Source organism: Lutra lutra, chromosome 9 (genome assembly GCF_902655055.1).
Source record: "Lutra lutra chromosome 9, mLutLut1.2, whole genome shotgun sequence".
NCBI lineage: Eukaryota > Metazoa > Chordata > Mammalia > Carnivora > Mustelidae > Lutra > Lutra lutra.
This window is the reverse complement of record NC_062286.1, coordinates 96905745-97027640: the sequence shown is the minus strand read 5'-3', so window position 1 is coordinate 97027640 and position 121896 is coordinate 96905745. Positions and strand designations below refer to the sequence as shown.

General features: G+C 38.3%; 2 protein-coding genes across 5 annotated transcripts; one reads left to right on the top strand and one right to left on the bottom strand.

The window, feature by feature from the left end:
* The first annotated feature begins 13945 nt into the window (after positions 1–13945).
* On the top strand, positions 13946–107465 carry XRN2 (5'-3' exoribonuclease 2). Of its 2 annotated transcripts, XM_047744888.1 has the most exons (30): positions 13946–14130; positions 46360–46487; positions 46570–46681; positions 48612–48723; positions 50442–50500; positions 50577–50666; positions 51863–51935; positions 52077–52127; positions 52570–52727; positions 53735–53809; positions 53897–54030; positions 54130–54187; positions 54271–54378; positions 58492–58536; positions 59944–60075; positions 63828–63946; positions 66232–66367; positions 67652–67759; positions 67851–67940; positions 68604–68676; positions 74839–74922; positions 76480–76577; positions 77597–77676; positions 78876–78932; positions 87729–87797; positions 87892–88023; positions 89440–89567; positions 98641–98704; positions 104526–104664; positions 106921–107465. In XM_047744888.1, the coding sequence occupies exons 1-30, from the start codon at positions 14056–14058 to the stop codon at positions 106984–106986; spliced, it is 2853 nt and encodes a 950-aa protein (XP_047600844.1). In that variant the 5' UTR covers positions 13946–14055; the 3' UTR covers positions 106987–107465. The 2 variants fall into 2 exon arrangements, with proteins under 2 accessions (XP_047600844.1, XP_047600845.1); XM_047744889.1 differs by lacking the exon at positions 54271–54378.
* A 3025-nt stretch (positions 107466–110490) lies between these two features.
* On the bottom strand, positions 110491–115329 carry NKX2-4 (NK2 homeobox 4). 3 transcript variants are annotated; one of them, XM_047746784.1, is made up of 2 exons: positions 114743–115329; positions 110491–114358 (listed from the first exon to the last, which is right to left on the bottom strand). In XM_047746784.1, exons 1-2 carry the CDS (start codon positions 115191–115193, stop codon positions 113742–113744), a joined length of 1068 nt encoding a protein of 355 aa, XP_047602740.1. In that variant the 5' UTR covers positions 115194–115329; the 3' UTR covers positions 110491–113741. The 3 variants fall into 3 exon arrangements, with proteins under 3 accessions (XP_047602740.1, XP_047602739.1, XP_047602741.1); XM_047746783.1 differs by having other exon boundaries at positions 113727–114579; positions 114660–115329; XM_047746785.1 differs by having other exon boundaries at positions 113727–114358; positions 114778–115329.
* Between the last annotated feature and the right edge of the window lie 6567 nt (positions 115330–121896).

The window sequence follows — 121896 nt, the reverse complement described above, 5'->3', positions numbered from 1 at the left end:
CAAAATTGACCCCACACTCAGTTATGCAAAGTAACTATTTATTAACTCTGAGAGTTTCTGTGGGACAGGAATTTGGACAGGGCACATTAGGAGCAATGTATTCTGTTATGTCTGGGATCCCAGCTTGAGAACTTGAAGCCTGGGGGCTGGAATTATCCAAAGACTCATTTACTTTTTATTTGATGTTGATGTTGACCAGGACCTTAGCTGGGGCTGTTGGTCAGAACACCTACACTGGCCTCTCCATGTGGCTGTGTGGCTTCCTCACAGCATGGTGGATGGGTTCAGAGAGAAAGAGAGGGAGAGAGACTGTCAGGTGGAAGATGTTTTGTCTTGTCTAACCTAGCCTCAGAAGTCATACTGTGTCCTTTTTACCACATTCTATGCATTGGAATTAAGTCACAAAGGCCACAGAATTTTCAGACACATTTTAACGCAACCACGGGTCTGAACAATTGCCAAAACCCATTGACTGAACATTTAAGAATTGTTCATCTTATGGTATGTCAGTTATACCCCAATTTAAAAAATGGGGAAAAAACCTTCTTTGACCCTAGAATAGAAGCTCCACCCCATCATTACCACCCATCCCCCTTGCCCTGTTTTAAAGTAAAATAAAAGCACTTATCACAGTCCAACACAGTATTGCATGTTGTTTTTTCACTTATCTACTATCTCTCTCCCACCTCAAACAAGACTGCAAAGTTTAAGAAAGCAGGCATTTTGTGCCCAATACTCAGCACCTACAACAGAGTCCAGCATGCATCAGCTGCTCAGTCAAGATTTGTCAAATGTGACTGAGTATGTTGAATGGCTCCAGGAAAGGAAGACCATCAGCAGAAAACAAGTGGCAATAGGCCATATATATCAACATACTAAATGCAGATCACAACTGTCACAGCCATTCAGACAATGGAAGGAGCATCTAATTCTGAACAGTTAGAGCCAGAATGATCCTTAGAGGTGACTTGGTGTAGCTCCTCATTTTACAGGTGAGGAGGGTAGGATCCAAAGGAGGGGAAAGGCTTATTTAAGGTCACACAGCAGTAGGTTTAGGAGCCAGGTGGCATGACTTGGGTCACTAGGTAAAGTTAAAGCTCCAGATGTTTTATTCTTCTGGAAAAGGATAGCTGCTCCCTCTAGGGCAACACCTTTTCAGAAAGGATCATTCCTACCCTGACAATGCTGGCTGGACAAAAATGAATGAAATTTTAGAAATGGGACTATGAATTGGACAATAAAATTCACGCTCACATATTGGCAGAATTTCTGTTCATGACACAGAAGGGCAATGCATTCTTTTCGGAGTTTTTAGGTCATTTGATTTGCCTTGGGTAGTGGAATCAGCTGCATCCTGGTCTTTAGAGTCATAAAATCCTCTTTTTCCCCCACCATCAGCTAAAGAACTCTCTGTAAAAGCTCAAGATTTCTGAGCCAATTCTCAAGAAAGTGATTCCATGATAGAAACATAAAAACATGTTTATGGCTATTCACTCATGAAAAAGCTTTGGGATCCCTATCTTTGTTGCATTTCTGAGAGTGCTAATTAATTTAAGACATTCTCCTATTATGCTGTACTACATCTGGAGTATGAGCAGCACACATTGTGCAGCCTTAAGCCAAATAATGACTCATTTTTGCATAACACAAGAGTCCAGTTCAATGTTTTAGCTCTTATTCAAGGTTTTTGAATGATTCTATTTAAGTAACATCTGTTAGGACAAAGAAACACACTAATTCAGGTGGAAGATTCATTTCAGAAAAGAATATGAGGATCCACAGAACAGTGTGAACCAGGTTTAAAAAGAAGAGACAAGAAATGAGAAATGGTGCTTGCACACTTTATACACTAAATTACTAATGTATTTTCCACTTCAAATTGATATCATTGTGTCATAAGCAAAACCAGCCATTGGTGATTTTTAAAATACACAATTCTTCTCCTTTCTATCTTGGTCCCCATCTTCACGATTAGCATTACTTTGGAGAAACCAAAAGCTGAGCTCAGGAGACATTATGGGGCCAAATCTTGCCCATGATGACGTTTCTTTCTTTCTTCCTTCCTTTCTATTTTTTCTGGAAACCATCTGTGCTTTATTTTTTTTCTCTTTTTTCCTCTTTTCCCCCATTTTATTTCTTTTCAGTGTTCCAGAATTCATTGTTTATGCACCACACCCAGTGCTCCATGCTATACATGACCTCCATAATACCCACCACCAGGCTCACCGAACCTCCCACCCCTCCAAACCCTCAGTTTCTTTCTCAGAGTCCACAGTCTCTCATGGTTTGTCTCCCCCTCCAATATCCCTCAATGAAAATGTTTCTAACAGCAATAGACTTCATTCAAATTCAGCATCACCAAATGGATGATCTTAAGTTTATCTGCTTAAGCAATGAATGAATAATGAGGCAGGATGGGCTGCATTGCTCTCTTTTTTTTTTCTTCCTCTTTGTAATTGTCATGGACCATACATTCCAATTTTCCAGTTTGTGCTTCAGTTAAAATCACATCAGCCTACTTAGATACTTCAGGCTCTCTAAGAGCCATCTGCTATTTTCCCCCTTTCATACTGCTGCGGTGACTCCCACCCGTCCTGCAGAGACACTACAGATCTGTATCTCCCATAAAGCTTTGTACACTGTAGATGCCCAGTAAATGTTTGTCAACTGCATCTATGAAGACAGATTGGCCTTTGTACTCCCATCCTCTTCAAAAAAAAAGGATTTCTCAAATCCTAGATGCATGTTTGGCATGTTTAGAGACAAATATAATTTCAAAATTAATAATATTTGTGAAATCTGTCTGAGGAATGTACTGAGTCACACATGTAAGTTGGGGCTTAATCCTGACTCTGTCGAGCCCTAACCCTGGCCATGTGGCTCATAAGTATGAGACACTGATCACGTGGACAATGAGGCAAATAGAGGAGCTGAACTTGTATGTATCCATTTGCACTGCGACTTAAATATGGCTCACCTGTGAGTGAGCAAGTAGTTCAATGGGGCATGAGTGAGTGAAGTTAGCACATACCAGAGCAGTGGAAGACAAAATCCAAAAAATGAAACAAGAGGACACTGTAGAGGGCCAAGGATGCTAGCCTAAGGAGTGTGAAATCCATTCTACAGAAATCAGAGAGCCTTCCAAGTTTTTGAACAGTGACAACAATGCTCATGGAGGTCATTCCTATAATCATCAAGCATATATTTAAGTAAAATGGTACAACTACTTTGAAAACAGTTTGGTAGTTTCTTACAAAGTTAAACATATACCTACCATCCAATCATTATTTCTAGGTATTTGCTCTAAGGAAATAAAAATGTACTTCCTCAAAAAAAAAAACCTTGTACAGGAATATCCATTGGAATTTTATTCCACAAACTGGAAACAACCCAAATACCCATTAATTGATGAATGGGTAACCAAATTGTGGTACCTCCTCACAACGAGATACCACACAACAATAAAAACATGATGGAGTCATACAGCATGGATGAATTTCAAAAACATCATACTGAGTATAGAAATCCAGGCAAAAGACCATAAATGGTATGAGGTCATTTATAGGAAATTAGAAAAAAAAAACCTATTGTATGGGGACAAAAAGCAGATCAAAGGTTGCCTGAAGTCAGGGGTGAGGAGGGAGTTGCCACAGCATAAAACCACAGGAGGACTTGGGGGGGCAATGGAATTGTTCTATATCTTGGTTGTAGTGGTGGTTATCCAAGTGTATACGTTTGTCAAAACTCATTGAACTGTACATGTACATGTGAAATGGATGCATTTTAATTTATGTAAATTATACCCCAATAAAGGTGAGTGGTGAGGAAAAACTACATTTGGGTACAGCTCTACACAAGGCCAAGAGGAGACAGAAGAGACTTTCCTAAGGCATTTGTCATCTAGAATGAAGATGAGGTAAAGTCTCATAACACAGACCCTATACTGAAGAACAACGGATGTCAGGGTGGATAGGAAGAAGAAATAAAAGAGCAGAGTGTGTGTATATGCGTGTGTTGTGTGTGTGTGTGTGTGTGTGTGTGTGTCTGTATGAAGGGATCCCTATGGACCGGAATTAATTAATAACATGTCAGTTTTGCTGAAGATCTTGTTTATCTCGCTCTTCCCCCAAGACCTGCTTCCATTCCCACCTCCTCCATAAATACATGTTGGACTAGCTATCCACAGCAACCATTTCTTCTTTTCCTCCTCTGCAGTCTGCTAGTAAGTTCTGTGTATTTAATTTGTTTGGAGATAACCATGGTCTTCTTTTTCTTGAACTGCTATTCAAATTGCTTGTCACTACTTAATTTTAAATGTGGTCTTGCCTCATCTCATCATCTGTAACAAGCCCCTTAAGAGAGCACTGTATCCAGGATCTCTAACTGTTCCTTAACCATAGCAGATGGGCAGTTTTTGTAGGTGTTCTTGATTCATCAAGATTTTCAGTTCCTAAAACTGGACTGTGTTAACAACTGGGGGTAAGGAAGAGACAGCCATGCCTTATTATGCTTGTACTTTGGGACTGAGGAGGGAGATACCGGGGTTTGTAAACCCCTTGGTAATTCATCTCCACTCCTATTTCATGAACAGGCCGTAATTTCTATCACAACGTCAAGACCCTTTTCAGACAGTGTCTTCTCTGAATCAAACTGAAATTGAGTTGATATATTTACCCAATAATTTCATATCCCACTAATGTGTTTTTCAATCGAGAATTTCAGCCAGGGTAGTCACATTTGTATGCGAAGCCTGCCAACTGTGGCCAGAAACCGGGTCTCTGTTCAAGACACACCTTGACAAGTGGATTAGATGTTCTAGTGAAAGGCAGATAAATGTCACTCATGTCACTATAAATAAAAGTCTGGGCCTGCTTATCAGCTTGTTGGGTTGAGGTCTTACCTTCAACACTTCTGAGTGCTTTACACTTTATTATCCTTTAAACAAGGTCTTTTCCATCTGGCTTCCCCATTTATACCCCCAGAGGGAATTATTACCGTTCAACTCCTTGAAATATGTGCCTTCTGTCAACTCCCTGTCTTTTGCTTTAGGAGACAGTACAACCTGTGGCCTTAAACAGAAATCCCCCAGAATTTTCTCAGATGTCATCTTAGGAAATGAAATGTAGTAGGACCCTTTCATAGTGCTAGATCTAGGACATCTTTTATCGGCATTACAAGTGAATAATGTTCTAGCAGGCTTTGACTATTTGGGGTTACATTTTAGAGCATGGGATTTGTCATCTAAATCCATGTAATAACAGGCAAGGATTTAGACTCATGGTTTTGGTCAAACCCTGTTCTTGGCAACCTAAGTACATGCAGCCAAAGCTTGCTAAAACATCAGTAGCAGCCTGTACACACTTACACATTTGTAGCACCATTTCCCTGCATTTCTGAGGGATACAAAGCCTACAAGATGCCTTGCAAGATGGGGGGGAGGTTTCCATGGTTGGAGAAATTTAGAGGTGGGGCATACAAAAAGCCTCTAAAGGGGCCACAGAAATGTGGTCCCTTTAGCTCAATTTAACCCAATGCTCCCAAAGTTATTTGACCATGGATCCTCTTTCTCACACACTTCAGGGTGCACTACTCATTGTTATACCTCCTTAGTTAACTTAAGGTATGAGTATATAGTGAGAAGGTTTGCAGTTAAATAGTCTTTATGAGTAAATTTTGCAATGTGTACATATTCAGACCTTAAAAATACATCTTTTGATTATCTACATTCCTGTATTGCCTCTTTGTACCTTTATTTCTGAGCTAAATTCTGAAGTTCAATGAAGACAGGACTGCATATAAACAAACATGCTTGTGTGTTTGTTCACCAAGGTCATGTTCATTTGTAACTGTGAATTATACTTGGTGATGATGAGTGCAGAATGTTTTAGGTAGCAAGGAGCATTTGAGACAACATCTGAATATATAAAAATCTTAGAAATATGAAAAAAAAAGCTTTGCCTTGATCTAAGAGCACTAACATATAGACTCCATTTCCATTTTATATTATAAGACACAGATTCTCAAAGTGTTTGGTCTCAGGACTCCTTTATACTCTTAAAAATTATTGAGCACCCCAAGGAGCTTTTGTTTGTGTGCTTTGTATCTATCAATGTTTACCATGTTCCAAATTGACCTTGAGAAAATTCTAAAATGCTAATTTATCAGTTCACTTAAAAATAGCAAGAAACTTGTGCCTATTATGAAAATAACTCTATTTCCTCAGCAAAAGAAATTTAGTGAGAAGAATAGCATTATTTTACCTTTTTTGAAATCCTTCAACATCTGGCTTCAGAGAGGACAACTGGCTTGCCACCACATCTGCTCCTGATATTCAATCTATTAAGATATCACATCCCATTGCCTCTGAAAAATTCCACTCTACACTTGGAGAATGAGAGTGAAGAGGGAAAATCACATCTGAATATTATTATGAAAATAGTTTGGACCTCATGGCCCCTCCCCCAAAGGGTCTCTGGGACTCTAGGGATCTCTGGACCACATTTTGAGAACTATTGTTCTCAGAATTCAATTCAATAAACATATTTATTTTGAATCTACTGGATGCCCACCTCAAGGTAAATGGAAAGACACAAACTTGCCTCCAGGGAACTTAGAGTATCTCTTTCCACACCTCTTTATTTTCAATCAAATCTTACTGTTATTTCAAGACTCAGTGTGTTCCACTTCCTCCCTATCACCTGATGACCCCGTAAATAACTAGATCTCTGTCTTTTCTAAATGTCTGCAGCAATTGTTGTCTGTGCAGTTCATTTGGAATTTCAATCATACACTGTGGCATGAGACTTTGTTTTTGGTAAAACTGTGACTTATTATTTCATATTTTTAAAATATTTTACATATTTATTTGAAAAAGAGCATGAGTGGGGGTAGTAGCAGAGGGAGAGGGACAAGCAGACTCAACCCACGTGGGGCTCGATCCCATGACCCTGAAATCATGACCTGAGCCAAAAATCAAGAGTTGGATGCTTACTGGACTGAGCTACCCAGGTACCTCTTATTATTTCATATTTTGTGGCTGTATCTTGTCCTTGCTACTGATGGTAGGCTCTTTGAGAAATAATTTATTTTGCTTCTGGTGCCCAACATACATAGCAAAGACTGTGGACCCTAAATATCTATTTAACAATTTGATTTGCAACTTTATTAAGGATTGTGACAGAGCTAATGCTACGTTTTCACCAATCCTGTTTCCTTCTCTTATCCTCAGGCATTCAGGAAGACTATACTTCCTTATCTCCTCTGCAGCTGGGTTGGGACTAAATGACTGGGTTTTGATCCAAGGGACCAAAGTGGAAATAAAAAGTCACAACCAAGCCTGGCCTTTAAAAATACCCAAGATTGCCCTCCTGCTAGGTCTTTTCTTTGTAGCAACAGTGCTGGTCACGTGTTAAGCTGGCGGACTTACAGGAAGAAAGCAGCTGGAGCCTTGAGTCACCATACGGAGGACACCTCTGGGGTGCTGCCCAACCCCACATATGGTAAGCTAATGAGATTTCAGGTATTATTTATTACTGCAGCAGAGCCTAGCTTATCCTGATAGATCAAGGAGAATGTTCACTAATGAAATAGGAAAGATAAATAATGAAATAGAAGATGGAATACCATGTTGGAAGTCAGGGGAGTGCTACGGAAGATAAGAGTGGACAGGAACAAATTTGGGCTCACATTGTGGGAGATATTCATGCAGAAGAGGAAAGAGAATAAGTAGAATTTGAATTGGCAGAAAGGTGGTGGGAAGACTAGCAGCCTATACTCAATAAGGTGGGAATGAGTAGGAAATACAAGGGAGAGAGAATGAAGAAGGCCTTGACATTAGAAAGTTAACAGTAGATGGGGGATGGAAAAATGAAGCTCTACTAGATTATTAAATTGTCCAAAATCTTTTAGGTGGAACTCATGAATAAAATAGATAGGTTTCTTCAAAGCAAAAACCCAATGGATAACCATTCAATGACTAAGAGTTGCTGGGTGCTTAGCATGTTTGGGGCTGTGCTCTGAGTATTTTATCACTGAATCTTCACAGAAATCCTGTGAAGCATATAATCCTCATTTTACTGTTGGGAAAACAAAGGTGTAGAAAACAGGCCAATATATTAGTCATGGTACTCCAGAGAAAAAGAATCAACAGGGTGTGTGTGTGTGTGTGTGTGTGTGTGTGTGTGAGAGAGAGAGAGAGAGAGAGACAGAGAGACAGAGAGAGAGAGACAGAGACAGAGAAAGAGAAAGTGTCAGAGACACAGAGACACAGAGAGAGACAGAGGGAGAAACAGTGAGAGAAAGAGAGAGATAAGCTTTCATGAATTTTTTTCTGGCATTGGCTCACACAGTTGTGGAGCTTGGCAAGTCCAAAATCTAGTGGGGGAGGCTGGTAGACTGAAGACTCAGGAAAGAGCTGCAGTTCAAGTCCAAAGGCAGTCTGCCTGAAGAATTCTCTTACTCAAATTGAGTCTGTCTTTGTTCTCTTAAGACCTTAAACTGAAGAGATGAGGTCCAATCATTGTGGAGAGGAATCTGCTTTACTTGAAGTCTACCCCTTTAAATGTTAATCTTGTTTAAAAAAAAAATTCAACTCTTGCATTCCTTCAGGAGTAAACTGCTGGACAGTAGAGTATGTGTGTCTTCAACTTTAGTGGATCACATGAAATTCTTTTTCCAAGAGATTCTACCAATTTACATTTTTACTATACTTGGTATAGTCAGACTTTCTAATTTTTCTTTAAAGATTTCGTTTATTTATTTGAGAGAGAGAGAGAGAATGCAAGAGAGCATGAGATAGGAGAAGGTCAGAGGGAGAAGCAGACTCCCCGTGGAGCCAGGGCCCCGATGCAGGACTCGATCCTGGGACTCCAGGATCATGACCTGAGCTGAAGGCAGTTGCCCAACCAACTGAGCCACCCAGGCGCCCCATACTTTCTAATTTTTGTCAATTCTATTAGATGTATAATGATATCTCACGGGGTTTTAATTTGCAGTTCTCTGATTGAGACTGAGCACTTTTTCACGTATCTTGGCCATTTAGAGTTGCTCTTTGGGAAAGGCTGGTTCAAATCTTTATCTGATTTTTGTGTTGGATTTTATCATTACTGTTTTTCATATCTCACCACCCAGAACCTATTGGGGTGCCTGGGTGGGTCTGTGGGTTGGGTCTCTGCCTTCAGCTCAGGTCATGATCTCAAGGTCCTGGGATCGAGCCCCACATCGGGCTCTCTGCTCAGCAGGGAGCCTGCTTCCTCCTCTCTCTCTGCCTGCCTCTCTGCCTACTTGTGATCTCTGTCAAATAAATAAAATCTTTTTTTTAAAGGGTTTTCTAGTTTTTCCTTTCATATTTAGGATTATAATCCGACTAGAGTTTTGTTTTGTTTTAGTTTTGGGTAGATTATCCAATTTCATGTTTTCCATATAAAGAATTACTCTAACATCATTATTTTTAAAGATTTACTTATTTACTTTAGAGAGCAAGATGTGTGGGGGGAGGCGCAGAGGGAGAGAGAGAATCTCCACCAGACTTCCTGCTGAACACAAAGCCTGATGCAGGGCTCAGTCTCACAACCCTGAAATCATGACCTGAGCCAAAAATAAGAGTAGGAGGCTTAACTGACTGAGACACCCAGGTGCCCTTCTATCATCATTATTTTTAAAAGTATCCTTTCCCCACTTCTCTCCAATGCAAACTCCGTCATTTTTCAAGTGTTTATACATGTGCAGGTCCATGCATATGCATTTTCCAAAAAACACAATAATAAGTTCATACTTCTCCTAACATGACCCAACTATCAAATCTTACTAACCCTTTAAGCAGAAGGGGATGCAAATTCCTTGGATCACGTTTACTCTTCTAGATACTCCATAACTTAAATACTACTGTATAAAATTAACAATACTTAAATACCGTGTTATATAGTCAATGCGTACTATGTTACATAAAAAGGAGTGAGAATACAAAGATATTATACACACACAGAGACTCATAACAAAATGAGGAAATACAACAATTACAGTTCTCATTTCTGGGTAGTTGGTAGTCATAACTACCCTCTTCCACTACCTGCTCTGTATTTCCTTTGCCTTCGTCAAATACCTCAGTTGGTCTTGGTTCTTTACTTGGTGGAGTAACTAAAACCTTCCCTTCTGAAGGGTCTCAGCCTTTAGCAGTCCTGCCTGAATTGGGTTGTGGTTTTCCATTGACTTTAATTCATAAGGCATGGTGATACTAAAGAAATGCCCAAGAGGTCTCCTATATTCTGGGCACACTGTTTTTTACCTTCACCATGGAGTAGCAGCCCCATTTACCCTGGTAGTCATGGCCCATCACAGTAAGTCCCTTCTTTGCCTCAGTTTAAAATGACCTGGTAGCAGTCTTAACTTATGGTTGGTTCAATGGAATCATTACCGTGTATCCTGGTGGAAGCATTCCTTGCTTTGGAACTAAGACCTATAGGTCAGCAGGGTAAAAGGTCACAAAAACAGTAGGCAAAATTTTTGCTAGTGGGTCACTGTGGGTAATAGTGAGGATGCCACTCCTATTTCAACCCCTCCATTCCTGGACTACCAAGTCTTGGCTATGGGAGAACTAGCATCATATACTGAATGCTGTTTTAAGGTATATACAGGCTCCTGGAGAACCTTGTCTCAGTCTTGTAAGGTACTGATTGCCACCTGATACTCTAACAGAGTTTCAAAAAGTCATTCCACTGTTCTATCAAGCCAGCTGCCTCAGGATGGTAGAGAACACAGAAAGCCCAGTGAATTTCATGAGCATAGGCCACTGCTGCACTTCATTGATATGAAGTGAGCTTGCGTATGAGGCAGAACCATCTATGAACCAGGCCTTAGTTTTCTCTTCTTTTACATTACACCAAGGCAGGTCTAGCATTTCTAACTCTCTCACAGTGGGCCATCTTTTTATCCATGTTTTAGCCAACCAACCAAACTGTCAGAGTCCTTTTTAACCCCCCGAGCTGCAACATTCAATACGGAATCCCTGCTCAGTGTGCCCATCTCACTAAATGTGGCCTGACCCAACTTTCTTCTACCTTATTTCACACAGTTAATATCCATTCCCACACATACTCTCTGGATTTCTGTCTGGATAAATTGGAAAACTCAAGCAGTTCTTCTGGAAGGTAGTGTACTTCATGAGTCACACTTTGCACCTCACTTTTAGTGGCCTGCTGGGACTTGTGTTTAATTATTGGTTGCTATAGCTAGAATGAATGCTTGTGCTCCCCACAAATTCTATGTTGAAATCCTAACCCCTAAGATGATGGCATTAGGAGATGGGGCGTTTGGGAGGTAGCTACTCATGAATGGGATTAGTGCCCTTATAAAAGAGACCTTAAGGAGATCCCTTGCCTCTTCTTCTCTAACGTGACATTACAGTGAACAGAGGACTGTCCGTGAGGAAGCGGGTCCTCACCAGACACTTGACCCCGCTAGCTCCTTGATCTTGGACTTCCCAACTTCCAGAGCTGTGAGAAATCAATTTCTGGTGTTTATAAACCACCCAGTCTATGGCATTTTGTTATGGCGGCCCAAACAGACTAAGACATTGCCTAGAAGCAAAGAGGAGTGGTGAGAGTGGGTCCTGAAGAGAATCAGTATTGTCTTTCAGGGCATCTGCCTGAGGGAAGGCCATTACAGTTTCTGCAGGTAATGCAGAGTAAATCCTCTCAGGTGGGAAGAGAGAGGCTGTTTCTACAGGCAAAGACAAATCAGAGTTAACGGTCTTAAAGCTCCCAACTCCAGGACGCCTGGGTGGCTCTGTTGGTTAGGCTGCTGCTTTCAGCTCAGGTCATGATCCCAGAGTCCGGGGATCAAGTCTCACATCAGGCTCTTTCCTCACAGGGAGCCTGTTCTCTCTCTTCCTCTGCCTGCTTGTGCGTGCTCTCTCTCTCTCTCTCTCTCTGATAAATAAAGAAAATCTTAAAAAAAAAAAAAAAAAGCTCCCAACTCCATCAGTTTTCTCACATGTCCCCATTCCACTTTCCAGGATCTCATTCTTTCCCAGTCAGTGCCTTTACCTTAATAAGAGACACCCTGTAAGGCTGGGAATTCAATGTGTGTTGTAGATCAGTCACTCCCATAATGAGGTTCTGAGTTTGGCTCTCAGCAATTTCAGCCCTGCTGTAGGTGATAAAGGTCTCTTTCAGGGCATATATAGACACTATTAGGTCATTTATGTGATGCTTGAGTTGGGAAATTGAATCCCTGAGCTCGTCATCTTTTTCTTCCCCGACTTTGTTCAGTGATGTTAGGAGAAACCAACTTAAGCACACATTTCAGAACACAGCTCATATGCTCCTCCCACCTTTCAGGTTCCCTCTCCTCTCTACCTTTTACCCTCATCTTTTCTGCTGCAAATTTCAATTTTTGTGCCTCTTTCAGGCAAAGCAAATTTAGCACCCAGTGAATTAATTGTTTACTCCTCAAATGTTGTTACTGGTTGGTTTGTATTGTTTCCTTTGCAAGGGATAGGAACTTAGTCCAAACCAGCTTAGGGCAAAAGGAGAATTTATTGGTTCATGGAATTAAGGGACAGGTTTAGCAACCAAACTGCAGGAAGGGGAATTTAGCTGTACTCAAAAACCACTGGAACCAGGAACTAAAATCTGCTTCTCTCCTCGCAGATGGGCAACAAATCCCACTCTTATCTTTCAGCTTTCAACCATCTGGGAGGGATGCCTTTGCTTCTTTATGGTTCAAAACTCAAAAATGCTGGGCAAGGACTCTCACTGTTCTAACTTACCCAGCTGTCCTTCCCCCCATATGATGTGTATGTGTTCATATAAGAACACAGCACCTCCCAAGGAAACCAAATAGGTGAGGAGGAGCTGTTTCCAGGAGAAATGAGGGATTTCACCACAAATATTAATAATTTCAGCAATCCTTAAGTAAAATATTGGATAACATTTTCGCTAATTTCTGCAACACTTTAAGCAAAATGGCATCAGATCACAGAGGAGGGGGCAATAAATATTGCATGCCAGGTAGCAAGGAGAAATACTTTCAGAGAGGCCTCTTGAGGTGAGCCTTTAGGATTGAGTGTGATTTGTCAAGCCAGGAGGGGATTCCACGGAGAGAGAGAGTTCCGAGCTTGAACAAAGGGACATAAATACCTCCTCTTCCAGAACTCTCTTTTTATATTCTGGAAAAATGTATTTGAAGCCACCATAAAACAAAGAACAAAAGTATCCTTTCAGCGCAAAGTTAGAGGATTAAATGATCTTTAGTTGGACTGAAACACAAGCTGTGTGAATAAACAAGTGACTAAATCCCCCTACAACTTGACTTTCTCATCTCCTGCATAAAGATGGTAATGGTACCTTAAGGCTCAAGTAACGATTAAATGAGATAATCCCCCAGCCAATGCTTTCACACATCGTAAACGCCCAAAAAACCCGCTAGATATCAGCAGTTATACTCATAAATGTAGCTGGAAAAAAATGAATTAAATACTAAATCCCAGCTAGATACCATTTTTAAAGTATTCAGAGTGAACTCGTTATGCAAACCAAACATCGTGAGGTCAAAATATTTAAAATTACTCCTTTTAATAGTTCAGGTACGTACAGTGTTACAAAACCAGGAGAAACCAGGAAGCAGAGTTGACGAGTGGGTTTAGATGCTCTGATTTTGTCAACTGAGACAGGTGAGAAACAGGTGATCAAACCCAAAGAGCTCCCCGAGGACCTGCTGAACGCCCGGATTGCGCGACCCAGGGAAAGCTGCAGCGAAGGCACAGCCCGGGGGCCCACACAACTCAGACGCGCAGGAGCGCGGAATCTGCGGCTGGCCCCAGCTACAACGAGCAACCCAGGATAAAGATTCCCCCCAGCCCTCGCCACTCCGCCCGCAAAAGAACCCTGCTCCGCCCCGCGGCCGGTCGACGTCCCGGGCGGCGCGGTCGTGACGCCACTTCCTGTCGCCGGCGCGCACGTGGGAGGAAGTGCCGGTGCCCGCGGCCGCCGCTCCTGCTTGTCTCTCTGGTTACGTTTGTCCGCCGGCCGGGCCGCTTCCTCCAGCTGGGCAGCCGCAATGGGAGTCCCGGCTTTCTTTCGCTGGCTCAGCCGCAAGTACCCGTCCATCATTGTCAACTGCGTGGAAGAGAAGGTGAGGAGGCGCCTGACGGCCGCCAGGGGCTCAGGCACGTTTAGGCCGCGGCCCTCGGCGCCCGCCACCTGCCCCCGAGGCACGGTGCTGGGTCCCGCACCACCCTGTCGGCCTCGCGGACAGGGCGGCCCGACACGCTGTTGGGCGCCGGCACCCGGAATCGGGGCCGGGGAAAGCGGGCGGGGCGGGGCAAGAGCCGAAAGGGGTACGAGCTCGCTTGAGGGCTGTTCCTCCCTTGCCCGCTTTTTCCGGGACCGGGAGGCCCCGCCCACGGCTTTGTTTCTTCCCGGCCCCGTGCGTTTGGTTTTCCGAAGAGTCTTAGTCTATTGAGCCACTCCCGGCGGCTCCACAGAATTAGCTGGTTAGGGCTGCGCAGATGCTGATCCTGGCCTTTAACAACCTTGTAAAGTAATACCGGCGGCGAGCTTTTTTGTTGTTTACTGTCCGTGCCTGAAAGGCTTCGTAGTGCCAGAGGCCATTTGTTGCTAGATTTGTTAGATTCCACGGCGAAAGCAGCCATCCAGGAAATATAGGACAAGATAGAAGTCTGATAAGTGCCCCTTGTCTAGGTGCTCTACTGTCGGACAGCTTACTTGTTAAAATTTTCGGAATTCCTAGATGCACTCCACTTTTTGTTGTTAGTTTGTTAGTACATTGACTTTTGTCCATTCTTCAGTTTTGTAGTTATCGTTTCCGTGTTAGCAGTCCAAGTTCGATTTTATACTCTTAATTAGAATTTTTGGGTTGGGAAGGTTCAGGGGGTCACATCATGCCTTCCACCCTTTCGTTTTTGAAGGAAGTACCCAGCTGTCACTGTGAAAACTTACTTTTGTTTCCTCCTGGCACCGTGAGATCTTAATTTTTGCTTATTAGCTATCCAAAGGGGGGATCGAAAACCTTGTTTTGATGGTATTCCCAGTATTCTTTTTTTTTTTTCTGAAAGAGAAACTTAAACTTAATGCTTGTTTCCTTTGTTTTTTAAGACTTTTCTCAAACATAACGTACATCTCATTCCATTTTTACTTTCTAGTGATAACCAGTTCTAACTCTTTTGGTTCTGTTTCTGAGTATCATGCTTATGCCTGATTTACTGGTTTTGGATCTAGCTGTGGAATTGCAGCTATGATAGAAGACGGTTTAGTCGCTCTTGCAATCTCCTTCCCCCCTCCAAATAATAGTACATCACTATCTTCATTTCTTCTAACGGTAAGCTTGATAATTTTACTATGCCTTTTTAAAAATTGTATTTCCTATATAAAGTATCCCTTGACTTTTCACTGTCAAAGCTTAGCTATTAGCTTTTCTACTCTGGCTGCCCTTACTCTTCACCTCAGCGTGTCAGTTATACTTTTCCCTTGTTGGCATCCAAAATTAAATTGTCAGGGCGTTGGTAATACTGATTTATTTCAAAAGCTAAAAAAATTAGGGGTGCCTGGGTTGTTCAGTCAGTTAGATATCTGATTTCAGCTCAGGTCATGATCTTGCCGCTCAGCCTGGAGTCTGCTTGTCCCTCTGCCCCTCCTTCAGTATCTGTCATTCATTCATTCATAAATACATACATACATATTCATTCATACATACATACATACATACATACATACTTTGAAAAACAATAAAAGCTGAAAAAAATCAAACAGTATTGTCAGTTATTGTCACTGTGCCGACTCAGGTTATGTGCTACTTTTGTCTTTTCCTTGGTATTGCTTTTCTCTTTTCCTCTTTACATCATTCCCTATCCAATCTCCCTCTTGTCTCAGATATTCTATCAAGTCCTCTTTCTTCTTGGAGACTGCTTTTTGAGATTTTTTATTTCTATTGCTGTCACACTTGATTATTTAGGCTTTCTGGAAACCTGTTTCTTGAAATTTTTAACAATTCCTTTCTTCAAATTGGAGATACTGTTTTCTGATCATCTTTCATGGCTTAAATCCTTGGTTTTTATTTTCAGTCAAATTCTTAAAGAAGTGCTATGTGAGATGTTAGTTTTCTGAGTCCGTTGTATCCTTGTACATATGGATGGCCATTAGCTAAACGTAGTTTTAGCTTGAAAATAAGTTTCCCTCAAAAGTTTGAAAGTATTGTTCTTTTGACTTCTGTTATCCAGTGTTGTTGATGAGAATTGAACATTAATGTGATTTATTTATTTAATCAACACACTTATGTAGCGTTTAACATGTATCGAGTGTTCTAGGCACTTTACAGATTAATTTATTAAATCTTCATACTCATATGATTATTACTCATTATTATTACTATTACAGATGAGAAAACTAAAGGATGGAGTGGTTAAGTAATATACTTAAGGTCAGTCAGTTAATGTCAGAGCCAGTGTCAACCAGGAAGACCATGCTCTTAATTTATGTGTTCTGCTTTCACTCTTTTGTAATTGATTTATTTTTTTTTAATTTTTTATTTTTTCAGTGTAACAGTATTCATTATTTTTGCACCACACCCAGTGCTCCATGCAATCCGTGCCCTCTCCAATACCCACCACCTGGATCCCCCAACCTCCCACCCCCCGCCCCTTCAAAACCCTCAGATTGTTTTTCAGAGTCCATAGTCTCTCATGGTTCACCTCCCCTTCCAATTTCCCTCAACTCCCTTCTCCTCTCCATCTCCCCTTGTCCTCCATGCTATTTGTTATGCTCCACAAATAAGTGAAACCATATGATAATTGACTTTCTCTGCTTGAGTTATTTCACTCAGCATAATCTCTTCCAGTCCTGTCCATGTTGCTACAAAAGTTGGGTGTTCATCCTTTCTGATGGAGGCATAGTACTCCATAGTGTATATGGACCACATCTTCCTTGTCCATTCGTCCGTTGAAGGGCATCTTGGTTCTTTCCACAGTTTGGCGACCGTGGCCATTGCTGCTGTAAACATTGGGGTACAGATGGCCCTTCTTTTCACTACATCTGTATCTTTGGGGTAAATACCCAGTAGTACAATTGCAGGGTCATAGGGAAGCTCTATTTTTAAATTCTTGAGGAATCTCCACACTGTTTTCCAAAGTGGCTGTACCAACTTGCATCCCCACCAACAGTGGAAGAGGGTTCCCCTTTCTCCACATCCTCTCCAACACATGTTGTTTCCTGTCTTGCTAATTTTGGCCATTCTAAGTGGTGTAAAGTGGTATCTCTATGTGGTTTTAATTTGAATCTCCCTGATGGCTAATGATGATGAACATTTTTTCATGTGTCTGATAGCTATTTGTATGTCTTCATTGGAAAAGTGTCTGTTCATATCTTCTGCCCATTTTTTGATATGATTATCTGTTTTGTGTGTGTTGAGTTTGAGGAGTTCTTTATAGATCTTGGATATCAACCTTTTGTCTGTACTGTCATTTGCAAATATCTTCTCCCATTCCGTGGGTTGCCTCTTTGTTTTTTTGGCTGTTTCTTTTGCTGTGCAGAAGCTTTTGATTTTGATGAAGTCCCAAAAGTTCATCTTCACTTTTGTTTCCTTTGCCTTTGGAGACATATCTTGAAAGAAGTTGCTGTGGCTGATATCGAAGAGGTTACTGCCTATATTCTCCTCTAGGATTCTGATGGATTCCTCTCTCACGTTGAGGTCTTTTATCCATTTTGAGTTTATCTTTGTGTACGGTGTAAGAGAATGATCGAGTTATGGACCCTCAACTCTATGGTCAATTAATCTTCGACAACACAGGAAAAAATATACAATAGAAAAAAGACAGTCTCTTCAATAAATGGTGCTGGGAAAACTGGACAGCTATATGCAGAAGAATTGATTTATTTTTATTTCTGAATTTTTAAAAGATCTTTGTATCCTTGGTAGTATAAGCTTTCATGATTATGTACTTAGGTATAGGGTTTTTTAAAATTTAAATTCATTTGGATCAGTACTTGGCTGAGTCTCTGAGTCTGGAAACTTGTGTTCTCAGTTCTAGAGAATGTTCTTTGATTTATTTTTCCTGACTTTTTTCCTCTGCCCTGAATTCTGGATACTGGGTCTCTGATTTCCTTTTTTTTTTTTTTCTTAACCTATAATGTATTATTTGCTTCAGGGGTACAGGTCTGTGATTCATCAGTCTTATAAAATTCATAGCACTCACCATAGCACATACCCTCCCCACTGTCCATAATCCAGGGACCCCATCCCTCATACCTCCCTCCCCTCCAGCAACCCTCAGTTTGTTTCCTGAGATTAAGAGTCTCTTATGATTTGCCTCCTTCCCTGGTCCCATCTTGTTTCATTTTTTCCCTCGCTTCCCCCCATCACCCCCTGCCTTGCCTCTCAAGTTCCTCATATCAGAGAGATCATATGATAGTTTTATTTCTCTGGTTGACCTACTTTACTTAGCATAATACCCTCTAGTTCCATTCACATCATTACAAATGGCAAGATTATGTGGGATTTTTTGATGGTTGCATAGTATTCCACTCTGTGTGTGTGTGTGTGTGTGTGTGTGTGTGTGTGTGTGTATCTGTATATATATAAATAGATAAAGAAGATGTGGGGTGGGTGTGTGTGTGTGTATCTATAGATACACATCTTCTTTATCTATTCATCTGTTGATGCACATCTAGGCTCTTTCCATAGTTTGGCTATTGTGGACATTGCTGCTATAAACCTTGGGGTGCATGTGCCCCTTCGAATCACTACATTTGTATCTTTAGGGTAAACAACCTAGTAGTGTGATTGCTGCTTCATAGGGTAGCTCTATTTTTGACTTTTTGAGGAACCCCCATACTGTTTTCCAGAGTGGCTGCACCAGCTTGCATTCCCTCCAACAATGGAGGAGGGTTCCCCTTTCTCTGAATCCTTGCCAACACTTGTCATTTCCTGACTGGTTAATTTTTGCCATTCTGACTGAAGTGAGGTATCTCACTGTGGTTTTGATTTATATTTCCCTGACGCCGAGTGATGTGGAGCATTTTTTCATGTGTCTGTTGGCCATCTGGATGCCTTCTCTGCAGAAATGTCTGTTCATGTCTTTTGCCCATTTCTTGATTGGATTCTTTGTTCTTTGGGTGTTGAGTTTGATAAATTCTTTATAGATTTTGGATACTAGGTACTGGACCTCTGATTGATTTATTTTTCTTTCTTTCTGTTCTCCCCTTCCCCCCTCCTCTTTTGTAGGTTTATTGAGATATAATTGACGTACAGCAAACTGTACATATTTCATGTGTACAATTTAATAGATATTGACGTATGTGTGCATCCATGCAACCATCACCACAATCGAGATAATAAACATCACTATAAAATATTCCATCTGCCTCTTTATTATTTCTCCTTAAAGCCCCTCCCTGTTGACCATCTTTAATCAACCACTGGTGTATTTCTGAATCTGTAGATAAGTTTTCATTTTCTACAATTGAATATAAATGAAATTATATTGTAGGCACTCTTTTTTTTTTTTTTTGATGTGGCTCAGTTACTTTCATTCAGAATAATTATTTTGAAGTTCCTTCATGTTATGTGTGTCAGAAGTTCGTTTCTTTTTATTTTTGTATAGTATTCTATGTTGTGCATATATCACATTTTGTTCATTCATCTGATTGAGGAGCATTTGGATTGCTTTGGGCCATCATAAAAAAAAAACTATGAACAGCTATGAACAGTGGTGTCCAAACCTTTGTGTGACTGTATACTTTCATTTCTTTAGAGAAATTACCTAGGAGTGAAATGATTGAATTATATGGTAGATGTGTGATTATTTCAAAAGGAAAAATTGCCAGACTGTTTTCCCAAGTGATTGTACAATTTTGTATTGCCACTAGTAGTTTATGAGAGTTCTAGTTGTTCTTTTTCTTCACCAACACCTGGTATGGTTAGTTTGTTCAGTTTTAGTCCTTTTTTTTTTTTTTTTTTTTTTTAAGTCTTAGTCCTTCTTATGTAGTTTTATCTCTTGGTTTTAATTTACATTTCCCTAATGACAAATGATGTGGAGCATCTTTTTGGGTGCTTATTTGCCTTCCATGTACCTTCTTGAGTGAGATGTCTATTCAGATCTTTTGTTCCTCCCCCTTTTTTTAAGAGAGGGAGAAAGGAGGGCAGGGGCAGAAGGAGAGGGAGAGAAAGAATCCTAAGCAGGGGGGCGCCTGGGTGGCTCAGTGGGTTAAGCCTCTGTCTTCAGCTCGGGTCATGATCTTGGGGTCCTGGGATCGAGTCCCGCATCAGGCTCTCTGCTCACCAGGGAGCCTGCTCCCCCCCCCCCGCCCCTTTCCTCTCTGCCTACTTGTGATCTTTCTCAGTCAAGTGGATGAATAAAATCTTAAAAAAAAATAATAATAATTCTAAACAAGCTTCAGGCCCAATGCAGCTCGATCTCAGAACCCTGAGATATGAAACATGAACCAAAATCAAGAGTTAGCTGCTTAACTGATTGAGCCACTCAGGTGCCCCATGTTGATTTTTTTTTTAATTGTCAAACCCACTTTGCATTCCTTGGATAAATCCCACTTGATCATGGTGTATTATTTTTATGTATCATTAGATTCAGTTTACCAAAGTTTTCTTGAGAATTTTTACCTTTATGTTCAAAAAGAATATTTGTGTTCTGGTATTCTTAGGTTTTTGTCCATTTTTAGTATCAGAGTAATCTAGATGTCAGATTGAGTTGCAATGCATGCTCTCTTCAGTTTTCTGAGAAAAGTTTTTGCAGAGTTGATATTATTTCTTCCTTAACTATTTGATAGAATTCACCAGTGAAGCCATCTAAACCTGAAGTTTTGGGAAGGATTCTTTTAGCTACAAATACAGTTTGTTTAAGTGAACATAAAGCTGTTCAGATTATCTTTTTTTTTTTAATGAGTTTGTATGTTTCATCAATTCTGTCCATTTCATCTAGGTAGTCAAATTTGTTGACATAAAGTTGTTCATAGGATTCTTTATTATCCTTTTGTTCTCAGTGGAAAATGTAGTGATGTTATCTTTCTCATTCCTGATACTAATTTTTTTTTGTTTCATTATCAGTATTGCTAGCGTGATCTCAAAGAACTAGCTTTTGATTTCATTCATCTTTTTTCCCTGTTGTTTCTTCTGCTTTTTATTGAGTTTTATCCTTATTTTCATTATTTATTTCTTATGCTCACTTTGGGTTTAACTGCTTTGTTTGTCCTCATTTCTAAAGGTGGCTGCTGAGGTCATTGCTTTGATACATTGTTTCTTCTCATAGGTTTGGAGTGCCTGCTACTACTGTGTTAGTTACATCCCACAAATATTGACATGTTGTGTTTTCATTTTTATTCAGCAACAGATACTTTCTAATAGACTTTTTTACTTCTTTGGCCCATTGTTTATTTACAGCTGTTACTTAATTTTCAAATATTGGTGATTTTAGGCATTTTTTGGTTTTTGATTTCTAGTTTTGTTCACTGTCATTGAACATACTTTGCATTATTTGAATCTTTTTAAAGTTTACCTGATTTGTTTTATGGCCTAGAATATGGTGTTGGTAAATGTCATTTTGCCTTAAAAGAGATACAAGTTCTGCTCTTGGGTGGAGTGTTTTATAAATGTTATCATGCTGGTTTATAGGATATGGAAGACTTGAACAATACTTAGTGATTTTGTTTCTTCTATCAATTACTGATAGGGGTGTGGAAATCTGTTACATATAATTATTTGGATACATCTATTTCTTGTGCATAAATGCATAGGATTATTATGTCTTCTTGAAAAATATGCTCCTTTATTGTTACAAAATTAACTTTTTTGGCTCTCCTGGGTGACTCATCCGTGGAGTATGCTTGCTATTCCCTGCCTCTTCTTTTGTCCCTCCTCCACTCATGGTTTCTCTCAATTAAATAAATAAAATCTTTTAAGAAATTATCTTTTTTATCCCTGGCATCCCTGCCCCTTTGGTCTGAAATTTGTTTTGCTCAGTATTGAGATAGCCAGGTCTTCTGATAGGTCTATTTCTTTTTGTGTCTTTACAAAAAAAAGTGTTTGTTTTTTATAGACAACATACAGTTGGTTTTTTTCTTTTTTTTTCAAAGATTTTATTTATTTGACAGAGATCGCAAGTAGGCAGAGAGGCAGGCAGAGAGAGAGGAAGGGAAGCAGGCTCCCTGCTGAGCAGAGAGCAGCAACTGAGGGCTCAATCCCAGGACCCTGGGATCATGACCTGAGCCAAAGGCATAGGCTTTAACCCACTGAGCCACCCAGGTGTCCCTGGGTTTGTTTTTTTATGCTGTTAGATGATTTCTTCTCTTTTTTATTGTGGCAAATACACATAACATAAAATTTGCCATTTTAACCTTTTTTTAAGTGTAGAATGCAGTGGCATTAAGTACATCCACAATATTGTGAAACCATTACCATTATTTATTTTGTCATCATCCCAAACGAACTCTACCCATTAAACAGTAATTCTCTGTGCTTCCTCAGCCCCTACTTTCTGCCTTGTGAATGTGTCTGTTTTAGGTACCTAATGAAAGTAGAATCATATAATATTTGTCATTTTGAATCTGGATTATCACTTAGCATAATGTTTTCAAGACTTACTCATGTTTGAATGTACCAGAATTTCATTCCTTTTTAAGGCTAATAATATCCCATTATATGTATAGATCACATTTTGTTTGGACATTTGGGTTGTTTTTACCTTTTGACTACTGTGAATAATGGTGCTGTCAACATTGGTGTATAATTATCTGTATTCATGTCAATGCTTAGGGTATATAACTATGAGTGGAATTGCTGGATCTTGTGGTAATTCTGTTTACCTTTCTGAGGAACTGCCAAACTGTTTTCCTAGTCTCTGCATTGTAAGCAGGGTATTAAGGATTTTTACATTTCACATGAGTATTGGTATGGTTAGATTTAAATTTGTCAGCTGTTTTCTGTCATATCTATTTTTTGTTTTCATTTTCCAATTCTTTTGGATTGAGTATATTTTTTCATTTCATTTTATCTCTTCCTTTGGTTTAACTATTTATTCATTCAACCATCAGTTTTTCACTTTGTGTCCTTGGCTTATATAGGGCTCCATTAGCTCTACATTCTTAAGAAAAATGCCTTTGGGCACCTGGGTGGTTCAGTCAGTTAAGCATCTTTCTGCCTTTGACTCAGGTCATGATCCCAGGGTCCTGGGATTGAGCCCCATGTCTGGTTCTCTGTTCAATGGGGAGCCTGCTTCTCCCTTTCCTTCTGCCTGCAGCTCCGCCTGCTTGTCCTCTCTGTCACCCCCACCCCGGGTCAGTAAGTAAATAAAAATCTTTTTAAAAAAAAGAAAGAAAAATGCCTTAAACTCTCCTAAACTCTAAAGATCTAGTGATTCTGCATTATACTCCACTGCTCCCTCCGGTCTTTATTCTCTGGTTATTTCTGTGTGAGAGCTGAAACAAGGCAGTGTTGCCTTGTTTGACTTCAGCTGGGAGTGTGCATGTTGGTGAACTCTAATTTTTCACTGCTCTGCTCATGTTTATGAATGACTGAGAGTGCTGCAAATACTGATTTAGGGGTTACCAAAAGATTTTTAGTAAGTAGGTGAATTAGCAAATATGGAATTCATGAATAATGAAGATCAGTGGTCTATATGCCACACAGGGTAGTTGTGTGAATTAAATCAATTAATACAAGTTAAGTTGTTTCAGACATTGCTTTGTACAGACACTTGGTATTTCAGAATCTTACTGCTGAATTAAGTTTCAGGAGTTCGTATGTCCAAGTAAAATTGGGGATATATTTGTGTCTAACTTTTGGTAATATTGTGTAGTGTAAGATAGTACTCTACCCCCCCTTTTTTTTTTCTCCCTTCCATTTGATTGAGTACTTTTTTATGACTGGCACTAATTTAAGGTCAGGAGGGACAGTAATGAACAGGGTGGCTGTTGGACCCTGATTCTGCTTCAGTTTTGGTCAGTATAATACTTTTGTGGGAGATGGCTACTACATTTTTAGGTAGCTTAATTCACCCACTTAAAGTTTATAATTAAAGGGTTTCTTGTATATTCATGGATATGGGTAACCATCGCCACAGTCAGTTTCGGAACATTTTTATCACCTCAGAAAGAAACCTATACCCTGTGGCTCTCAACCCACTATCCCCTGCCCCTGCCACTCCTATCCATAGGCAACCACTAGTTTACTTTCTGTCTCTCTGTAGAGTCTCTATTGTGACTTCCATGTAAATGGAATCATGTAGTCTATGTTTTTTTCCTGGCTGGCTTCCTTCACTTAACATTATGTTTTTAAAGTACATCCATGTTATAGCATGTATCAATACTTCATTCTTTTTTATGGCTAAATAATGCTTCATTGTGTGGTGTGGATATACCATATTTTGTTTTTCTATTTGTGTGTTAATGGACTTTTGGGTTGTTTCCACCTTCTGACTGGTATGAGTAATGGTATTACATTCATATACAGGTTTCTGTGTGGACATGTTTTCATTTACTGGGTATATACCTAGAAGTGGAAACTCTGATACAGGGTAACTCTGTGTTTGATTATTTGAAGAACGGCCAGACTGTTTTCCAAAATGGCTGCAACATTTTAATTCCCACCAGCAGTGTTTCAGGGTTTTAATTTTCCCACATTTCACTAATACTTGTTATCTCACTTTATTTTTGCCATCCTAATGGGTATGAAGTTGATATCTCACTGTAGTTTTAATTTATATTTCCCTTAGGACTAAATTATACTGAGCATCTTTTTTCATGTGCTTATTGGCCCTTTGGATCTTTCTTGGAGAAATGTCTATTCATATTTTTTTGCCTGTTTTTCAAATTGTATTGTCCTTTGATTGAATTGGAAGAGTTTTTAAAATGTACATATTCTGGGGACGCCTGGGTGGCTCAGTTGGTTAAGCAGCTGCCTTCGGCTCAGGTCATGATCCCAGCGTCCTGGGATCGAGTCCCACATCGGGCTCCTTGCTTGGTGGGGAGCCTGCTTCTCCCTCTGCCTCTGCCTGCCATTCTGTCCGCCTGTGCTCGCTCTCTCTCCCTTTCTCTCTGACAAATAAATAAAATCTTTAAAAAAAAAATGTACATATTCTGAATACAAGCCCCTTAAAAGATATATGACTTGCAAGTTTTTTTTTCCTGTTTTGTGTTGTCTTTCCACTTTCTTGACAGTGTCCTTTGAAACATGAAGTTCTTACTTTTGATGATGAAATCTAACTTACTTTTTGTTTAGTTGCTTGGACTTTTGGTGTCACATCAAAGAATCCATTGCCAAATCCAAAGTCATGAAGATTTATGCCTGTATTTTTCCCTGAGAGCTTTATACTTCCAACTCTTAAATGTGCATGTATGATCCATTCTGAGTAAACTTTTGCATATGGTATGAGGTTAAGGTCCCAACTTCATTCTTTGGTGTGTGGCTATCCAGTTGTTACAACACCATTTGTTGAAAAGTGTTCTTTGCTAATTGAATGGTCTTGACACCTTGTTAAAAATCAGTTGACTTTATGGGACGCCTGGGTGGCTCAGTTGGTTAAGCAGCTGCCTTCGGCTCAGGTCATGATCCCAGCGTCCTGGGATCGAGTCCCACATCGGGCTCCTTGCTTGGCGGGGAGCCTGCTTCTCCCTCTGCCTCTGCCTGCCATTCTGTCCGCCTGTGCTCGCTCTCTCTCCCTCTCTCTCTGACAAATAAAAAAAAAATAAATAAATCTAAAAAAAAAAATTAAAAAAAATCAGTTGACTTTAGAGGTATGAGTTTATTTCTTGTGTTTCATTTCTGTTCTTTTGATTTATATGTTTATCCTTGTACCAGTACCATAGTGTCTTGATTACCATTGCTTTGTAGTGAATTTTGAAATCTGGAAGTATAAGTCCTTTAGTTTATTCTTTGAGGATTATTTTGTATATTCGGCTTCCTTGCAATTGCATATAAATTTTATAATCCACTTCATAGTATAGATTTTACATTTCTTTGATTAACTTTAGTTTTAGGATACTACTATGACGAATTGTTTTATTTTTCAATTGTTCATGGCAAATGTATAGAAATTAAATTTTTTTTATATTGATCTTGTATCCTGCAATCTTGCTGAGCTCATATATTCTAATAGTTTTTTAGTAGTTAATTTAGGATTTTCTATATACAGGATCACATCATGCAAAGTTCTACTTCCTCCTTTACAATATAGATGCTTTTTATTTCTTTTTCTTACTTAATTGCCCTGGGTAGAACCTCCATGACAATTCTAACCTTAAAGGGAAACCATCTACTTTGTCACCATTGAGTATGATGTTAACTATTTTTTTTTATAGATGCCCTTTATGTAAGGAACTTATCTTCCATTCCTAATTTATTGAGTGGTTGTTTGGTTTTTGTTTTTACCATGAAAGGATGTTGGATATCCTCAGATGCTTTTTCTACATCTATTGAGATGGTCATGTAATTCTTGTCTTTCATTCTATTCATGTGATATATTTTATTAATTGATTTTTTGATGTTAAGCAAGCTTTGCATTGCCAGGATAAATCCTACTTGGTAATGCTATATAATTCTTTTCATGTATTGTCAGATTCAGTTTGCTAGTATTTTGTTGAGGGCTTTTATATCCCTGTTCACTAGAGAGTCTGTAGTTTTGTTTTCCTGTGACATCTTTGTGTAGTTTTGGTTATCAGGATAATACTGGCCTTGTAAAATGTGTTGGAAAATGTTTCTTCCTTTTCTTGTTTTTGGAAGAATTTGTGAAGAATTGGTATTCTTCTTTTTTTTTTTTTTTAAGATTTTATTTATTTATTTGAGAGAGAGAGAACATGAGTGGAGAAAGGTCAGCGGGAGAAGCAGACTCCCTGTCGAGAGCCCAGAGCCCCGATGTGAGGATCCGGGGACTCCAGGATCGCAACCTGAGCTGAAGGCAGTTGCTTAACCAACTGAGCCACCCAGGAGCCCAAGAATTGTTATTCTTCTTTGAGTGTTTGGTAGAATTGAGTGGAGAAACCGTTTAGGCTCAGGCTTTACTTTTTTTTTTTTTTTTTTAAGATTTTATTTGTCAGAGTGAGCGAGTGGGTACACACAAGCAAGGGGAGTGGCAGGCAGAAGAAGCAGCAGACTCCCTGTTGAGCAGGGAGCCCAATGCCGGACTCGATCCCAGGACCCTGGGATCATGACCTGAGCTGAAGGTAGATGCTTAACTGACTGAATCACCCAGGCATCCCTAAGCTTGGGCTTTTCTTTGTGGGTAGTTTTGTTTTCTGATTTTTTTTTTTTAACTGGTTTTGCCTCATATAGGTTTATTCAGATTATTTCTTTTGTCATTTTTATAGTTTGTCTTTTTATTAATTGTATGCTTCATCTAAGTTATCTAATTTTTTCGTGTACTATTCATGACCTTTTTTGTTTGTTTCTATAAAGGTGGCAGTAACATCCTGTCTTCTCTTTTGTTACTGATTCTGATAATTTAAATCTTCTCTTTTTCTAGGTCAGACTGACTAAACATTTGTTGATCTTTTGAAGGAACAACTTCTGGTCTCAAAGGTTTTTTTTCTTTTAATCTTTTCATTTTCAGTTTTGTTACTTTTTCCTCTAATATCATTTCCTTTGTTGGCTTTGGGTTTAATTTGCTATCATTTTTCTAGTGTCTTAAGGTACACATATTTTCTAGTATTTCTTTTTAAAGATTTTATTTATTTATTTTATAGAGACAGAGAGGGAACACAAGCAGGGGGAGTGGGAAAGGGAGAGCAGGCTTCCTGCTGAGAAGAGCCTGCCTGGTGAGGGGCTTAATCCCAGAACCCTGGGATCATGACCTGAGCCAAAGGCAGATACTTAACAACTAAGCCACCCAGGTACCCCTATTTTGTAGTGTTTTAAGGTGCATAACCTATAAGGTTAGGTTGTGGATTTGAAGTCTTTCTTAATATAGACATTTATAGTTCGACTCTATAACATAAGTTTTGGTATGCTTTATCTTCATTTTCATCAATCTCAAAGTATTTTCTGATTTCTCTCTTGATTTTTTCATTTCATTGGTTATTTATTCATGAGTGTGTTCTTTAATTTCCACATATTTATGAATTTCCCAGATTTCCTCTTGTATTTCTAATTTCATTTCATTGTGGCTGGAGAACATATTTTAAATTATTTTTATGCTTCTAAATTTTTTGAGATTTGTTTTATGGCCCAGTGTTTGGTCCGCTGGAAAATGTTCCGTATGTAGTTGAGAATGTATGTTCTCTTGTTGGATGGAGTATTCTATAGAAGTCTGTCAGATCTGGTTTGTTAATAGTGTTGTTCATGAGAGGAGGAGTAAGATGGCAGAGGAATAGACCTAATATCATCGGGTCCCAGGACTTCAGCTAGATAGTTATGAAACCATTTTGAACACCTACAAACTCAACAGAAGATTGAAGAGAAGAAGAGCAGCGATTCTAGGAACAGAAAAGCTACCACTTTCTGGAAGGTAGGACAAGGGGAGAAGTGAATCCCAGGCAGTATATGGGAAGACACATTGCGGGGGGAGGGGTTGGCTTCCAGCAAGTGGTAAAGCAGCGGAGTACAAAATTGGAACTTTTAAAGAAGTCTGCTCCACTGAGAGACGTCACTCTAGAGGCTAAGTGGGGGACGGAGCCCTCGCTGAGACAGTGTGGTCTCAGGACCTGTGAGGTCACAAAAAGACCAGGGGTGCATGAGTGTGGTAAATCTCCCAGGTATCGGAGCGGGGAAGCTGGCTGCAGAGACAGAACCAAGGAGTGGGCTCTTAGCTCAGGATTACCTTAAATCATGACCCAAGGCACAGTCTGGCCATTGCTCTTTGAGCAAGGACCACACATGTGGTAGATTGGGGGAGACCTCCTCCTTCCTTCTCCGGGAGAAGTGGCACAGGAGTGCGCTGCAGGAATCTGCTGGATTTGGAGACTCTAAACAGGGCCATGTGCCAGAGATAAAAACAATAGGTCACAGGCTAGGTGAGCACGGAGTGTGGCTGGAGACTGGGGACATGGGAATGATTGACTGCTTTTCTCTGAGAATGCACTGAGGAGTGGGGCCTCGAGCTCTCAGCTCCCACAGGGCTGGAGATTGGGAGGCTGCCATCTTCATTCCCGTCCTCCAAAGCAGTATAGAAAGCATTCAGGGAATAAAAGCCACAGAGAACAAAACCGAGCAGATCACTTAGCCTGGCCCTTAACAAGGGTGGTGCAGTTCCTCCTCTGGTAAAGACATTTGAGAATCAATGCAGCAGGCCCCTCCACCAGAATGTCAACAAGAACATCCAGCCAAGACCAAGTTCACCGATCAGTGAGAACTGCAGAACTTCAGAGCTACAGGAATACAGCACATAGAATTCATGGCTTGTTCCCCATGATTCTTTAGTCTTTCAAAGTTAAATTTTTTTTAATTTTATTTTTTTCTTATTCTGTTTTTTAAAATTTTACCTCTTTTCTGTGTTAACATTTTTTAACTATTCTATATTATCAATACCTTTTTAAAAATCTTGTTAAATGTTCATTGTTATAGTTCTATTCTATCCCTTCATTGTATTTAGCCTTATTTTTTTGTATACATAGAGGTTTTTCTTTCTTTAAAATTTTGGAATACAGTTTGTTCTAACAGATCAAGATATACCCTAAATCTAGCACATGGCTTTGTTCTAGACTCCAGCCTGATCACATTCTTTCCTTTTTTCTACTTTTTTCAACTTTTTTTCTTCATACTATTTTCTTGTTTAGAATCTTTTTAAGTTTTCATCTTTACAATCATATTCCATCCCTTAATTGTGCTTACTCTTATTTTTGTGTATATGTAAGTTTTTCTTTAAAATTTTGGGAGCAATTTCTTCTAAGAGACCAAAACACACCCCAAAATTCTTCCCCCACTCCCTGGTTTCGGGTCTCTTCCAATTTGGTTAGTGTATATTTTTCTGGTGTCATTGCTACCCTTTTAGTATTTTGTTCTCTCAGCCATCTGTTCTTACCTGGATAAAATGACAAGGCAGAAAGATTCACCTCAAAAAAAAAAAAAAAAAAGAACAAGAGGCATTACCGACAGCTGGAAACCTAATCAATACAGACATTAGTAAGATGTCAGATCTAGGGTTCAGAATGATGATTATCAAGGTGCTAGCTGGGCTCAAAAAAAGCATAGAGGAGAATCCCTTTCTGGAGAAATAAAAGAACTGAAATCTAATCAAGATGAAATTTAAAAAGCTATTTATGAGGTGCAATCAAAATGGAGGCTTTTATTGCTAGGATAAATGTGGCAGAAGAGAGAATTAGTGATACAGATGACCAAGTGATGGAGAATACAGAAGCTGAGAAAGATAAACTACTGGACCACGAGGGGAGAATTCAAGAGATAAGTGATACCATAAGACAAACAATATTAGAATAATTGGGATCCCAGAAGAAGAAGAAAGAGAGGGGGCAGAAGGTATATTGGAGCAAATTAGAGCAGAGAATTTCCCTAGTTTGGCGAAGAGAGGGAGTTTCAAAATCCAGGAGGCACAGAGAACCCCCCCCAAAATCAATAAAAATAGGTCCACACCCCATCATCTGATAGTAAAACTTACAAGTCTCAGCAATAAAGAGAAAATCCTGAAAGCAGCTTGGGATAAGAAATTTGTAACATGCAATAGTAGAAATATTAGATTAGCGGCAGACCTGTCCAGAGAGACCTGGCAGGCCGGAGAGGACTAACGTGATATATTTAGAGCACTAAACGAGAAAAATATGTAGCCAAGAATACTATATCCAGCTAGGCTGTCATTGAAAATAGAAGGAGAGATTAAAAAAAAAAAAAAAACTTCCAGGACAAACAAAAATTAAAAGAATTTGCAAACACTGGACCAGCCCTACAGGAGATATTGAAAGGGGTCCTCTAAGCAAAGAGAGAGCCTAAAAGTAATAGACCAGAAAGGAACAGAGACAGTATACAGTAACAGTCACCTTACAGGCAATACAGTGGCACTAAATTCATATCTTTCAGTAGTTACCCTGAATGTAAATGGGCTAAATGCCCCAATCAAAAGACACAGGGTGTCAGAATGGATAAAAAAAAAACAAGACCCATTGATATGCTGTCTACAAGAAACTCATTTTAGACTCAAAGACACCTCCGGATTTAAGGCAAAGGGGTGGAAAACAATTTACCATGCTAATGGACATCAAAAGAAAGCTGGGGTGGCAATTCTTATATCAAATAAATTAGACTTTAAGCAAAAGACTATAATAAGAGATGAGGAAGGACACTATAGCATACTTAAAGGGTCTGTCCAACAAGAAGATCAAATAATTTTAAATATCTGTGCCCCTAGCATGGGATCACACAGTTATATAAAGCAATGAATAACAAACTCAAAGAAACACATTGACAGTAATACAATAATAGTAGGGGACCTTAACAACCTCCTCACTGAAATGGACAGATCATCCAATCAAAATATCAACAAGGAAATAAAGGCCTTAAATGACACACTGGACCAGATGGACATCAAGGACGTATTCAGAACATTCCATCCCAAAGCAAAAGAATACACATTCTTCTCTAGTGCACATGGAACATTTTCCAGAATAGATTACATCCTGGGTCACAAATCAGGTCTCAGCTGGTACCAAAAGATTGGGATCATTCCCTGCATATTTTCGGACCAAAGTGCTTTCAAACTAGAACTCAATCACGAGGAAAATTGGAAAGAACTCAAATACATGGAGGCTAAGGAGCATCCTACTAAAGAATGAATGGGTCAACCAGGAAATTAAAGAAGATTTTTAAAAATTCATGGAAACAAATGAAAATGAAAACACAGCTGTTCAAAATCTTTAGGACACCGCATAGGCAGTCCTGAGAGGAAAGTATATAGTGATACAACCCTTTCTCAAGAAACAAGTCTCAAGTACATAACCTAACCCTACACCTAAAGGAGCTGGAGAAAGAACAGCAAAGAAAGCCTAACCTCAGCTGGAGAAGAGAAATAATGAAGATCAGAGCAGAAATCAATGAAATAGAAACCAAACAAACAAACACTAGAACAAATTAATGAAACTAGGAGCTAGTTCTTTGAAAGAATTAATAAGATTGATAAAGCCCTGGCCAGACTTATCAAAAGGAAAAGAGAAAGGACCCAAGTGAATAAAATCATGAAGGAGGAGAGATCACCAAAGAAATACAAACAATGATAAGAACATATTATGTGCAACTATACACCAGCAGATTTGACAATCTGGAAGAAATAGATGCATTCCTAGAGACATATAAACTACCAAAACTGAACCAGGAAGAAATAGAAAACCTGAACAGACCCATAACCAGTAAGGAGACTGAGGCAGTCATCAGACATCTCCCAACAAACAAGAGCCCAGGACCAGACCTCTTCCCAAGGGAATTCTACCATACATTTAAAGAAGAATTAATACCTATTCTGAAACTGTTCCAAAAAACAGAAATGAAGGGAAAACTTCCAAATTCATTTTATGAGGCCAGCATTACCTTGATCCCCAAACCAGACAAAGACCCCCAAAAAGGAGAATTACAGACCAATAGCCTTGATGAACACAGTTTTTAAAATTCTCACCAAAATACTAGCCAGTATGGTCCAACAATACATTAAAAGGATGATTCACCATGACCAAGTGGGATTTGTTCTGGGCTGCAAGGTTGGTTCAATATCTGCAGATTAATCAGTGTGATACAATATATTAATAAAAGAAAGAACAAGAACCATATGATACTCAAAATATGCTGAAATAGCACTTGACAAGGTACAGCACCCTTTCTTGATCAAAACTCTTCACAGTGTAGGGTTAGAGGGTGCATACCTCAGTATCTTAGGAGCCATCTGTGAAAACCCACAGCAAATATCATTCTCAATGGGGAAGAACTGAGAGCTTTTCCCCTAAGGTCAGGAACATGGCAGGGATGTCCACTGTCACCACTACTATTCAACATAGTACTAGGAGTCCTAGTCTCAGTAGTCAGATAGCTAAAAGAAATAAAAGGCATCCGAATTGGCAAAGAAGAAGTCAAACACCCACTCTTTTAAGATGATATGATACTTTATGTGGAAAACCCAAAAGACTCCACTCCAAAACTGCTAGATCTCATACAGGAATTCAGAGAAGTGTCAGGATATAAAAATCAATGCACAGAAATCAGTTGCATTTCTATACACCAACAGCAAGACAGAAGAAAGAGAAATTAAAGAGTTGATCCCATTTATAATTGTACTCAAAACCATAAGATACCTAGGAATAAACCTACCTAACCAAAGAGGCAAAGAATCTGTACTCAGAAAACTATGAAGTACTCATGAAAGAAATTGAGGAAGACACAAAAAAATGGAGAAATGTTCCATGCTTATGGATTGGAAGACCAAATATTGTGAAATATTTGCAAAAATGTCTATGTTATCTAGAGCAATCTACACATTTAACGGAATCCCTATCAAAATACCATCAGTGTTTTCAAAGAAATGGAACAAATAATCCTAAAATTTATATGGAATCAGAAGAGACCCCGAATAGGCAGAGGAATGTTGGAAAAGAAAACCAAAGTTGGCAGCATCACAATTCCAGACTTCAAGCTGTCTTACAAAGCTGTCATCATCAAGACAGTATGGTACTAGCACAAAAACAGACACAGATCAATGGACAGAATAGAGAGCCCAGAAATGGACCCTCAACTCTACGGTCAACTAATTTTTGACAAAGCAGGAAAGAATGTCTAATGGAAAAAAAGACAATTCTCTTCAACAAATGGTGTTGGGAAAATTAGACAGCCAAGTGCAGAAGAATGAAATTGGACCATTTCCTTAGACCACACACAAAAATAGACTCAAAATGGATGAAGAACCTCAATGTGAGACAGGAATCCATCAAAATCCTTGAGGAGAACACAGGCAGCAACCTCTTTGACAGCCACAGCAACTTCTTCCTAGAAACCTCACCAAAGGCAATGGAAGCAAGGGCAAAAATGACCTGTTGGGACTTCATCAAGATAAAAAGCTTTTGCAAATTAAAGGAAACAGTCAACAAAACCAAAAGACAACGGAGAGAATGGGAGAAGATATTTACAAATGACATATCAGATAAAGCGCTAGTATCCAAAATCTGTAAAGAACTTACCAAGCTCAACACCCAAAGAACAAAGAATCTAAGAAATGGGCAGAAGATATGAACAGACATTTCTGCAAAGAAGACATCCAGATGGCCAACAGACACATGAAAAAGTGCTCCACGTCACTCGGCATCAGGGAAATACAAATCAAAATCACAGTGAGTTACAACCTCACGTCAGTTGGAATGGCAAAAATTAACCAGTCAGCAAATGACAGGTGTTGGCGAGGATTCAGAGAAAGGGGAACCCTCCTCCACTGTTGGTGGGAATGCAAGCTGGTGCAGCCACTCTGGAAAACAGTATGGGGGTTCCTCAAAAAGTCAAAGATAGAGCTATCCTATGACCCAGCAATCATACTACTAGCTATTTACCCTAAAGATACGTAGTGATTTGAAGGGGCATGTGCACCCCAATGTTTACAGGAGCAATGTCCACAATAGCCAAACTATGGAAAGAACCTAGATGTCCATCAACAGATGAATAGATAAAGAAGATGTGGGGTGTATGCATGTATGTATGTGTACACACACACACACAGGAATACTATGCAGTCATCAAAAAAACGTAATCTTGCCTTTTGCAACGACGTGGTTGGAACTAGAGGGTATTATGCTAAGTGAAATAAGTCAAAGACAATTATTATATGATCTCTCTGATACGAAGAATTTGAGAGGCAGGGCGGGGGTGTCATGGGTGGAAGGGAGGGAAAAAAATGAAAGAAGATGGGACCAGGGAGGGAGACAAACTGTAAGAGACTCTTAATCTCAGGAAACAAACTGAGGGTTGCTGGGGGGTGGGGAGGGAGAGATATGGTGATTGGATTATAGACACTGGGGAGAGTACGTTATGTAAGTAGAGTTGTGTAAGAATGATCATTTACAGACCTGTACCCTTGAAGCAAATAAAACATTCCGTTAGTTAAAGAAATGAAAAGGAATAGTGTTGTTCACGTCATCTGTTTCCTTATTTTTTTTTTTAAGATTTTAATTATTTATTTGACAGAGATCACAAGTAGGCAGAGGCAGGAGGGGCAGGGGAAGCAGGCTATTACTGTTGAATTGTCTGTTTTTTCACTTTTGTCATTTATTAAAAGAATTGTGTTTTAAAAAGTTTTTTATAATAGCTCTTGTTTAATTCAAGTGTAATTAGCACAGTGATATTAAGATGTATATGCATTGTTTTGCATGTACAGTATGATTCAAGAATTGTGTACATTACTCAGTGCTCATCAGGAAAAATGCATTATAAATCCCATTTATGTTTTACCCATCCCCTTACCACATCTCCCCTCCGGCCACCATGAGTTTGTTTTCTTATATGAGTCTGTTTCTTGATGGTCTTTTTGTCTTTGTTTTTTGTTTTGTTTCTAGTACTCCACGTACAAGTGAAATATGGTACTTGTCTTTCACTATTTAACTGATTTCACTTTGCATTATATCCTGCAGGTCTATCATGTTGCAAATGGCAAGATCTCATTTTTAATGGCTGAGTGATATCCCATTGTGTGTGTGTGTGTGTGTGTGTGTGTGTGTGTGTGTGTGTGTGTGTATCACAATTTCTTTATCCATTCATTTGTGGATGGACACTTGGGTCATTTCCATGTGTTAGCTGTGGTAAATAATGCAGTAAATATAGGGGTTCATGTGTCTTTTAAAATTAGCATTTCTGGGGCGCCTGGGTGGCTCAGTGGGTTAAGCCGCTGCCTTCGGCTCAGGTCATGATCTCAGGGTCCTGGGATCAGCAGGGAGCCTGCTTCCCTCTCTCTCTCTGCCTGCCTCTCTGTCTACCTATGATCTCTGTCAAAAAAAAAAAAAAATTTAGCATTTCTGTTTTCTTCTGGTAAATACCCAGTAGTGGAATTAACTGGATTATATGGTAATTCTGTTTGTAATTTTTCGAAGAACTTCCAGCTTGCTTTCCACAGTGGCTGCACCAATTTGCATTCTTACCAGCAGTACAGAAGAGTTTCTTTTATTCCACATCCTCGCCAGCACTTGTTATTTCTTGTGTTGATTTTAGCCATTCTGACAGATATGGAATATCTTGTGGTTTTGATTTGCATTTTTCTGATAATTAGTTGTGTTGAGCATCTTTTCCTGTGTTGGCCATTTGTATGTCTTCTTTGGAAAAATGTCTTTGCAGGGCCTTTGCCTATTTTTTTTTAAAGACTTTTATTTATTCATTTGACAGACATCACAAGTAGGCAGAGAGGCAGGCAGAGAAAGAGGGGGAAACAGACCCCCCGCTGAGCAGGGAGCCTGATGCGGGGCTTGATTCCCAGGACCCTGAGACCACGACCCGAGCCAAAGGCAGAGGCTCAACCCACTGAGCCACCCAGGCACCCCTGGCCTTTGCCTCTTTTAAAATTGGATTATTTGGGGGGGGGGGTTTGGTGGTGGTGTATAAGTTCTTTATATGTTTTGGATAATAACCCCTTATAGGACATCTCATTTGCAGATGTCTTCTGTTTTGCTAGGTTGTCTTTTTGTTTTCTTGATGGTTTCCTTCACTGTGCATTCATTTTTGTATAGTCCCAGCAATTTTGTTTTGTTTTTGTTTTCCTGGCCTGAGGGAACATATCTAGAAAACTATTTCTATGGCCAGTGTCAGAGAATTATTGGAAGTGTTTTCTCCTAGAAGTTCCATGGTTTCAGATCTCACATTTAGGTCATTTGTTAATCCATTTTGAGTTTATTTTTGTGCGTGGTGTACGAAAGTGGTCCAGTTGCATTTTTTGCTTGCAGGTGTCCAGTTTTCCCAGCACCATTTGTTGAAGAGACTGTCTTTTCCCCATTGTATATTCTTGCCTTCTTTGTCATAGATTAATTGACCATCTATGCATTGATTTATTTCAGGGCTCTCTATTCTGTTCCACTGATCTGTGCCTCTTTTTCTTTGTGCTAGTACCATAGTGTTTTGATTACTACAGCTTGGTGTAGTACATCTTGTAATCTGGGATCATGATACCTGAAGTTTTGTACCTTTATTTCAAAATTGCTTCGACTATTTGGGGTCTTTTGTGATCCCTTACATACTTTAGCATTATTTGTTCTAGTTCTGTGACCAGTGTTATTGGTATTTGGATAGGGATTGCATTAAATCTGTAGATTGCTTTGGATAGTGTGGACATTTTAACAGTATTGGTTTTCTCAGTCCCTGAGTATGGAATATCTGTCATTTTCAGTTTCTTTCATCAGTACTTTATAGTTTTTAGAGCACAGGCCTTAAACCTTCTTGGTTATGTTTATTCTTAGGGATTTTATTATTTTGGGTGCAACTATAAATGAGTTTTTAAATTTCTCTTTCTGCCACTTCATTATTCATGCATAAAATACAGTGGATTTTTGTATATTAATTTTGTGTCCCGTGACTTTACTGAATTTATTTATCAGTTCTAGTAGTTTTTTGGTGGAGACTTTAGGGTTTTCTGTGTATAATATATGATCTGCAAACAGTAATAGATTTACTTCTTCTTTACCAGTGTGGGTGCCTTTCATTTCTTTTTCTTGTGTGATTGTTATGGCTAGGACTTCCAGTATCATGTTGAATAAAAGTGGTGAGAGTAGACATCCTCCTCTTTCCTGATCTTAGAAGAAAAGCTTTCAGGTTTTCATCAATGAGTATGATGTTGACTGTGGGTTTTTCATATATGGTCTTTATTTTTTATTTATTTTTTAAATTTATTTATTTAAGCAGGGGAGGGCCAGTGCGGGGAGAGAGAGAATCCCAAGCAGGCTCCATACTGTGCATGGAGCCCAATGCAAGACTTGATCTCAAGACCCTGAGATGACCTGAACTGAAACCAAGAGTCAGATGCTCAACCCACTGAGTGACCCACGTACCCCCACATGGTCTTTATTACGTGGAGGTGTGCTCTAAATCTGCTTTATTGAGTGGTTTTGTTTTTTGTTTTTTGTTTTTTTTTTAAAGTCACCAGTAGATGTTATACTTTATCAAGTGCTTTTTCTGCATCTATTGAAATGATTGTATGGTTTATATCTTCTTTTTTCTTGTTAATGTGATGTAATCATATTGATTCATTTATGAATATTGAATCACATTTGAATCCTTGAATCTCTGGAATAAATCCCGTTTGATCATGGTGAATGATTTTTTTTTTTTAAAGATTTTATTTATTTATTTGACAGAGAGAGATCACAAGTAGATGGAGAGGCAGGCAGAGAGAGAGAGAGGGAAGCAGGATCTCCGCTGAGCAGAGAACCCGATGTGGGACTCGATCCCAGGACCCTGAGATCATGACTTGAGCCGAAGGCAGCGGCTTAACCCACTGAGCCACCCAGGCGCCCTGATTTTTTTTTTTTTTTTTTTTAATGTATTGTTCGTTTGGTGTGCTAATATTTTGTTGGGGGGTATTTGCTTCTATGTTCCCCAGAGATATTGGCCTATAGTTTTATTTTTTGGTAGAGTTTTTATTTGCTTTTGATATCAGGGTAATGCTGGCATCCTGGTATAAATTTGGGAGCTTTCCTTCCTCTTTTTTTTTGGAATAGTTTGAGAGGAATGGGTATTAACTCTTCTTTAAGTATGGGGATGGGAGGGGACTGCAGAGGGGGAGAGAGAGAATCTTAAGCAGACCCCAGACCCATCCTAGAGCCTCTCTGGCCTCAATCTCACAACCCTGAGATCATGACCTGAGCCAGCAAGTAGGGATCAGATACTAATCCTGCTGAGCCACTCAGGCATCCCTAGTGATACAGTTTCATTGCTAGTAACCAGTCTGTTCAGATTTTCTATTTCTTTCTGATTCAGCTTGGGTAGTTTATATGTTTCTAGGAATTTACCAATTTCTAGGCTCTGCAGTTTGTCAGGATATAATTTTTCACTATTCTCTTATAATCCTTTCTGTGATGTTGGTTATTTTTCTTTTTTCATTTCAGATTTTGAGTTCTCTCTTTTTTCTTGGTGAGTCTGGCTAACAGTTTATCTCTTTTGTTTATCTTTTCAAAGAACCAGCTCCTAGATTTATTGTTCTGTTCTGTTGTTTCCTTTCTTGCACTGGCTTTGGAAAGCTTCATGTATTTAGATGCTCTGTTACTCTGAGCATGTATGTTTTTAATTGTTATAATTATTGATGGATTGATCCTCTTATCATTATGAAATACCATTTCTGGTAACTTTTTTTTTTAAGTGTATTTTGTCTGATACTGCTATGACAATTCCAGCTTTCTTATGGTTGCTGTTGCATGGTGTTCCTATCCATTTACTTTCATTTTCTATCTGTGAGTCACAAGTGTGTCTCCTGTAAGCACTCGTACCTATAAATAACATATAATTGGATCTTTTTTTAAAATCTGGTCTGACAGTTTCTCACTTTTGATTGGATTCTTTAATCCATTTACATCTAATGTCACTGATGTAGTTGGATTTATATCTATTGTTTTACTTTCTGTTTTCCATATGTATTTTATAATGTAAAACTTAACTTTCATTACTGACCTTTTTTTCACTATATTTTTTTGAGTTTTTTTTAAGTGGTTGCTCTAGGGTTTGCCAAATACCATTAACTCTTGAGCAACATGAGGGTTAGGATTACTGGCCCCACATAGTTGAAAAATCTGCCTATAAACTTTTGAATCCCCAAAACTTAACTGCTAATAACCTACTCTTGACTGGAAGCTTTACTGATAACATAAATAGTCAATGAATGCATAGTTTGTGTCTGTATTATATACTGTATTCTTCCAGTAAAGTAAGCCAGAGGAAAGAAATGTTAAGAGAGGGATACTTGGGTGGCTCAGTGGGTTAAAGCCTCTGCCTTCAGCTCAGGTCATTATCCCAAGGTCCTGGGATTGAGCCCCATATAGGGCTCTCTGCTCAGCAGGGAGCCTGCTTGTGATCTCTTTCTCTCTCTGTCAAATAAATAAAATCTTTAAAAAAAAAAAGAAATGTTAATAGAAAAATCATAAGGAAGGAAAAAATACATTTATAGTAGCATACCTATATTTCCTGAAAAAAACCTGCATATAAGTGGGCCTGGCCCACAGAAGCTGATGTTCTGCAACCTGGTGGGCTAGGCTCAGGAGCAGCAACCACCAGGCAGGCCTACGAGCAGCAACAATGCTCTGGAAGCCCAGAAAAGCTGCCCCATCTGCTTGGAGGTGTACCACCAGCCTGTGGCCATCCATAGCTGTGGCCATATGCAAGTGTACTGACTTCTGGGAGGCCACAGGGGTGGGGCACAGCTGTGGGGAGGAGTTTATGCCTGATGCAAGCGGGGCCTGAGGTACAAGACTGCTGCCTGTGCAATATCGTGCCTGCCCTTTGAGTGGATTCCTCAGCTTGGGTCTGACCTCTTGCCTGCCAGCCCTGGGCACTCAGTCCAACCACCCCATCAACACATGTGGTGACCTGCAGCCCTACCTGGTCCTGGGGCTCTCTGAGGGCTACTGACAGGCTTAGCTGGCCTCTTCCGCTACTCAGAGGGCAGCAGGTCACCTTCAGTTTCGTCCCTTGAAGACTGGGGTGGGCATTTGTAAATAAATGTTTTACAGCTTTTGCTCTCCACTCTTAAAGGTCCTTGTATAAGTGGACCTGCGCAGTTCAAACCCATGTTGTTCAAGGGTCAGTTGTATATCTTATCACCTTTAGATTTATAGTAGTTTAATTCCAGTAATTTATAGCACCTTTACTGCTACATAGCTAGATTCCCACTTTCCCTTTTCTGTGGTATTACCGTTATACATATTGGACTTATTAATGCTACAAACCCAGCAGTGCATTATTATAATTATGACTATACTATTTACAGGAACTTTCTTAGCCCATGGCATCTTTGCTCCCACTCCATTTCCATTTGTGCTATTACTGGGAAATACATTGCACTTACATTACATTGTGTTAGAAGCCACAGCACATTATATAGTATCATTTAATCCAATTGCTTTTTAAATCAGTTAAGAAAGGATTAAAGATATGCGTATTTACCTTTATTGTGTTTACTTCAGCCTAAAGAACTTTCTTTAGTATTTTCTTAAGTTGGTTTTGCTATCAACAAATTCTCTCAATTTTTGTTTATCTGGCAGTCTTTTTTTCACCTTAGTTTTTGTTGTTGTTGTTTTGTTTTGTTTTAATTCTAAGTAGGCTCTGCACCCAGCATGGGGCTTGAACTCTTAACCTGAGATTGAGAGTCGAATGCTCTAAGGACTGAGCCAGCCAGCCCCTTCACTTTCATTTCTGAGCATAACTTTCCTTGGTTTAAGACTTTTGGCTAACAGGTTTTGCATTCTGCACTTTATGTTATCCCATTGCCCTCTCCTGATTCTGTTATTTCTGCTAGGAGCCAGCTGCTAATCTCAGTGCAGTTCCCTTGTAAGTGACTCATTCTGTGGATTCTTTTAAAGGTTTCTCATTATCTTTCATCTTCAGCATTTTTACTCTTATGTGTCCATCTGTGGTTCTCTTTATGTTTATCTTACGTGGAGCTCTTGGAGCTTCTTGCATGTTCAGGCTATTGTTTTTTAATACATTTGGGAAGTTTTTTGGTTATCATTTTCTTGAATATTTTTTCTGTTCCTCCTCTCTCCTAGTAGGTACTCCGTTTACATGTGTGTTCATGATTTCATTGTGTCCCATATTCCTCTCAGGTTTTCTTTCCTTTTTCTTTTTCTTTTTTTTCCTCTTCTGCTCTTTAGTTTGTGTAATGTCTATTTATCTATCTGAGTTTTCTAATTCTTTTGCTTGTTCAAATCTGTTGGGTGTCTCAGGTGAGTTTTTAAAGTTATTGTACTTTGCAACTCCAGAATTACAGTGTTTTTATTTTTAATTTATATTTTTGTTAACATTCTCTATTTGAAACAGATTGTAATCCTACCTTTTTTTCCTTAGGCATACTTTTATAATAACTACTTTAAAATCTTTTCTGTTCATTATGAAATCTGGATATACAGGTGGTTTTTGTTGCTTGTCTTTTTCTGGTCTGTGGTTTATTCTTTTCTGTTTTTCTGCATATCTAGTAGATTTTTGATGCAAACAGGACATTTTAGATAATATACTGTAGCACTTCTGGGTACTTGTGCCCCCTCCCTGCCCTATTCCAGGGCTTGTTATGTGTTCCTAGTTTACTTCCTGGTTAGATTGTTGTAGTGAACTACGTTTCTTTCTCACTGTGTTACATGGCTCTGAAAGATCAGATACCTCCACAGGGAGGTATAGTTTGGGGCCTGCCCATAGTCACCCTGGGATGACCTGTGTGGTACAGGTAGGGGGCTCTCTCCCACTTTCTCTGATCACACCCAGCCGTTCAACTCCACTAATTTTGGCCCTTTGCTCTGTTGTTTTCACTAGTGCCCTGGGGCATAAGTTCCTCTATAGACAATCCAGTCATACTGGTTCTTTCCAGGGATTACTTCCTGAGGTTAATATGGGGTATTTGTTCCAACCAAAGGAAGGTTCCTCCCAGCTGTTTTATTCCCTGGTTCTCTTCTCAAACTAGCTGGCTGGGGAAATCTAACTAAGGGAATCTAAAACTGAGTTCTGTAGTTTGGTATCTGACTTCAGCAGTGGGAACTTTATTTACAGTGGAACCTCAGCTAGGATTCATGATTTTTCTAATGCTGCTGTTAAATATTAGGCTGGCTTAAGCAGAACTGCATCTACTTAGCTATTACTAAAAGTAGGGGTTTCTGCCTCACGTTTGAGGAGCCAGAAAGCCTTGTAAGGTTAAGTAGAACAGTAAGTTGGTGTGAAATTAATTTTGAGTGGTTTATGTTAAAACCTGTGGAGTATCCTTTTTTTTAAAGGTTTTATTATTTTTTGGCAGAGACACAGTGAGAGAGGCAACACAAGCAGAAGTGGGAGAGGGAGAAGTGGGCCTTCCGCGTAGCAGGGAGCCTGATGCAGGGCTGGATTCCAGGGCCATGGGATCATGACCTGAGTGGAATCAAGGCAGAAACTTAAGGACTGAGCCACCCAGGTGCCCCTGTGGAGTATCTTTTTACACATACTCACTATTCGTGTCTTTGTACTATCTTTACTTTTTAAAATATTTTCTTTACCTTGATTGCTTGGGGTCTTTATCAAACAAATAGGATGATTTCTCAAACTGCCTATTTGGGATATATATACCCTTTTTTCCATGAAAAGGAGAAGGCTTCTTGCTAGGCAAGAACTGCCAGCCTTCTGGGTAGGAGTACTCGTTCCTCTGGGACAAGTCAGTCAGCCTGGGTACTGCACTGCCTTTCCTCCTCAAGCATCCATCTTGCTTGGTCCCTGTGGGGCCTGAGTGGTAAGGAAGGGGGAGAATGCAGGGGACTGACTCTCCTGGCTGTTAGTGCTGCTGGTGCTGATGGATTATCCAGAAGCTGTCCCTTGAGTCCCTCTCTGGGTCTGGAGACCTCTTGTGTTTACCCACTTCTTGGCAGGAAAGCTCCTGTCTGCATGTTTTAGGCTGTCAGATGTTCTCGTTTTCCACATTTCAGATATCCCTCACAAGTTTTCAGCCACAGAGAACTCTGGTTTTCTGTCACAGATTCTGAGTTGTGGATGTTTGTTTGTTGTTAGTCTCATGGTCTTGGGTTAGAAAGGGAAGGCTGCAGTGTATGCTCCGTCTACCATTTGGAAAACCCAAAAGATAATGAAAACGTATTTGAAATGAATTGATTTTGGGGTTCAGAGTGGCTCCTTTTATCTGCCCTTTGATTAAGATCTCTCTTTAACCAGCAAGAGACACATTGGCATTGTATTTGGCAAGGCTTTTAAGGAGTGAATTCCTTTGTTGAGCATCAAAGTCTTCTCTTGAAGAAACTCAAAATTCATGTAATTAGCATGTTGAATATATCTGCAGTAATTCTGAGAGGAAAATGTATTCACAGTCTTCTTACTGGAAATTCCTGGAATGCCCTCTTTTTTTCCCCAAAATTAATGCCTCCCTCCCACCTGCCCCTCCTCCCCTGCTTCCCCGAAACATGCTTCATTTTCTAGGTAGTATAAATAGAACTTCTCGAGCAGCTATATACTCAGCATTCATTGAGGAGCTGCAGTATGCCTAGTGGTGTACTACGGACCAAGGGCAGAGGCTGTTAGCAAGCCAGTGGCCTCCTGCTTTTGTACACACAGTTAAATTGGAACACATTCATAGCCATATTGTTTATGGCTGCTTTCACTCTGTAAAAGCAGATATGAGTTGTTGCAACTGAGATCATATGGCCAAGTCTAAAGTATTTTTAACCTGATTTCCTGGGGAGCATAAAGAGGGTGAGTCTTGATTCACCTGAGAGTGGTGTCTGGCTTGATGCAGAGAAAGGAATGTGTGGACTTTGGAGTGTAGAGGCTAGATGGAGAGGTTGATAGCTGACTGCCTTTGTAGAGTTTGTTTTTGTTTTTTGAGGGAGAGTTTATCAGGTTGTCCTCTATTGAAATAGACACCATCAAAATTGACCTCTTACTTTCCTTACCATTTGTATCCTATTCATTCTGATCAGGCCCTTTTTCCTGATACACAAGTATATGTGTACAGAGCAGTATCTGAAAGCTGCTGCTCTGTTCTTCCTTAAATCCCTTTTGTGATTGTCTTTTCTCCCAATTATAAATGTACATTAAAATGCAGTCTCATTCCTTTCCCTCTCTCAGAGATAACAACCAGGGTCTCAAAATCATTCCCTTGCTTTTCTTCTTATGCTTTCACTGTGTATGTTGTACTCAGCCCTGAACAATACCTGTTATTATTTTTTTGTTTTAGAACTTTCTATAAATGGTACTGTTTGTATTCTTCTGAAGTTTGGTGGATTTTGGTTTTGTTTTTTGTCTGTTTTTGGCTCAGGATAAATATATTTGTGACTGTCCTTTATTTCTTTGACTCTCCCTTGTGTCTGACATTCTGGTATATGGACATCCACAGTTTAACATTAATCCATTCTGTGGGCTCTTTTTCCCACTAATTAAGTTGACCTTTCCATTTTTTTTAATAGTCTTACTGAAATGTAATTTATATGCTATAAAATTCACCTGTTTAAAATGTACAGTTCAGTGGCTTGTATACAGAGTTGTTACCACTACCTAATTTTAGAACATTTTATCACTCCCAAAAGAAATGTTGCACCCATTTGCATTCATTTCCTATTACTTTTCTCCTCCCCCACCCCCAGATTGAAACTCATCTGTTTCTATCTCTATAGATTTATCTACCCTGGATTTTTCATATAAATGGAGTCTTCTGTGGTCTTTGGTGACTGGCTTTCACTTAAAATGTTTTTGAGGCTCATCCATGATGACATGATGACTTTTAAGTTCACAATGTTTTGCTGTTACAAATGATGCTTTTATATGCTTTATGGGAACTTTTTTTTTAATGACTTACTAACAGTAAAAATTTGGTCTCATGTTCTTAATCATTCACTGAAGCTCTGGAAGAAAAAACAAAGGTAATACTCATTACAAAAATACAATTGAGGGGTGTCTGGGTGGCTCAGTCGATGAAGTTCCTGCTTTCAGCTCAGGTCATGATCCCAGCGTCCTGGGATGGAGCCCATGTCAGGCTCCCTGCTAGTGGGCAGTCTGTTTCTCCCTCTCCTGCCCCTCCTCCTACTTGTACGCATGCATTCTCTCTCTCTCTCTCTCTCTCTCTCTCAAGTAAATAAATGCAGATGGAGAAGCAGTTAGTTTTCTGAGGGATGTGTATGAAGAGTTATAAAATGAATGACGTTTCATCTCAGTCTAGACTGTGGAAAATCAGCAAGGTTTCAGAAGGTGGGTGTGGGCAGGAAGACAGAAGGAGAAACTATGCAGAGGCAGGAGATGGAAGAGGGTTTTCTAGGAACTTAGAAGAGATGGGGTTGGCCTGAATGATACTGTGGCAGGCCAGAAGGCTAGTAAGGGTCAGTCTTTGAGGCAAGTGATGGTGCAGTGATGGTCATAGCAGTGGGACTGAGAGGAAATGAAGTGGAGAGGCCTTTTTTTCAGGTTAGATTGATGGACTTACTGATAATGGGTTGGGGGCAGAGAAGAATTCTAAGATGACTCCCATAGTTTCTCACTTGGACAACTGAACAGTTTGAGATTTTGATAAATACCCTTCACATAGTTGAGATTAACTTGTGTTGGAAACTATCCACTTTCCACAGATCAAATACCTGTATTAGTTTGCTTTAAGGAGTAAAATCATTTCTTACCTTATAATTTAAAGATGGCTTAAACTGTTTTACTTCCAGTTCAGAAGGGAAATGGGTTTATACTGAGCCTAGGATATGTTAATTTTAGACTTGAACAATCAAACTATTATTGTCACTTTTCTCGTAGCCAAAAGAATGCAATGGTGTAAAGATCCCTGTTGATGCCAGTAAACCAAATCCAAATGATGTGGAGTTTGATAATCTGTATTTGGATATGAATGGAATCATCCATCCCTGTACTCATCCTGAAGACAAGTACGTAATCCATTTTTGTCACTGATAGCAGAAGTTACAGGGGAGTATTGTATTCTGTTATGTTGTTTGTTTGTCCTTATAGACCAGCACCAAAAAATGAAGACGAAATGATGGTTGCAATTTTTGAGTACATTGACAGACTTTTCAATATTGTAAGACCAAGACGACTTCTATACATGGCAATAGATGGAGTGGTAAGTGCTAAGAAAAAGTTAGCTTATAATCCTCTGTTTTTGTTTTTGCTGTGTTCCCGAGTGTCTAGAGTGAAAGTCAGCTAAATAACGAAAAATGTTGACTGTGGTGAACTTGAGAAAGGCAGCCTGATTCTTCAGTCATGCATTTAGATATTTCTTGTACCTATTTTGTGCCAAATATTGTGAGATACTGGGATAATGGTGACTGCCCTTTCCTTTGAAGGGCTTAAAACGAGCAGGGTAGTTACTCGTGGGCTTTAAAGGTATTAGATAACACGTGCACAGTACTGAGGGAAGAGGAAATCAGTGCTACTAAGGGAGCTAAGAGATAGGAGGTGACTTCTGTCCCATTCCTTGAAGCATAAAGAATAATGGGAGATTGGTGGGCAGTGGAGGGGGATCAGTGGGATAGATAGGAAGAGTGAAGAGCTTCTGGATTTCTCAAATGGGCCCCGTAAATATACTTCCCATGCCTTTGACCACACTAACACATTTGAGCAATTACAGGTGTTTTAGATTGGAAGGGGAAGTAGAGCAATGTCTTGAGAAGGCTTTATTGCCATGCTTAAGAGTTTGGATTTTCTCCTATGGGCAATGACTAGTCCTCAGAATACTTTAAGAGGGCAATAACTTACTGACCTAGGGTGATATGTCCCATATCAACTAGCTTAGCTTATAAATAACCAGCAAACTATATATCAGCATTCAAGGAAAATTAAAGTAAATCATAACCCTAAAATTTATTTAGCTATACACAAACAAGATTATCTTTCTTTTAGATTTAGTAATCCTAGTGGCTAATGGAATGATTTTAAAAATCTAGAAGATTAATTTTTCTGTGAGGTTCTCTTTATATAATGAAAAATCTTAGTTACTTGATAACTTGGTAAGTTGCAGTTGAAGTGCAGTGAAGAATAGAGGGAACAGGAATATCTTATTTGGTGCTTATTTCCATTCATATTAGTGAAAGGTCTTGAAGAAAATCTGTCATTTTACATCCAGTGTTCCCTTACTGCTAGATCAAGTATAAACTGTATGCATACCTGTATGAGCGTCTGTATGTCTGTCTGTCTGTATGCTCAGGTGCGTAGCATGTTTTTGTTGAAATATATGTGTGGATCAAAGAACATGGTACTTGAAAGAGTTAGGTTAGGTGGTCTTATTTTATAGGAAAAGGAACTATTTAAAAGAGAATTTAAAATAACTTATTTTATGTAGACAGGATGCTTGAATCCCTTCCAGTCCCAAAACTCAGTTCAGGAATTTCAAAATCTTAAGAGTCCAGTTCATTTCATTCAAGCTTATCCAGTGATTTTAAATTATATTTGGTCAGAGTAATTCAAAAGTATTTTCAGTTAAAACCTTGTTCCCTTTCTAGTTGCTTTGCTTTCTTGTAGAGACAGAGTGGTTATTGTGGAACATACAATATAGAAGTACCTTGAGGTCCTACAGATTAAGAAGTTGTTTTCTTTAGTTTTTATGGGACAGGGTGAATCTCGTTTGGAGACCATTCCTTTTAGGCATGGACATAAGGTCTTCTTGATCCTGGTTCTGTGCTAGTATCTGTTCATTTTATGCTGGCTAGATGTTTGAGTAAAGTGAGCTGCCCTTGGGTGCCTTGAAGCACCATAGCCCAGTAGAAGTGGCTTTGGATTATGGGCTCTTTAGTATTAAGTGGCTTGTTAGGATGTTTGTCCATTTTATATGTCACTCACGTACATGACTGAGGCCAGCTTTTAAGGTCTTCATCCAAATTTAAATTCTCAGGATTTACTGTCATGAAAGGATTATTAGATATATTAGATATTAGGTATATTACTTTTCCATTTTAGTGTATTATTTTTATAAGAACACCTAATTGAAAATAATGGATAGATTTTGTTACATGTATTTTGAATAGTATAGTATGACTATCTAATAATGTTTTCAGGCACCGCGTGCTAAAATGAACCAGCAGCGTTCCAGAAGGTTTAGAGCATCAAAAGAAGGAATGGAAGCAGCAGTGGAGAAGCAGCGAGTCAGGGAAGAAATATTGGCAAAAGGTAAAGAATGTGCATCTTGAACTTGGACTTCTAAAAGAAATGTATATAGAATGGGGGAGAGGTGTCAGCTTTCTGTCATAGTAGGTATGGTTTTAATTTAATTGGGATCTAGAATATCCAAGGAAAATTTATGTTCACTGTCAAAAAGTAGTTAATAGAATCCTTCGTTCCCACTAACAAGCTTTTCTTTTCCCAGCTCTGTAGTAAAAGGGAAACCTAGGAATAAAAGGAGGGAATTCTGGTAGGGAGAGCTGTTTGGCAGCCCCTTTCAAGGCAAGTGCAGCTCTTCAGCTAACTTTGATGTATCTGTAAAAGAGGAATATATTAAGAGTGCCTCTTACTTTTCTTTTCAATGGGGGCTGTTAGAAAGCTACAATTCTGTAAACATTTTCCTTAAATCAGTCTGGGTAGCTTGCTTATTACTTTCCCTTAGAACTCAAAGGTCTGTAAAAGGAGGCCCAGGATGACGTGATCCATATTTACAGGCTTTCACTTAAGTCAGGCACACTTCAATAGAGGAGAATGCAACAGGCACTAAGGCAGTGAAGTACCCAGGGTTCCCTTGACTTGGGGGAAAGGTGGGGTGTGATCATCTTTGCAGTTCCCCAGAGCTTGAAATTCCTGTTGGATAAATAGGTGGACCTTGACGAAGTCTCAGAGGGACGGAAGGTCAGGGAGTCCAGATACTCCATGGGACTAGTTCTCTCCTAAGACACTTCTATCTGTGAGATGGGGTGTTTTAGTGGCGGGGTGATTTGTTTGGTGTTTTATTACAAGGTCAGTACGATAGACCAGAAAAGCAACAATTTATTGGCTCAAGATATTGTACTTTGCAGGTAAAAGTATACCATAGTGTAGTCAACTCAGGCCTACAATTAGGATACATTTTCTGTTTTAATTTGCTAGAAGCGTGTGACTGTATAGTTACTTTAGCTGCAGCTCGTAATATGCTTAAGGCCTTTTTGTACTTACAAAAGATAGTCTTTGATTTTAAAGAGGTCTTCTTTCTTGAAGATGTTTTGAAATATATTTGTCTTTAAAAAAGCTAATCAGTGATCTAGAGGACAAATAGGACTTTTATATCACAGCTGATGATTTTGTTTCTTATCATATAAGGCTGTAATAAACTTGGTAGTTTACAGGTACCTTGGTGGCTCAGTCGGTGCATCTTTCTTTGGCTCCGGTCATGATCTTAGAGTTCTGGGATTGAGCCCCGCGTCTGGCTTCCTGGTCGAGGGGGAGTCTGCTTGGCCTTCTTCCTTTCCTTCTACTCGTTTGTGAGCATGCACATGCATGCCCTCTCTCTGTCTCAAATAAATAAAAATCTTTAAAAAACAAAAAACTCAGCACTCTAATTTTGTTTTTCTAAGGTACCTTTATCTCAGGAATTACTATCCGAAAGAAAACTCCTAAATTGTGTGTGTGTGTTTGTGTGTTCTGCTGCAGAGGGCATTATGAAGAATATCATAATTTCCATATTTCTATGTAACTATAGTATCTTTTGTATACCATATATTGTTTGATGGTCATGTTAAAGCTTATATTAAATTTGAGAGCATGAATCTTATTTTCTTTCCCAGAGGGGGAACATTTGTTCCTCAGGTGACGGTATTTCCCTTTCTTTTGTATTTGGACTTGTTTTGTTGTTCTGGCTTAATGCTGAGTAATTTACCTGACTTTTTATGGAGAGAACAAAACATTGCCTCTTTTTCCTCTAGGTGGCTTTCTTCCTCCAGAAGAAATAAAAGAAAGATTTGACAGCAACTGTATTACACCAGTAAGTAGTCTCATACTTTGCCAGCTATTGCTAACTCCTAAATGGTAGGTTAATTTATTTCTTTCTATCATTTTAGGGAACTGAGTTCATGGACAATCTTGCTAAATGCCTTCGCTATTACATAGCTGATCGTTTAAATAATGACCCTGGGTGGAAAAACTTGACAGTAAGTTTCACATTTTGGTACTTCAAAAAGATAAGGGTGATCATTTTAGGTTGTACTTTGATATGACTGATACCCCATAAAATGCTAGTTGACTGTCAGAAGAAAGAGAAGCTTCCAGGGTTATTAGAGATGGGATGCCCTGCATGGTCCAGTTTTAGGCTGCTGAATTTTCTCTCAATGCCAATTTTATCCTCTTACCATCACTATGAAGCTATAAAACAGGACCCATGATTTAAAAAAAAATACATATATAATATTTTATATTACATATAAATATGTATATATAGGAAAGCAAGTTTTTTTTTTTTAAGATTTTTTATTTATTTATTTGACAGAGAGAGAGCACAAGCAGGCAGAGAGGCAGAAAGAGAGAGAGGAGGAAGCAGGCTCCCCGCTGAGCAGAGAGCCCGATGCGGGGCTCGATCCCAGGACCCTGAGATCATGACCTGAGCCGAAGGCAGCGGCTTAACCCACTGAGCCACCCAGGCGCCCCAGGAAAGCAAGTTTTAAATGAAAATTTCTACTGTTAGAAATTGAAATAGAGCCAGATTAAAGTCATGGGGTTGCCTTTAAAGAATAGCTGTGTTCTCCTACGTGTTTAAGTAAAATTTTATTGTACTTTTATGTAATTTTAAATTCAAAGCTTGTTGGGGCACCTGGGTGGCTCAGTCAGTTAAGCATCAGCCTTCTGCTCAGGTCATGATCTTGGGGTCCTGAGATCAAGCCCCTTATTGGGCTCCCTGCTAGGTGAGGAATTTGCTTCTCCCCTCCCCCCTCCCTTGCTCATGTGTGCCCACTCACTCAAATAAATAAGATCTTTTAAAAAATAAAAAATAAATAAATTCAAGGCCTATTTTGCTATAAACTAGATATGGTAAATTATATTTAATGGGTATTTTTTTATTGATTACTCCCAGGGTTTATGTAGTTTGGGGCTATATCCTTGGGTAGCAGTGAGTATACTAGAAAGTGATCAGTTCTTCTGGCTAAATTTGACTGAAACGTTTCATTTTTTTTCTATTCCTGTAGTAAATTAACCAATGAAACTATTTTGGTGTTTAACACGTACCTTATGAAACATTTCTAATTAATAACACTGTCTTAATGGAATTATCCTCATTTAAGCTATTCAGTTTTATTGATTTTTGTGCTAGAAAATTGGGGATGCACTGACAGTGTTAAAAACTTTTTTATAGGTTATTTTATCTGATGCTAGTGCTCCTGGTGAAGGAGAACATAAAATCATGGATTATATTAGAAGACAAAGAGGTAAAATTCCCTTACAAATATTTATTATATGTTCTATTAAAAAAGCCAAGCCATTATATAGAAAATATTTGATAGAATGTGATATTCCTGTGCTGTAAAATACATTTATATAAATATAATGTATCTTTCTCCCGTCTTTAGCCCAACCTAACCATGACCCAAATACTCATCATTGCTTATGTGGAGCAGATGGTAAGTTTCTTCTTACCATTTGATTTGATGCTCTTGGATTAAACCATAACTAATTGATGGTTTGGTGTGTAGTAGTGGATTATTCCTAGTTTCTTGGAAATTCTAATATATCTTGCTCATTTTATGTTTGAGAAGGAATTTGTATTAAGTTTAATATGTGATTTATGTTCATTTATCTTAAATTTTAAAAATATTTTTCAACCTTTTGATAGTGAATACCTTTAAGATGGAAGATTTTTGTTGCCCATGTGTCTGGAGGACAGCTTGTTGCTTGAGAACTAAAAAATTTTAGGTTTTTTGGCTTTATCACCTCTGTTTATGTGCTTGTTTCGGCTTTTCTTTGTGTTGTGTCTTGTGTTACAGTGGTGTCCTTTATCATTGGTTGTAGTAGGGTCTTCTCAGAGTGTTCACTGTTCATTGTTTTATCCTTGTTGGTTGGTAGCTGATCTCATTATGCTCGGCCTTGCTACACACGAACCCAACTTTACCATCATTAGAGAAGAATTCAAACCAAATAAACCCAAACCATGTGGACTTTGTAATCAGTTTGGGCATGAGGTCAAAGACTGTGAAGGTTTGCCAAGAGAAAAGAAGGGAAAGGTAGGAAATTTGAAATGGTAATTGCCTCACATTCAAATTTTTTCTGTTTTATTTTTTGTTGTGATAAAATACAATTAATGTACAATATACTGTTTTAACCATTTATAAGTTTACAGTTTAGTGGCATTAAGTATATTCATTCAGATTGTTTCATTTTTAGAATGGATAAAGAGAAGACTGTATTGTATTACCTACTTGCTCTGTTAGCCCTCATAGGAATGTATCTTTCATAGCCCTTTAAAGTGAACACACATTCAAAAGCATGCATGCACTTGTCTTTCTCCTCTGACTTCTGATACAGCTTATGTCTACATGAAGCTTAGGTCTCTTGCACATGATTTGTTTGTAGAAGTATTTGTTTCAAATGATTATTTTTCTTTAAAACAATATAAATAAAATACATTAATTTGCTTGATACTTTTAAGTTACTCCTAGTTCCTATATATTTTGGGTTCACTTGATTATATCCAGCTCCCTTTGAGTATGTTTTCATCTGATTAAGAATATGGTGCCTCTTTAAAAGACATGCTGAGTGGGGGAAAAAGGTAAAAAGTATACTGTATATTCATAGAGAAGTGTCTAGAATTATATACCTTGAAATTTAATATTGGCTGGATGTAGGTCAGGGGTTAGCAAACTACAGCCCTCCAGATTTGACCAATGAGCTAAAAATGGTATTTATGTTTTGAAAGAGTTGTAAAAGCAAAACAAAACATGAAAGAATATGCAACAGAGACCATATGTGTCTCCAAAAGGCTAAAATGTTTACTATCTAGCCTTTTACAAAAAACATTTGCTGATCCCTGGTCAGGTATGATTGGGATTATGGATAATTTTCTATTTTTAAAATGGTTTGGGGAGTTCTCTCTCTCTTTTTTTTTTTTTTTTGTAGTTCTTGTAATATTAAAATGGATCTTGCTTTAGAGAAATCCACAATATTTACTTCGTTGGAAAAAGTTACAGGGTTTAAAGTAGACTTGTTTAATCTTGACTCCCCTTCCCTGCAGCATGATGAACTTGCAGATAGTCTTCCTTGTGCAGAAGGAGAATTTATCTTCCTTCGTCTTAATGTTCTTCGTGAGGTATGTGGTAATAAACATTGGGATCAGTTCTCTAACGCAGGGTGGCTTTTGATAACTTCTAATGGCAATGTTCCTTCTTGGTTGTAGTATTTGGAAAGAGAGCTCACCATGGCCAGCCTGCCGTTTACATTTGATATTGAGAGGAGTATTGATGACTGGGTCTTCATGTGCTTCTTTGTGGGAAATGACTTCCTTCCTCACTTGCCATCATTAGAAATTAGGTACGTGTGTTTGTGTGGGTTTTCAAACTAGTGTTTTAGCCTTCTTGCCTTTACAGTACACACTGGTCCTAATGCGTAATATTTGTTTCCTGGTGGCAGGGAAGGTGCAATTGACCGTTTGGTTAACATATACAAAAATGTGGTACACAAAACTGGGGTAAGTTAACTCTTGAATAATTTCAAAACAGAAGTATTTGCTTTTATAAGAAGATCATTTTACATGTATTTTATCACTTACAGGGTTACCTTACAGAAAGTGGTTATGTCAATCTGCAAAGAGTACAGATGATCATGTTAGCAGTTGGTGAAGTTGAGGATAGCATTTTTAAAAAGAGAAAGGATGATGAGGTAAAGTGTTTCTATTGCAGTAGCTAAATTGCTCCTGTCTCTAATAGGCTGTGATGATCCTGTGATTGTACTTTTAACCTCTTTGAGTGTGTTGTTATGTCATTATAGTGTATCAAACACCAATGTAATCATAAGTGGTCAGTGCTTTGATTATTTTATAAAGGTGGTGATGCTTGCTGTGTGGAACTATGTATTGCACACTGTATGGTTGTGTTGTAATTTTTTTCTCTCTTCATAATCTTAATAAAGATAAAAATCCAAACACCTATCTAATCAATAGGTTGTGAGATGAGGGTGCCAAGGCTAGATGAATCCTGGGATTGAACTCGTGGCTGCCATGTTTTATAGGAAATATTTATGCCCTGGAAGATAGGTTCAGACTTAGCAATTCTCTACTCTGGTAGTAGAGTATAGGGGATCAGGGTTGGATTGCATCAGCCAAGGCAGCAGGTTGCAGCTCTGAGTAAGAAATTTAATACATGAAAGAAATAAAATAACAAAGCACTTGGAAATGATTACATATGATAGGATGAGTACTTGGTGAGAAGTTCAGGTTTCTGACTTGGGTAGTTGGGAGATTGCTGGTTCTATTCACTGAGATAGAAAGCGCTTAGGGTAGAGCAGGTTGAGGTGGGGAACAAGGTAGAAATTGAGTTTCATTTTGGAGATACTAAGTTTGAGGCGCCATATGGCGACATTGGAGAGAAGAAAGTCCATGAAGCAGTTAGATGGGTTTGTGTAATGCTCAGGCAGAAGTCTTTTGAAAGGAGATTTGAGAACCCTTAGTAGAGGGGAGGTACTTCAAGCTGTAAGTGTGAACTTGAAGTCCCTGGGACCCTGTGTGTAGTGAAAGTGCCTCCAATAGAAATGTTGAGAAACATGGACATTTAAGGAGAAAGAGGAGCTGGTTGTAGAGAGATGGGAGGAAATCCCTGAAGAGAGAAGCCATTGGTGCTCTCTTGACTTGTCAGGGCAAGATGGATAGGCCCCTAGTACATGGCCAGAGGTTCGGAGGCTCTGGGGAGTCAGTGGGTGGAGGGGCAGTAGCCTGGAGCCAAAGCAGGGTGGAGGGTGATTGTGGGGGAGGGTCAAAGGAGGCAAGCAGTGGGTAGAATTAACAGATAGTGCTTCTTAGAGAGTGAAGGAAATCCTTTCAGAAACTGATCTTACAAAAAATTCATATGCCTATTTTGAGCAAATATTGCTACTTTACTTCATAATTTTCTTACAGATTAAAACATATCATTTTTTTATATTTTCTTCAACTTTGTGTACTGTTGCTAGTGGTCTCTTTCTTAGAACTTTCAGTACCATTTTATGTAACAGAGTGAGTGGACTGTAATTCTTCCCAAAACCTTTGGTTCTTGGTAATCCCCTATGGCAGCAAGTATTTTTCACATGTAAGGTTCCAGTAACAGAACTGACTTTGTCTGGCATATCAAATGTCTACCAGTGTAGCCATTTTGAACTGAGACTTCAACAAGTGGAATTGGCTCTTGCATTTATGCTTAAGAAAAAAACTGTACGTATGTACTGTGTACTACTTGATATAAAAACCTTAGAACAGCCCTTTTATGTGGCCTTAGCAGACTCTGTACTAATAAATATTGGTGATATTTGGCATTAGAGAAGGATGTATGAGATTTGATAGGTACCAAAGTGCTTCAGGCTTAAGTAATATGGTTTCCAACTGGACTAGCAGAGAGGGCATTTTAAAGCTCTTTGGATCTTTTTTGGTGTTCCTGATATCATATGATGTCTATCAGCAAGGTTGGGCATTGATAGAAATATATGAACCTTCAGAAATTCAACATTAAAGTATCTAGGTTTATGTGTTTTCCCGGAAACTGTCTGTGGCATTTGACCAATTTCCAAAGGAGTTCATAGCACAAAATAGTAGAAAAGGAATACATCAGTATTTGTTATTAAAATTGAGTGGTTGAAGGTGATGCTTTTTATTTTATAAGCTTTGATGTTTGCCCTTTATCTTGCAAATGTCCTTCATTTATCCAGTAAACATTTATTAAGTGTTTCTCCTGTGCCAGATAGTATTCTGAGTGTCATTGATGTAAAAGAAAAACAAAAAGGCAGACAAAAATTCCTGACCTCATGGAGCTTACATTCTTCCTGAAATGGACAATAAGCACAAAAACTAAGTGAACTGTGTACTGTGTTAGAGGGATGAGTGCTGTGAAGAAAATTAAAACAGGTGAAGAAATATCTGGGAAGGTGAAGATGGGGTTGTTGCGGTTCTAGAAAAGGTGATTAGCGAAGGCCTCACCAACAGATGACTTTGAATAAAGACCTGGAGAATGTGAAGAAGTAAACCATGCAAGTGTTTTCAAGAAGAGCATTTCAGGCAGAGGGAATAGCCAGTGCAGAGGCTCTAGGGCATGTACCCAGGATATTGACTATATGGAGGCAAAGATGGAAGCCAAGAGCCCAGTTAGGAAGCTCTTTAGCAGCCATCCAAGGGAGCCAGCATGGTGGCAGTGAAGATGATAAGAGGTAGTTGGATTTTAAATATGTTTTGATGGTTAAACCACTGGATTGGCTAATAGATTCAATGCTAGTTCAATGACTCCACGGCATTTTGTCTGAGCAGTTGAAAAATGGTCTGAGAAACTGACGAAGAAGACTGGGAGGTGCTGAGTTGGGTGTGGGGATTCCATTTTGGGCACATTAAGTTTGAGACAGACAATTGGACATGTTGAATGGGGAGAAGTCCCAGTTAGAGACTTATCACCATATAGATGGTGTTTAAAGCTATGAGACTAGATGATAGATTACTCTTATAAGAGTAGAGAAGTCCAAGTATTAGGCACAGAGGAACACTAACATTGAGAGGTTGGGGAGTCATGGTGCAAAGGCATGCAGCAAGAGTGAAAAAAGAGAACCAGGTGACTGTAGTGGTTTTGAAGCCAAGAGAAGAGCGTGATTCAAGACCAAACAGTCATGGTCAGATAAGGACTGAAAACTGACTAATGGCTTTCACTGTCTGCAGCTTGTTGGTACCCTAGATAAGAAATATTTCAATTAAAGATAGAGGGAAAAGCTTGATTAAAGAAATCGGTGGATTTCATATCTTAGGAGGTTTTAGGGTAGCCATTCATCATTTATCCAACATTCAGCCTTTCTTCTGAAGGAAAGTATACCTTTCAGACCTTAAGTAAGGGTGTTAGTTTGCATTTGGCATTACTGACCTGAAAGGGATAGAAGTGCAGCTAGTCAGGTGGCCGCCAGTATAGTACCTGCTGGCCCTTGTTTTGGGCTATTGTAGGACCTTAGTTGTTCCAGTGCCTTGATACTCAAGGAATCTTGGGCATGGAAGGAGTGCTTTCTGGGACCAGGAGGCCTGTGAATGGCCGAACAGTTAGTGGGAAATAAGATCAGTCCCAAATCTGTTTAATTGAAACCATGACTACATTTTGAATATGAGTGGAAGGGAAGAATCAATACAAACTGGACCCTTTCCTGTGAATTAAGGTGGCTCAGAATGAGCAGTACAAACATCTGAATTTCTTTACTTTCTTTCATGAGATTGACTTTTTGGAACCTGCAGTTGGGTGGGGGCAGGGGTCGTGTTTGCACAGAGCCCCACTTCTCTCTTTACCCACTTGGTGCTGTGGGTGCTGCAGAATTAGGAACTGTTGAGCCCTCTTTAGGTAACAAATTCATTATTAAATTGTCTTGTTAATTTTTTTTTTAATGGCTATCTTGGTTATTAACTGTATTCAGCTAAAATTTAAGAATTGTTTTCTTTTATTTGTATCTTCTCCATGTTGGCAGCCTATTCGCTCCAGGGTAAAACCAAGAGTCTTTGTCATGACTCTTGCATTCTTTCATGAAATGATTTCAAAAATTATCTGAAAATATTAAGAGGAACAGTTAAATTATATCTAAACTCCATTTAGAATGCTCTCTATCCATCTGAAGTTCTGATAAAACGCACTTTGAACATATAGTCCATTGCCTAGTTTAACTATGTACCTAGGTTTCTGGGGTCTTCCTTTAAAACCTGAATTGTTTCCCAAATCATTCCTGGTAATGTTTAACTCTGGCACTTTTTGTGTATGTAATATTTGACAGAATATGTGGATTTTATACTTTTAGGACAGTTTTAGAAGACGACAGAAAGAAAAAAGAAAGAGAATGAAGGTGAGTTTTAATTAATTTCATAAGATTGGCAATAGCATAAGTTTACGGTGTGGGAGAAAGATGTTTATTGCAGTAGCTTTATTCCTTATCCTGTAGGAATTGGATAGGGGTGTAATGTCTACCCAGCTGCCTTCTTGCCCAGAGGAAGAATACTGGTGTCAAGTCTTTTCTAAACTCTGGAGTCTGAAAAGATGCACTTGATGGGTGTGGGGTGCCTAGCTATTTGACGTTTTTTGTGATAATCAGGTATTTTTGCAATAAAAATTGTCAACCCATTATACTCTCTTTTAAGTTACTGCATTCTGTCTACATCTTCGTCAGATTAATCTTCCTGAAACTCTTGTTTCTTTGTATGGAAATGACGAGCGACTTTGTAGTCCCCTTAGAGCCACTTCTCTCTCAGGCTGGCTTTTGGAGTGTAGTCTGATCTGGCCCGATATTAGCCACCAAGCTTTTCTGTGCTCTCTTCTAAATGTACCACATCCCTCCTGACTCAGAGTGTTACCTACATTTGCCAGCTCCGCGTGGATTTCTGAATTCACAACTCCCTCATATCTTAGCTTTTCCACTGGGGCCTCCCTTGAGGCCTTGGCCCTAGTCCAGGATGAGCAGTCCTTTTCTTTGAACTCCACTGCTTCTTGCTTGTGGTATTTGTTTTCTTACCTCATTGCATAATGTTCTATAGTTACTTCTTTAGTTCTTATTTTTCTTGTCTTAACTGGATTTAAAACTTACGGAATTTAGGGAGTGCCTTTTATTAGAAGTGAGCAAGTTGGGGAACTTAAAAGGGAAAAAAGTAGAGTTATTTATTGTTACTGGTAGTTTCAAAGCCAGTTAGGTTGAGAGGGGAATATCTGCTTTCTACCTTATGTATTACTATTTTCTTTCAGTCAATATCTGCGTAAAAAGTATGTTTTACCAGTCATCCACAATGGTCATCGATTCCAGCTATGATTATAGCTCTAATTAATTGGAAATAGTTTATTCTAGCAAGGTGAAGAGTAAATAAAAGTGGGTTTTCCTAACTATAAATCAAACTCTTGACTAGTTTTTTAACCTTCGTTGTTATATTATTTTTATGTGCCTGAAATCCTTTGTTGAATGTATTCTGAAATTGTCAATAAACATAATGGAATAGCTTACTGAGGCTTGAATAAATTCTGTGTATCAGAACAGTATATTATATGTACTTTTAGAACTGTTATTATTAAATACTACAGAGTATTGTTTGCAGGGTGAGTTACCATCAAATCAAATTTTGGACAGTCCTGTAAATGCTAACAGAAATCTGGTTGCTCCTTTACGTGCTTACAGTGAGGACTCTATTCCAGTGCCATCTTTTCTTCCTGTCATCTGACTGTATTGTGATTTAATTTTAATTTCTACATTTGTTTCCACTTATGTTAGAGAGATCAACCAGCTTTCTCTCCTGGTGGAATATTAACCCCTCATGCCTTGGGTTCAAGAAATTCACCAGGTTCTCAAGTAGCCAGTAATCCAAGACAAGCAGCCTATGAAATGAGGATGCAGAATAACTCTGTAAGTGACTGACTTTTACATGTCATTGAAAAGTGGAGACCATCAGAGGTCTCTTGTGGTTGTATGTGAATTTTGTTACTAAGTCTGGAGTTGTTTTGTGTTGTAGTTTTTCTCAATTTCTTTTTCCTTGAGATATTTTTAACTTTGTTGCATCCATGATTATCAATATGTAAATATCTAAATGATATGAAAGAAAAGAAAATGCACATATAATATATAGCTAAGTGGCAGCAATGTTTCTGTAATGCAAATGGGCCACAGTGCTTCCCCCTTCCCCTAAAGGTACTGGGTGCTAGAAGCATGATGGGGACATCTGAGTATCTCATAGCTGGGGTAAGAGAGAAAGGTGGGTTTTCCCCTTTCTTTCCAGGGATCAGCTGTGGGCATTTTATTATATATATTCCTCAGTCTGTCAAATACAGGTATTCCTCACTGCCTAAATTCTTGCTTTCCAACTCAGGCATGGAATAGATTTGAATACATATTTTCAAGTAGCTCTCACTCTGCAGATTCTGGTTGCTCTGTACTTAGAAACTCAGGAATTGAATGGATCTGCCACTTGGTATCCCTCCTTGTTTGAACTTAGTGATCCAGACTGAAGAAACAGATCATCTCAGCCAGCAAGGCTGTAGTCTGTCCAGTAGCTTCCTGTTGTAGTGATAACACACCATGAGCTCAAGAGCACAAGGCAGGGCAGCAGCTGGGGTGAGGGAACCCACAATGAATTGATGTACAGCAAATAATCAAAGCTATTGCCTATTTCAGGCTAGTAGGCATAAGAGAGAGTATGTGTTATAAAGAGAGGAAATATATTTTGTAAAGTTTGATATCTAATGTAAATTTTTGTTTTGATATATTCAAGGAAATTATGTAAATTTTGAGATTTCATTATTCTAACAGTTACCCTATTGATGCCCCAAATCTTTTATTACAAGGCAATCCTGTATATGGAATTTTTGCCATATCAGGAGACTGATTTATATTCCTGCAAATTCCCATCTTGAAATTTTAGGACCTTAGCTATGGAATTTGATCATTCATGAGAATTTGCATCTCCTGAGAGAAGCAGCCTGGGTTTCTGTTATGTTTTTTCTTCTGTTTGATTTTTGTGTTCTTGTCTTATTCCTTCCACCATTAACAGTGGGATATGGAGGGTCAGTGAAGGGATTGCAATGAGACACTTGAATAGAACAGAAAAGGCTGATGCTTTTTCTTAATCTCGGGAAGGCAGGGAGGTTTACACTTTGCCAGCTCTGATTGCTTTGAGAAGGATTCCAATATTATATTGAGGCTCCACAGGACTAGACCCATTGTTGATTAATAATGTCTGCCATGGAAGTAGGAATAGAGAGATTGATGATTAAGTTGCTTATTTGATCCTGTTTTAATTCCCCTTGACATAATTATTTCTGTTGGAGTCTTTGCATAGAGGGATTTTCATCTAGAATATTATGAATTTAAGGAAATCACAAAGCCTAATTACCAGTTCATTTCAAGGGAGAATTTAAAGTTATAGATTTATTGTTGTTTTGTTTGTTTGTTTGAGCTGTTGGGCATATTAGTATCTAGTATTGAGTAGTGTCTACCTGATGGTCTATACTGTTAATGCTTTACTAGCTAGCTTCTGTTTCCTGATAAATGTGTTTTTAAATTTTACATTCTGAAATACAGTTTGACTATATCCGTGGCCATTTCATTAAATGTGATTGCAAAAAGAGCTTTTTAAAAAGGAATTTGAGGGGTGCCCGGGTGGCTCAGTGGGTTAAAGCCTCTGCCTTCAGCTCAGGTCATGATCTCAGGGTCCTGGGATCCAGCCCCACATCAGCCTCTCTGCTCAGCAGGAAGCCTGCTTCTCCCTTTCTCTCTGCCTGCCTCTCTGCCTATTTGTGATCTATAAAATAAATAAATAAAATCTTTTAATAAATAAAAATAAATAAATAAAAAGGAATTTGAATCATTTGGGGTGGTATGTTCAGGAAAGACTTGGTTGGTAGAGAGAAGAAAAGAGCAATAAAGATTTAATATTAAAAAACCACTTTTTTTGTTTTCCCTTGCCAGTATATTATTTTTGTTATCAGATAAAGATAGTTTGTATCTTTTTTGTCAGTTTGGGAAAGTTTGCTTTACCCAACTTCTCTGTACTTAGACAATTGATAGGAATATCGTTCTCATAATTTAATCCAAATGGATTTAGTGATGGTTTAAAAATTAGTGATAATTTACTGAAAGGTAAGCCACCATATGCCACACCTTCATCTTGCTGTTGATCCTTTATACATATCGTTTCATTTAATCCTTGCTGTAACCAACAAAGAGGACATTATCCCCATTTCAAGTTGAGGCTGACAGAGGTTAAGTAAATTGCCCAAGGCCAAACAACCAGTAAAGATTAGAGTTGGAATGTCAAACTCAGATTTGACTAAAAATACTCATCTCATTTTCAAGTACAATAGCACCTTCCTGAATTTATGTTTTGTAATTTTGGTTTTTTTGAACAGTATTGACCATAGAGTGTCATGAATAAAATGGAAATTACACATTTTTTAAAAGTAAGTTATAAACTCTATAGAAATACAATTTTGCTTTGTTGTAACTTTTTTTGGCCTATAGTGTGAACTACATTCATACTAAGTTTTTAGTTGTAGTATCATTAAAGTAGCCTCGTAAGCTCTCAGTTTAAAAATGATTCAGTTTAATCATAGTATCTAATATGCTGTGAATAATAGAAGAGAAACTTTTTTTTTTAATTTTTTTATTTTTTTCAGCATAACAGTATTCATTATTTTTGCACCACACCCAGTGCTCCATGCAATCCGTGCCCTCTACAATACCCACCACCTGGTGCCCCCAACCTCCCACCCCCCCACCCCTTCAAAATTCTCAGATCGTTTTTCAGAGTCCATAGTCTCTCATGGTTCACCTCCCCTTCCAATTTCCCTCAACTCCCTTCTCCTCTCCATCTTAGAAGAGAAACTTTATCATGAAAACCTTTTTTGCCACTTGTGGTTTTGGTCACTTAACATAAAACTAAAGTTGCAGAGAATTTGAATTTTTTACTTAAATGTTAAAATACTTTCAGGTGTTCACTGTGTTCATTGAATTAGGTACAAATGGAAGATAATAGTGAATTTAAAGTGGTATCCAAGTCTTTGAAATAATGTTTGCATTTTTCTAAGTTACTAATACATTTTTACTTGGACCTTGAATTTTAAACATTATCTATAAAATAATTTAGCAGTGATCTGACAGAGTCTTGTTAAACTTTTGCTTTCCAGATGGTTGTGTGAGGTTGAGCATTTACCATTTAACTTCATTCTCACCAGCACTGACTATTTTGTGTATTACTAATTAATATATTTGTATTTTCCTCCTTATAGCTTTGCTGTTTGATTGGTAAAAACTGATCACAAACTCATAACATGAGGGAACCACTGAAGAAAAAAATAATTGCCATCCTTTAATTTTTAAAAATCTATAAAATTCTTTTTTCTTCTGAAATAATTTTTATTCTAATAATGTTCAGATTCTTTTGAATTTAAGCATAGGAAGCTTAGAACTATATAATTCTTTTTCTGAGGGAGTAGAGTATGCCAAGAACAGTCTTTATATTTTCTAAATGTACTTACCATATCTATTTAATAGCTTTAACAGTTGTATTACCATGAAGCATGATTATAATAGCAGTTGGTTGTAACTTCTTATGTGAAATGAATAATTAAATCCTTCCTCTGTAATATCATAATTGTTTGCAGAGTCCTTCAGTATCTCCTAATACGAGTTTCACTTCTGATGGCTCCCCATCTCCAATAGGAGGAATTAAGCGAAAAGCAGAAGACAGTGACAGTGAACCTGAGCCTGAGGATAACGTCAGGTGAAACCATTTTTTGGTAACACTTTGTTATGAAATTGCTGAAATAGATGCTGTCTAATTAATGCTATTTAGCTTAGAGCAGCAGTGCCTTCAGATGCTTGCCTGTGATCTTTTTATCCACCAGTAATTAATGTGGAGGGTTAGAATAGTCAGTAAATTCCAGTGAGATGTGTAAGCTATAGCTGTTAAATCTAAGTATCTAGATTAGTATGCGTGCAGGTTTTTGTCCTCCAAGCCACTTTTCCCTCTGAGACCAGGCACTAGATCAGCTAGACATGCGGTGTTTAGCTCTATGTTATCTGAATGTTACTGTTTTGAGATTAAATTTTCAAGCTGCTTAACACAGGAAGTTCAGTTACACTTGGATACTTAACATAGTTTGCTTTAATCTTCTCAATTGGAAAGGTTCTTCCTCAAATGAAATATGCAAAAGTCATTCAGTTAAGAGATAAATATGTATTTTTTTTTAAACCACAAATGTGCATGTATACAATTATATTTCATGACAAAGAAGTTTCCCTTTAGCTATATACTTAAAATTTCTAATAGGAAACTTTGATTCTTTATCCAGAAATTTGAGATAATTATATAAGATTAATCATCTCTTTTATAATTAAATCCAGATTTGAACCCTGGGTTCCGCATGCAAAAGGCCAACAGTCTTAACAATTGTAATTCATTAAGAAGTTAGCAAAATGATATATTTCAAAGTTAAACAATGGTGGTCCACAACTCATGCTTCTTTTATAGGACATGGATGGTATGTTTGCATTTATGATGAGAAACTTCTCAGGTGTCATGTATGGTTCTGTATTTTCCTAATGTTCTTTGATGTTAGATTCTCAGATCTGTGATGGCTTGTGATTGAACATTTTCCTTATCCTCTGTTTCTGCAACTCTGGATTTTCCTCTTGGAGTATGTTATCTGTTTTATTGGGTAGCCATCTTGATCAATACCAGCTTAATAGTTGAATTGATTTGTTAAGACTTCATTGTGTAATCCCAGTGCTGAGAATAGTCAAGGTAGAAATGCTTCTGTCAAAAAGTGCTTGAGACACTTAACGTGTATTTCATTAATATTTTCTGTAAAACAGTTATAATCCACATCATAGAGGATATTTCTCCTAATTAATGTTCTGTGAATGCATTGGGGCAGGGGAGGGGATTAAAATTGGTGTGGTGTATTCTGGAACATGACTGTAATTAATTAGTAAGATTAGTAAGATGTGGCACATGGTGGAAAATAGTCCTTAATGAGAATCATCTTGATGTTCTTGATCTGTCCTGATTTGTTTCTTTAGTGTTCTTTAGCTTCTTTGTGTTATGTTTAAATCTTTTAGAGAATGAAAAATGAGTACTTAAAAAAGCATTTTGAAAAAGTGGTTCTTTATATGTATTTTCAGTGATTAATAATAATTTAGTGTATTGATTGACTGCTTCTGAGTTCTACCAGAACATACAAACGTGTGTATGTGTCCTTCCTTTAAGCCAACAACTCTTAGCTGAAAGAGGGATAAGGCCCAAGGATGGGAGAATTGGTATAAACATAATTTTCTGCCTGGTTCCTAGAATGTTATTTTACAAACCACTTTTTATCTTTTAAAAAATTACCCATGCAAATATCTTTTTTTTTTTTTTTTTTAGATTTTATTTCTTTATTTGACAGAGAGAGACACAGTGAGAGAGGGAACCCAAGCAGGGGCAGAGGGAGAAGGAGAAGCAGGCTTCCCGCTGATCAGGGAGCCAGACTCAGGGCTTCATCCCAGGACCCTGGGATCATGACCTGAGCCGAAGGCAGACGTGTAACAACTGAGCCACCCAGGCACCCCACAAAACTTTTTTTTTTCTTTTTAAAGTAATTTGGTTGACTGCTTTGTTTAGTTTAAATGTATTTTAACAAACTGAGGAACTTACATAAAATATCTTCAATATTTGAATCTTACGGTGTAGTTTCAGAATTGGTCTACAATCAAAAAACAAGTAAAACAGTATTAAAATTTGAGCAAACAAGTGTTCAGTATCTCCTTTAGTAATATTTTTCTCTTTTTCCAAAATGTAGTTTTATAAGGTCTCACTAGAATTAGTGTTTGGATTTTTGATGTTTGACTGTCTTAATAAATTCTGTGAAAGTGGGCTTTTTTAATTAAATGAAGCTGTGTTAGCATTACTGTTTAACTCATTCACATTTCACCTGGATATTAAGTATAAAATGATTTGAGTGATAAACCAGTGGACAATTATGGAAAGTATTAATTCAACATGAACCGGCTTTGCCTGGGTTTTAGGCTATGGGAAGCTGGTTGGAAGCAGCGGTACTACAAGAACAAATTTGACGTTGATGCAGCTGATGAGAAATTCCGTCGTAAAGTTGTACAGTCTTATGTTGAGGGGCTCTGCTGGGTTCTTCGATATTATTACCAGGTACAGAGAGAATATTTTCCTCTAAACCTAGCTAATCATTTTAGGAAGATCATAATTTCTGTGTATTATTGGGCTTTAATGAAATTAAATCCAGACTCATTCTTTTAAAGCTTCCTGTTCAGAAATTCATTACCTTAAATATTTGTTTATAAAGGCTTTTACGCTTCTCAAGTGTTAATATATAAATAAAGATAATTTTTGTTGTGCTTAAGGATTTCAGCATCAAGTAGTGTGGGTTGAGTGTATTTTGTCTTTAATATAATTAAGTATGGTGGTTTTTTAATTGGAAGTAAAAAATAATAGTCACTAATGACTGAACAAAGGACAAAGACTAGAAAATACTAGTAAGAATTTGAAAGGCATTTGAATGATACAATTTCCTCTGTGTAATGTAGTGATGTTACATGAAATGCATTCTAATTGGAGTAATCCGTATCTGACTTAAAGCCTTTGATAATTGAGATGTCAGATTGGTGAGAGATTAGGTAGACATATAGGGGATTGTAACACTAGTAGTTAATATCTGGTTTCATTCTCCGAGAGCAAGGCAAGTTAAGTTTGGTGTGATCTAAGAAAAGATGAAGTTTGTCATTAAGTGGAAAGTATAATTTAATGCATTGTCAACTGTATAATAATAAATTCATGTTTTACTTTTGTTCTCAGGATTTTAATTCATTTAGGCATAGAATCAAAATACATATTAGGAGTTGTTTTTTCTATCAGTAAAAACTTCTTTTTGATGGGTTTACTTAAATATTTTTATAATAAAGAGAAAATTGTCACAATAAAATATAATAAGGAATTATAAAATGAAACTTTTGGAAATTTTATTTAGTCACTGTTCAGTGTGATGTCCCTTCCCCATCTATATGCTAAGTAAGTGCCAGCTATCACGACTCTTCATTTTATTTGATAATGGCAGCTGTAAAATTGAAAAAAAATGTACCAAGCACATTTTAAGGGTAAAAATCTTCACCAAATTGTACTATACAAATTGTATTTACAAAGTTTGGTATTAACTACTGATTATTAAAGACACTTTGCAGTAGTTTTTAAATCAAGGAGCCGTTGATACAAAGTAAATGTTCAGTTAATCAAAACAACTCTTAGGACTCATGGGGAAAAATATATGGAATGTACACTGGAAGTTATGTATTTTATAGGCTAATACTCAATTTTTATTTGCTTTTCTGTGTCCGTATTGAACGTAGATTTTTGTTTTTGGTTTTTTGTTTTGTTTTGTTTTTGGTTTTTTTTTTTTTTTTTTTTTTGTTATGATTCTAGGGCTGTGCTTCCTGGAAGTGGTATTATCCATTCCATTATGCACCATTTGCTTCAGACTTTGAAGGTATTGCAGACATGCCATCTGATTTTGAGAAGGGCACTAAACCAGTAAGCTTAATTATTTAGTCATGAAATTCATAGAATTTTGGCTTAGATAAAAATTGTGTGTCTTATCTTAAACCTTTTTTCTTTCTTGCAGTTTAAACCATTGGAACAACTTATGGGAGTTTTTCCAGCTGCAAGTGGTAACTTTCTACCTCCATCATGGCGGAAGCTCATGAGTGATCCCGTTAGTGTCTTAGTATTTTGAGTATGTTAGTAACTGGGGTTTTGTCATGTTTCACGAACATTAGTCACAAGTGCTTTTGCATCTAATAGTTAAAACAGTGAAGTCCAAAAACAAAGTGAAAGTATTGAGTTCTTCTGTATGTTTTTCACCTTTTTACCCCCTTACTTTCCTTGGCTGTGAGAATGCTACCTGGTATAAATAAGATTAATTTGTGTTTAGGAGCAATTCTTAAAACTGTTACTTTGTTCTAAGCCTACCTGTAAGTCATTGTTTTTTTTTGTTCCAGCCATGTGTGGTGGCTACCAATGTTCAGACATCTCTGAGCTTATTTTGTGTGCCAGATAGAAAGGAGAGCCAGGCAAGAAGTAGGAATCATTAGAGTCCGTAAACTCTTCATTGACTGTGTTGGGTTCACAGTTTTCAGTTATAAAATTTCTCTCTAAAAATGCCCCCCCCCCTTTTTTTTTCATTTTTTAAAATAAAATTGTTAATTTTGTTTTACTATTAGGATTAATGACCTGAAATCTTATTAACATTTTTTAAAGGAATGAAACCTTATTTCCTCATCAGGCCTGATAACATGAATGAAAGAAATGTCAGATTCTTTAAAACTCAGACATGTGTGACTTTTGTTTTGAATCTTTATTTTTCTCCTTGACATAGGATTCTAGTATAATTGACTTCTACCCAGAAGATTTTGCTATTGATTTGAATGGGAAGAAATATGCATGGCAAGGTAAAATTTAGACATTATTCCTTTTTGTTAAAACAGTTTCCACTTTTTGGTAAACTGTAAATGAACATGATTTAGGTAATGAAAGAATTTCTGTAAAAGATAAATATTTTAAGAATTGCATGTCAAAATTTGATATTTTTTTTTCTATCCACCCTGGCATTGGCAATGATTAATAGTAACATTCTGATAAACAGTAAATAGAGTTAAAGTAGACCGATCATTCTTTTGTCTTTTCTGTGATTAATTAATGGGACTTGGGAATTGCTTTCATTTAGTAGCTCATTGACACCTTGTAAGGTTGCTGAGAAATACAGGTTTACAGTTTTTATAAGAATGTCATTTTTAAATTACTACTAAATTTAATGTGCTGTTTACCACTCAGCAAATGTGTGATGATGACTGAATGTAAAACACAATAAAGAAGTCTCTCACATAGTAAGTGAACTATTATTTCATGCCAGAGGCCCTTTCAACAAATCGCTTTAAACTTTGTTTCCACTGTATATTTTTCTAAGATAATTTCATTTGGGAAAACCATGTTTTTACTTCCTGCTTCGTTATTTTCTGTGGTACAGATGACCAGTAACATGACTCAGAGAATTGTGAGATGGAAGGAGGGATAAGTAATAATTTACAAATTGAAAATCGTTTTATGAGATTTTAGGGTTGATTTTGGGTTTATGTAGTAAAGGAAATTTCATACTACTTTAGTGTATTGATAATGGGAAATGCAGCCCACTGACTGGGGTTAGCAGGTATTGTGCTCTATGGTCATATTTTGTTGTATGTAAATTGGTTGGAGTCTTAAGTTGTTTTTAAGGTGCTTTGTGGAGGGTACTTTGATTAATAGAAGGAAAGGGCTAAGAGGCAGTAAAGTAAAAGTGTAAGTACATAAGTAAGTGTTGAATAAATAAGTAAATATATAAACATGCAGATGTCTTCCTTTCTATATACAATAATCCAGAGGAAAAGTGAGATAGTGCACAATGGTTATAATTTCTTCACATCCTTGCCAACATTTGCTACTTTCTTTTTTTATTCAGTAAATGGCTTTTAAGTGTTTTTGTGTTTGTATTTAACACTTAAATACACTTAAATGTATTTAAGTGTTTTTGGTTAAAGTATAATTGACATACAATATCCTGTTTCAGATGTACATCATGGTGATTTGATATTTTTATAGGTTATGAAGTGATCCCCATGATAAGTCTAATAACCATTTATCACCATACAAAGTTACTACAGTATTACTGACTGTATTCCCTATACTGTATATTATATCTCCATGACTGACTTATTTTATAACTAGAAGTTTGTACCTCTCAATCCACTTCATCTAGTTTGCCTATCTCCTCACACTCTTTCCCCTCTGGTAACCAACAGTTTGTTTCCTTATCTGTGAGTCTGTTCCTGTTCTGTTTGTTCATTTGTTTTGTTTTTTAGATTACATATATAAATGAAATTGTATGGTATTTGTTTTTCTCTGTCAGGACTTGTTTCACTTAGCATAATACTCTGTAGGTTCACTAATGTTGGAAATGGTAAGCTTTCTCTTTTTTATGGCTGAGTAGTATTTCATTTTTTATATATGTGTGTATACAGACACACACCACACCTTTATCCATTTGTCTGTTGATGGACACTTGCGTTAGTTCCATACTTTGGCTATTGTAAATAATGCTGCAGGGAACATAGGGGTGCATTTATCTCTTCAGATTGCTATTTTTCTTTTCTTTGGATAAATATCCAGAGGTGGAATTGCTGGATTGTATGGTGTTCCTATTTTTAACTTTTTGAGAAACATCCAAACTGTTTCCCATTGTGGCTGCACTACTCTGTGTAAGAGTTCCCTTTTCTCCACATCCTCACACTTTTTTTTTTTCTTTTTGGTAATAGCCAATCTTAAAGATGTGAGGTGATATTTCATTGTGGTTTTGATTTGCATTTCCCTGATAATTAGTGATGTTGAGCACCTTTTCATGTGTCTGTTGCCCATCTGGATGTCTTCTTTGGAAAAAAATGTTCAAATCCTCTGCCCATTTTTTAATTGGATTTTTTTTTTTTTTTTTTTTTTTGTATTAAGTTGTGTAAGTTACTTTTATGTTTTAGGTATCAACCCCTTATTGGATGTATGGTTTGGAAACATCTCCCATTCAGTAGGTCGCCTTTTTATTTTGTTGATTGTTTCCTTTGCTGAAACAAAAGCTTTTTAGTCTGATATAGTCCCATTTGTTTATTTTAGCTTTTGTGGCCCTTTCCTGAAGAAACTGGTCCAAAAAAAATATTGCTGAGGCTGATGTCAAAGAGCTTACTGCCTGTGGTTTATAGTTTCAGGTCTGACATCCAAGTCTTTAATTCATTTTGAATTTATTTGTGCATATGGTGCAAGAAAATGTTCTAGTTTTACTCTTCTGAATGTAGCTTTCTGGTTTTCCCCACACCATTTCTTGAAAAGACTGTCTTTTCCCATTGTGTATTCTTGCCTCCTTTGTCATAGATTAATTGACTGTATATATTTGAGAGTTTTTCTGGGCTCTCTGTTTTATTCCATTGATCTATGTGTTTGTTTTCATGTCATACCATACTGTTTTGATTGCTATAGCTTTGTAGTATGGTTTGAAGTCAGCGAGTGTGAGACCTCCAGCTTTGTTCTTTCTCAAGGTTGCTTTGGCTCTTGGTGTCTTTGTAGTTCCATACAAATTTTAGGATTACTTGTTCTAGTTCTTTGATAAATGCCAGTGGTATTTTGATAGGGATTGCATTTAATATATAGTTCGCTTAGGATAGTATGGACATTTTAACAGTATTCTTCCAATCCTATCAGCATGTAATATCTTTTCCATTTTTTTGTGTCTGTTTTTTTTAATAATAGCCATCCTAATGGGTATGAAGCAGTATCTCACTGTGCTTTTGATTTGTATTTCCCTAATTATTGGTGATGTTGAGCATTTTTTTTATGTGCTTATTAGCTATTTCTGTATCTTTGGAGAAATGTCTTTTCAAGTTTCTTTGCTCATTTTTGAATTGGGTTTTTGTTTTTATTTATTTATTTATTTATTTATTTATTTTATTTTATTTATTTGACACAGAGAGATTACAAGTAGGCAGAGCAGCAGGAAGAGACAGAGGGGAAGCAGGCTCCCTGTTGAGCAGAGAGCCGATGCGGGGCTCTGTCCCAGGACCCTGAGATCATGACCTGAGCCGAAGGCAGAGGCTTTAACCCACAGAGCCACCCAGGCGCCCCAGTTTTTGTTTTTGTTTTTGTTTTTTTTTAAGATTTTTTTATTTATTTATTGGACAGAGAGAGAGATCACAAGTAGGCAGAGAGGCAGGCAGAGAGAGAGGAGGAAGCAGACTCCCCACTGACTAGAGAGCCCAAAGCAGGGCTCGATCCCAGCACCCTGGGATCATGACCTGAGCCGAAGGCAGAGGCTTAACCCACTGAGCCACCCAGGCACCCCCGGTTTTTGTTTTTATATTGTAGGAGTACTTTATATATTTTGAACACCAGTCTCTTATATATGATTTTGTATTTATTTTCTTCCCTTTTGTGATTGTCTTTTTACTCTGTTTGATAGTGTCCTTTGATGCACAAAGTTTTTAATTATGAGGGAGATTAAATTTTTGTTTGACTATTTTGTCGTTCCTGTGTTTTTGGTGTTGTGTGCAAGAAGTCATTGCCAAATCCAGTGTCATAAAGCTTCCCCCCCTGTTTTAGGATAATTTTACAGTTTTAGCTCTTAACATTTAGGTCTTTGATCCATTTTGAGTTTACTTTTGTATAGGGTGTAAGATTAGAGTCCATCTTCATTCTTTTGCTATGGATGTCCATTTTCCCCAGCACCATTTGTTGAAACAACTGCTCTTTCCCCATTGAACAATCTTGCCACCCTTATTGGAAATCATTTGACTATGTATCTGAGGGCTTACTTGTGGGCTCTCTATTCCACTGCCTAATACGCCTATCCTTACGCCAGTACCAAACTGTTTTAATTACTGTAGCTTTAGTAAGTTTTGCCGTCGAGTGATGGGAGTCCTCCAACTTTATTTTTCTTCTTCAAGGTTGTTTTGGCTCTTTGGGGGCCCTTGAGATTCCAAATGAATTTTAGGATGAGTTGAAACTCAGACCTTTAATATTTTTATATTTTATGTAAGTATTTTCAGTTATTAGACTGCAGCAAGAACATAACTTTCTTGAGGTCAAATTTAGTACTGTGAGGAGTTATAGTTATTCCCCCATGTCTTTAAAACTTGTTAAAAGTAATGGTAATACTTAAGTTCTTACCTAAGTTGCATGTATCTTAAAATTATAGAAGATAAAATATATCTGGGTAGTTTTTTGACATTTACTGAATCTTGCAATGTTGTGTTTTTGTAATATTTCCTTAATATATGTAAGAGGAATATAGCATACCCATTTCGAATGCTACATATTTTATATGTGAACAGAGTTTTTTAAGTCCTTTGATTAGAGTCACACAGTGGCTGAACTAAGATTGGACCCAGGGAGTGTGACTACTATGTATTTACCTAAGTGCTACTACTTGGGTTACTTGTGTTGTTGAGGTAGTGCATGTTAACGTAATAAATAAGTACTCGGGAGAAATTAGCTGTAAATGTCATTTTTACTATCAGCTCACTCAAGAACTAAATTTATCACATCTGGGTATAAGGCGTTTCTTTCTATCCTGCCCAGTAGGGCTGATTTGTTGCTTAGTAACCTTATTGCTTTCATTAGCACTGCAAGTTGCTTACCAGTTGGAGCTGGCTTTTAGAGTTGATATTGTAGGACAGTCTTTCTGATTATTTGTTAGTCTTAAGTGTATGACTAAACAAAACTTGAACAACTCCCTGCATTTTTTCCATGTAAATGTTCACCAGTAGATGAAACAGCCTAACTTTGGTGATAGATGTTAATATTCTTGAAATCACTTTTTAGGCCCTTCACAATTCACTTAGTTTCTTTTTCTTTTTTTTTTTTTTTTTTAATATTTTATTTATTTATTTGACAGACAGAGATCACAAGTAGCCAGAGAGGCAGGCAGAGAGAGAGGAGGAAGCAGGCTCCCTGCTGAGCAGAAAGCCCGATGCAGGGCTCGATCCCAGGACCCTGGGATCATGACCTGAGCCGAAGGCAGAGGCTTTAACCCACGGAGCCACCCAGGCGCCACACTTAGTTTCCTTTTAACGTTAAAAAATGCATATTTCCCTTCTAGATAATGAAATTGAACCTGTTTCTAAACTTTGAAAATATGGTAGCTAAATAATTAATGACAACTTTGGGAACCTTTCATTTCTCTCATTTTAAAGGGAACAATTACAATTGTGGCAGTTTTGACTGGCAATAGTTTCAAAATTATTTAGCTCTAATTAGCATTTCTCTTTGCTGTTTATTTTACACTTTTTATTTTGTCAAAAGACTACTGTATACAGTATAACATAAACATGTGGTTCAATAACTTCGTGTATCTTTCTAGAAATAGATACTGTATCACTGGTGTGCTATTTTGAAAATTATGAATGTAGGTTGAAATAAAACAATTACTTTAATTCCAGCACATTCCATAGGACAGTTTTCAGCCTGAATATGAACAACTTGGATCCTACCCAGCCCCCAAGATTACTTAAGCAAGTCCTTAAACACTTTTTATATCTAAATTAGTTATTATGTTTTAAAATGTAAAAAACAGAATGCTGTGCAGTTTTAGAGCTGGAAGACATTCCATTTATTTATTCACATTGAACAGACCTTCTGAATATTTTAGTTGAAAACCAAGTCCTAGAAAGATGAAAGGACAAGTTCAGATTCTTTTCAGATTAACTGGCTTGCTCAAGGGCATCCTCATAAGTAAGGCAAGAGAACATAGACTGGTGTCCAGGTGGCCACTTGTTCATTTAATTTAAAAGTTTTATCATCATGGAGTTAAGATTCTGCAAACATGGTTTTTCATATGAGCTATCTTAAGGATGGAAAATATATGAAACTTCTTTCTTCTCTGAACACATGGAAAGTATTTGCATCTGAGATTTGAATAGAGTTCAATTCCAAAATGTTTTTACGCCAACAGAGATATTCTACTAGAAATGTTTATTTGAACGAGTAATAAGTGGAATTTGGGTGATCCTAATAGTTCAGTTGTTGGTGTGCATTTCTTTCTCCAGGTGTTGCTCTGTTGCCTTTTGTGGATGAGCGAAGGCTGCGAGCTGCTCTAGAAGAGGTATACCCAGACCTCACTCCAGAAGAGAGTAAGAACTGTGTTTCTACTTTGTCTCAACATTGAGTCTGTATCTTATAGACTTTACATTTCTGTATAATATTAGACTCTTTTTTCCATTTGTCAAATTTCACATATAGGGGGCATAAACCATTGGTTTTTACTTCTTCATAAGAAAAATCAACTTTGCTTTTTAAAATGTATTATCCAAATTGAATAGTAAATACTATTTTTTTTTTAACTTACAAGTGTTAGATTTATTAAAAAGCAATACTTTAAGGGGTGCTGGTGTAGCTCAGTCAGTTAAGCATCTGACTGTTGATCTCAGCTCAGTTTTTGGTCTCAGTGTTGTGAGTTCAAAGTTCACAGTGGGCTCCCTGCTAGTTGTGGAGCCTGCTTTTAAAAAAAAAAAAAAAACACACAAAAACAGCATTTCAGGAATATCCTTTGACTTTCTGATCCCCCCCCTTTAAAAAACATACATTTATTTATTTATTTATTTATTTATTTATTTATTTATTTATTTATTTTAGAGAGGGCAAGCATGCATGAGCGGGGGTAGGGGAGGAGTGAGAGGAAGAGAGAGAATCCTCAAGCAGGCTCCGCCTTGAGTGTGGAGCCCAACGTGGGGCTCAGTCCCAGGACCTTGAGACCATGACCTGAGCCGAAATGCAGAGTCAGCCACTTCACCTACTGTACCACCTAAGTGCCTGCTCCTTGACTTTTTGATTCTTACATGACATGCACGCACAAAACTAATTTTCCATGCTGTGAGTGTATTAATTTCCTCTCTATCCCTTCTTCCCTTCATCCCCTCCAATAAGTTAACTTTGTTTAAAAAGCTGTGTTGAAATAAAGGCATTTACTTAGTTTGCTTACCTGAAATGTTATTGGTACAGAGTGGCATTTAAAATACTGACAGTTAAAAGTGTTGGGAAATTGCAAAGCTAGACTCTATTGGAAAATTTATTTAATACCAGTATAATAAACCTACAGAAATAATTTCTCTGTCAGCCATCCTTAGAGTAGTCTTTGTTATCAGATGGTGTAATTTGTTTGGGTTTGCTCAGGAAATGGTTATGTATTTCTTACAGTAAGAAATTGAGTTCTATATAAGTTTATCCCTTATCTTACAATACTATATTGAAATATGTTTTAGTGATAATATTTTCTGATAGTCTTTGATCTTCGAAACCTTAATGTCAAACTTGTTTTTCTTCTACAGAGACCTCACACATTTAGGTCTGTCACTTTTAAATTATTTTTTGTAGGGGTACTCAGCCCTTAAGTGTCTGTCTGCCTTCGGCTCAGGTCATGATCTCAGGGTCCTGGGGTCAAGCCCCGCATCGGGTTCCCTGCTCAGTGGGAAGCCTGCTTCTCCCTCTCCCACTCCCCCTGCTTGTGTTCCCTCTCTCGGTGTGTCTCTGTCATATAAAAAAAAATCTTTAAGAAATAAAAAGTATATTTTATTGTAGACCTTATACTAAAGTTTTAAAAATTTAGATGTTTCTTTTTATTTTATTCTCATAAAAGTTGCTCTTGCAGATATAATTGTTTGATCTTATTTCTTTCCTTATTTTCCCCCCAGCTAAAAGAAACAGTCTTGGAGGTGACATCTTATTTGTGGGCAAACATCACCCACTCCATGACTTCATTTTAGAACTCTACCAGACAGGTTCCACAGAGGTATGGTTTCTTTTTCCATCATGAAGTGCTTTTAGACAGTATAATTATTCGGTTAATTCATCAGAAATACATTTGTTAAATTTTGATAAAATAGAAACAAATGGGGTGCCTGGATGGCTCAGTCAGTTAAGCTTCTGCCTTCAGCTCAGTCATGATCCTGGGGTCCTGGGATCAAGTTCCACATTGGGCTCCCTGCTCAGCAGACAGTCTGCTTCTCCCTCTGCCGCTTCCTAAAGCTCATGGACACATGCTTGCTCTCTCTCAAAAATAAATAAATAATATCTTTTAAAAAAAGAAAAAGAGGGTGTCTAGGTGCCTCAGTGGTTTAAGGCCTCTGCCTTCGGCTCAGGTCATGATCCCAGGGTCCTGGGATCGAGCCCCACATCGGGCTCTCTGCTCAGCAGGGAGCCTGCTTCCTCCTCTCTCTCTCTCTCTGCCTGCCTCTCTGGCTACTTGTGATCTCTGTCAAATAAATAAAATCTTTTAAAAAAAAGAAAAAGAAAAAGAAGAAAATGTACCATTTTAATCTTTAAAAACCATTTTAAAAGTGTATAATTTTGTGGCATTAAATCTATGTACAGTGTTGAGCAGCCATTCACCACTATCCACTTGCAGAATTTATCTTCCCAAACAGAAACTGTTATCCCTTAACAATACATCATTCTCTCCCCTTATTTCTGATAACCTGTCTTCTACTTTCTGTCTCTGAATTTACCTGTTTTTGGAAGTGGAATAAATGGAATCCTATAATATTTGTCCTCTTGTGTCTGACTTATTTTACTTAGTGTAATGTTGTCAAGGTTCTCCATGTTGTAGCATGTATCAGGGCTTCCTTTTATGACCATAATGTATATATACTGCATTTTCTTTATCCGTTCATCTGTTGATAGAAACTTGGGTTGTTTCCTCCTCCTGGCTTTTAAGAATAATGCTACTATGAACTTTGGTGTACACGTATATGTGTGAGTCCCTGCTTTCCATTCTTTTGGGTTTATGATCAGGAATGCATTTTTCCACAGCCAGTGGATGTACCACCTGAACTATGTCATGGGATGCAAGGAAAGTTTTCTTTGGATGAAGAAGCTGTTCTTCCAGATCAGTAAGCATTCATTTGTGCACATTGGGGTGACTGGGAGGAAGTTTAGCTAGCATTTTTTCCTTGTTGCCCAAATGTTTTATTTTCTAGTAATAGTAAGAAAACAAAACAACAGAAAACCTTCTGGACTATTAAAATACTTGGGGTCAGAGCCCACCTCTTTAGTCTAGTAGCTGTATCACTGTGTGCAGGGAGCCCTGGGGGTCTCTAAAGCCCTTACAGGAGATCCATGAGTTCACAGCTATTTTTATAATTATAATAAGATGCTATGATATTATTTGCTTTTCTCATTCTCTTTCTCTCTTGAGTATACAGTGGAGTTGTCCAGAAGCTGAATGTAGTGTGATAGCTATCTCAAGAGATTGAATCAGAAGCAGATAAGAGAATCCAGCTATTAAGATAGATATTAAGCCAGATATTAAAGAAATTTTCAAAAATGTAAGACAATGACACTTCTTTTTTTTGCTTTGTAAAATAATTTTTCATTAAAAATGTTATTTATGTTAACATGTAATAGGTTTATTACTGTTATCTTTAAATTAGTATTTTAGAAATTTCTTAGTTTTAATTTTTAATAGGTAAATATTGATACACATAACCAACATAACCAGAAGCTCTTTGAGGTCCTTGATTTTTAGAAATGTTTTAAAGGGGTTCTGAGATCAGTGTTTGGGAATTGCTGGTCAGTTGTATCTTCCTCTTTTGTAGATAATGGATGGTTTTCCAAAGTGATTATACTATTTTGTAATCTTAGTGGCAGTTTGTGAGAGATCTTGTTGCTCTACATTCTTGCAAACCCTTGGAATTGATTGTCATGACCTTAATTTCTGTCAGTTTAGTGGATGCTTATTGGCACCTTGTGTCTTACAGTTGCATTTCTCTGATTACTAATGAAATTGAATGCCGTATGGTATATTTATTAGCCATTAGATTTCCCTCATTTATCAAGTACCTGTTCTGTTCTTCTGTGGTCCTTTCCCTGTGCCCCTTTTTGGTTTGTTTGTAACCTTTACAAATTCTGGTATAAGTCGTTTGGCCATAATAGTTTTCTAGCAAGCAAGGAAGACAGGGTCCTCTTTTTAAAGATGTAATTGGTTGTGTCATTTTTTTGTTGGTACATTTTAATGATTTTTCTTTCCTAAAGCAACATCTTAATTCCACTTGTCCAAAAGGTTACAACTTACTCCCTTCTTTCTCTTTAGGATAGTATGTTCTCCTGTCCCCATGTTACGGGATCTGACACAGAACACTGCAATCAGGTAAGTCTTCGAAAATTCATATCCTTTGACCAAAACACAGCTCTGAACTTGCAGATAAGTTTAAGAAGATCCCTGAGTCACAAGGAAATGGCAGCTGTTATTCCACCAGTGCTTTGAGATTGGAGAGTCCCTGTGTTGCAGACCTCAGAACAGAGCCTCTTGACTTTAAATTATGTATATTGTTAAGGTTACTGATTTAACAAGCTTGCTTCTCTGCTTACTGGTTTCCCCTGACAACCTCTTAATTCTTCCTGGATTAGGAAAGTGGGAGGTAGAAAGTAGGAGTTTCTAAGAGTAGTTTACTACATAGGAGCAAACAGACCTCTTTACCTCAGAGACCCACACAGCTTCTCTGTGTTATAACAGATTATTTTAATTATATTTGCAGGTGTGGCCCTGCAGAGTTTAAAAACAAAACTATTACATACTTTATTTTGGTTGAGATAGAATAAATTTGCGGAAGTGTTTACCAATAATTATTATAAACTAAAATTAGATCATTTCTGCTACCTAGAAAAATGTATTTCATTTCTTTTTTTTTTTTTTTTTTCAATTTTTTTTTAAATTAACATAATGTATTTGTTTCAGGGTACAGGTCTATGATTCATCAGTCTTACACAACACACAGCACTCAACACAGCACACACCCTTCCCAATGTCCCAACACCCAGCCACCCCATCCTTCCCACCCACCGTATTTAATTTCTTACATTTCTTCATACAGCATTCTGTATGTGTAAAATATAATGTGACTGTTGAGAATAAAAACCAACACACTTACTATTCATTTGCTTAATTCTTGTATGTAATTACAAATCTCGATTGCAGGATTTATGTTACCATTTTCTTCAGTCTTTAGGCAAGACTAAGGAAAACACATCCTAGTAATTCAAGGATTTTGTAAAAGCCTGCTTGGAAGACTGTTAGTGAATCCTTCTCTCCCAGTCATTGTTACTATTTCTGTTACTCTTCGGAAGTATTTTGGATTTTATTTAAATTTATCATTGTAAAGTGTGAGCATATTCATTTTCCTATTAATAGATTTAGATAGAAAGCAACTGCCACTTTAGAGGGGCTTTTATTTAAAGAAAACTGTCATGAATTTGGAAATCTTTCCAAATTAGTTGCTTTTATCTTTACACACATTTTTAATTTATCTTTACATGTAATTTGTTCTGGCTCTCTGTCTTTGGACTCTTCTGTTAAGGGTGGAGTTTAGAATTGTGGGCCATGCTCTTGCACCCATCACAAATAGTCTGGTTCAGGTAGATCCAGTGTGGACACTGTATTAACCCATGGGATCTCTCTGCCTTGAAACAGTGCTTCAGGTCAGTTAATCCTACCAGTTCTGTCTTTGGATTGTCACATGCTTGCTTGTGCTCCCCAGTTCTGCATGTTTTCAGGGGCCTTTCTGCCCAGCCCTCTAGAAGTACTTAACTTTTTTTTTCTACTTAACTTTACAATTAGGACAGAAAGACTTGTCCAAGGGAAGAATTACAAAATTGGCAAATCCTCTAACTTCTGTTTGTATGGTGGTGTTATTGTTGGCTGGTTGGTTCTGAGCCTGAAGAAGGCCTTTGGTATTATTTGGTATCCATTGTGTTCTCCTAAGATTATTAAACTTAACAAGACAAATACCAGATCTAGGTGCAAATTCAGACATATGTTGAAAACTTCATAATAAAATCGATTTGAGTTACTGTTCTGGAGATTTGTGAAAGACCACATTAACTTTTACCTTACGAGCTAATTTTCAGTGTTTCCTATGAGGCGTAATGAGGTTGATCCAGTTTATTGCAGTTTTTGTGTGTGTGTTTGGGGGCTTGTTTTTCATCCCAGTCTTGTGTTTGTTTTACAAATGAAAATCTGAGAATGCAGGCTCTGGTACCAATTGCTGGTTATTTCTGTTTTGACTCCTGTCATTTTTTTCCCTTCTCTGTTTGTATGCATCCAATATTCCATCCCATATTTGAGAAGTTCTTCAAGTTGAGTTTAGGTGGGGTTTTCCTACTACATAGCTCTTACCTGTAGTGTTAAAAAGGCATATGATAGAGGTTATTGAAGTGTTTAAGTTCCTAGAAGGACTCTTAGAAAAATACAGTCAGCTGTGACCTAGGAGCTCTCCCTCCCCACCCAATTCTGATTCCATAAATCAGTCAACATTATTAGTAGCTTAACTTTGAATAGAACAGAGCTATCTCTCATATTTTTCCTCATCCCATTCTTCACCATTGTAATTTGCTTAGATGTAATATTTTTAGACTAATTCTTTGTTAACTTCAAATATAGGGGCGCTTGGGGCACTCACTCAGTCAGTTAAGCGTCTGCTTTCAGCTCAGGTCATGATCCCGTAACAGGCTCCCTGCTCAGCAGGGAATGTGCTTCTCTTGCTCCCTCTGCCTCTTCCCCTGCTTGTGCTCTTCCCTGCCTCAAATAAATAAAATCTTGGAGGGGGGGGAAACCTTTAAATATATAAAACCTCATATGATCTTAAAATTAAATTTTCTTCCCACTGCAGTGGTGTAATTTTCTATTCATCTGGAGTAGAGAGACAGACAGACAGACAGACACACACACACACACACACAGAGCCTTTGTTTTACCTCAGACTCACCGTTCTGGCCTTCTTTGTCCAGTGCCCCCCATCATTTCTCCTTGCTGATCTCCCCTTTCTGTCCCTGACCGTCCTGTTGCTCTGCTCTCTTTCACTATGTGCTTTGGCTTCTCATTCTATCTTAATTCCTATATCTATACAACTGTTCTGTATTTTCTTTTTCCCAATTGTTTTTTGTTTCTGGCTCTTCCCAGTGAGCCTGTGTTGTAGGGGTTTTTGTTTTTTGGGGGTTTTTTTTTTTTTTTTGCTTTTTTCCTTTGAGTTTCTTCTGAATTACTGTAATGATTTCCCAGCTAATTTATTTGATTCCACCTTCCCACTGAATCTACTGGCATATGATATGAGGCTTGTCTTTGTTAAACACTGCCGCTCCTCAGAAATCTTCACTCTGTATTGTCAGTGGAATTATAATTCTTTGCTTTTTGAAGGCCTGTCCTGGTTTGGCAGAGCTATGGCTCTGTGCCTGAATCCCCACAGTTCCTCAAGGACACCTGCCTCCTCCTTCAATGCAGGCTCTTCCCATGAGTATCCCATTGACTTTTGTGCCTTCCTTACATTGTTTGGAATGTTCGTTCCTTTATATCTTATCTTTCATAGCTTTTCTTCTCTTCTGAAATGTAATGTGAAATTTATATATTCTTATGTGTTATTTTTATCAGTAGCACTGTTAAGATTTTGGTTGTTTTTTTTTCTTTTTTGTTTTGTTTGTTTGTTTGTTTTCTCCTAGCACCTGGCATAGTTCTAAACCTGTGTAAAAGCCCAGGTGTTCATAGTGTTCATAGTGTCAAAGCCCAGTGTTTGCCATCATCTTCCAGCAACCCTTATTCCTTCAGAGGAGTGTTTCTCAGACTTTCTATGAATCAGGCAAGGGGTAGGAGGTTTTCTAAAAATGTGAATTTTTTTTTTAAGATTTTATTTATTTATTTGTCAGAGAGAGAGGGAGAGAGATCGAGGGAGCACAGGCAGGCAGAGTGGCAGGCAGAGGCAGAGGGAGAAGCAGGCTCCCGATGCGGGACTCGATCCCAGGACGCCAGGATCATGATCTGAGCTGAAGGCAGCCGTTTAACCAACTGAGCCACCAAGGTGTCCCTAAATATGTGAATTTTTAATGTAACCATTACTGCAGTATTTGTAAGACTCATGGTTGGCAAGCAGATAACTTGAAATCAGAAGCCTAGAGGAAGGGGAATACATAGAGTCAGTCACAGATTTGATGGTGAAAGCTCTTGGGAGGGCTTAATTTCCACTACCTGGTTAGCCTCCTCTGATAGAATGTCAGAAAAGATATCTTAAGTCCTATAAACTTAAGTGCTTTAAAATGTCAAGCATATGAATCATGAAGTTTTTCTTACAAGAACAGTTTGCATTGGTATGCTGATTTAGCATTAATTAAGGAATGTCAGGGGAAGGTAGAGTAAAAATATGTAACTTGATATTTGGAGTTTTCTGCTATCTTTGTGAAGTGTGCTAGCACTCAAGCAGTAATAGTACTTAAAATAGCATTTCTAAGGCTAATTCTTAAAGTGAATTGAGTTGGAAAGGGGTGTTGTACATTCCATTCCTTTTCTGTTGAGACTTTGCTACAGTATTTTCTTCTTACTAATAGTGTCTAAAGTGCTACTTGTAATACAAATAAAAGCACTGCTCAGTTTTGTTATTTTCAACAATGCTTAGGTTTATAGTTTTTATATTTTGTCCTTAATGTGCTTGTGATGACAGTTAGGTGATTAAAATAACAGGGAGGTTCCCTACCAACGGAAGGATCCATTATGCTACTCCTGGACATGATGGTCTGGTAGATAGATGCCTAGGCTTTGTAAGTCAGCTCTGTGCCACCTGGAAGAAGTGGTGAAAAACGCTTGTGTTTACAGAGTTAGATGAAGCAGTACACATCTAAACACAGTTCTCTTACCTCAGAAGGGCCACCTGTTGAATCTATAAGCTGTTCTGTTAATTCATTTCCTCCCTGAAGGTGCTTTTGTGTTATCTCAGTGTTACTGCTTTCTCTCCCCTGACTCGCTCCACAGTTAAGCTCTTTTGTTTCTGGTGGTAGAAATTGTCAAGGATTAATCTTGTTTTTCTTCTTTATTATTTCTGTTTTTATTTTTTATTTCTATTTTTATTTATGTATTTTATTATAATACCATCATTTTTGTTATTTTAGTTTTTCTGTTTATAAGAATTTTAATTATGTAAACCTGAAAAAAATGAAGGAACTTTGAAAGGTTGGGTCTCAATAAAGTTCCCCTTTGGGACTTTGACTAATGGGCTCCTGCCTGGTTTATGTGTTTCAGGTTTTGTTTTTTGTCTTTTTTTTTTTAAGATTTTATTTATTTATTTGACAGAGATCACAAGTTAGGCAGAAAAGCAGGCAGAGAGTGGGGGAAGCAGGCTCCCCACTGAGCAGAGAGCCTGATGCGGGGCTCAATCCCAGGACCCTGAGATCATGACCTGAGCCACCCAGGCGTCCCTGTATTTTCAGTTTTTGGAGAGGTTTGTTTAAGTTGTGGCTGGTGTTTCACATTGGAAAAGTACAGTTGAGTTGTGCTTTTCTTTTGTTTTATTTTCTAAAAATGTAATAGTTCTTAGTATATATTTTTGGGAACAAATTACTTTAAAAAAAACCGCCCTGAACCAGTGAAAGCTTAACTCATTTTAGGAGAAAATAAGTCTTCAAATTGTTCTCCAAGATCCAAGGGAAAAGAATGCTTTAATCTTTGAGATCAAAAATAGCATCACTTGTCTTCAGTGGGGACCTCCAATTTTATTTTTAGATGCTCCTTTTCTGTCTCCTAATAGTTTGTTTCCTATGAAGTATATAGATCACTCTGTTGAGATTGGTTCTGAGGGTAAGTAGGGGAGATGTTGGAGATTTTTTTCCCATTATCTTAGAAATTTTTTCCCTTTTAGAACATGACCATGAATGATGGAATTTTTAAAGCAGTTTTATTGAGGGACAGTTGACAGTAAACTGCACATATTTCATAAATAAATGGGTTTGTTTTCTCAAACACTGGTTTCGGCTGTCTTATTATGTCTCTTGTAACCATTATCCTTCAGGAGAGATTATATCTGTGAACCTGGGGTTCTCTCTTCTGCCTGGGAACTCGTTACCTTGACTGTTTCTTTCATTTAGTTTCCATTTTTCTGTACATCACTTGCAGATCTTCATCTCAAGCCCTCACCTGAATGTGATCTTCATTCTAGTTCCAGCCCTGCCATTTCTTTTGCCTATCCAGCATTCCCACCTCCAGTGCCTATTGAAGGCCCTTACCTAGACTTTGTCGATGATCTTTCGGTTCTCTCTTTCTTCTCTCTTACACACTGTTGCCAAGAGTTTCTTTTTGAGTTGCATTCCTGATCATGTTTACTCCCTGACTACCTGAAGTGATTTCACATTGTGGTCAGAACAGGCTCTCAATGACATTAACCCAGTTTGGCCAGCCTATGTTCCTGCTCACCTCTGTTCACAAACTTGCTTGCTCCAATCTAGCTCTTCTCAGCTGAGGTTTCTCTTGGGAGTTAAGGCTTGAGACATTGGGATGCCTGGGTGGCTCAGTTGAGTGACCAACTCTTGATCTCAGCATGGATCTTGATCTCAGGGTCATGAGTTTGTCTCCTGTGTTTTGCTCCACGCCCGGTTCCATGCCCAACTCTACTTAAATTTAAAGAAAAAAAGGCCTGGATGCCTGGGCAGCTCAGTCAGTTGAGCCTGCCTTCTGCTCAGCTCACAATCCTGGAAGTCCTGGGATCGGGTCCTGTATCCGGCTCCTGGCTCAGCGGGGAGTCTGCTCCCTCTAACCCTGCCTCCTCTGTGCCCTCTCTCTCTCTCTCTCTCAAATAAATAAAATCTTTACATAAATAAATATATAAATGATTTTTAAATGGCCCTCAGGCCAGTTCTCAAACTTAAAGCATTCATTTCATGTAACCAGTCGGTTTGTGTCTTATTCCTTTAGAATGGGACTAGTTATATGTCTTTCTTGGGAGAATTGAGAATGTAATCACTCAGATCATTTGTATAGGGATGGCTTCTCTCCCAGATCCCTATTGAGAAGGCTGCTTCAATTAAAATGAGCTATTCCTTAGTACCTTTGGAAGCCCTTTCCATGTCTTAGTTACATTAATTTCTTCCCATTCTGTAACCAGTCCTGTCCCACTTTATATCATGACCTCTTGGATGATGTTTTCCTTGGTCCCAGGTGAAAGAATCCTCTTCCCTCTCCCCCTTGCACACATGCTTTTATCCCATACTAACAAAGACATGAGTGGAAGGTATGTGTACACACATATCCTTTGACTCAGCATCTTTTCTGTGTCTGTTATTGCCTTTTCCACTTTCTTACAAAAATGTTATTAAATATTTCCTATTTCCTTTATCAGAAGGGGAGGCAAGCTTGATGCCTGGCCAGGATTTGTACCCCCCAAGCCCACCCTGAGACTGTGTATGCTGTGGGAACTCTTAAAGTTTGTTTGGTAAACTGCTGAAAAGCTCTGCTGACACAAAGATAACTGCTTTGAGACATTCTAGTTGCAAGTCTTGCTTTTTATTACTGATTTTCTCTCTTTACTTTGTGTCTGGAAGGCCCTAACGAACCTCTGTACTTAACTACCATTTTCTCTGTCACCCTCTTAAACCTGTAACACTGCCCTAAGCCACTTTGCCCAGTAGAGAACATTTGAGATAAAGACAGTTGCCAGTGAAGAGTGAATTGTAAGAGGAATTGATTCAGTAAATGAAGTGTTGTTTAGCTGCTCTTGAGATCAGCATTTTTATTATAAATGAAGTTATTTTTGTGTACTTAAAATGTAGTTAAATCCCAGTGCTACGAAAGTAGGTCCTAATAATTTAAAGTGGCAATATTTGAAGAGAAAAAAGTTAGCTATCTAAAATGTCAACCAGTTCAATAAAACCTTCTTGAGTAGAAAGTAGAACTGTCAACCAGTTCAATAAAACCTTCTTGAGTTTTCCTGCCTCACATTGAGGTCTTTTATCCATTTCAAGTTTATCTTTGTGTATGGTGTAAGAGAATGGTCGAGTTTCATTCTTCTATACATAGCTGTCCAGTTTCCCAGCACCATTTATTGAAGAGACTGTCTTTTTTCCACTGGATATCTTTTCCTTCTTTGTTGAAGATTATTTGACCATAGAGTTGCAGGTCCCCATCTGGACTCCCGAATAAAACCGTTTTCAAGTGTAATCATGGAGGAATTTTAGAAAATAAAAAGCACAAAGAAGGAAAGGAGATAATTATACAGAGCATATCACTGATTACTTTTTTGAATATATGCCTAGGCTGTTGTATACATATTGAAATGTCAATTGAGGATTCCATTTTTATGGAGAACCATAGTTTCTTTAACCAGTCCACTATTAAATCCCACACTTAGGTTTTAGTTTTTCAGCATGAATACAAATGTCGTGAGCATCCTTAGGTATAAACCTGGTACAGATCCAGAATCCAGAAGAGGCATTGCTATATCAAAAAGAAAACTTAAATATTTACCAGGCTTCGGGACATGCAACCCCACCAGAAAGGAAGCTTGATCCAGCTTATACTCAACAGTCTGAGTATACAGATTTATAAAATACAATAAGCTTTTTGTGTAGTTTTCAAATTGTGACTGTTCCTGATACAAGGGAAACATTAAGAGAGCATGATAGAGGGCTACAACTGGGAAATTTAACGTTTTTCCCCATAGATTATTTGTGTTCACTTTCTGATTTTGTGAGTATTTCTAGTGGCATTTGCATCTTTTCTTTCTTGCCACAAGAACTAATTTTCCCTAAGATGCTGGAGGGTAAGTCTTTGCCCCACACTAAACAAAATTTATTGTCTTTTTGTTGTTTGTAAACCTCTTCCCCCTGTCTCCAGTATCCTGTTGGAATTTCTCAAGATTTGAAGCAGTGTCTGCTTCTTCTCTCTGATCACCCACAGTTAGCTAGAGCATGGCTTTTCCCACAGAGAAATTTACATGTAGACTGTGTACTAGGGATTAGCAGCACTTTGGTGAAAAAGATACTTAGCTCTTTGGCAAAACTATTGATTAAAATAATTTTTGGAGAGAAGACTTTTGAATTTTAGTTACTCTTTTTAAACATGAAAAATACCTCAGTTTACATAATAGTTGAGCCAAGGTAATATAATGAAGTCATTAAATTGTATGTTGCTCTCTCCTAGTATTAATTTTAAAGACCCACAGTTTGCTGAAGACTACATTTTTAAAGCTGTAATGCTTCCAGGAGCAAGGTAACAATGCGGTTATAAAATATGAACTATCTCATTTTATTTTGTATGAACAGTGTTTATTCCAGTACTAAATATTGTATTTTCAAATGGTCAGAAAACCAGCACCAGTACTGAAACCTAGTGACTGGGAAAAGTCCAGCAATGGACGGCAGTGGAAGCCCCAGCTTGGCTTTAATCGGGACCGGCGGCCTGTCCACCTGGATCAGGCTGCATTTAGGACTTTGGGGTGAGTAGTAGGTTGCTGTCCTTTGTATGTTTTGCTTTTTTTGAATCATTCACAAGGATTAAGTTAGTATTTATCCTACAAATATTTAAGAGACCATTAATTGAAACTACTTGGCAAATATTTTAATGACTTTGATACTCTCATGCTCTTCATTTTTAAAATTCACTTCTGTTTCTTTGGTTTATGCTTTATGTGTTATTTGAAAATTCTGTTATTTTCTCTTAAAAGGTTCTCCTGTCTTTCTGACAGATCTTTCAAAGGAATAGAACATTCTCTTTACCTTCAAGAAAGTTTTAGCTGAATTAAATGTATGGCAGAATCTGTTTAAAGTGTTAATCAAGGGGCGCCTGGGTGCCTCAGTCAGTTAAGCGTCTGCCTTCAGCTCTGGTCATGATCCCAGGGGACTGAGCCCCCCATCAGGTTCCCTGCTCAGCAGGACGCCTGCTTCTCCTCTCCCACTCCCCTTGCTTGTATTCCCTCTCTGTCTTTCTCTGTCAAATAAATAAGTAAAATCTTTTAAAAAAATAAAGTGTTAATCAATACATTACAATATATGATGCATAATATATAGCAAGTACATAATACAGTATATGATCAGTACATGAAGATAACTCAACTTTGATCCATATTCCTACTTCTTAGAATTTATCTTGAGAAAATAATTTTAGAGGGGCATAAAGTTATATGCCCAAATATATAGTGCATTATTAATAATAGTAGTACTAAATGAGAGGAATAGTTTAATAAAATGAGACATCACCATAGTGAAGTAGTGAATAGTGAAGTAGTGAAATAGTGAAGTACTCAATAGGTATACATCCTATAATTACGAAGACAACGAAAAATATAGGGAAATGTTTCATAGAATTGAAAATGGCAAGTTATAGAGCAGAAGTATATGTAGTGATAGCAATAGCATGGGTCCTTGAGGGCAAAACTTAAATATGATACAAAAAAGAAAAGTAGACTCACTCTTTACATTAATAATTAATTATCAGGGGCGCCTGGGTGGCTCAGTGGTTAAAGCCTCTGCCTACGGCTCGGGTCATGGTCTCAGGGTCCTGGGATCGAGCCCCACGTCGGGCTCTCTACTCGGCGGGGAGCCTGCTTCCTCCCTCTCTCTCTGCCTGCCTCTCTGCCTACTTGTGATCTCTGTCTGTCAAATAAATAAATAAAATCTTTAAAAAAAATAATAATTATCAGTTAAGAATCTTGGTGTGGCAAACAAACATACGCTATCACCCTTACCATTGGTACTATTTTGAACTTTGTTAATTATAAATCTTTTAAGTTTGTATTATCTTTATCAGATCTAGTAGTAAAGGGACAACTACTAGCATTTATTTAATTTATATCAGCTGTCATGTAATGAATCTGTCTATAAATTTTTTTCTGGTTGGTGGGATCCTTTTACAGCCATGTTATACCAAGAGGCTCAGGGGCTGGCGTTTATGGCAATGCTGCACCACCACCTGCAACTTATCAGGGGAACTTATACAGGCCGCTGTTGAGAGGACAAGCCCAGATTCCAAAACTTATGTCAAGTAAGTTTTTACAAATTGATATTTGACATGCTAAATGAAATATTACAGCAAAGGTTGGTTTCTAATCTCATTGCTGGAAAGATGTATTTTATCAGGGCAGAGATAGTGGACTATAAAAACATAGAAGAATTATAAGGGAATGTAAAGTCTTTCAGATACTTTTATTTTGGCTGTATATAGTTAATTGAATAATATGAATTGGATTTCTTATTTTCATCTATAAATATGCCACAGTGAACCTGTGTGTGTGAAGGAGGTGTGTGGAGTGAATTGCTGTTTATTCCATTAATACAAGTGTGGGGCAGTTAAATCCAGTGCAGTAGATGTGGAATTACAACCTCTTAATCAACTGAAAGACCATAGTATCTCCCTTTCATGATGCACATTGTATGTTGTGATGCATGTTAAGATAAAGCCAGGTATTGCTTTAGGTAGGAATACTCCTTTAACTTCGTGGTTCTGTGAAAATCTTGGCCTTTCCCTGACCCCTTGTAACCTGTTTTGTGGACAGAAGTGGTTCAGAAATGTTACCCACTGAAAATAATTACATGGCATTTGGATTATAGTGGAAAAGGAGAAGAAGGAGTTAAATGTTAGGCTTTTTATAGATTTTGTATTGATTTTAAATTGTGTCCCCATTTTGTTATTTTTTGAGCTTTGTGGCTGTGTTCAAGTCTTGTGCCAGGTTCTAAAAACCATCTTCTTCATAAAGCCTTTGCTTCTCCATTCCTGATTATCTGGTTGCTACCCAACCAAACTGGGACAGCATGGTGGTAGGGAAGACATGATGTGACTGTGGCAAGATGCTAAACCTTTGTTAAATCTAAGTGTTACTTTATTCAGTTTCTTTCTGATTGTTGGAAATATTTCATGCAAATTAAATTAACAAAAACAGGGGGCTGCTCTGAGAAATCTTTTTAAACCAAAGTTGTAGTTGTCAAAGAAATACCAGATTAATGCGAAGATTGTTGGGGAGTATTTATCCTATGTGCCTACCACTGTTTTCATGCTAATTAAGTTACAGGCCCACCTTTTTTTTTTTTTTTTTTTTTTTTAAACTACTCAGATTTTCCTATTTTCCTGGTACAGTATCCAGGAAGAAATTGGTTCTGAAGGTCTCATTCTGTCTTAGAGCTCTCTCTTTTCAGTGTATTCTCTCTTCCTGTCTATCTCTGTCTCTCTCTCTCTCTGTGGCTTTATGACATTGAATGGAACAATATTAAGACTACATGAAAACTATGGAGTTCAGAGGTTTTATTCTATTTAGTGAAACACAGAAAGGGCACAGAGTTTAATGGGCCTTGTGGGGATCTGCTTATTGCGATAGATTACTTAGCTGCTTTCCCCCTAAGATTTAGCAAATGACATTTCTGAGTATTTCCATATATATATCAAGCTATGCCACATTCAACAGAGAGGTCTTGGAAGAGTCACCTATGCCCTGACATTTTACTAGTAAATGGTGAAAGCATATCCAGCTTTTGATAAAGCCAGCTGTTTATTGACACATTCCTTATTAGTTCCTTTTTTTTATGACTCTTCATCATGTACATCTATCCATAATGGTATCATAGCTTCCAAATAGGAAGAAAAAAATGAGATGCAGAGTGCTAGAACCAAGTATATTCTCTATGGCTTAGGTTAGCTGGTATTTCTCAAAATGATGGTTATGAGGCATTTCTGAGGTTGTTCCATTTAGTAAACTTTGAGAAATTTGGAGAGAGGTTTGATCAGCAAAGGTGAAAGCATGTGTTCTCCATTATGTAGCTTCCTTTCATTTCATGTTTCCTAAGGCCCAGTCTCTGGACCTGCTGTCACCATAATCCAGATTATCACCCAGACAACTACTTAAAACCTTTGAAAATCTTTTTTTTCCACTTAAATTGATTGATTTTAAATATAAGATTATATCAAAAGTATATGACATTGTATTTTTTCAAATATGCCTAAAAATAAGTACATAATTATGAAGATAAAATGTTTGTTCACAGTCCCCAGAAACTGATTTTATATACCACCCGTGGTATGCATACCACACTTTGGGAAATATTCCCTAGATCTTCTAGGGAATCATAGACCCATATGGGAATCTATAAAAACCATGGACTGCCTTCACAGAAAATAAATCACTTACTCAGTATGGTGTTCATGTAAATCCAGGTGCTTCATTCTCAGGTCCCCTTTCATCCTGCAGGATCCATCTCCAACAGTAAGAGTAAGAAGAAAGTCAGGAAGGTCTTTTATTTATCAAGGTCACATCAGAGGTAAAGAATTTCATGTCTTTCACGGCCTGTAATTTTTTATAGTTCTTAAGTTTGTCGTCTTCATCAACAGTCAGCTCTTACCAGATTAGCATTTGTGCATTTTATTTCAAATAGTAGGGTCACCTCTCCCTTTTTATTACCTTGAATCTCTCATTTGCCATTGTTACCAGTCTTATGAGTGACTTTAATTAGAATCTATTTCAGTCAGAGTCTCTATTTTAATTATATCATTAAAAATAAGGAATATGTTTTGTAAAGTAGGGATTGATTTAGGGCAAGAAATGAGTGTCCCTCTCTGCCTGGTGACTTGTGAACACTGAGCCACCTGAGCATTAATGCTGGGACTTTCAAAGGGAATGGGAATGGTAGGAATGAAAAAGTTTATGGGAAAAAATCAGTAGGAATGTGCTATTCAAACTGAGCCTACTGAGGGGAATTTGGGCTACTCTGGCTTGATGGGGAAAAAAAAAAGAGTTTAAAATATATGGCAAAAAGTCAGGTGGTATTAAGCTTAGAATAACTGGGGGCGCCTGGGTGGCTCAATTCAGCGTTTGCCTTTGGCTCAGGTCATGATCCCAGAGTCCTAGGATCAAGCCCCTCATTGGGCTCTCCCTCTCCCACTGCTTGTATTCCCTCTCTTGCTGTCTCTCTTGTCAAATAAAAAAATAAAATCTTAAAAAAAAGAAAAGCTTAGAATAACTAGTACAAAATTCTGGGAGCATAAATGGGAACCAATTAAGAGGGTGGGAAAACTGATTTTTTTTTCCTCCATACTTTTAGTGACATTTTAAATGGATTTTACCATAATACATGTTAATTAAAGGAAACATGGCAGATAATAAAATATAAACACCCGTAATCCCATGGTCCTGCAATAAAGCAGTAGTTTCTTTCATTATATTCTTACATGCAATTTTTGAAAATTGGATTATTATACATGTATCTTCATATGCTTTTTTATTACAATGTAACATATAAGGTTCTGAGTCATAAGTGTGAGGTTTGATTAATTTCTATTCATGTAACCACTGCTTTGATCAAAAAGTAGAAAGTGACCAGTCTCCAGAAGGCCCCCGTTATATTCTTTCCCAGGTGCCACTCCAGCCCATTAAAGTAATTATTTTCCTGACTTCAGTGTCATAGATTTGTTTCATCTGTTTGTTTAATGGACTCTTAACATGATTGACCTTTTTGAAGATTTCCCCTCTTTTGTTCCGTATTTTGTTTCTGAGATTTATCTGCATTGTTTCTGTAGCAGTTCGTTCATTCTCACACCTCCTCTGCTCCATCAGTGACTGTGTCGTCATTTCTCTCTCTTTGGGATAGTGTTTGGGTTGGTTCCCGGTTTGGGGCTTCTGGAGTAGTACTGCTGTGAAATTCCTGTGTGTCTTTGAGCACACGTAAGTAAACATCTCTAATGGGTGGGTATGTACAAGTAGTGGAATTGCAAGGCTAGGGTCACGTGCATGTTCAGCTCTCGTGAATAAAAATGCCAGACACATTTCCCAAGTTAATTCAGTTTATACCAATTTACATTCCTTTAGCAGTGCAGGGAAGGTCCAATTGCTCCACATTCTTACCAGCCCTTGGTATTGTCAGTCTTTACACCTGTAGCCAGTCGCTGGATGGGTAGTGGTCTTCCATTGATATTTAATTAACATTTTCAGATGTTTTAGCCAAAATTTTTTTCTGATTTTTCTCCCCATGAATCTGTCAAGATGGTAACCAAAGTGCATGTGTTAAGTACATTTATTTTTCCTTCCTGTCTTAATTAGATGTGTGGAATAATGTTAATTCAAAACTTCCAAATGTTGAAAGTCGTTTTAAATCCCTGATCCTGCCTTCTTGAAACCGTAAGCTTGTGAGCCTCTTGGTTAAGGTAGTGGCTCTCCTCTGATCTTCCTGAAGTAGCCTGGAGAGTCACCTATACCAACAGCACAAGTTCATCTGAACTGTGGCGTAGCATAGTGTAGCATGTAGCGTGGTTAAGAGAACATAGCCTCTGCTTTTACCGTGCCACTTAGGAGCCCTGTGACATCCCCGCCGCCCCCCCCCCATTTCTAAAATGGTACTGAGAACACCCCTCTCACAGAATATCCATAATAAAGGAGTTTAAGTTATTAAGCACTGGAAGTGGTGCCTAGCACACAGTAAGTGCTATGAGGGCATTAAATAAATATTAAAAGATCACTTTTCTTTTTTATAGAATCTTGAACTGTGAAATTTGGTCAGAAATAGTTACAGTAAAATTGAGATCTAAGCCATTTAATTTTTTTAATGTTTGTAGTATCATAGCTATTTTCTTTATGTGGTACAAAATAACACTCAAGGCAGGCCATTTGGTCAAACTCTCTGCTGTAGGTGTTTTTCACTGTTGGTTTTTGATTTGTCTTTGATGTGTCAGTTTTTGGCTGATGAGTAATTGTCTGGGTACTGATAACTTGCTGGAGTCAAGTGCAGCCTTGAGTACTCCATGTGAATAAAACATTTCATTTCTGTAACCCAGAGAACCCAGTATGTCACTTCTCTTCATTTCAGTTGGTAAACTTGTCAATTAGCTGCATTTGGAAAGTGATTTTTGATTAGTGCAATCAGTAAACATGGAATCTTCCCTGTGATTGCCACGCTGATTAGGTAAATTGTCACTTGAGGAGCTATTGGCGAAGCCTTGGTTTATATGGCCTTAGAGCTTTAAAAAAGGGATAAGTTTTTAAAGACCAAAGGAAAAAATTAACTGTCATTTTTCCTCTCTCGCTGGTACCTTTCTGAAGTGCAATTCACTACCTCAGAATTTTTTTTTCTTCCTCTCAATGGATCTTCTGTTAGAGCCATACAAATGAATGATAATAAGTTTGTTTTACCTTCTACTTCATTACTTACCAGCCAGGAAATATTTCTGCTTTATGAATACTTAAGGGTTATATATATTTCTCGGAGCCACATGAAGAGATTTGTTTAAAATTTGCCTTGAAGGTTTTCTTTGATCCTTTTTATTTTTCTTTTCTTGGTTGAAAGCAAGAGATGTTTTAGTAAGTGTGTGACAGAATTTTTACATCTTAGGAAATTTGCTTAGGTTTTAACAAAAACTATAGTTTTTGCATGTGCTAAATGTGAAAGCAGTTATTCTGGAAGTGAGAAATAGTAAAAGCAAAATAGAGTGTGAAGTACCTGGCATACTAAAAATGGAAATAGGGACTTTGGCCATTTGTCTAGGCAGGTGCATAGGTAAACTATTAAGAAGGATTCCTTCTCTCTACAGACAGTATTTGTACTTAATGAGCTTTACATTCCAATTCCACTTAGAAATATTGTTGTGCTTAATCTAACATGAAGCATATTTGAATCTAATGAATATGTATTCTGGATGATGGTGACTTTCCCTCCATTTGTTCTGTTTCTAGGAGAAAATATACAAGATTTTTTTCTGCCTTTATTTTTCATGAAACATTTTTGAGGTTTTTCTTGATTTAGATGTGTCTTATTTTTGCTTAATTTTAAATTTATTAGGGATCCTGTGTGGAAGCTTCTACAAGTACCATGGAAAGTTTGTATTCTGTGATGATACCATGTATATAGAGACCCCACGGAACCAAAATCACGGAATTAAGTCTTCATGGTAAAAAGAGGCATGTTTCCAGGATGACTATAAGTGATTCTGGGACATGTAAAATACAGAGCTAGACAGAGGTCCAAATGAAATTCACTGTATTTCTTTTGATTTTGGTTAGTTAAATTAGCTAATTTGATATATGTAAGACACCAAAATAAAATATACTTCTGGAAACATTTTAACCAGTTCTCATGAAACTAACTTGTGTACAACATCTGAATAGACCAGTGGACTTCCATGTTTAACAAAGTAATGATCAAAGGGGCACCTGGGTGGCTCAGTCGGTTAAGTGTCTGCCTCAGTTGGTTAAGTGTCCGCCTTTGGCTCAGGTCATGATTCCAGGATCCTGGGATCAAGCCCCAAATTGGGCTCCTGCTCCTCCTCCCCTCTGTGCATGTTTTTTCTCTCTTTCACTCTCGTTCTTGCACTCTCTCTCAAATAAATCTTTAAAAAAGGAAAAAGTGGCCCAACAGTTTATTTTACTTTCAGTAGATTGCTTTCTCATGAATGGTAATGTATTGAAAATCATGTATGTGTTGAAGTAAGTGTATTTCACGTTTTTTGGTAGTAATAAACCACACAGATTATCATTGCTGTTTTTGTAGGAAATTCTGGTTTTACCTCTAATGATTATGATTTCCTGTTTATATATGGTCTGTAGTAATGATTCAGAAATTATTCTGGGCCTGTAGGGATCCTTCTTTCCCTGTTGGCTGTGGGTTCTGTGGTGATAACCCCCATGTCCCCATTCAGGTTTGGAATATCTAATGACTGCATGAAAATTCCTCAGCAGTGTTCCTCAGTTTGACCTCTGCTAGTAATGGCTTTTAAGAGATGGAAAGGGTCTTAATTGAAATTGACTAGAGGTGCCACCTTCCTTTTTATGTTTTTCTTAGATTTTATTTTATTTCTTGATTTTTTATTAACATATAACATATAACATGTATTATTTGCTTCAGGGGTACAGGTCTGTGATATATCAGTCTTACACAATTAACGGCGCCCACCATAGCACATACCCTCCCCAGTGTCCATAACCCAGCCACCCTATCCTTCCCATCCCTCTCCTCCAGCAATCCTCAGTTTGTTTCCTGAGATTAAGTCTCTTGTGGTTTGTCTCCCTCTCTGGTTTTATCTTGTTTCATTTTTCCCTCCCTTCCCCTATGATCCTCTGCCTTATTTCTCAAATTCCACCTATCAGTGAGATCATATGATAATTGTCTTTATCTGATTAACTTATTTCGCTTAAAGTAATACCCTCTTAAGTAATTACCTTAACGTAATCCATCCACATTGTTGAAAATGGCAAGATTTCTTTCTTTTTTTTTTTTTTCAATGAGATGCCACCTTTCAATTCAGAATGGGTCTCTGCATGAAAATAATGGTGGTGAAGGCTTCCTGCTGCTTTCCAAGAGAAGCATCTGTTGTGGGTTTGGCTGCTGGACACTTCGTGCTGGCCGAGGCGCAGTGCGCTTTGGCTGCCCCCCTGCTCTGGCCAAGGGTGGTTGTCTCTTTAGGAAAACTCTTCAGGGGGCAATGTCAGCCTTGTTGAGGTGGGGAGAGCCCAAAACAGTAGTAGTTGTTCACACTGTAATCATGTGAACAGCTAGATCCTCTGCTTGTTCCATGTTCTCCTTTGTGGGGCTTTTAAGCATAATTCCATTTTTCTCTCCACCCCCCCCCCCCTTTTTTAAGTAAACCCAGATTGCATTTTTTTGGTTCTTAACCAGAGATAAGCTTTCATTTCTTCTTTCCTTTAAGGAAGTAATTTTGAAAAGCATGTTTCTAGTTTGTGTTTCCATTAAAATGTGAGTCTGAATACATTATGGTAAGCCTTGTTGTCCTTGGGTCTCAGGAGTCTGGAGGAGGTTACTGTCCTCACACAGTGAACTCATTAGACAACTCCTGGAACCAGCTGTTTTAATTAGGTCACACACAGACCCTGCTGAACGGTGGCCAAGGTGACTGCAAGACTGGAGACCGGAGCAGAGCAGCACTTGGTTTACATGACCTGCTGAGCTGCTGAGTGCCCGCCTGACCGGTGTTTGGGGCTGCTCCTTTCAGCTTAGTTACGTGCAGGAGTAGCAGCCATTTAGTTGTTCCTTGGAGTCAGATGTTGCCAGTTCAGCTTTGTGTTAGAGGAGAAAGTTTGAGTCTCAGAAAACAATGGAAAAGTGGGTGGTCCCTTTATTAGCATCTTCTGGCCTGTGTTGGAGAAATGCATGCCCTCCACTTTGTTGTGATAGCTAGGTAAGCCAGAGTTCCTTCCAGTTTCCATGCTTAGGGGGAAATTCTCAGGATTTCTATTGGAGTTACTATTCTTCCAGTTGTATTTATGGAAAAGAACCTAAATCCCTTTCTTTTGCACAGCATTTAAAATAAAAATGTGAAAAACATACCTTTACATACTCATGCACGCATACATAGGTAGTGAGAGAGAAATGTGGGAGTTTAATGACTAAGACTCTTGAAACTATGTTTCATTATCAAAGGAAAAATAATGAAAAATTTACTGACCCTGTTGATTTTGTGTCTTTTTACATTTGTAGTTTGTATAATTATGCTAGCTTATTGAGTTTGTATTTTGTCTCAGATTTTTTTTTCAAGAAATTTTATTTATAAGAATATAATATGGGGGGCACCTGGGTGGCTCAGTGGGTTGGGCCCCTGCCTTCGGCTCGGGTCATGATCCCAGGTCCTGGGTTCGAGCCCCACGTCGGGCTTTCTGCTCAGCGGGGAGCCTGCTTCCTCCTCTCTCTCTGCCTGCCTCTCTGCCTACTTGTGATTTCTCTCTGTCAAATAAATAAATAAAATCTTAAAAAATATATATATATAATATGGGTAGCTGAATAGTGATTACTTCTTAATTGAATTCTGGAGTTTCTTTGATGTTGAGTTGTGTCAGTTCTTTATATATTTTGGATACTAACCCTTTTTCAGATATATCATTTGCAAATATCTTTGGTTCTGTAGGTTGTCTTTTAGTTTTGATTGTTTGCTTCAGTCTGCAGAAGCCTTTTATTTGATGTAGTCCCACTAGTTTATTTTATGCTTTTGTTTCCCATGCCTCAGGAGACCTATCTAGAAAAATGTTGCTGTGTCCTATGTCAGAGAAATTACTGCCTGTGCTCTCTTCTAGGATGTTTATAGTTGTGATTACTTAAAATCTTCTGTTGACCCTTCCCTGTTTATTTTCCAGATATGAGGCCACAGGATTCCTGGCGGGGTCCTCCTCCTCTTTTCCAGCAGCAAAGATTTGACAGGTAATATTAAAGCAAACATGACTTTTAAATATTTTTCCACATTAACATTTGAGGTTTGGGCTTTCTCCAGGGTTTGAAATGTACTTTCTTCCCTCTAAACAGTTTCTGTTGTGCTTCTTTTAGGAAAATAGATGCCTAACACATTGAATTAAAAGACTCCTCTTTATATACTTTCCCACTTCCCTTGGTCCTTGCCCTTTATTTTAGTGAATGTTTTAAGGTGGCCTGAAAAATGCAACACAGAGGGCTTAAAATTGTATTAGGTTTTGGTCAGGCTAAATAAATTTCTTTTTAGAAGGCTTGTGCAGCTTAATGAGGCATAACTAATGGTGTTCCACTTTTATCATTTCTGTGCAGGCAACACAGCATTAGTACAGACCAACCATTGATTCTTGCTACAGACCTCTTGAAGTCCTAATCAGCTTCTTTGGTACAACTTTTTCAGGGCTGACAAGCCTATTGTAGGGCAGTGTCACTGTAGGTCAGTAGTTATTAGTTGCCACTGAAAACAGTTTCTTTAACTGCTTAAGACTGAACTGAATTAAATGCAGAAGGGACTCAGAAAAGGATTATGGGATCTGCAGTCTAATAAGTACTGGGGACTAGGAAGAGTGTGACATGGTTTAATAACAAGGGATGTTTGACTTATGTTCTTTCATTGATAAGTTGTGTGCTCCTAAGTCAGGTGGTTTCTACATGACAAGACAGCTAGGCATATTATGAATAATTATATTAACATCTGTAGAATAATTTTTTATAGGGCAGCTTTCAAACCTATCATTCTATGCTGGTTTGCCAGCATCAGTAAATGCTGAAACCAATTAAACCTATAGTAAGGTTTCCCTCTTTGCCTTCCCAATTCTAATCTGTTTTGTTCCCCTCTCTTTTACTGTTTTAGCAGTCTGATAATCTGAAATGAATAAAAGTGTTGTTATGAATGGGATTATAAATGTTGCTCCCCTTTTAAGAAAACTTTTTTGGAGATTCCCAAACTTCATTTCGTGATTTTCTTCAAGAAGATAAATCATGTTACTAAATTATGTATTAATAGTAGCAACTACTTAGTGCAAGCTGCTTTTTAAATTTAAGGTGACTCATACAATGCCTGAATTTATGTTTTGTTTTCAATATAAGTGCCCCAAGCATACCCTACTTCCACATCTTTGGGATACTACCATTTTCAGACAAATTAGAAAATGAGTAAGGCTTAAATTTTTCCTAAATTACAAATTACCACATTGGAACTGATCTCATTTTAAATAACTGTCTTTCTGCATTAAGTTTGTTGAGTTTGATTTTCAGTTTCCCTACTTTGTTGCTTGCTTCTCTCCCGTGTCGTTAATAATAAAGGTTCGTAGGCAGAACCTTTACAGTCTGCCTACGAAGTGTCAGCACTGTGAGTGAACATGCCTTTAGAAAAGACTTCATTTATTCCTCCTAGCAAGCCTCTGAAGTAGATGTTGTTTTTACAGATGAGGAAACCTAGGTACACAGCAGTCGAGCAGTTTCCATACATTTCTCTTCTATACCATTCTTTACTAAGAAACTTTGACTTGAACAAACAGAACTTTTTAGAATGCTTATGTGAACATAATGTTATAGTAAAGCTGTAGGGACTTAGAGGAAATAAAGGATCTCCTTCCACTTTTGAGACATTCTTTCTTCATTTCCAGTGGCTTTGCTTCCCTCTAGACACTGAAAGATCTCCTAAGATCATCACCATTGTCCTGATTTCCATCAGGTTTTTGTTCTTCTGCCCTAGCCAAGTACTTGTATTGTATCTTGACTGTCTTTGTGAATCCAGCAGTTAGGGACAAGTTTTGTGGAGCATTCATTTTTGGTCTAATTTTAGTTGGAAACTTGAAATACTACCTTAAAGCAGAAGTTAAATGTGAGCATAAGAAAATTCTTAGACCATGTCATTTTTTTTTTTTTTTAAAGATTTTATTTATTTATTTGACAGAGAGAGATCACAAGCAGGCAGAGAGGCAGGTAGAGAGAGAGGAGGAAGCAGGCTCCCTGCTGAGCAGAGAGCCCGATGCGGGGCTCGATCCCAGGACCCTGAGATCATGACCTGAGCCGAAGGCAGCAGCTTAACCCACTGAGCCACCCAGGCGCCCCTAGACCATGTCATTTAAGAAGCATAACATTCATAAAGAAAACAAAGTTTGAATTCAGCCACCTGAAATTTGTCCATTAGCCTGTTAGCAGATACAGTTAGCAGATACAGACTGACAGGTGTGTCTAACCATTCTGATTTCACAAGGCGTAGAGGAGAAAATAACTTGTAGTCACTTTGACTTTACTGAGATGTGACACAACTGGTAAGTAGTAGAATTCTTACTGGAACCAGTTTTACTGATTTTTTTTTTAAAAGATTTTATTTATTTGACACAGGGAGAGCACAGGCAGGGGGAGCAGCAAGGAGAGGGAGAAGCAGGCTCCTCACTGAGCAGGGAGCCTGATCCAGGGCTTGGGCCCAGGACCCCAGGACCTGAGCTAAAGGCAGACACTTTAACTTGCTGAGCCACCCAGGCACCCCTGATCCTTATTATTAGTTCAGTACTTGCCCACTGCACTATTTTGGGTATTTGGTTGAGAACCCTACTAGAAAACAAAATGTTGAATGTACTTTTTTTTGCTAAAATACACTGTTTCTTGAATTTTCCTACTTTGAGGTAGTATCTATACTCCATATGTTCATTTCATTTGAAAATACAACAGGGGGCACCTGAGTGGCTCATTGGGTTAAGCATCCGACTCTTGATTTTGCCTCAGGCCATGATCTCAGAGTTGTGGGATGGAGCCCTACCTCAGGCTCATGCTCAGCAGGGAGTCTCCTTGAGATGTCTTCCTCCCTCCCTCTCTCTGCCCCACCCTTGCTTCACTCATGCTCTCTTTCTCTGTCTCTCTCAAAAATAAATAAATCTTTAAAAAAAAAATACAACAGGAACTGCCCCACCCTTGCCTTCTTGCACAGAGACGGGCCAGCTCAAACTGAGTGAATGGTAGAGAGTATTTGAGTTCTCTTCGTCGCTAGAGTTCTGCCGTGTTGTGCGTGTAATTCTTGCCAGGGAGGGCTTCTCTTTTCTGGCCATATCCAAGGTGGCCATTTACTTTTTAACTTATGGGCATTAGGCTGTCAGTCATGGAAAATCTTTAAAAACTGCCATGTATATAAATTTAAAATATCCAGATTGGTCGTAATGACTTCATATTGCAAGCTACTTTTCAAAATGGGAATTTAGAAACTTAAGAATTTTTTTAAGATATTATTTATTTATTTGACAGAGAAATCACAAGTAGGCAGAGGGGCAGGCACAGAGAGAGGGGGAAGTAGGCTCCTGCTGAGCAGAGAGCCTGATGTGGGGCTCAATCTCAGGACCCTGGCATCATGACCTGAGCTGAAGGCAGACTCTTAACTGACTGAGCCACCCAGGTGTCCCAAAACTTAAGAATATTGTTGTCATAGAAAAAAAACAAAAAACAGAGTCTTAACCATAGAGGGCAAACTGCTGGTTACCAGAGGGGAAGTGGGTGGGGGATGGGTGAAATAGGTGATGGGGATTAAGGCACTCACTTGTCATGATGAGCACCAGGTGGTGTATGGAATTGTTGAATCATGGTGTTGTACACCTAAAACTAACACTGTGTTTTAACTATACTGGAATTAAATTTTTTTTAGAAACATTTTAAAAAAAGAAAATCGAATGTTGGCAATAATGTAAATATATATATGTAGTTGCCATCCATGATGCCAAATGCCTCAGGTAAGTTGTCTCAGTAGATAGCTACTAATTTAAAAAAGGTAAAATGTGTCAACCTCAATACTTTGGTCCCAGATTTAAAGTGTATTTTTGAAGGTAAATTTACTTGTAACTACTTGCAAATTAATACAATTAGTATAGAAATATGGTAGACCTGTGGAAAAGAAAGGACTGCCAATAAAAAAGCAAAAGAGGATAGTACCTGTCCCTCCTACTGTTCTTTCTATTTAATTTCAATTAAAATATTTTTATAAAAATTATCTTTCAAAAACATTTCAAGTAATTATTTTGAACAAAAAGAGGACTTTGTGCTTTTAAATTGTGGCTTTGTTTCTAACCTATTTTTAGAATACAAAATAATGTAAAATTGCATTTATAATATCGTCCATACCAGCAGATTTTCCAGAAGCCCAGTTGAGTGAGTTTGATCATTGCAGAACTGAAAATAAAAATTGATTACAGTTAACACAATGTGTGAGTTGCATCTTTGGTGTGTCGGTTTTATGTTAATGGCCCAAGTTTGATAAGCCTCCTTGGTTACAGTACAAAACATTAACCCCTCACTCCTTAGAGATCAGAAGAGAACATTCCTGTCTCTCTGCATAATTGTTCTTTCCAAAGAGATGGGACACTCTTGCTAAAATATATTTGTATTAGTAATGAGCCTGAAAAATAATAAAAGCCCTGAATATATGGATATTCCCTCTGAGATATATTTTTTATTTTGAGTACAGCAGATTTTATTGGTTAAAGCTCTGGTTTCACCACTAACTGTGAAGAATAGTATTGGCTTCTCTATAGTTCTTCAAGGAGTTGTTCTTTGAGTCATCACACAAAAAGAATTATCTTTGGTATTAAAAAAAAAAAAAAAAACAAAAACAAGCTCCAAGTGAAGGCAAGGAGAATGGGAGGGTAAAGAGGATGGATTCAGGTTTGAATAGCTGTGAGAAGAATGCATTACCCAGCATTACCCAGTGAGCCCAACTTCAAGCTGTTCCCCCCCACCACCAGCACCTGGGAAGTGAAATTCATATGCTGGTATGGTTGCAGTTAGTGCTTTAGCAATTTTAAAATTCTGTGATTTCTCCTAAAATCTGTAATGGCCTCAAAGCATCTGGTGTTAAAAATATATTGGAGAATTTTGCTTCTATTCTTTATAGTGACTGTTCTGTAAAATGGAAGTTGAAAATGCCTCGATAAAATTGTGTCTTACATGGTGATTATCTTTAGAAGGTGTATCTTGGCTACATTGTTTATGTGACAGTTTTACATTATTATTTAATACATCATACCTGTTGCTTTGTATCTGCAAAGTTAAAATAGGCACTTGAAGACAATTAAAACATTTCTTTTGACTAGTAATCTGGGCCGGCAAACTGGGTTATAATAGCTGTTGAATTTGTGTTCCCATGTAAACTGTACACCAAATGCCAGTCAGCCCATGCCAATTAGTGCTCATGTTGCTAGGTCACCGTGGTCAATTGAAAACTGCATCAATAGAACTTGAAAAGGTTTCCTCCCGATCAGACCTTCTGACATATTGAGCAGAATAATGGATGGGAAAAAACAGCCAAGTCCCCTACCCTAGATTCAAAATACTGAGCAGTAAGAATTCATTTGCAACCTGCAATTAACTAGAAAGAATGGACTCCAAGAACGAGTCTAGACATTTTTAAAAATAAAGCCCATTTTCCTGTCTTGTACATGTTTACTCTTTGGATAGCGTCTTAAATGTAACCAACTTGGTGATATTGGGTCCAAATATTCAAGTGACCAAAAAGGAAATTTCATAGTTGAAAATGAACAAAATATTTTAAGTCCTGCGTTTCTGATTCATTCGCGTTTAGATCCCTTTTCTTTAAATGCTGATACTTAAACATGTTAGACTACATTGAATATGAGGGGCATAAAGGTCGCTCTGATGCTGTACGTCCCATTTGACAAATGCAGGCAAATTTGATTGTCCTAAGAGTTGGAGATGATGCTAGCCAGTTTGAGACTTTGAGCTATGTAACAGGTTTGACTTATAATGCAGACATAATACTTCTCCACAGAGGCGTTGGGGCTGAACCTCTGCTACCATGGAACCGGATGCTCCAAACCCAAAATGCAGCCTTCCAGCCAAACCAGTACCAGATGCTGGCTGGACCTGGCGGGTATCCACCCAGACGTGATGATCGTGGAGGGAGACAGGTGATACAGTGTGGGCTGTGGGATGAAAAGCACGCTGCACACTTGGTACTTAGCCATGCTTCTCAGGACACCTGAGTATTTTCCTAAAAACGTATTTTCCTAAAAACATTTCTGGATGAGATACTGATAGTGTCAGTCAGCTGAACTTGGGTCCCTCAATTTAAAATGTATATAGAGTGAGTCTGTGCCTTACTCTATCTGTTACACCCTGAAGATGCTAAAGGTTTTCCAGCCCCAGAGTCCTTTTAATCATAGAGGCCAGTACTATTTAGCACAAATAGAGTCAGTTGCCAAAACATTTTTTTATCCTTTAAGGATGTTCTTTATAGTAGTAGAAACTAGATTTCATATTAGATAATTTTGTAGAAGCTGAAAGCAACAGTCTACCCTTTTAGCTGTTACCTTTATTCATCTTAGAAGTCTCCTCTGTCTTGATTCATCTGGGATACCCCTTTTCATGGAAAGAAATATCTCCTTCATTATTTCCCACATATTTTTTAGCTAAATTTAAATAGCTTTACAATGAGTATAACAATTCCTAGACAAATTTATTTAGCATGTGTGAGCTTCATTTCCTTCTCTGTAAAGTATCCAGTTTAAGCAGAATTTAAGACAGGTCTGTTTGCCTCAGTCTCTTTGTCCCCCCAGCCATTTGACACCTGGCTAGTATTTACGTGCTCTGCAATCAAATCCTTGCCAGAGAACAGGGTCTGAATACTACGATTTAGTGTGTGCAGTGTTCATGGAGTTTAGCACCTGTGGTGATGTGAAGTGGTTTTAAAATTGCTTACCTTGTGTTGCCTACAGGCCTTTTGCAGTGCTTCGAATATTAATTTTCTTACACAGGTTCTTGGCATGCGGTCCCTTTGTGTAAGACCTCTCTTTTGACAGCTTAGAAAGATGTTTTTTTTTTTTTCTTCTACACATTTTTGCGTATCTTTTTACAAGGCTATTCACTTTATAAGAAAATAATCATTTAATTATCTTTTAAGAGAATTTTGTTAAAATTTATTAAAATCTGTTCATAGAATTTTATTTTGAATTACTGTCAGCCTCAGAGGTCTAAAAATCATATCAGTAGTTTGCCATTTTATGCTGAAGAGTTGATGGGATGATAGTAGGCAGTCTACAAAATGAGTATTACTGAAATGGGGACATACTTATAAACTAGAAGAAACCCTGGAGAATTTTTAGTCCGATTACCTCATTTTTCCAAGTGGGAAACAGCAGTGGCAGCAGAGCTGTGGCCTGGCTGCCGGGTTCTTCTGAGCCCAGTTCCTCTGGTTTCTCATCTCCTTCAGAGGAGGTCTTCCCTGGAAGGAACTCTCTGTTTTTACAGCAGGTAAAATCGTTATTCACTTAGAAGATACAAACCAATTGGTAAATTTATAATTCTTTTAGGACCTTTTACAAATACATTTCTTTTTCTCACTCTTTTTTTATAGATACTTTTTATTAAATCACAGGTTTTGAAGTACTATTAAATTGCAGAAGTTCATTGTTAAAAACAGTGTAATTATGACCACTCTATTTAGTGAAGTTTATATGACTAAAAATAAAGCCTTAATGGTCTACACATACTCATTATAATTTAAACCACTGAATGACAACACGGGGCCAGGGTGTGGGGTGGGGAGTCTGTTTCAGAATCCTAGAGGCCTAGAAAGGGAATTGTGAGGGAATTTTTTTGTACAGAAATGTTATTTGTAAGCTTACTAGGATATGTTGTGAATGTCACTAGTAATTATGTAATAATCTAATGTGTTACTTAATACTCTACTATTTATAGCTAAACATACCCCAAAAAAAATCCCTAAAATTAATAGTTCATTAGGCCTCAGCTGCCTTATCAAGCTCTTGTCTTGGTTAAGCAAAATGACTTTTCCAGCATATGTCTAAAGATGATGTGGACATCTTACCACAATGTGACTTGAATTACTGCCAGGGGTGGCAGGGAAGATTGAGAACCACTAGTCTTTTACACAGGTCCCTTAACTGTAATTCATTTGTGTGCATTTTAAGGAGTTTCTTAAGTGCGTGATAGAGCTCCTTTGGGTAGTTTTCAGTGGTACCATTTATAGCAAGCTTTGCATGAAACTGGGGGCCTAAAGCATCTATTTATGAAAGACCTTCCATGTTAAATACTTTTAAGACATATTCAGCTTATGTGGTGTGTTTTTCCAGAGAGATGTAAAATTAATTTCTTTGAAGGGGTGTTAATCCAGAAGATAAACTCTCGCTTTTGCTTATTTACAGGGATATCCCAGAGAAGGAAGGAAATACCCTTTGCCACCACCCTCAGGAAGATACAGTTGGAATTAGGCTTTTGTAAAGCTTTCCCAAATCCTTTCATCATTCTACAATTCTATGCTATTTGTGGAAAGATTTCTTTCTCAAGTAGTAGTTTTTAATAAAACTACAGTACTTTGTGTATTTCTTTTAACTGTGTATATTTCTACTGACCTGATCTCACTGTTTATGTTGCTTTCCAAAGATGTGTGTTGCATAATACAGTGGATCTGAATTTATTATTGCTTGTAAAACACATTTGATGGAATAGGAATACTGGTTTTTCATTATGGTTAAAATCAAACCAGCTGTGGATTTTAAAACACAGTATATTCTAGATCATCTAAGATCCATGCTGATTTTTAATGAACAAGAATTAGGTATGAACTCCTGAGCTGGAACCCTCAGCTAACTAGAGTATATATTGTTCAGTATTTCTTTGGAAACATTTCATTAATGTACTTGTCTTATGGAAATTTCTGGACTTTAGTAAAAAAAAAAAAAAAAAAGAAGAAGAAGAAAGAAAACTTTGGTGTCTTGTGTCCTTATTACAGAATTTCAACATTGAAAATCTTGGCCATGTGTTGTTTTAAGTCATTTTTTCAGACAATCATTTCTAAAATTAAATGTCAAAAGAACACCAATGAAGAAGCAAGACAACCCAATGAACTCATACGTTAGTATGTGAGCTACTGACTTGGCTAACTATACAATCTCTAAGAATAAGTTATTTATGTTTTACAAATTTTCATATGGACTTGTCCTTCAGTTTTAAGGCTTGTTTTACATCTTTAAGAAAAGGTGAAAAGTTTAATTTGTAGCTACTTAGCCTGTGCTCCTTAGTATATTTTTTGCATTATTTTGTAATAATTTCAGTTTGTACTCATTTTTTTTTTGCTAGTCAGCACACTTACTCCTTAAATTTATTCTTGATGTTCATACGTGGCATTTCCATATGCACTTTCATTTGTTTGCCACAACAAATTTACACACATGTGTAAAGACTTGCTGCTTTATTACCATTTGCTTATTCTAGCCTAAGATTGTAGAATAAGGTTTTTCTTTGACCTTCTGATTTAGGACATTTTTGCTTAATAGTTCAACTAAGGCACATTTGTTAATCTTAGCCTATGCAGAAAAAAGGCCACCTTAATCCTAAATAAGGTATTTTGAAGCTGTTGAGTTCTCTGCTGGTGATGGGTGAATAGAGAAAGGTCCTTCACTGTCGAGACAATGCCTCTCTGCTGGGAATTAACAACACAACCATTATAACCTTCACAATATGTTAAAGTGATAACACCTTTTAAATTTCTCTATGTTCCAAATACTACAAATGAATAGCCACCTAAATCAAGTATTTCATATTCCAGACAGCCCATATAAATGTCCTGCTCTCTATAGCTTCATAGATACCCCAAACCCACACTTCCCCAGAACCTATATTTTCTCAGATTTTTGGTTTTTGTTTAATTTTTAGCTGTCATGAGTGTGTATAAAATAATTGTTTTTGCTTGTCCTATACACAGTTACATATAACTTAAAATTTTTTAATTTGAATGTTTAAAGTATTTTGAAAGCATCTAAGCCAAAAACCTGATGGAAAAGCTGTGCCAGCTAGATTCCCTCTACCTGGTGGGGTGTCCTGGAGGACACCTGCCCCTAGATGAACCCTCACTTACAGATCTGCTGCATTCCTTCATCTTGCTCCCTCCTCTTGCTCCTTACTCCTCCTTCCTCTCCTTCCAACTTGTCCCCCCAAGTCTGAATCTGCCAGAAAAATGTCCTATTATTTCAACAAATGAACTCTTCTTAGAACTTCAAATAGAATATTTAAAGCTATAAGCATTCCCTCCATATTCGGATATAAAAATAGTTAATGGACCCCATTTAAATAACTACTCATACTATCTAAGTAGGAGACAGGTTTTCAGGGTCTCCTATTAAAGATGCTTAAAAATCTTAGAACATGGAACAGTGATACTATTGTGGCTCTAAGGGCCCTTAATGAGCAGTTGTCTTCCCTTTAAGGATCAAATGAGGTAATGCACGTTAAAATAACAAAGCCATCCACAAACTATTAGATTGCCATTTGGCGTTACAAAGGCAAATTGGGTGTAATGAGCTATGGTTAATTTTCGTCCTAGGGCGCGGGACGTCTGGGCGGGCCGGGGTGGAGCTGAGGGTTGGGAGCTCCCGTTTTCCGCGGGGCGCATTGGAGGTCAGGCGCACCTCCGACCGAATCGAGGACCTCGGGGCGCGGTGACATCGCAGCCGGGCGGGACGGTGGCGGCGTCCGGGAGCCACTGGCCTGGCGCGGCGGGGACAGACGGGCTGCTGCTCTGAGGCAAGGTCCCAATCGCGCCGGCGGGGCGAGTTAGCGCCCCCCATCCGCCGGCTCCTTTCGGCGCCCGCTGCCTCTCCCGCCCGCGCCGCGACCCGCGTCCAGCTGCTCGCCGGCTCGGGAGCCCCGCGAGCTGCCGGTGTCTAGTAGGGTGGGCACAGGAAAGTTCAAACCCCTGACCTGCAGTCTGGGCAGTGTGGTTTCGGCCGCCGCCAAGCCCAAAGTGAATCATTGCAGCCGCAGCCCTCGGTTCCTGGAAGTGGCGCCGCGGCTTTCTCACCTGCTCGTTTTACCGTCTCAACTCCCTGCACGAAATGCAAACACCGAGCTTGTAAGGGGATAGCGGAGATCTTCCTTCCGAGGCTGCAGTTTTAAGTTCTAAGTCTGAGCGTAACCGAATTTATCTAAATTTAGAAATCTGAAGTTCAGACATTCTCTTAAGAGTCAACTAAGACTCTCCATTCCCGGACCGCTGAGAGCTGCCAGGCTCCGTCCCGCTAGTCCGACGCCTCTTCCTGATCTCTCCAAAGGGTCAGGGAGCTGAGTTCTCGCCAGACTCTTCCTGGAGATCGACTGTCCTGCTATTTCTAATTAGGAAAAAAGTCAACAAACAATAAAATAATAGCCCCTTTCTCGACAGATTTTTCCTCCACTCAGGGTAAAGTCAATCTCTTGTGTTGCTTGTTTCTGGATTTCGTATTTACGGAATGAGGAGGGCTAAAAGAAAACATGCTTTGCTTTTTGTATGTGAAATGGGAGTAGAGCTATATTCACTACTGCAAAATAGCACAACTTAGAGTTACGCAATGTTAGTGGTTAAACCTTTATTAGAAGTTGCCTAAACAATGACTGAAATAGAGGTTACACGGGATTTAAAAAATAAAATAAAAGGCATTTCATTCAATTTTGGGTACACATTTCATTGAATTGCGGGTATACATCTAAAGCAAAAACAATGAAACAAAAAAACTCTCCCAGAAGCTTCCACTACTCCAAAATGAAAAATGATAAAATAAAAGTGATCCTGAAATCACAAAGTTTTCTAAGTACTTACTAGGGAGAGCAAATTCCTGTTGGAATGTGAATGCAGCACCTGTCTGCCATTTTCTCTGAATCTTCTCCAGATGCTCACCAATTCTCACTAGCAGTCTCACTAGCAGTTAAAAAAAAAAAAAATCTAATTTTTTTTTTTTTTAAGTAAATTGTATCCTAATTCCCTGTCTCATTGAGTTTGGGCATGACAAGTAGCAGCATTTTAAAAAACTGGACCGAAATTGTCAACATTAAGGGTTTTTTTCACACAAGTTACTGTTGTGTTAAACCATGGGGCAATATCATTCATGCTTTGAACATCTGAAACTTGTACTGTCACTACATAATGCATTATTTATGCACAAATTCATATCTAAAAACCCAGTCCATGGGTCTTTGTGATTGTGGTTCACAAATTTACTCCGAAAGTCTTTTAAATCATCAGTATTCAATGCAGCTAACAAAGCCATTCTTTGGAAGGTGCTTGCATTTAGTGACCAGGATAGAGTTTCTGATTTGCTTTAAATTGAAAGTAAACAGTTGCTCGCAGAATGGAGTTTGGACACAACATCTGTGTTGATAAAAGTCTGGCTACTTGTTTTGACCATTGGGTTTTAAAGCAAAACTTTAAATAGAAAACTGGGTTACACCCTCCATGCTTTCTATACAAAACACCATTTCTGCGCCTTCAACATTGCACACTGCCACACACTCAAAGCTTCAATTCATATCCGAATGAAGATTACAGAAAAGTACCTGCAATCCCTGCTGTTCCTCTCTGCAACTTTGATTCTGGGTTTTGTTTCTGTGCCTCAACTGGAAAAGATAAGCTTGTTGTGAAACCCCAAAACATTTAGGAAAATATCACATCTGCAGTTAGCATTTCTGGAACGGAGTTTTGTTCTGGCCTCTGCTAAACTTTGAGAGGGCTTTGTTCCACTCAGACCCTGCCTCGGCCCTCCCTCTTGGTTGTGAAGACACTTATCCTCCTCTTCAGTTAATGAGTTTCACCTAGTCTGGCCGTTTGTGTTTTTATAAAAGATCTGCAAAGCACTAATTGCAACAGAAGAAAAAAAGCTCTTGCTTTGCATTAATCAGAATGCAGAATTCTATAGTAAAAACATTTTCTATTCCAATGTTTCAAGAACCAAACCTTATCCTATTTTCAGAATGTGCACACATAAACTCTGTGCATTTCTGGGTGTAGGATGTTAAGCCATCTGCAGCGATTACTTCTGGCAGTGGTTCCTTTATTACTTAAAGAAATGCTGAAGGGAAAAATATATGTCTACAGCAAATACACTTTAGAAAATACTGTATAAAGAAGGCTGTTTTTTCTTAATGATTTTTTGGATACAGAGTTCACTTAATCTAAGAGACTCTTTGTTCCAGAAATAAATTATCAATGGAAAAATTGTCCATGAAGATTGTTTTCTTTACACATGTTAATTGGAGCCTTTAGTCCATAAGCTATTATTGGTAAGTATTGGGTTGTAATAGGTATATATATTGCAAACCATGTGGACTTTCAGAACACATTTCCTAGAAGTTAAATTTCAGAATTCTGGTACTGATGTGAGGGAATCAAATCAATATAGATAAGCATTTTGAAATTTGGCATATCAATAATAATTATGCTAGCTTGGCAAAAATTTCGAAAGTCAGTTCTATCAATATGCAAAAACCCAAATTGAGAGAATTTTCTGTAGGTGTATTGCACCATTTTTATACTATTTCTTGCTCAAATTATTTCCTTTTATGTAAAGTTTTTTAAAAAATTAGTTCTCATTTTCCCAAAAATGCATTCACATGCTGTTGATAAAACTGATCCCCTTGCTTGTTCAGTGGTTGTTTTTTCCCTCTGTGAAAGGGACTGGAGTTTTATTATGTAAAATAGTTTAGAGAAAGTGCAAGTTTAATTTCTAAAACACCTTCTGAAGGATTCACTTTGTACATTCAGAAACACACCCCAACAATGAAGTGAAATGAAACGTTTCAGTCTCAAACTAATTCTAAAACTTCAATGTGTAAGAGTTTTTGGGTCTCTGTTAACTATTTGTGATCATCTATAAATCACACTTCATCCATGTTAGGTCTTTAATTTTCATTCGTTTTATAAGCTAACAATCTTCAGCTTGCTTTTGGTCTTTTTACTCCAATACCAGTTATTCAAATCATGAGTAAACTGAGCTGCGGCGTCCTGTCACGCCAGCAAGTGGGGGGTGAAGAAAAAAGCCAAACCAAAATAAAACCTATACAACTTAGTGAAAAAGAGATGACCACTTGACTTTAACCAAAAAAGTACTTAAGATTCTCTTAAGTTATATTTAAATATTCATTTGAAACATAAGAAATATAAATTGGCATATTAAAGAGTAAATACATTATTTGTACAATAAAACAACAAAAATCGGTGTGCAACCCTTATTAAGTTGTAAATATGATGGGAAAATTATAAATAATTCTTACTCTTTACATTCTGATTACAATTCGATAAATCACCTTCTTCTCTTCCTTCTTGACATGCTTTGAAATATATAGACTGATGTCAATTTTAGCAAATTTGTTTGCTTGTTCTAGTATTTTATCAAGGTATTCAAATTCAGATAAGCAAATAACTTAGAGCAAATAACAGATCTACGGAAAGACAGGGTGCATTTATTTTATCAGCTGATTTTGGGAGACCAGATTCCACATAAGAAGTAGTTTACAATCCTTCCTTCTTACGAGCTGCTTCTTACCGTAGGAAATATCCTCTTTTAGAGTAATATAGAAACACTCATTTGCCAAATAACGATCAAAACATTTTAAAATCGCCATTAAACTTAAAAAGCTTTATCAATCCATATAAGCAGTTATTTTGATTATTTTTATTCCATTTCTCCATTACCTAAATGGCAATAATTACCCTGCAATAATGTTGCTATGTGCATGATCCACCTTGAGCTACAATGTACTTTCAATCAAACATTAATGAAATTGCACTTAAGGGGGAGGCCTTTGAAAATTAATCTCTCAAGTTCCACTCCAAAAAAGAATTCGTTATTAAAGCTGGGTTGGTTTTTTGAGCTACAAACACCAACAAAGTTTCCAACTTTTAAAACTCTTGAGAGCTTTGGTTAGGAACGTGGCGGATGTGGACTCAGCCAGCTTTTCGAATAATTTAGGAACTTCTGAAGGAGCAAATCACCACCTCACAGCCTCCTGGCGTCGTATTATTCAGTCCCGGGGCTGTCGCTGTTCCCCACCCCCAGCAAAGAGGTGCAGAGGCTGCCCCTCTCCACGACCCGTTCATTAGTTTCCGATCGCCGTGTACGTAAGAGTCCGCTTCGGTGTGTTTCCCCCGTCCGTTCTCGAAGTTTCTTACACAGCCTCCGCGCCGCAGGCCGGACCCCGCCCCGGGGCGCCCGCGCGGTCACCACGTCCTGCCATAGAGCAGGTTGGCGCCGAGCACGCCGCCGCCGTAGTCTCCTGCGGTCGCGTCCAGGGCCGCCAGACCGCTCCCCGGCCCGTGCAGCGCGGGCGGGCTGGGCGACAGCTCCTCAAGCTCAGGCGCCGGCGTCGGGGCCGGCGGCTGCGGGCCGGCCTGGCCGGGTGTCGGGGTGCTGGCACCGTTCTGGCACGGCTTGCCGTCCTTGACTAGCACGGGCACCGCCACGCGACGCGGGGACGGCGGCGGGGGTGGCGGCGGTCCCAGGCCACCCTCCTGCTGCAGCTGCTGCGCCGCCTTGTCCTTGGCCTGCCGCTTCATCTTGTAGCGGTGGTTCTGGAACCAGATCTTGACCTGCGTGGGCGTCAGGTGGATCATGCTGGCCAGGTGCTCGCGCTCGGGAGCCGATAGGTACTTCTGCTGCTTGAAGCGACGCTCCAGCTCGTAGACCTGAGCCTGCGAGAAGAGCACGCGGCGCTTCCTTCGCGGCGCCGCCGCAGCCGCATGCAGCGGCGCCAGCGTCTTGGCGGCGTCCGCGATGCCCGTCAGCGACCCCATGCCGGCTACGTTCACGCCCGCCGATGGCCCCATGAACCTGGAGACTGGGGAGGGCCCCAAGGGGAGAAGCCGGGTGAGCGCCAGGCCTGCTGGGATCCTGCTCCCGCCGCCGCCCCAAGCTCTTCACACCCGCGGCCCGCGACGCCGGTGGGACCCCGGCTGGTCCCAGCACCCTCCGCGCGCCCGGGGAACCGGCACCCCTCACGCGCCCCGGGCCGGGTCCCAGGAACCCCCCGCGCGCCCCCAGCCGGGTCCCGGCACCCTCCGCGCGCCCAGGAGCCCGGCACCCACCGCGCGCCCCCGGCTGGGTCCCAGGACGCCCCGCGCGCCCGGGCCGCGTCCCAGGACCTCCCGCGCGCACCGGGCTGCGATGGGCAAAGCCCGCGCCGTCCGCCTGCCCTCAGTCCCGCGCTGCCCGCCCCGCTCACTTGACGAGTAGCGCGGATCCGGGTTGGCGCCGTACCAGCCGGTGGCCGCGGCGGCCGCACCGCCCCGCATGCCGTCCGTGTAGGCGGGCAGCTCGCCCACGTTGCCCAGGCCGCCGTTGCAGTAGCCGCCCATGGCGCCGTGCGAGAACTGCGAGACGCCCGGCGGCATGTGGTAGGTGGCGGCTGCGGCCGCCGCTGCGGCTGCCGCGGCCGCCGCGGCCGCCGCGTTGTGGCCCGCCATGGCGTGGGGCGGCTGCACGCCCGCCACCGCCTGCGAGGAGGGGCCGAGCGGCGGCGCACGGTAGGCGGCGGCGGCCGCGGCCCCCAGGGGCGCCCCCAGGCCGGGCGGCGCGCCGTCCATGGCGCCGCCGAACTTTTTGTAGGTCTCCTCGATGGGGCTCAGGATGTCGGACACGGAGAAGGGCGTCGTGTGCTTGGGGCTCAACGACATGGCTCGGCGAACGGCCAGGTAGGGGGGCCCGGGGCGGGCGCGGGCGGGACGCGGCGGCCGCTCGTCGCCGCCACCCCGGCTGCGGCGGCAGCGCCTGTGACGAGGAGTCGGCGACGCGGCGAGCCCCCGAGCCGCGGGATCTGGGGTTTATTTTAGTCCGCCGCCAGGTTTACGACAGACTCGGGGGGCGGAGCAACATCCGAAACGAGCAAACAGTGGTCATTGACATCTTCTTCTGTACCCCCACCCCCGTAATGGAGGCAAAAAAGGTAAAGGGGGCAGTTGGGTGTTTCTTGAGAAGATCACCTCCCTCTGCTTTCTCCATCCTTCCCGCCTCCATCCCCAGCAGTCACTCCAGTCCTCAAGCCCCAGAAATTAGAAACTCCGAGGTCGGCGTCGGGGCTTGACGTCAAGAACTCAACACTTCTTTCCTTCCAGACCGGAGTTTCCCTAAAGGGACTTTGTAGCAAAGTCCACTATATTTGGGCATCGGGGATGGGGTGCTGAGCTGCAGGGGTTATGCAGGGCTCGCCTGGTCCTCTACAGCGACCAGCACCTCATTCGCTCCATCATCTGAAGTGTTGAAAAAAAAAAAAAAAAGAAAGAAAGAAAGAAAAGAAAGAAGAAAGAGAAAGAGAAGGAAAGACAGAAAAAAGAAAAGGCTCTTGGGTCCCACCGTAAAAGCACATAAGGAGATGAGGTACAATGACCATCATTTGCCATTGCAGGACTTCTAATTTATGCATCTTTAGACCCTTAAGCATCATTTTGTGGGCAGCCAAACGGGCACTTCCAAATTAGTTCGAAGTGTCCAAATCCAAAGAAGAGAGAAAACATACACGCAGAGATACCCACAAATACACAGATGCTAACTTGTAAGTATTCTGTTTTTAATCTGTGGGGATGGAGGTTGGATAAAGGAAAGAGGGTGCATTTTTATTTGTTAGAAGGTTTCGTGTTCATTTTACACTTGTAAAGTTCTTCACAATTTTCTTTCCTTTGCTGCTGCTTTTTTACTCTCTTCTTCGCTCCCTCCTTCCCTGTTTTTTTCTCTCTTCCCGCCTCATATCTCTATCTCAAGTAAATATTCAATTTAGGATTTATTCTCCTATCACTGCCATGATCAAAAAGAAAAAGAAAAGAAAAAACCCAAAAACCTAAGTATTTCTAGCTGTTTAAAATGGGTCTTTTTGTTGTTGTCAGAAAATATATAACTTGTTTAAGGAATATGAAATGGATGCTGAAACCACGTAAAAAAGATAGTTTCTCTTGAAAAATAGAAAACCATAGATAACTGATTTTTTTAAAAACTGTCATTTCTTAATTTGCAAATTTACCTGCAGAGCAAAGAACTTAGACTTGGTGAACTCTCCACCAAATGCTGAACATGACAAAACAAAAGAAGTGTGCAAAGCATAGTGACTAAATTTTGAAAACAATCTTGCAGTTAAAAAAATGAAAATGGGGAAATGAGAATACAGTTTTTAAGTTTTCCTGCATACTGGTGGGGCAGGAGAAAGAACAAGGGGTATGCTTTGTTAAGCAAGATTTTATTGTTCAAAAAGAAGAAAAGAATGTGTGAAAAACGTTCTAGGTTAACTTAGCAGTACATGTCTTGAAGGCAAGAACAGTGTTACCTATTCCTTTTCCTGTTTGGTTTTAACCCTTTGGTTGGAATGTCTTCCAGAATTTTGCTCTTATTGTTTTAATCATTGTTTTGTTCATTTCAACCAGTTTTGCAAAGAATGTGTTCTCTCTGGGGGTGAGAGGATGGGAAGGGACCAGTATGGTCATCTGTGAGAACAAAGTATCAACCAGGCAAGTGTGTAGAGGAGTATTTAAAAATGCTAAAGGAACAAAAGGCAAAGTTACATGAATTGTTTGTAGCTGTCAGTTAATTGATTTAGCAAGGTTAGTATTGCTACAATTTTAACATGATACTACTTTTACAGGTCTGTACTGAACTTGAAACACTTGGGCTAGGTCTTCATCTTCACCTGGAACTGGAATTGCCCATTAATTTTTAAAAATTGGTGGCACACAAAGAAGCATTTATATATGTACTTAGGTGATTGTTGGAACCCTGAAACTGCAGTTTGGCTTTAAATTTTGTTTTAATTAAAATTGAATTGTTTACTTGTAGTAGTTTAAACAAAAGAAAGTAGAAAGATATTTCAAACTTTTATCAGAGACAACAAGGTAAGCAAAAATAATTGTGTGATGGCATCTATGGATAAAAAAGTCCATGTGAACCATTATATTTTATTTTTTAAATTCAAACATGTCTCAGAAATGAAACCTATTGTCATAATGTTCATGTTGATTAGTTACCCAAATTGAAGAAGTGTTTATAATTACATTTTTCCAGTTATTATTTAGTCTGTTTTCAGGTTATACATTTCATCTAGTATAATTTGTTTTATAGAACTACAGGATAGCATTTCCCATCAAGTGGTTATACTGCAAGTTGTTGCTTATTTTGTTTTTCAGCTGTATTGAGTCCTGCTACAGGTTCATTTACATATGGAAGGATCCCATTTTTAAATAAAAAGTACTTTATCATATCTGGAGGCTCTCTGCAGAGAGTCACTTTCTGGCTGCTGGGGTAGCTTGATACCCTGAATGTTACTCTTTCACTGGAGGTCAGTAGTTAAGAAAAAAAAAAATCACAATCTTTAACATTTCTCTTTATCAATTATTTGTGCCTCATTCTAGAAATGACATACTTTCATGCTGGAAACACTGTTTGGATACGTGCAGATGATGTCTAGAGGATGTATATGTACATTTATATACAGACACAAATTAAAACAGTCCACTTCATATTCCATTAAAGCTTTTCATCAAATTCATTTCATCAGATTGTTGTCTGTCCCAATTATGTATGGTAATTTATACTCTGTAGTTTCTTAAATATTATCGACTAAATTGGATTTCGTAGGAAATGTATTTTTAAAGAAAGTTTTTTGTGGAGTTTGCTTTCCTTAAAAACAATGCTGGCAGGCTGGGGAGGGGTGGGGTGGGGAGAGAAGCAAATACCACTAAAGGGTAAGTGAAAAGAGATAGCCCTCCTACTTCTCTCCTCCAGCCTCTCAGTTTCCCTTTTTCAGAAGCTGTTTTGTTTTTTTCCTTCCCCCCGCCCCCCGGGATAGTCTGTACAATTTGAAACATATGACCATTTTACACTCTAGGGGTAACATGTTTTATATGGTTTGGTATCTTGCCTTTTTCATAGGTTAGGTTTTTGCAATTTTACACATCACATTTAGCACTGGAAACTTAAGAAATCAATAGGTTCTGGCAAAGATAGAAAATTTTCCTAGACAAAAAGTTTCAGTGGGATCTCTTGGCTTCTGACAAAAATGTGAAAAATGTGGTATTTACTGAGAATCTCTGATGTGTTAGTTAACTTTAAGACTAAAGATATTTGGCCAAAAAAAAAAAAAAATTCTGAAGTAGAAGCCTTTTCCAGATTTGGGATTTGCTGTTGTGAGAAGCTCAGAGAAAGGGGCCCCGAGAAAAGTTGAGAAACCTTCTGACATATCCAGCCAGTACTTAAAGGGAAATGTTTCTTTAAATCGTCGCTTTTCTATCTAGCAAATAGATTTCTAATGTGTCCCAAATTTCCTAATAAAGACATACTGTGTTTGAAAATATAACTTTCTGCTAGATATTCAAGACGGTAAGTGACTTTTAGAAATGAGACACTTGCTACATTTGTGATTGGTTTAAAATATTTGTGAAATTATTTGATTGGTAAAATTCCCATTTTGTGGAAGTAACTTTAAAATACAGTAGGGAAGGAATAAAGAAACATGTCAGAATAGTACTTTGAAGCAAAATTTGAGGTTATAAAGAGGAAACAAAATGTTATAGAAATAAAACACAAAAGTTTTAAAAAATTAAAAAAATTTTCTGGGATGCCTGCCTGGCTCAATCTGTGGAGTGTGGGCCTCTTGATCTCAAGGTTGTAAATTCTATCCTCATGTTGGGTGTAGAGATTACTTAAAAATCTTAAAAACTTTTTTTTGCTGATTCCCATCAATTTCTGAAATTTGGTTCTTATTTCTTTTTAGTCATAAAGGCCTTTTGTTTTAAATGTTCATTTCATTATCTTGAATCTCTTATGATAATATTACACTTGGATTAATGTGACTTTGTTATTTCTCTTTCCCTCTTCCAATGGGGTACAACAGAGGTAAGATTTCTGCATTACTTGCATGCCTCTCTGCCCTACTTTCCTCTCTGAATCTTCAGTCCATCTCTCCATGGTACACTGAAGTGCAGCTAGGGCCTAGGGCTGAGGAGAAATGTAAGGTCTCTTCTTGAGAGAACAAGGAGAGGCTAGAGAACTTGGTACCCTCACCTCATCCCTGCAATCATCCTTTCATATTTTCTCCACAAAATGCAAACTTTTTGCAATTTAGCTCCTATTAAAAAATCTTGAGTTACTGTTTCCTAAGATTCAGGTACTTTTGAAAATAGTTTTCTGACCAATGAACACATTTTAAATCGATGGTTATAAATACAATGTGAGAACAAATGGTAGGTGTTAAAGATGATATTGTTGCTGAAATTATCGTAATACTAAGGTCCAGTTGATTCCTGAAAAACAAAAACCAGAAACCTGCCTTTCTAGAGTCAAGCTGTACAACTAGTTTTTACAGTCTCCATAAAGAATAACATTAGGCTACATAAAGAATAACATTAGGCTACAGGAATGTAAATATATGAAAATTGACCAGTATGTCATAATTCTCTTCACCCTGGGATTATGAGCTTGAGGTAGAAATTTAAATTTTTGTGTGCTTTAAAACATTTTTTTAGAGCAATAAAATACATGATAGTGAAAACAATGGCAGTTTTGAAATATATTTTTTCTTTCCTTTTTTTTTTTTTTTTTAAAGATTTTATTTATTTGACAGAGAGCACAAGCAGGGTAAACAGAAGGGAGAAACAGGCTTCCCACTGAGCAGGGAACCGGAGGCTTGAGCAAAGGCAGCTGCTTAACCAACTGAGCCACCTAGGCATCCCCATTTTTTATTTCTGAATAACAAGTTTACTTCTGTGTCTTGCTTACATAGAAAGTTTAAGACTTTTTAGAATATAATAGCATTTCCATTGAACAGTATCTTTGACATTTTTACATATTTTGGAATGTCATTAAATAGCTCTTTTATAAGAAAAAATGATCCTTCAAATTTTAGACAAAACATATTTCTATTATTTTGTGGAAGGAGCTAGTCATTCTAAAGGTTTAACCATATCTCTGCATATACCTGACTAGAGGGCATATGTATAGCTTTTTAAAAAATACATATTTTTGTAACTTTTTTCTCATATACCCTCAATTTTTCCATAAGGGGCTCAGTGAATTTAATATAAAATCTTTTTCTCTCAGCAAGTCCCATTAAAGATGTGTATCACCTTACATTTACAAATTGAATTGTAATTATCAAGGAAGGTAAAAGAGTTTTTACACCTAACTTGGGTATAATTGGATTATTTGTTGCCATCACTTGAAGGAGAAATTCTCATTTTTGACATTTTAATAAATTATGTGTTGCATTTATTATTATTATTAGAGTTTTACTATATACATTTTGGAAGAAGTAACTATGATGATAATATAATTTTAGAATAATTTGCCCAACTTTATCCTTTTTTGTCCTGTGTACCAGTAATGTTGATGACATATTTGCAGATACTTGTATATATCTCTCTGCATTCTAGGTTGAGAACTGTGTTTGAAGCAGTAGGCTAGTGTTCACCTCAAATCAGTAGGAGTTTTGGTAGATTTTATTTTTTAACTTATTTTTATTTTTTAAAGACTTTACCCACTTATTAGAGAGAGAGATTGAGAGAACGAACGGAAGGAAGGGCAGAAGGAGAAGCAGACTCCCTGCAAAGCAGGGAGCTTGATGAGGACTTGATCCCAGCACTCCTGGATCATGACCTGAGCCAAAGGCAGACGCTTAACCTACTGAGCCACCCAGGCAACCCAGTTTTGGTAGATTTTAAACAACTTAATTATTGGTTTGGTAATTTGCTTTAAAAAATATACATAATTTCATTAATCCACTTTAAATGACATAAAGATATTAAATGCCATAAAGAGAACAGAACAGATAAAAGTCTGAGAAGAACTGAGTAATCTGTGAAGTAATCTACTAATAGAATCTGACTCTTCAGTAAACCTCGTATTTATTAAGTTTTTGAAAATGAAAAACAATACTAAATTTTAGAAGGTAGTTTGATTTCCATGCAGGGAATGTCAACAGGTTAATACTGAAAAAGTGATTCAGGCTGGTTTTAAATTGAACTAGAAATAATGAAAATTTTAGAAAAATGCTATAAGCTACAAAGCTATTGAAATTTGGTCAAAAATGCCAAATAAGAATTGCTTAAGAAAATAAGTACCAGTTTGAATGAAAGGAACTTATCATTGGCATACAGGGTAATATAGAATTATCTAGTAGAAGAAATGTAAAACATTTGGAACAATCTCTTCCAAAGTAAGAAGTGTATATATCCAATAAAATTAAAAAAAAAAAAAAAAAAAGGAACCACTAACTTAGCCATAAGAATAAATGGCAAACTTCAATGGGCAAAATACTTTAAAGTTACACAGTAATGGGGGGTCTGGGTGGCTCAGTAAGTTAAGCCTCTGCCTTTGCCTCAGGTCATGAACCCAGTGGTCCTG

Bases quoted from the DNA above. Each gene is read 5' to 3' on its own strand.
- NKX2-4 (XM_047746783.1), bottom strand. From the start codon at position 115,193: ATGTCGTTGAGCCCCAAGCACACGACGCCCTTCTCCGTGTCCGACATC. The intron at 114,580-114,659 runs CTGGGACGCGGC...CCTGGGCGCGCG, and splicing joins CCCGGTGCGCGCGGGAGGTC to GAGGGTGCCGGGACCCGGCT.
- XRN2 (XM_047744888.1), top strand. From the start codon at position 14,056: ATGGGAGTCCCGGCTTTCTTTCGCTGGCTCAGCCGCAAGTACCCGTCC. The intron at 58,537-59,943 runs GTGAGTTTTAAT...CACTTATGTTAG, and splicing joins AAAAAAGAAAGAGAATGAAG to AGAGATCAACCAGCTTTCTC. The intron at 89,568-98,640 runs GTAAGTTTTTAC...TTTATTTTCCAG, and splicing joins GATTCCAAAACTTATGTCAA to ATATGAGGCCACAGGATTCC.